This window comes from Betta splendens, chromosome 2 (genome assembly GCF_900634795.4).
Source record: "Betta splendens chromosome 2, fBetSpl5.4, whole genome shotgun sequence".
NCBI lineage: Eukaryota > Metazoa > Chordata > Actinopteri > Anabantiformes > Osphronemidae > Betta > Betta splendens.
The window spans coordinates 9,670,329-9,801,355 of record NC_040882.2 but is presented as its reverse complement, the minus strand read 5'-3'; the positions used below and the strand labels follow the sequence as shown (position 1 = coordinate 9,801,355).

The following is a 131,027-nucleotide window of genomic DNA, read 5'->3' as shown; positions in this document are numbered from 1 at the left end:
GCCTCCGGAAATCCAAAATGCAGTCTACCATTATTGCATAATAACATTAAACTCCATAAATAATGAACGCCCCGAAATGATTAATTTATTAAAGCCCGAGGCCCCAGAAAGCGCTCAACAATTAGAGGAAACACAATTTTATCTGAGTTCAGATTTTTTTCTCCAGTGAGTTGTTTTTGATTTGTCCTGAATAAAATTGAAATTATTTCTAAGGGAGAATTTCCCCCTTTTTGTGAATTAACATAATCAGAATGGGCCATCCGTCACAGTGTGATGAACACATCTGTTTGGCTGAGGCCGCGCTGACTTGACAGCATGGAGACAAAAATAATGTTGACATCTGCTGGACATGAAACCATCGGAGCTACTGTTAAATGCACACACGCAAAGCAAACACACGAATACTACATTACACGGATACGGGATGTGTATTAAAACAAACTTGTGGACTGTGGACGCTGACACCCACCTTGACAAATAGTCGTTTGTTTAGAGATTGTTTTCTTCTTGAAACAAACTTAAAACGCTGCGGAGCGGAGCCTCAACTCCAAATTAACTCATATTCCAGCGGACAAACCACCATCGGATGTTAAACAGAGTCTAACGATGGCGCAAAAGTGAAAAAGGGGAAAGTTGCTTCACTTTTTCAGGCGGAAACTTGCACCTGCATGGGAATCACGCGTGGGGTCAAACGTCAGGAAAAAAAGGGGGGGAAATGTTCCTGCGGACCAAAACAAGGCCGAGCTTCGGGGGATCGGTGCTGATGGGTGCGCAAAAACAACAAACAAACAAAACAAAACAAAACAAAAAAAAAAAAACAGGCGGTTAAAAATACGTGAGCGGGGATCAGTCAGCTCCACGCGTGATCCCGGCGATGCGCAGACAATAGGCGGAGATGGGATGATAGTGGTTAAAGTGCAGCGAGGGCTACTCGTCCATCCGCCTGTGGTAGATGTGGATAAAGGAGCGAGATAAGGAGGCTCTCCCGTGTCAGGAATCAGCGGATCGGAAGCCGCTTCACAGATAATCCCCGTGTTTCTCCTCCCGTCTTTCTTCCAGCGAGTGTCATATGCGAGATAAGATCCAAACGATCCCGACTAATAAAGGCTCACTTCGGGGACGGAGGGGATGGAATATATTTGAGGAATGGTATTGTCTAACGCCGCCCCCTCCCTCACTCACCCCCCTCTCTCCACCTCCCTCCCTCCCCTCACGCCTCCTCCTCCCCCTCCCTCTCCTCACGCCCCTCGGCCCTCGAGCGCTGTCCCTCCCGTGGGAGTAGTGGGCAAAGGAGATGCAGAGATGCACGCATGATAAAGAATGGAAAATAATAAATAAATACGCGTGTCCGCGGCGTGAGAGCGTGCACGTGTGTGTGATTTGTTGTGTTGGTGTATAGTAATGATGGAAAATAAATTACCTGGATTGAAGAGCAGGCAGGAAGAGAGGAAGACAGGAGTTCAACTGGATTATTTTCACCAACAGGAACATTTAAAACACGTATTTCATTCATATATTTAAAATATAATTTATCAAAATCTTTATTGATTGTATATCTTTGTTATGCTTGGAGGTGACCCCTGGGTCAGAACCTGTGTGTGGAGTAAAGGATGATGTCAGAGGCAACAGTTATCACGGAAAGAATAAAAACAAACAAACATAAAAGCACAAAGCAGAAGATTGTTTGCTTTTCACTTTGGGAGTTTGTTACACAAGGACCAGGGCCCCTGTCTGTCCCCAGGGCTCAGCGTTTCCACAGCCCACTCGTTCTTTGATGAAATGCTCCTTAAGATAAAAAGATAAGATGGACACAGAAGATCGCCTGATACCATCTCATTAAGACTCACGAGTCAGGTTAGGAAATCTCTCTCTGTCTAAGTGTGTCAAAATACATATTTAATGGTGATTTTATATACATTTTCCCATTGATTTAAAATGTTGAAGAAGAAACACCAGGATATTCGGTTGTTACAAACTTTATATAAATGATCCTGTCACACATGGAAGTACTGGACACTTTTTGAGAGAAGCACGTCTCTACCCTTGTTGTCCCATCATGCATCCGTTTGCCCAGTGGCACCACCAGCACTGGGTCAGGGGGGCACGGTTCCAGAGGAGGGGCACTGGCCAGTAAGTGTGGGGACTAGCTGCGCCTAACGAGGTGATTAAAACGATAAGGGGAAGCATGGATGACTAGCCGTGGCCCGCAGCCACCGCGGTTAGAGAGAGAGAGAGAGAGAGAGAGAGACAAGGACCACCACAGCGCCAGAAGGAGCGCAGCAGCGCGTGTGAGGCCCTACGTGTGTGTGTGAGGTGACGGACAGCCCGCCCTGGGCTCCAGCCGGGGTCCGCGGACACGGACAGGCTCGCAACGGGGCGCATCGGCGGCGCGTCACCACCAGGAGACAGAGGCCTCCTGACAGCTGGAGCCCACGGACACACGCGCACACGGCCCGCCACCCTAATTGCTCCGCAGACGGGGGAGAACGTGGAGATGGTCTGCGCTCGGCGCCCGGACCCCTCCTCGGTTTGCGGAGCCCTCGGCCAAAGACGCCAAGGACCCCTCCAAGGCTGTTTTGTTTGTGCCTGCTGCAATTACACCCTCCAGCTGATGTACTGGCTCTGGAGACAGGGAGGCAAACTGCAGGGTGGTGTAGTCACCAGAGAATGGAGCTGTCCGTGAGGGGGGGGGAGTCATGGCCGTCCATGTCTTCGGCGTGTGATGGTCGTCATGTGGCCCATTCCACACACAGCCCTTTCATGATTAGAGCTTCTCTTTGGATGGTCAGTGCGTTGATATGCATTTCATTTAACTCAAATAACAAAGCATTCAGCAGTGATATACTGCTTTTCAATTAAAACCACACTACATCATCATTAACAAGATTAACACCACCTGGTGGATTCGCAGAGTGAGCCGCGCGCACACTAACTCTTTACATCTAGACGTGGATTTTACCTCACTTATTTGAAGAAGAAGAAAGAAAAGATACTGATTCCTTCCTCTACAGCGCATGTGGAACATCTGGGCTCATTTAGGAGACAGAATTAAAACAAAACCAGGGAGAGATGCCACCAGATGCCACTGCCTGCTGCAGTAAATGGTGTTTTACCGGTACAGCCTCACCTAAATGGAACCTCCTGAACCACCTGCTCACGTAAATAGAACGAGTTCTGGTACAACAGTTATGTATGTTTTCGTCTACATCCAAATAAAGCACAGGGGCGTGGCCGGGGGGGGGGGGGTCAGGGTGGCCCCCATCCCCTGCCCCGGTGCAAACTGCACAGTTTGCAGCAGGCATCAGATGGTTCTGATGGTGGTTCTTTTCTCAAAACATTAGAACCACCTCCTAATATCATGCACTTTAATATGACTCCAACACCCAGTGACACCTCAGTGATAAACAAATAGTTGATTGATCACCTTTCTGACGGATTCACAGTCAAAACAGTTTAAGACCTGATACATTTAGAATCTGGGGTAGAGTCGCTGCACTGCATTATGTGTAGGAATAAACATTGCTTATTCTCTTCATGCCGTTATTGTTTCAGTTGAGTTCAGTCTGAGCTGACTAACAAACAGCGAGTCTGTCATTCCAGCCTCTAACGTGGAGCTGGTGCGTCGAGTCGCAATACGCTTTAACACGTAGCGTTCGGAGACACTTCTGATGTGATTCATTAGCTGCAGAGAAAACGTTTCTCCACTGCGTGTGATCGTCCAAAAGCTTGAGCAGCGCCGCCACTGGGAACAATAAATTCAATGGCTTAAATTGCCTTGTTTTACTTTCCCGACAACCCCATTATCTATCAGGTGATTACAGCTCACGAACCCAGAAAACGCCTTCATTCACTGGTCTTATTTAAGCAAGTTGTTATGACTTAAATGATATTTATTAAGTGAAACTGAAAAGAAAAATCCTCAAGGTTATTTGGAAACTGAGAGACACACACAGATGTTGAACTGTTGAACTGAATACATTGAGCTTCTTACAGCAAATAAAGGCTTGATTTGGTCATTTGACGGTGAGGTGCTCCTTTGAAACGACCACCGTAGGAACATGAGTTTAGGCCGACTTGAAATGCCCTCTTACTGTGGCTCCTGTAATCTTTCACAAGTGGCAGGAAAGGAAGCAGATCACTGATTTATGGTTATGATTATTTTTGCAGGGCTTATATCAAGAATCCAGCTGAGGCCTTATATTGCAGCTTCACAGGAAATAAGATGCAAATTTGAAATCCGATTTTTTTGTTCGCAAAGGATCAAATTGTATTCCAGACTAAAGAAAGATGTTGTACAAGCTTTAAATCCCATCAAACGGACCCTCGTTTTTTTTTCGGACGTCAATTTGAAGAAGCTGTCACCAAAAAGTCAGAAAGCGATGGATGTCACACTGATGAGACGTCTGTGACGGAGTTATTTCTCTAATCAGTCAGCGCTCAGTAAACCCTGCAGCTGTCTGAGCTGCTTGTTACAACAAAAAAACACCTTGAACTTGGGCGACATACTCCCACCTGTCACCTATCACACACACACACACACACACACACACACACACACACACACACACACACACACACACACACACACACACACACACACACACACACACGCAGGTTTGAACATTCCCAGGGAGCAGTGGGATGGAGCTGTGAAATGGGAAGGATTAGTCACTTTGTCAGGAGATGTATGAGGCGTCTCTCAGGTGGACGGTGAGCCACGGGGGGCATCTGGGAGGAAGGGGGAGACGTGAGGGGAAGGGGGGGGCAGTGACGGACAGGTAGGAGACAAATGGACGTGAGCAGACACGAAGACGGAGTGCGAGAAACTGCAGTTGGAGACGGCGGGAGTTGTGCTGACTGATCATTTAGCCCCAGAAACTCCAATCTGACAGTGACTTCGCGTTCACATTTGCATCGCTTACTCACACACACACACACACACTCACACACGGGGAAGCTCTGCACTCTGGCTGCGTGAACGCCAGCTTGTCCATGTGCTGCGTTCCGTCTCTTCTTCCAGGGTAGTGAAACAGGCAGCGGGCTGGACACTGGCCTGTGTGTGTGTGTGTGTGTGTGTGTGCGTGCGTGTGTGTGTGTGTGTGTGTGTGTGTGTGTGTGTGTGTGTGTGTGTGTGTGTGTGTGTGTGTGTGCGTGGGGGGTTGGGGGGGCGGTTCAGGCCTGAACAGGAGGTGCGGGATCCAAAACCTGGGGGTCCCATGTGAGAATGTGGCCATCGTCAGCGCTGCCGTGGCAGGCCTCGGCACCATCTGTGCTCCCAGTAGGACGCCCAGCGAGTTCCCCGCCACCCAGACACATATGGACACACAAAGGTGCTCACTTTCCCCATTGCTCTCTCTCTCTCTCACGGACGTGCAGTTACATACACACACACACACACACACACACACACTGGGAGCTGATAGAAATACACTGGGGACTGGATTGCAAGATGGGAGGAAGGATGATGAGTTGGGCGAATGTGCAGTGAACAGGATGATAGTGTCTTGATGATGATGATGATGAGGAGGATGCTGACGTAAGTGTGATGACTTCACAGAGCGAAGGAGTCATTATTAGTCAGCAAACAAGTCAGCTCTAGGAGTCACACCAAACTCACGCGTACTGTAAATCCACTCACTCTGTTCACTTAGAGCAACAACATGCAACATAAACTAGCACCGTCTTAAAGATGAACCGCACCTGAAGCAAACGAGCAGAGGTTAGCCGTTAGCAGCTAACGTTAGCCGCTAACATCTGCTCGTTGCTGCTTCAAAGTGCACCTGCTGAGTGTTTGAAGTCACTTATTGTAGCATAGATTCATTTGTAAGTTACTCGATGAGCTGGTCAGTTGGACCCAACCTTCCTGTTCAAACTGCAGCGTGTTTGAGGTTTGAGCGGCTTGTGCGGCTTTGCTAGCTCATGCAGGTGCATCACGATTGAATTGCTCTTCACTACAAACATTAGCTGATGAACACTTCACTGACTCCGATCCTCTCATCGGTCTTCCTGCCTTCCTCTACCTTCTCCCCCGTCTCCCCGTTCAGCGCAGACCTACATTCTCCGCGGCCTCCTCCCCTCGCCCGCTGACCTTCCCATCTTGGCCTCTAGCCCCCCTCTGAAGCTGCACCTGCATCACTCACTTTGTTGCCCGGACTCACCTGCAGCTGCCCCACACCTTCATCTTCCACACACCTCGCATCGCACCCAGGCTCGCTGCCCCTCTGCGTCTCCCCCTCTCCCCTCCCTCACACCCTAGTGGCCCCTGTCCCTCCATTCGGGGTCTCCAGCTGGCTGATGAGTTCATTAGGCCCAGGGCTCTGCCAAAGAACATGGCGCTGTTGAGCCAAACGGGGAGGGCATCAGCGGGCCCCTGGTGGCCATTGGGCACCGACCGCGGTCATTGGAGGCGGGACAGAAAAGTCCCTGAATGTCCCACATGTCCAGTTCCACGCTCGGTGTCCAGTCTTGGAGCATCAGACTGTTATTTCGCACATTAGCAATCTGGTTTCTCCCTGAAACTTCGGCGGGGAGAGTGCGTGGCATTGTGGTTTGAAGGGGTCCGCGTAAACAATGAGGGAAACAGATTTCTAATAATCCCCACAGGTCGCAGTGACATCTGGCCCCACACTTGAGCGTCGGCTCAATTAATTCAGAAAACACAAAACAAAAAGCGCCAGGGGCAAAGATCTGGGGGACTTAACAGGCCGCTTTGTATGTGTGTCTATCAGTGTGTGCGTGCGTATTGATTGTGGCGTTTGATCAAGTCAGCTGCAGCACACGTGTGTTCAAATTAGTCAAGGTGTACAGCTGCGTCGCCGTTTTAATTTCTACCAAAACAGCAACAACACTGATTTCTCAACTTTCCTGTAACGGACTCCTGCTGCGTTTCACCTGCAGCCTCCTTCCTCCATCCACTCTCACCTCGTCCCTCCTCCGTCCTCTCCTTCCTTCCACTCGCAGGTGGGTCAGCCGGGGTCAGGGCCTCCGTGCTGGGGCTCAGGTGTAGCCTCAGCTGGGCGGGAGGAGGGGAGGAGAGGAAGGAAGGAGAGGAAGGAAGGAGAGGAAGGAAGGAGAGGAAGGAAGGAGAGGACGAGACGAGGACTCGATCCCGGAGGGAGTCTGTCACGGGGAGGAAAAGAGGAAACAAACACGAGCATTCAGGCAAGTTTAAAAAAAAGACAACAGCTTTGTCCCTCACCCCTTTTTTCTACACCTCCCCCATCTTCTCTCGCTCTTCCCCTCTTTCCCTCTCACTCCTTCTCTCCTGGGAGAGGCCTGGCCGGGCTTGGCCTGGACGCCATCTGCTGCATAATGTAACGGGATGGAACTCCAAATCCTTCATTTCCACTCACTGCCTGTCATCTGTGTGTGTGTGTGTGTGTGTGTGTGTGTGTGTGTGTGTGTGTGTGTGTGTGTGTGTGTGTGTACATATGCACATGTACACTCAAAGGGTGCGAATGTTTGAGCGCGTGTGAGATCTCATTTTACGGATGTTGTGACACTAACTCGTCCAGCGATGATGTTGAGTGATGGCTTTGATTAACTACGAGGTGATGCCAGACCTAAAACTGTGTGTGTGTGTGTGTGTGTGTGATTATTACGCTGCTGTGAAGACGCAGGTCCAGCAGTGTGCGTCGCATCCACCGAGCTGCTGTTGTCTTTCAAATTCTATTTTCTCGTGTAGCAAAACCTGGGAACGAGAAAGCGCGTTAACGGCAGCTACTGGGAAATCTTAAAACCCGAGTCGAGCCGGGCGAGTGGCACTTTGCCAGGGATGTCACAAATTTGCTTTTTGTTTACAAGTTAACAAACAAAAGTGCTCACACGCCGAGTCGTGTTTAAGTGCCCCGCCCCTGCTCGGCTGTGCTGGTAACCCGGAGGTGCAAAGAGTTGTCCCTCCAGGTCCCCGTGGGGCCGCAGTGAATTGGGGGGCCATCTGTTTTCTGGTAATAAGCTTTCTCTTCATTCATTCATTCTCTCTCTCTCTCTCTCTCTCTCTCTCTCTCTTTCTCTCTCCTTCTTTCTCTCTATTGCTAAACGTTTCATTCCACTTTCGCCTCCCTGTTTCGCATGAAGCAGTGAGGCGACGCTCTGGTACGAGAGTTCCACGTCGCTCCCGGACACAGCGCCGGCCTGTGAGTTTAAGGGAACGGAGATATGGTGAAATATCAGAGTGTGAACCCTGAACTCTGACCAGCTATCCATGGCTGCTGACGCAAAGTCAACGCGACACATCCCTCCTCACGTAGACCCACGTCCCCTCCTCCTCCAGCTGCTGGGCAGCCATCACATGGCATTTCCTTTGTTGCCCTGGTATATAGGATTTATAACAGATCTGAAAGCTCACAATAAATAAACAATAGGAAACAAATTCCAATTTAAATGACACTGCAACAACATTACATTGATCCTATTACTGAGTGTGTTCACATGCAGGCACCAGATTAATAAGACAAAGCAGGAGAACGTATCTGCATGAACATACAAGAGAAAGACTGCCATTTGCTCATTTTCGCCACCCAGGAGTAATATTTGGACGATATTGATGTTCAGACCCCTCTCTTCCCATTACGCTCCTGCACCGGAGCCGCCTGCTCTCACCTGCGGAGAGTCGCCGATGACTCCCTGATTGTTTAACTGGTTCGGTTTGGCGAAACACGTGGCATTAGACGGCACCGGATCAATCAGAACGGTTGCCGTGGCGACGGTGGGATGCGTAAAGGGGAGCGGATGGAGCGGGAGGAGGACAAAAGTGAGGTTAAGTTCACACAAATGCGCACCTGTGTGGCTGCGTCAGCACGCGGGCGCTGTCCAAGGTCCTGGCGAAAACGCGTGCGCTGTGTGGAGGACAAACACCCGCTTGCAGCTGTGCATGGGTTCCAATCAGACCTAACACCACACAACACAACGTTATGTTTCATTAGAGGCCATACATGACAACATCAATATGTCATTTGATATTGTTCATTATCTCGGCTGCTGCATTATCTGATTTATGCCTTCCTATAGCGGGCTTCAACACAGCCGAGTGTTATATCATGATTATGAGAGGTCTGGGCTCTGGGATGCTGTCTGCATCTCATTCAGGCAGAATGAAGTGGATCAATATAGCGGAGGGGGCTGAAATGGGGGCTCTGCATGTGCATAGACAGACAGCCTTGGGAGATCAGAGTGCACAACTGCTTGCGGCTTCAAGCAAGCGCTGCCTCTTTTCCATCTCTCAATCACACACACACACACGCACGCACACACACACACACACACACACACACACACACACACACACACACACACACACACACACACACACACACACACACACACACACACACACACACACACACACACACACACACACAGTGCGCGCAGCTGTTTTGTGTTGCGTGCAGATGCACCGAGTGGACCGTTTTGTCCGCAGCAGCATTTAGGTGCAGAAAGAATATAATCACTCAGTCTGTCAGTCTGCGGCTGCTTCTGTCCTCCACAAACTTCATGAAGCCGTGTGTCTTCGGTGACGCAGCAGGCAGGCGGACTCGCAGGAGTCGGGCTCTCGCTTGCTCTCATTTAAGTGCAGATTTACAAGCTGTTTGTGACAGGAACTTAGGTGCCTTTTCGGGATGCGTTCGGCCTAGTTGGGAGGAAGCCGCTGTGTGAATACATCTGTTGTGTCATATAAAGTGCAGCAAACAAGCTGTCAGCCTCGCCGTGTTATGAAATTGAAAAATCGGAGCCCTCTAATAGCTGGTGTGCTTTGTTGGTTTGTCCTGAGTGAAGGATCCGTTCTTGCTGTACGATTCTTCCTATTAGCCACACACGCACACACACACACACACACACACACACACACACACACACACACACACACACACACACACACACACACACACACACACACACACACACACACACACACACACACACACAGGCATCACTGTTACCCCACAATTACTCTAATTTAATGCCCCATTCCCCTCTATTAATCTCAAATTCTGTCCACATTTTTATTCTTGCTTTAAATGAAGGGGCTGCCACACGCTTCACTCCAAACAAAAGGGGAGCCTAGATTTATTCTTCATTTGGGCCCGTGTTGGTGGGTGGTGGTGGAGGGGGCCGCCGGAGAGGGGGCTCATGCATGGGCATAACCTGGCCCCTGAAGGAAGGCCCCCGCTGCCAGCTGCCAGCCATAATTAAGCAGCCCTGCCGTGTCTATCACTGATTATGTTTGACCTGGCTAATAAGGCGAGTGTGTGCCATCTACGTGTGGCAGCAGAGAGCCGCGGCCTCCGTGGCAGCGCCCATTGTCCTCTTTTAGACAAGGTTATTAGTTTGATGTATTGCTAATGATTAAAACGTATAGGTTGCTCAAACATCGGCTGCGACGGTGTCAGTGTGACACTGAATAAGAGGGTAAAAAAATCTCAAAACCCTGTTTTCTGTTTGTAGTCTGTTTGTGACCACTCGCTGTCTGTCATGTGTTAGTGTTACGGTGCATACAAGCAGCTGGGGGAGGAAAACCACTCACCTGCAACTCCCACTGGTTATGTCCTCAGACTCTCTGGCCACTACGACATCTCCCACTGGGCACAAAGATTTAAAGGGTGGACACCTGAACTAAACTGCAGCTATCTGGGAGTTCAGCCTGTGTCCAGTCAGGGCATCCAAAGAAAACCACTGCAGGTAACGTAATGTCATATAAAATTAAAATTAGTCCTGTCTGCTTGCTTTAGACTACTGCAGCTTCTGACTGATGCAGGTAATCAGCAGTCGGTGGGCAAGGAGAGATGGAGAACAGGCAGAGCTGAGACCCTCGTGTACCACAACGGGACACATGTGTTTTAGCCTAAATGCTGTCCCTGGTAATGCTATTTAAAACAATAGCGCCATATACAGTAACAGGAGAGCTTATAGTAACATCAGCCATATGCTCATCAACAAGGGAAAAATGACCGTACGAAGACGAGCGTATCCCGACATGTGAAGAGAGTGCTGCCTCTCTAAATGGCAACCCCAGGGAGAGATATCGTTTAGTAAGGGCCCTGGCCCAACATTGCAGCAATCAGTATAAATTAATAATAAGTGAATCAAAGTGCTTAATTTAATGGAGGCTATAAAAGATTTATACCTGACATTATCCAAGCTGCTGTGCTGTAAAGGGAACCACCCATGCCTGAGGTAAACCAATCACAGTTCCATGAATATGACATTAGACACATTGATGTGATGTGTTACATCAACGTCAGCCCAAGTCTGGACTACAGCGCGTCTGCACAGAGCGTCCACCGAGCGCGACTGGTCTATTTCTGTCTCTTTTTCCTCCCTGCTCGCTGGATCTAGAGGCGAGAGATCGGTTCAGTGTGGAGGAGAGCTGGTGTTTGGCCTGAGGCGCCTTTGGACACAGATTCTGTCATTGTTCCACAGCTGCCGCCCCCCCCCCCCCCCCCCCCCCCCCCCCCCCCCCCCCCCCCCCCACCCCCCCCCCCCCCCCACCCCCCCCCCCCCCCCCACCCCCTCTCAACCCCTCCACTCTGTGGCCATCCTCACCTTAAGGGCGTCCCCTGCTACCCCCGCCTCCCTAATGAAGAGTGACACGCGTCCGGAGGATCTGATCTAGTCTGAAACCAAGCCCTTGCCGCCTCTGTTTTGTCTCCTATTATTGACTGCGGTGGCTCACACTGAGTCGCGGTGATGAGAGCGCCATATACCCGAGAGGCATCGCTCGCAAATCGGGAGCGGGAGCTCAAAGGGCAGATGCAATTGTATGCAATCGTGAGGACTAAACTGTCTTTATTCATGAGCTGCGTGATTGATATTAGGGGAAAAACGAGGCGGTCTAATTGTCCTCCTCTATGAGGGATTTCTTACAGGCTCACGTGGTGAGTGCTGTGTGCGTTTGTGTGCATGTGTGTGCACCACTGGGTGAGATATCAAAGTGACAACTCCTAAAGGGCATCTATGCAGTGGTCTCCCGACATATCACTTGAAATAATTCATGTTGTCCCGTTGTCCTTTGTGACAGTTTCTTGCCTTTGTGGATCCAGAAACAACATTTTCGGCAAGAAACTGAAACACAAGCTCTTAAATGGCGAAGGGAGAAAAGATTTGACGCAGTGTCCTTTTTCTACTTTAGGCAAATAAAACATTCTTGATCTCTAATTTCAGATGGTTCATATGATTCAGTGCTTTAGCATCAACGTAGAGGAGCATGCAACTCCAGAACCATAAACAGAGTCACAAAGACCCTCAACGCTCCTAAAGAGTCCCGTAAGAACCAGTAAATAGTCTATACCCAACCTTCAAATATGCTCACAAGTCTAAACTGACCAGAAATGACCCAGTTGTGAGTGTAATGTGTTCATCTATGGCCCAGCCTACATGCAGTGTACAGTATGTGCTTGTCCACCTATCTGCTCCACATGAGGCATCCTACTGAACCATAATTGGTGTTCATGGGGGAAAACACCTCGACTGGCTCAGGTAAGCGTAAATTAATGCGCATGTGTGTGTGTATTTACACACACACACACACACACACACACATTAACGGAGATGGCGCGTACCTTCATGTGTGTGTGCGTGCGGGTGTGTGTGTGTGTGTGTGTGCACCCACCAGTGTAATGCGATAAGCTCCAGCAAAGCACATACCTGATGCCATTAAATGCAATTTCCCCTGTGTGTCAGCCGAGCTATTTGTCAGCTGCTAACACTGCACGCTTTATTAAAAACCTCATCCGCTTCAATTAACTGCGCCCGCAAAGCAGTTTAACTCCACTCTAATCCTGTCAAGATGTTTAAACAGGTCTCGCGTACATTAGGTACATCATTCCACACCCTGTCGGTGGGTTTGGTTTTATGATTTCTCAGCCCCCTTACTCCGTACCTGAAGCTGGGCTTCGGCTCGGGGGGCAGCAGCTTTAGCGTGAGTCTGCGCATTCGTCCCGTGGCAGCGGATTCCAAAGCGAACGGCATCCTCCACCGCAACTCTGTGCACGACACAATCGGACGCTGGTTTTAGTGAGCGCACACTAACGCGGAGCTTTAATTCGGGTGCAGCGGCCACAGCTGTGCCCCTCTATGGGTTGTCTCTTTGCTCAGCTGGGTTGTGACTGACAGGATGCACGGCCCCGTCCAAAGTAATTACATTTTAGGGGGAAAATGAGGATGGAACTTTCCGGAGCCAATGGTCCGGTAGCTGGCGCCGTGTCCCTGGCAGGGTGTGGCGTTCGCGGTGAAGGCCTGCTCGGCCTCGTTTTACATCCCCACCGTGGAAGAGAGACTCTGCAGAAAGACTCACCAGTCGTCAGCAGGCGCGAACAAGCTGCCCGTCTTCACGTAGTGGCGGTTCTGGTCTGGGTTCAGCTCGCTCCGCGTCCTGAGTTCTGCATTATTTTCCCTCCAAGCTCACCTCAAGCTGTTGCTCTTTAATGCCTCTTAGCACAATCAGCTACTGTACAGTTACTGTGAAACCACAAGGCCGTTGCGTGTGTCACGCAGTATTAAGGAAGCAGCGTTTTTGGCCAAAACTACATCACAAACACCAGGTTATTCACTACAGGTGCCTCCTCTAACAACAAATGCTTGCGCTGTTCGCATTGGAGTGATTCGATACAAGGTCGCGGCAGGCAACCAGGCAAAACACTGCAGCTACTCCAAGAAAGTGATGGAAGTCACATACAGTAGCAGAACCTTTCTTTAAACCCTCACATCTCACATTTGTCCACTAATCACAGCTGTTACCCTCTAATTTATGTGTGAATGAAACTAAATTATACCTGAAAACTGTTCAACTACAGTATTTGTACTAAACCTAATGATGGATGAATCTTTCCGCCTGAACTCCAGTCAAGCACGTTTGCACAACTGTAATCCAGTATTTTTAGCTTTTGTTTTACCACAGCTGACACTGAAAAGGAGCAAGTGCGAGAGGCTGATGTTTGCACCGTTTGGACGAGAGGCTGGGGACGAGCAAATTCACAGCAGGCAAACAGGCAACAGGCAAAATAGAAACCAGAAGACTGAACACTGAACCCTCCTTTACAGGATCTGTCATTTATACCCTAATATTAACCTCATCTATTATCACTCTGTAACCGTCACCTCAAAGCTCTTATTTTGCCCTTGTCCCTGGAAGAAGAGCGGACTGAACAAAACAACCTTTCTTTAAAAAAAAATTATATATGTACATATATATACACACCCAGCCTGAAGCTCTAAAGCTGCTTCCCACAAGGATGCTACACATGCTATTCTGCTTTCTTCCACTCCTTTTTGCACATTCACACACTCCCTCCGCCTCTGAGGCGCGCACACACACACACACACACACACACACACACACACACACACACACACACACACACACACACACACACACACACACACACACACACACACACACACACGGCCGTGCCGGCAGGGAGTTGACGGTTAGCATGGTGCTGTCACCAGGGGACCCTGGGTGGGGTTTGCAGGAAAGGGAGAGGTGTAAATTGGGTGAGCGCTGGGTGCAAAGACTTGTGAGTGAAGGCTTGGTCCTCTTCCTCTCGATGCTTTGTCACTCACTCGCACCCCGAGAGATACAGGTGGTGGGTGAGGTGAGGATGCTGAGGAGAAGCCGTTTGCCTGCTCCGTGCTGTGCGTCGGGACTGTGAGCGCCTGCTGCTCTGTCTTTAACCCCCTTTTCCCTCTTTGCTTGATGAAACACTTCAAGGGGAGGGCAGAAAAACAAGGTGCGAGTCCGGGAGGAAACCGGGAGTGACCACTATAGTAAACAGGTTTACCTCGGGATTTCATATCCCTCAAGTTGACGCTGATGAAATTTGAAAGTGTAATCAGCGAAACGAAAGCTAAAGGCGCGCAGGTGTGACTTGCCTTTGATCATAACGAAGACCAATTGCAATTAGACCCAAAATGGCTTGACAGCGGTATCAGGGGGACGCTTGCAGATTATGTATTTTTAATCAGCGCAGTTAGCATCTGTGATGGATGCCCATTTTACTCACACCGGCCTCTGATAGCGTACGTCGCGTTTGTTAGCGCGTAAATTACACCATCGCCTCGCGTACGCGTCCATTAAACGCATGAGGATCCTGTCACTCACTGCCTAATGCTAATGCTGTTTTCTGAGCAAACAGGGAACGCGAACGCCTCAAACGAGTTCAGCATCTCAGGCTGAAGACTTTATAGTTTCCCTCCGCTCCTTGTTCTTCCGTCACACATTCGACATGATTCGAGAGGTCAAGCTCGATTACAGATCTTTCCCCCTGACATGTATGAGGTGATTCGCCATTTAGTTTGTGCCCTCCGGCTAATTATCATGAGCCAAAAGTTTGATAGGTGTCAAAACAATACAAATATAAATACTGCCCCTAGAAATAAACTTCAGAAAAATCTCCTAAATGTTGCAGCACATCAATACATGGTAAAAACTTCCAGGCTGAATAGGTCAGTAACAACTGACCTATTGGTGCCGCCATCCTTGGTGCCAGTTTGCTATGGAGTCCAAAATATCTCACATTGCAGACACTGCACAGACGTTAGCAGTGTTTACATCCAAGCTAAAACCAAGATGACATTGTGTCTATTTTTGTCTTCAAGTCTCACGATAGATATTGATTCCCTTTAGGTACGGTATTGTTTTGACTCCTTGGTCGCTGAAAAGGTCTTACTGTTAAACTAAGGTTGAGCACAGAGCTCCTTTACTAATTACTAAAAGTGAAGTGTAACAGGAGTCGGTGACATCAGAGCCACCAGGTCTGAAATGCCTCACGGGGAAAGTGAAGCTTTCCATTACATTATCATCTTGTTTTGCTCGATCACGTCACATGATCGTGACCTACAAAGGCTCCTGGTCCTTGGTTCCGTTCGGTTCATCCATCTGAATTCAGCAGAAGCAGAATAAAAGAACAAGTTAATTAATTATCTCTATGTTTCCTACAAGATTCATCACAGTTATGTAATTGATTGATAAAGTAAAAATACTTAAAGCGGTGTTTAAAAATATTCTGGTATTTGACAAGAATGAGCGATTCAGAAGTTTGAATATCCTCCCAAGAAAACATGTTAATGAAGCACAATTTATACGCAGCATAAATATTCCATATTTACAAAGACCGTAAGCTATGTTTTTCAGTGTGTGTGTGTGTGTGTGTGTGTGTGTGTGTGTGTGTGTGTGTGTGTGTGTGTGTGTGTGTGTGTGTGTGTGTGTGTGTGGCCCCTAACTCGACCATGTGCTAACCCCACACAGCTGCAGAGTCCCCTTGAGGGTTTGTCGCACAGGCAACAGAGGGAGGGTGGAGGAGAGGGGCCGAGGGCGGCACGGACTGAACGCTCTCATTTTCATGCCGCGCTGTTCTGGCAGAGGCGTCGTACACCGCTGTGGATGTGCGTCTCCCGTGCTATTGCTCAATCTCTTCAGGCCTGTCAATTAAGGTTTTCATCAGGCAATTCTCTGGGCGCTCAGGTTGGAAAGCTGATTGTGTGGCAAATGTGTTCGCTCGGTTTGTTAATGCATGTCTGCGGAAGGAAAGAGACGAGGGGACTTATCTTCAGAGGGAATTAATAAGTAAATCTGATTGTTCTGTGATGCCAGGTCTCAAATGTGAACGTACAAGGTACAAATGAATTCAAAGTCTCTTCTCATACACTTCAGCTGATGAAAAGGTTCATTACTCCGACGTTTGTGACTCAATCGCTTTTTCGTCGAACTCCCTTCATTTGTTTTACGACTAGTAGCTGAAATAAAGCCGCGCAGTGTCCAGCCTGAAAACAGTAATGGAGAAACCAAGGAGTCTCAGGTTCCTCAAATATCCCTGTCAATCAAACGCCGTTTCCTCTGAGTGCGTTTTCTATCTGTCAAGGGTCATAGAGAGTGAGGATGAGACCCGGTCTCTCCCTCCCTCCCCCATTGCTCCTCCATCTCCTCCACCTCCATCCCTCCCTCCTTTCCTGCTCCTTAGAGGTGGATCTCTACCTTGTGCATCACGTCTGGGCATGACCTGTTGCTAGGTAACCCTGGGTCACAGCTGCACACTATGGCAGACCCTTTTTTTATTTATCAGTGAGTTATGTGGGAGACGGGGGCTGTAATTTATTAGTTTGATATTGGGCAGGCAGCGCAAGTTTGGGATTGTAAAAGAAGAGACGGCCTATAGCTCATCAAAATGCTTATTCTGATCCCAGGCCTCGGTCTGCTGAAGAGATTCACAACAGAGGGGATCACAACATTATAAATTCATCTGCTTTTTACTAAGAAAATCAAGCATCTCCGACAACAAAGCCAATGGTAATGCACTTTCCATGCTGGTAATTGAACAGATGTGGTCAGAGCTTAGAGGACCAAGAAAAAGGAATTTATCTCAGTACAGTATGCGACTGATTCATGTCCAAGGATGAAGTGGGTGCAGACAAATGGCGTTATCCAGCTTTGTACTCATGACAGTTTTGACCCTGTGCTATAAATTTATGCACGATTTGCATCCGCCTGAAGAAGTTAACATTGTGAGCGTAAGGGAATAAAAGCTTAATTACCAGTGAAATTTGACATCATCTGGAGTTTGGTTTGATCAGCTTTCAATGGAACATTTGGGAAGATGCAGCTTTGTGTTCTTGCTAATCAAATCCAATGCGCTGAAAACCGCTAGCTTAATTGATGCCCACTGAGCTCAGCTAGCTTACGGTAGCTGTGTCTGGGGTTAAAAAGGCTTCAGTAAATTAGGGTGTACTCTAGGAAGTAGCTCCTTCTAAAGGGGAAACCTTTACATTGGATTTTGTAGATAAATACAAAGTCAAAAAAGTAGCGTGTTTACTGCTAATTACGCGATGTTAGCATGCTAACATGCTAAACTAAGATTTGATTTGGACGTATCAAAACAAGTAATCTTCCTGATGCGACAGGTTTATAATTTTGTTCACAGCATGCTAAAAATTTTATTTAATAATAAGCTATGCAGATTTGGAAAAACTGGTCATGAAATGAAATGTTTATAGTTTTTAATTTTTTATTTCAAGATATATTAATCTATAAGATGATTCTACGTTTTTATATTTGTACTTTGTTGAAATATCTGTCGGTTTTTATAGCTCATTACTTATAGTGTTACTTCATCACAACCATCCTAAAAAAATTCTAAGACAGACTGCGTCCATCTGAAAGTTTTACAGTTTTTGCAACACTTTGGTGTGATATTAATTAGTGATGCATCTGCTCCTGTTGACTCAGCTACATATCTTCCCTCTTTGCCCTGATGAAAACTCACCATTGCAGCCCAGGTTTTAACACTTTTGTTAAATTTCTCTTGCTAATATGAGTGTGATGAATATTTTTCAGATGCCTCCTCTAGGCCATATCTGATCAGAAACAAATGCACCTGCACTTCTTTTTCCCCCCTTCTTCTTCTTGCAACTGCAACTCCCCCAGGACGGGTAAAAATTGACTCCCTGGCTTCCTCCACCAGGCAATTACGTGCCATCTGTTCCCATCTTGGTTGTTCCAGCTCGTTTTGTTTCTGCGATTGTTCTTCTAATATCATAGGCCTGAAAGTGTTAGAGAGGAAGGGGTGGAGGGGGGTGGGAGTGGGAGTGGAGGGGGACACAAAAATGAGGAGTGGCATGAAGAGGAATTAATCGAATCTAACAGCAGAACCAGATCTTCCCCTCTGAAAGGAGATAGTCCCACTAGAATGAGGACCATTACCATATTCATCGCCTAATATTGCCTGCTGTATGCAAAGCAGACGAGAAGAGAGCAATGTGACGTTCTTTGATCGCCTTTCTAATTCCATCTTTAAAAAGCCCACCCACTTCTTTCTAATTGTTTGTCTGCAACAAGTCCGCTGTGCATGCGCCATTTGTTTGGGAGTGGTAATAATAACCCATTAACTTCCCTGTCATATATTGCACTGATATATATATATATATATAACGCTGGTTGTTATGCTGCCACGCTGAATCACATTATTGTTTTGTTACAGTAACTATTGGGCCCATTACTCTCTGCCACATGCAGCGGCTGGAAGCGGCGCGCAGATTTAATTGCAGGCGAGGCAAGCAGCTGGATTGGAGAGTTTTAACAGTGATATCAATAACAGAGCGCCACCTTAGGCCCGTATAATTTTCCATCTCTCCTGACAGAGCGGAAGATAGAAGTAATCAGTCATAACACCAGCCAGGCAGCCTGTAGGACCACGTCCATGCAACACTGATGGCTCAGGACCCATCTGTGTCCAGGCTGCTTCAAGGCTTTTACAGTAGATGCCAAACAATGACTTGATGGGTGGTTGACAGGCCTTTAGAGGAGAAACACAGACTATCCAGGAGCTTCTATGTATCAAGCATCACGTCTTCAACTTTATACTTTATTATGTCTCTCTTTCTTTTTCCGTGCTTTCTGCCTGACCAGCGTCTCCCTCACTTGCTTGTGTAATTCTTGGTTGGAATTACACAAGCAAACATATGAAGGTAAATATGTGTGAGTCTCTAATTGGGACCAAAATCTGCTGTGAGTGTCCTGTGTAAACCTGGAACAGACTGCAGACAGAATCCTTCTGAACCGCAGCTGACAGAACACTACCTACAGTCAAATCAGCCATCTGCAATATGTGATTATTCTGTGGGAAATGAACTCGTTTAAGTGGCTTTATGCAATTTTACTTACCTTTAAAGAATTTGTCCACCTATTAATTTTCATTGACACATGTCTGCAGCATGTGGCTGTGAAATAAAGCTTTCAGGGTTTCAAGCTCAGTTTTCCTGTTCGGGGACGTCTATTACAGTTATATTTTGTGCTGCTCAACACTGTTTCAGAACACTAAATAAATGAAATAGATTCTACTGTTATATCTGTTTACTTTATCATATCGTCTATCTCTCGTGTTAATTGGTACATCCCCGCTAACACGCCACCTGTGCAGGTTGCCCCTTCTTTTGATGCTTTGCATTTGCTGACATCTAGTGGTCAAAAATTGAATCGTTGATGTAAATAAAATGGATCTGGGGAATTAAGTGTCGGTTTTATTTTGATACACGTAAATGTTGATAATCCTTTTAGCAAGTTTAAATAGACTTTTTTCTGCTTAGAAACAAAGGTTCGGTTGCCTTGTATTAGACATGTCTTTTAAGTCAATGTAATTTAAAAATTAAGTTTAATGACCTTGTTTTGAAAATGTCAAACTAGTAAACTCATTGCACTGTATAACATTTTTACTGTGATAGACTAACTGCGTTAGAGTGTTAAGGGATTACTGAGGATTTTGTTTCTGTGCATGCAGAACTAAAATCAATACATTCAGCCCTGTGTCAAATTAGACTGAGAGCAACCTGTGAGGAATGCAATGAAAGAAGGAGGGACGGAAGAGGGGCGAGAGGAGGGAGTGACAGACACAGGAGGAGGTGGTGGGAGGAAGGACTTGAGGACAGAATGGACGGCACTGGAGGGAGAAGCACTCACCTTTAATCCAGGTAGGATGTCTTTACGTAACAGTTTTTCAATGCATTTTATGTACGTTGACATAATTTCTTTTGTCATAATTATATTTTGGCAGCTGTTTGTTTTGCATTGTACTATTTTGTAGTAATTTTGTATTGTATTTTTTGCTGTAGTATTTTGCAGCCGTGAGATGCAGAGGCGTGTTTCATTAAACATTTCAAAGTGGTCTTTTTAAGATCGATGCTCAGTTTCTTCCCTTAAACGAGTTCATTGTGTAGTTTCGATACGCTGGAATGCTCCTGAACATGCTGCAAAATACCCTCAATTATGAATGGTATCATTTTGTCTCTCGTCTCGGTTCCCCAATCGAAGGCTGTCCGGTAACTTAGCAACTTGCGCCTCTCATTCAACATTAAAGTGAGTAACATGAGACGTCCCAGTGGCCTCGCTGCAGGAGAGTGACAGGGATTTGTGTCTGATAGATTACCCACCTTCTTCCTCATTCAGACTAACAGATTGATCTGTCATAAACCTACAAACATGTGTTTGTGTAAAGTACAGTTAGAATTATGGTCAGGTTCCCTCCAATTTCCTACCTGCTTTAAATTCTTTTTGGTGCCAAGTCAACTGGCCTGATTAGCATACAATGTGCTCCAGCAGCAGATATCATCACTAACCTCTTTTCACAACATGGGAAACTGATTTTATCCATTGACACGCAGAGGTCACATGTTTCCAGGGGGACTTTATTGTGAACATGCTGAGGTTAACTGACACCTCACTCATTCATTATGGCAAAAACCTGCTTGTTTGGCTCCAGGAGGAATAAAGGGTTTCGATAGGTGTGCACAGTTATCAAATACACTTATATCTACTACATAACTGCCGATTTAGGCCAGAATGCTTTTAATTAGGGGCCAGAGCCAGACGTGACCCTCTCCTGACAGTGTCTCGCATACCTGGGTTGGTGGTGAAAGACGGATCAGTTTCAGTGCCTTGGGTGAATATGCACTGATGTTTCAACAAAAAGTGACAATGGGGGTCTGTGCTGCATTCGGAAGCAACTATTTGAGACCATTGATGTTCTGTGATGAAAGGTAACCTGCAATACAAAGACTCATAAATCCCTTTTCCTTATCTTGGCTTGCGATGACAACTCAAGAATTATATAACAAATGCTGATTAGATATCGTTAAACCTGTGCTAATGCTAGATGCTGCCTACATTAGACTAAATGAATCATATATCTGACAAAATAAAGATGTAGCTTAAATATGCTTTACCAGTTTAATGACAAATAATAATGACAGTTATTGCTGCGGTGATCAGTGATTGCACACAGTCATCTGAATGAGAGGGAAACACAGCAGTGGTTATCTGAGAGCACTCTGAAGTCTCATGGGTAACAGAATATTGTGCTAAACAGATGAAGTTGCATCGAAAGGGAACCTGTGTCCCAGTTTAAGTCCTTGCTGGGTTGTGTGGAGCACCTTAGTGAACACAAAGGTCAAATAGGTCAGGACTGAGTTTTTAATCTGGAACTGAGCCTTTGAATTTTCACAATACAATAATGCGATTCTATTATAATAGGTCATTTTAATTATGTTTATTCATTGTGCTTTTACATGTTTTGTCATTGCCATTTGGTTTATCTAACTTTTGTTCTTTTGTTCTCCGTTCTCATCTTTTGTCCTTACAGACACCCACAAAGCTGTAAAATCTCTTTGGAGTGGGACTGTTCAAGTACATGAGCCATGTTAATGCGGTCCCATTCAGAGAGAAGAGCCCTTCCTGGCTTATCGGCTCTGCTGACACTCAGCACTCCAAGACAGAGAGATGTGACCTCCTCGCCTCCTTTATCCTTTACCCCACGACAGTCCATCTTCACACCCCTGTCTGCTACTACAACCCCTCCCTGGGTGAACCAGGCCCTTTCCAGCCTGGAGCAAGCAGAACAGGAACTGCAGAGTCTTAGGGAACGACAGCAGGCCGAAGTGGAGGAGGTGAATCGTGAGCTGGACAATGCAATGATTGAAGCACAGAGAGGGGAGCGGCGCCTTCTTGAGAGAATTGAGCGGGAACACAGAGAAACCCAGCGACACCTGAGTCAAGTCAAAAGAGATAATGCTGCAGCCGTCAGAGTTGTGCAGTCACTCCTCGACCAGCAACTTAGAAAAATGGGGCAATTGAAGGAGCAGATACATAGATGGGGAAGGACTGCTGCTGGATCCAACAAAGATCAGCTCCAAAGAGGTATTGCAGAGGTAACTCAACCATGGGAGATCTCGCTGACACTGAAAAGAGTTTGTTTCTCACTCACTTCTGAGTCCAATGCCTTGAGCTTCGGCAAAATTGACGTTTGTGAGCAGGGTATGACATACCCGATTGGTGTCTGCGGCAATCAAGGACACAAGTGTGCTTTGCACTCAGGGGATAAGACCTTTTCAAACATTACCCCAATTGAAATTCGAAAGGAACCACAACCAAGTAGATCTGGACAAAGATGTGGCTCAAATGAACTCACCAAGACAAACAGTGGGAACGTGCGCATTGTACGCAAACTACGTCTGTCAAGCTCTACAGAGAATGAGGATGACTCAAAGCCTCCCACCAGTGCGAGTCTTAGTCTGTCAGAGTCAGAGTCTGAGTGTTCAGATTCACAGGGGCAAGACCTGTTCCTTGCTATTCCACCTGTCTCCAGTCAAGGTGAATCTGAAGGGGATGAATCTGATGGCAGGCAAATTGTAACCAGGAGACGAATAACACTCAAGGGTAAGCGGAAGCAAAAGGTCCTTGTTTTGGTGTCAAGTAAAGAACCATCCTGCCCCCCTGAAACTGATGGAAAAAATATGGCAACAGGACTAGACGCTCGGTACAAAGGTTCACCATACAGACAGAGCCTTGTAGATCTTCCTACTGAACATCAACATCCACAGTCAATGAAAAAAACCTCAACGGAATCATCAGTGGACAGTGAGGATTTCTGTTACACCTACACTATTAACACACCTGTTCATGGATCCCTCAACCAAGAGCACTACCGCTCAGTCTCTACTGCTGACCTATCCGGTAAACTCCATTCTTTACTCATTGGCAACAATGAAGGAATCAGGAAGGTGAACAAAATGCACCTCGTCTCTGAACCTTCAACTCTTGAACAAAGCAGAGAAAACAGTCCGGAACCTAAAAGAAAAACAGTGAGTTCAGATGAACGACAATCACGATCCCTGACTCGTTTTCCGAAAGCTTCGGGTTTAAACCATGTGAGCAGATCTCTGTCCTTGTCAGCCATAGATGGTGACAAAACACATCAAGACAAGGAATCACAGCAATTCAACAAAGACAAAGAGCAAGTGGTTCCATCTCTGAGGGAAGTGAAAGAAGAGGGTGGTTCAACTGCTCTTGATTCAGCCTATCTGGTCAAACAGTTTGGAAAACAAGGATCAGGACGCACTGATTTCAACCTCCCAAGTGGCATCCATGCAACCGTTAAAGGTCAGCTGTTTGTGGTTGACTGTGGAAATGCCCGCATTCAGGTGACTGATCTCCAGAAGAACATTGTGCAACAGGTATCTCCTTCGGGATCAGAACGCTCTTCCCGCATATGCAACTATTTTGATGTGGCTGTGAACTCGAAGGGTCTCATCGCTCTGACGTGTGCTGCTGAACGGGCACTGCTGGTGTTCAGTCGCCATGGACGTCTCCTGCAAACATTCGGGGGGTCAGTGCTTGGTTCCACAAATGAAGAACTGGAGGCTCCTCGAGGGGTGACTGTGACCCGTCAAGATGAATTCTTGGTTGCTGACATTAAGCGCGGAACCTTAATTGTCCTAAAACTTGACCCCAAAACAGGGGCCAGGTCAGAGCGCACGGTGGTGACCGGGTACCACAGACCCTATTTGGTGGCAGCATGTCTCATCACTGGGCTTGTGGCAGTGTCAGAGAGAGGCAATGAGACTGGACGTGTCCCGTGCATTCGAGTCCTGGACCCTGGTTGGAACACAATCAGAATCCTGGGGGTGTGCTCTGGCCTGGGGCCTGTGCTGACGTGCCCTTGGGGCCTCTGCATTGACAGTGATGGAGATGTCCTTGTGGTTGACTGGGGTAAGCAGCGCCCTCGTGTTCTTCTCTACCCATCCACCGGTGTCGGCTGGCCTCTGGTGACCGACAGCCTGAATAGCCCAAGAGGCCTGGCGCTGCTCCCTGAAGGCCACATGGTTGTGTCAGACAGCATGAATCATTGCATCAAGATCTACCGCTACAAATGAATTTCAGAAGATCATGAAGGCAAAGATGTACAAATAAAGACACAAATAGAGAGCATAGGATGGACTGGTTACCTGGGAGTATGATATTTGGAACAGCAGGATATCTTAGTAAGTTTAGTAGAATTATTGTACCTTTAATTTGTAGGGTCCAACTGTTACCCATTATGATTGTGTAACTATGGGATTTTGAAGCTGTGATAAATCTGATGCTTAATGTTTTTCTTAATATTAATCACTTAACAGCATTTGTATATTCCAAAATATCATAAGTAGTAGAGTAGAGTAGACACACGCTGTGTTGTAAATACTTTAGCATCCAGGCAAATAACTTTGAGTGTTTATGTTTAACTCATATGAATCATTATCCCTTTTGACCAAATGTACCTTAAAATAACTGTGAATTACACTCACATTGCACAATATTTTTTTTACTTAGTAATCAGTATAATCAACACATCAACCAGTTAATTGTGGACTGTTACAAAAACATTAAACTGACCTATGATCTAACCTAGAATGTTTCTTCCTGGGAATTATTCCTGGGAATAATCACTCATTACCACACAACCTCACTTGTTCAGCTGGTTGGTTTTACATAGTTGGCCACAGTTACCAAACACACTTCATTGTTTTCCAGAAATGTCACCAAACAAAACAATGGAATTAGTTAATTTTATAACTAATGTAATATAAAACATTTCACAACAACTAAAATTCCCACAGTTGGACAAACACATGTGCATACAGGTTTCCTAACAGACGACCCCTCACACACACACACACACACACACACACACACACACACACACACACACACACACACACACACACACACACACACACACACACACACACTGCAGTATAAGAGCACGCCTCAGCTACAGATCTGCTCACTTCTTATCTAAGGGCTGCACAGTATGGAGCTGTTCACCACAACTCTGTGTATGTGCCTGGTACTTTCCTTTGCTAATGGAGTGCCTGCGTGAGTAGTTAACTATTCTTTCCTATAATAGCTCTTTTTATATAGCTCTAGTTTCCAGTTCTAGTTGGAAAGTTTAGACCTTGTGTCTCAGGATCCTTCAGTAGCAGCTGTACTGGATTTGTGTATACTGTATTTCGGCTCCTGAGACGTCCCAATGCAAATTGTGCTTTAAGGCATAATGTCTAAACATAACCCATATATATCACAAACTAATACTAGTTCATGGATGTAGAGTAGAGGTATGTGGCTGGACCTGAGGTTGGAGTTAGCTTTTCCTATACTGTTATACTGTTATTAGTGTTATCATTATTATGTTCATTCAACCTAATAATAAGAAGCCTTACAGTGGGACTGTGTCACTGTCCATTGTTTGCTAGTTCACAAGTTGGATCAATTGAACAAGCACAAAAAGCCTGATTCAGCCATTATGGTAGCAGTGTATCATTAACTTGTGTTATCGAGAGTGTTTGGCAAATAAATGTAACCTCCTAAAGCAATATGTCTGGTCTTTTCCAAGAATGATCAAGGATACGTTTTATCCTTCAACAGGCCCCAACATGACTCCATAGCAGATGGTAGGTTTGTTCACTCTGTGGTGGTGTTTAAAGAAATACTGCTTATATACATGTCATACTGTACAAGCAACAAACACAGAATCACAGAATAATTTCTTTATACCTAAATATTATTATCAATTTAATAGTAACTGGAGTTCTAATACCTCTATATTGCTGAATCACTGAAGATGGAGACAGCCAAGCTGCTTTTCCCGACCGCTGTGAAGGTATTGAATTTGATGCCATCACTCCTGACGAGACGGGGGTCATCTTATTCTTCAAAGGTGAGTCTATCTTCAATTGGTCAGTACTCTTATTATATCAATTTCCTTTTTATTAAAATAAAAGTAATTGTTAGGGTAGAATTACCGTCATATTAATTCAGTGTAAAAACTGTCCTCCTCCCAGGTGACTACCTGTGGAAGGGTTTCCATGGGTCAGCTCAACTTTCCAATGAGTCCTTCAAGGAGCTGGATGATTTCCATCACGTCGGCCATGTTGATGCTGCCTTTCGCATGCACAACACTGCAAAGACAGGCGACCATGATCACATCTACTTCTTCTTGGTATAATATAGACGAGACATTGTGATTCGGATTGGGAGGGAGAGCTCTAATTTCAATATAATGTTCAGGATGACAAAGTGTTCCGGTATTATAACCAAAATCTGGAGAATGGATATCCAAAACAAATCCAGGAGGACTTTTCAGAAGTTCCCACTCATTTGGATGCTGCTGTGGCGTGTCCACAGGGGGAGTGCATCACTGACTCTGTTCTTTTCTTTAAGGGTATGTAGGTATTGAATGAGATATTCATCTCACAAAGACATTTTCTCCCTACAGTATTATGAATGCCACCTACTGGAGGTTATTTGCTTGGAAGGACTCAGTTTGTGTCACAAACTTTTAGATCAAAAATGTGTCCTTTCGCAAAATGTCTATAGCAAGTCTATTCCCCAAATGGTTGTAGTTTTATTACATTATCAGTGTAATGAGTCCGTGAATAAATTTGCACACTTTGTCAAAGTCATTTCTAACCCACAGGCCCTGATGTTCATGTCTATGACATTGCCACAAAGACAGTGAAGACGAAGACGTGGTCCCACCTGCCTGTGTGCACCTCTGCCCTGCGCTGGCTGGAGCACTACTACTGTTTCAATGGACACAGCTTCACCAAATTCAACCCCGTAACTGGAGAGGTGACAGGCGATTACCCAAAAGACGCCCGAAATTACTTCATGAAGTGTGAAAACTTTGGTAAGTGCACCAAGAAAGTATATAGCAAGTATAAATCCTATAACATACTTCTGTGAATTCGAAAATCTAAGCTCTCTTGGAGGAATGTCTAATCTGCGTATCTGTCTGCAGGTCATGGAAGTCATTATACAGCTCCTAAATGCAGTGAAGTCAAGTTAAATGCCATCACCACTGATGATACAGGCAAAACATACTTCTTTGCAGGTAAAGTTGGACACACAATGTTAATTTCAAGCATCCTAGGAATATTTTTTTACTGAACTAAGAGACCTGTTGTCCCTGCACAGGTCCCACATACATGCGTTTGGACACCCATCGCGACGGACTTCACGCCTTCCCAATCACCAAAATATGGCAAGAGGTTACCAATGGAGTGGATGCTGTGTTTTCCTACACAGACAAGATTTACATGATTAAGGTAAACAGTGAAAACTGTTGGTGATTAGAAACAGGAAGCTGTTCTTATGTTAAAACCCGCCTCCTGTTCTGGCCAACACCACCAGGATGACCTGGTTTACATTTATAAATCAGCCGCTCATTACACCTTGATCGAAGGCTACCCCAAAAGACTCAAAGGAGAACTTGGCATTGAAGGACGTGTGGATGCTGCCTTTGTCTGTCCCAATGAACACACCGTTCATCTAATACAAGGTAAGGTTAATAAATCCCTAGTGCACATTATGGGGATGGGTTTTGGGGTTAAGTTAGTTTGGAATTAAAATTTATTATAATTACATATGACCAGCCAGAAAAAAGTTAAAAACCGTTTACATTTCCACATATTGAACACTGAACAGGACAGATGCTTCGCGACGTTGACCTCACGGCCACACCCAGGGTGGTGACCACAGAGGTGCCCCTGCCATTGTCCGACATTGATGCAGCCCTGTGCGGCGCGGACGGAGTTAATGTGTTCAAGGGCTCTCAGTTTTATCATTACGACAGTGCCATGATACTGGCTATGGGCAGAATTGCCCCCTTCCCTCAGAATATCACCTCAGCAATGATGGGATGTCAGGATTAACCGCAAGTCTGTTTCCTCTCCAAGCAATGAAAAGAGAGCAGCTGAGTCGAAAGGCGCAGCTCACTGATCCACACAGAATGCTTTAGGAGGAGTGTCCCTACATTTACAAACAGGTAAACAGAGAGTCTTAGTAGGGGTCTGTAGGGATTGTTGGTGGTAAATAAAGAAATGATTAAATGAATGAATGAATGAATGAATGAATGAATATACACTGGTGTGAGGAGGATTTCAACATTCAAACACATCTGAGGTATAAAGTTCAGAGGAAACATGTCCAGTAATGTAGTCTGGCCACTAGAGGACCTACTGGACAAAGTGTTGTACTACAAATGATAAGTGAACGATGTAGCGGGTGGTAACTGATTATGTATAAAAGACGAGAGACATTGACCCTTTACAGAAAAATTAGTACAAACAGAACATGCATTTAGGACACGATGAGGAGTTTACCTTGAGCTTGCTGTACTGACACAGAGATAAACATGTGAGGTCTATGAACCCAGTGTTGAGGTGCACAGTCCTGATCTTACAACAAACATATCTTTGTTACTGAAGGATTTTATCCTACTTCATTAGCTCCTGATTTTGATGGTATCTGAAGAAATACTGTTTGGGGATATTATATGTCATTTGACTCACACACAGTACTGTAGGTGGTTACAACAGACAAAGTATTTCAATTTAAGCAGGACAGCTACAGCAACAAGTCCCTTCAAAGAGTCATGTACACAATCTAATTGGTTCATTTACTTAGGGTTTAGAACAACAAACTCCAAATCAGTTAAGAACAATCTAACAGTTCAACACAGCTACAAGGTAACTAGACCTTAAGTGCATTAAATAACACGGCTTTTTGGAAAATAGGTCACTGCTACATAAGAATCATGTCATGTCTAAAACCACTTCATATTTACTCAGTCACATATTTAATGTTGCATAATGTTTATATATAATGTACATTAAGTAGTCCATGATGGGTCATTACTAATTGCTGAGTTGAGTAATTTTCTTTTCTCTATAATTGCATGGTATGGACACTATTTACTAAATATGGAGGAAGTGTCAGCATTATCGACAACCTTGTGAAAGCTAAAAAGCTTAAGTATTTCTTTGCAAGAAAGAATTCAGAGAAAAAGGTAGTGGCTCTAAGTTTATTCCCTGCAAGCAAAACACAGATAAAACATTTGGGCTTCTCTTTGAAGCAGTCACCATGTCAACTAAGAGGAAACACTCATCCAACTGAGCCAGGGCACAGCCACTAATTGGGATTTGCTGCCAATAAAACAGGACGCACCTGCAAAATATACGATCGCTGATGATTTGTTTCATAATTCAACCAACTTCATCCACAGAAACCTAGTTCCATTTCTGTAATATGATGCGCGTCCTGACGAAATCTAAACAAAAGATTACGTTATGTAATAATTAGGTGTTATTTCAGAGTCTATTACTATGATATACATTTGTTTGTACTCATATGGAACCATATAGACACGTACACAGCAGCTTGCAAGAGACCAGAGGTCGGGACAGCATTAACAGGCATTCAGGCCCTTTTCACTCCCTGGAGGCTTTTTGTTCAGTTAAAATCCCTGGGACTTTCAGCAGGCATAAAGGAAGTGCTGGGCTCAGCACAGCCTAATGGGTGAGGCAATGAGTGCTCACACACACACACACACACACACACACACACACACACACACACACACACACATACAGTAGACAGTACGGACATCGCTCTCACACACAAAATCATTCACATCAGTGAATGGTCAGAGATACTTACATACTCAGGTGTACTAGACTAACATATAAATATAAGGTTTTTAATTAATATTGACTTAAAACTGTAAGCCATAACCCTGACCTAATAATAACATAATCTTTTAGCAATTTTGTTACCTTGTAACTAGTCAAAGAAGGTAAAGAACATTTGAACATGAGCATTACAAAATAATCTGAAGAGAATTTGATCTAGAAAGGGCAGCAGGACTATAAATTTAACTTCATATAAATGAACCATTTTAATTAATGCAACACTATACAACTGTGACCGTAAATGTTGTAATGATGAGGGTTCAAATGGACTCAATACATCCATGGCCCAGATTGGAAAGGAAATAAAATAAAAAAGTAAATAAAATTAACTATAATCTGGACACAAAAATGTTCGAGGCTCTATTAGTTTTTATGTCCTGCTAGTATGACCATCTGTAGTATATGTTAACAATGTTACTTCAACTATTTATAAATCAGAACAGACAAAAATACATAAAAGTCTAGAAAGGCCCAAATTACTAGCCAATTAACGGTCATCAGTTAGCGTGTAAGCTAAGCTAAAACAAGCTAACGCTACCATACGTTTTCTGCCCTATATCACAAGGCTGTTAAATACACATTGATAATAAAATGGTAATTTAATGCTGTGTAAGCTAAAAGGTAAGCACATCATAGTCACTAGCAATAATGTTAACTAAGGTGCAATTACTAACATCTACTCGCAACAGCTTCCTTCTGAACAAGACATGAACTGTGCATGCTAATGTACAGCTAAGGCTAAAGCTATTGTTTTAACAAACCAGTTAGCGACCCACGCTAACATCAACGGCTTCAATCTTAGCAGATACCAGGGAATCAGGGAAATGGTTTTAGCAAACATGACTCTGCACAGTGTTGACAGATCAAATGGTTTTGGTTACTGGATTCCCCACACAACAAGAAATACGAAAGGTAACACTCACCATGACAGAAAGCATGTGGTACAAAAAGTTTATTCAGGATCAGTTCTGTAACCATCTGAGGTAAATAAACATTTACATCAACGTGTTCTTCAACAAAAGGTCCAGACACAAGGCACTTCTCTTCAAAGACAGCACAGCAGGGCCACATGTGGGAGCTTGTGTCCCTGCTTGTAGGGCGCCATGAAAATCCCACCACACAGCCTGTTCTCCTTGTGGGATTTCTGATCCAAGGCACATCCATGGTGTAAAAGCTGGAGTAGCCAAAAGTCTCACAATCCATGTTCAGAAAAAAACAATCACTTAGGATTATTTCTTGTCCATTCACATGTTAATATTCCTCCTCCTAGAACAGCCTTTGTTGTTTTTCTACTTATATATTCATATCCTCCAAAGAGTGGAATAGCTACTTAACTGTGTAAATCTTTATCTACATGAGAGAGATACCAAGAACAGCTTGAAACAACAAGTTATATAAAACATTTCAGCAAAAAAAATAAGTAAAATAAATCTTTAGTTTTCAATCTTTTAGAGACAAAGTTCAACATTATGTCTTTGTGGTGCCATTCGCATTTTCCAGATTCCTGATAGGTTTTAAAACTGATGTAATTGGTAGTGTCATTATTGGATTGACGGTGGAGAGTTCCCCATCTCTTTGGCACAAGTGACTTTGGTTTGATGCGATCGTTTAAATCAAACACATACTGGCAAACGATTTCTTTTCTAAAAATATGTTATCAACTGGCACCTAAAAACATGCAAACATTTGACATTTGAAGGCCTTTCACTGCATCTCGCTTATTTGTCAGCACGTTTTATAGATGTATTAGAGTCATTGCATTCATGACAAGATGAAAATTGAGATGTTTCTAGGCTATAGCCTGGATTTGTCATTTGGGTAGCTAATGTTTAAATTAAGAAAAAGATAAATCTGTAGTTTCTGTGCCAACAGCAAAGACAAAAGAGTTATTATGTGTATTTGATCTTTTATAAATTATACTTTAATCATATGAATAAAAAGCTCACAGACTATAACAAAAAGCATAAAGGTCAGATTATGTGGCAGTTTTTTTATGCTAAGCTAATTGCTGCTAGGCTGTATTTTAATATTTACCATTGTGGTAAATAACAACTTAGACAATGCAAGAAAAATACTAAAGTAACACTGAAGGTTTAGAAGTTAGTGAATTTTAGTTATGCATTTCAGCCATGCTTTTTGTCTAAATGCTGGAATGATAAGCTACATCAAACCTACTGTAAAGACCTACTTTAAAAAATAATTTCCAAGTTGCCATAAAAGCATACAGGTGTAAATTTAAAGCATCTAGATTCATGTGTATGTTTCATTAGTCAAGGCTCTCTAAGATTTGACAGGTGCATTAAGGAGACACTTAAGACTGACGTAATTCTAACATATTAACAATAATACTGTAAAAAGGTCATAAATTATTCACCTGATGTTAAATGTTTGCTGTTAAAAATGATAAAGACCTTGCAAAAAAGCACAAGAAAAGTCTAATATGTGGACCAAAACACGAGCTGAATGGGACATAATTTGGTTATTTGATAAGTTTGCTCCATGATGTGATCTAGTTTTGCACTTTATCAAATTATTTATTCAAGTATTTTAAGTATAATTAACTAAATTCTGCCTAGAGAGAAACACCAAGATGAACAAATCTCCAAACGCAGTTTGCCCAAACCCTTTTGCAAATAAATCTTTTATTCCTGACATTTGATGATGATGCATCAGTATTTAGATTTGAGTGGGAAGTTGCTGTATACTGAGCTGAACTTTTAAATTTTTTTTCATTGGCAGGAATTAATTAGAAGAACAGGAACCTAACATTCCTACACAGAATTGTTAAAAACTATTAAATAATTAAATACTTCTCACCATTTTTTGATTATATTGCTCTCTTTTTTACACTACAATAGCTACAGCTAGTCCTCGAGTCCTCCTACACAGAACAGCGAGGGCAACTCAACAGTTCTGTAACACACTGCAAACACAAGCGCGAGAAAGCAGATGTACTGATTTTTTGAGTCTGTGTTCAAGTTCCAAGGCCTAAAATACCTTTTAGCCCTTGATTTGTATTTTCCTCAACATTGGATTTTTGTATAAAGTGACCAGTGGAGCCAATGTCAAAAAACACTGAGAAACAAATTTCATGTTGCAAATCGCAGCTTGATCAGAAACTAACTTTGGTATCTATCATTGCTATTAATTATAATATACATATTTATAAACTTCATATAGTTTACCCTGATGTATCTGCAGAGATGTTAACACTGAAACGAATGAATGTACCTAAACACACGCACACACGCAGCCTGTGAAGCCTAAGGACTATGTCTCAGGGTGGTGTGTCCTAACATCAGGACATCCCTCTCTTCATGGAAACTACAGGCCGGGGGAGAGCAGCACACGCACAGACGGACAGGTCAGACAGACACACATCTCCATCATCACGTCACAAGAGAAAGAAAAAAGAAAGAAAGAAAAGTGCAAACCTCTCCTCCAAAGTCTCCCAGCAAAGGAATTTAAAAACGAATGCAAATAGAGGAAGATCCAGTCGTACTGCTAATCATTGTCATCATCAACACTCGCATCTGTGTCTGTTCACCTTCGGTAAATAAGCAGCCGGGCAGTTCCCTGGACAAATGATTTTTGCGCTGCTGTAATGCGTGATCATGCAGCTATTTTGAAAATCTTCGACCTCTGTCTAAAGTATGTGGATTGTAACTTTTGAAGAGTACGGAAGTTAATACTACCAATATCTGCAGAGATGACTGGCTCTGTGTGGCAGGGTTTAAGCAGCGGGCAGCAGTCCAGGACACACTCCCTTTTATTGCCTTTTGGGATGTTGTCCTAATGCTACACTTGACTCCAAAGCACTAATTTGACCATAACGTCAGATTAAAACGAAAAGGGCACAGGTCACTGCAGTGCACACGATCTGGTCTAAAAACTGCCTTCGTCGTAGTTTTGCAGCAGTGCATTTGTGCCGCGGGGAGCGTGTAGCGGCAGCTTAGCGATCCTCAGAGTAAGACACTGCCTGCAGTAAGAAACATTGAATATCAGCGTTGGTCAGCGATAATATGGTGGCAACTTACCACAAATAAATCAGTGTGTGAAAAAACACTGAGTGTCTGTGACGCAGAAAAAGGAAAAACTTAAATGGCTGGTGCTCGTGCCACTTTATCAGAACTGTGCTCAACACAAGTGAAAAGAAATAAAAATAACAAAGGCACTCGGACAGTTTTGTGTTACTGATGTACTGATGTTGCTGGTTTCCTGCCTGAACTTCTTGTTCATTTAGACCTGATCCCTTTTTGGCTTTTTTCAGTCCTTTGACCTTCGAAATAATAAATAAATTAAATACTTAACCATACTTGCTGTTTTAATTTCAATGATACAATTTGTTGCATGTCTTTAAGACTTGATTAAAACATCCCATTGTTGTTCTTTTATTGTTTTAAATAAAACTTTTATTTTTTTAAAGTTAGATGGGAATCTTTTTCTACTCAAGGCACGTTTCGTGTAGTTTTATATGAACACTGGTGATTCGAATGCCTAAAACATCCTGTCCACAATCATCCCTTCAAAATGTCTTGTACACGTTGTTGCTGATATGTAAATAAGGCACTGAGCAGACTAAATTCTTTCTATCTGTTTTTCGTGTTCAAATGCCTGTAATAGAAATTAGCAGCCAGGTGAATGTCGGTCTTTAGTGGGAGGTCATGCTTGTCTGTGGTGTTATGCTGGTGGTGCTCATGTAGTTTTGTAACGCGTGGTTGTGTAAATGTGAGAGTGTGTGTTTTAGCTACACTGCCAGGTCATCCGGGCGAGCTCGGACGCCGCCGCTCTTGCTGGCCCGACTTGGTTTCCGGATGTCGGGAGGAGGCTGATGCATCTCTGCCCTTGTGACCACAGCGAAGTCATCGCGCGGGACCATCCAAGAGTTTTCCTCATCCTCCACCGTCTCCTTTGGCGCGAGGGGGGAAAGAAGGGTGTCGCGGGGGAGCGTGGGAAACATTGAGTATTGCTCCTGCGGTGGAGGAGGTGGGGTTCTCGCCTCCCCAAGAGAGGAGGAGGTAGAGATGGGAGGTGAGGGGAGAGGAGGAGGGTAGGAGGAGCTTTTTCCATCCAGACTGTGGAGCTCCAGCGCCATGTTGCTCCAGTTCTGCTCCATAGCAGTCAGCTCCCCGTCTCTTCCATCTTTGCCTTCACTGCTGTAAAAAGAATCTGCAAGAGCCTCCATCTTGAAGCCAGCACACGCCGGTGCTGAGGCCATGTTAGGATCTAGGGAGATCACTGTGGGCGGGGCTTCCGTCGGGCCGTAGGCGTCTCCCTCGGCGACGCCGGCCTCCACCACGCTCACGTTGGCGTATGCTGGCAAACAGTCGAGCATCGCCTGCGAGGCCCGCTCCGGGACCGCCTCGGAGGCTCCGGGCTCGGCGCCGCCCAGCTGCATCGACTCACTGTCAGGGGCAAACTCGTTGGTCACCCCCTGCTTGACCTTCTTCCATCCCAGGTGGTAGATCTCCAGCAGGTTGAGGACCAGAGAGACGCAGGCAACAACAAGCATGAAGATGATGAAGATGGTTTTCTCAGTGGGCCTAGTGGGATAGAACAGCATAACACCAATGAGAAAACGGCAGGATGAATGTGAAGGAATTCTGATTAATTGAGCTTTTGTAATACTGAACAAAAATGGAGCTGGCCAAGGAAAACGACATAAAAACAAATGGAATAACCGGTTTGCCTGCTATGTAGCCTAAATTCTGCTGAATTTTCAAGGCGCAGCAGTTCAAAAAGTTTGTAATGTGTGGTTTAAGTTGTCAAAAGCTCAAACTAGTCACAAGCTAGGGTCCCCATTGATAAATTTGCCAGTGGGACCGTTGTTATGACCAACGATTGGAGGCTTAGTCAATTTAAGTTATATTTAGTGGAATAACAAATTTGTCAAAGCAAGGCAAATGAACACAAAGAGACATAGACATAGAACACGTAGACAAATCCTAGACTCTGACCTGGAGATGAAGCAGTCCACGGTGTTGGGGCAGGGCCAGCGAGCACATTTATACAGCGGCCTCAGGTGGAAGCCATACAGGAAGTACTGTCCCAGGATGAAGCCCACTTCAAACAGAGTCTTGAAGATGATGTTGAAGATGTAGGTTCTCAGCAAGGCCCCGCGGATGCGGATCTTCCCGTGCTCGTCGCGAATGGGCGGCTTGTCCTTTTTCCCACCTCCTCCTCCCCCTCCGTCGCTGACGCCGTTGTGATAGAGCGGGTCGCGGTCCTCCTGGTGCCGCCCGGCCTTGCGGAGCTCCTCCTCCCTCTCCCTCCTCTTCTCCTCCATGCGAACTATGTGCAGCACGTGGCCCAGGTAGATGAGCGTGGGCGTTGAGACGAAGATGATCTGCAGCACCCAGAAGCGGATGTGTGAGATGGGGAAGGCCTCGTCATAGCACACGTTCTCGCAGCCGGGCTGCTGCGTGTTGCAGGTGAAGTCTGACTGCTCGTCACCCCAGACCTCTTCGGCCGCCGCGCCCAGTACCAAGATACGGAAGATGAAGAGGACCGTCAGCCACACCTGGGGAGGAACCATGGATGAACAGAGGGGTCAACTCAATGCTCAGCTCAGAGCATCATCTGCAGACGGCTACTACATATCTGATTGGATGTGGGCTGGATTAATGATGAGTCACCTTTCCAATCACGGTGGAGTGTTCTTGAGCATTCTCCAGCAACCGCCCTAGAAAACTCCAGTCACCCATCCTTCACTCGATTTTCTAGCCTACAGAAAAAATGTAAGGTTTAATTTCATGTTTATTCACCATCAGAATATGTCAAACATCAAATGTTTCATATGTAACAACATTCAAAGCCCCCAAAAGTCAAGGGGGTGTTTTTTTTGGAAGGAAGGTTTGAATAAACAGAAAGGATGAGAAAACTTACTAAAATATTGTTCTATGGTCAGTAATAAATCCATCGACCAGAGATCAGCAGAAAAATAACACCTAGAAAAGAGAAACAAATTGCTCTTGTCGACTTTATACAGGCAGATTTCAAAACTCATGGAATGAATAATTTAACTAAATTAACCTAATAACGTAAACCTAGTGGGAACAAACTGGCGTGTTACAGGAAGTAGCCAGTCGATCCTCCTCCTCATCAATAAGCTGCATTAGCATCAACTGAACCCGACAACATCCCACTTTCACGTTAGATAAAATATTAGCTCTCAGGTGAAAACTGTTTCTAGTTGACCAGCAAACATCGTGACAGGAATCAGACTAACAGCACATTAAAGCTGCAGTCAGTAAAACCACAAGAAGCTGAAGGACGCTAAAAGGTGACTTTTTTTTAACTGATTTAGATGGAAATGTGTTAGCAGTAATTTGATCTATTATTAATATTTACTAATGCAACTTTAAAACAAATCCATAAGTTTTCATAGACAGAAACAATTTGAAGAATAATATGCTTTGATGTTTTAAAAATGGTCCGATCTCTATTTTGGAGTAGTGCAACCAGGCTCGTTCTAACTGACACGCTGTTCCTTATACAGTATCACTGTATGTGACCCGGGTCCGTGTGCGCTGTGTGCGCCGCAGGCCGGCTGGTTAGTGGACAATGGCCGGCCATCTGTGGGAAGTGAATGAGCGGATAACAGGTCGTCCCTGTCGAATGCTGGACTCATCACATCCCAGGAATGCTGAGGAGGGCAAATGTTTGCCTGGGATCGAGTGATACGTTCACACACACAAACACGTACGCACGCTCACATTTACAGTAACATGCACTAAAACGCCGCAAACCTCAGCGATGGACGTCGAATTCCTTCACTTGCACTGGACACCGATCGGGCCTTTTCTGATTCGGCTTCATCCACACAAGACGTTTGAAAACCGACCAAAGCGGAATCAAGTCACAGTTTTAAAATGGATGAATCCCACAGGCAGAATAGAAGTTCATATCATACAGGTGTGTTCCTCACAGGTCTCTCTCTCAATAAGGCCAGTGTTTCACCTCTACTAATGATACTATAAATTTCCCACATCTGAACATAAAGAATCATTTCGTCTGCCAACAAGTGAAGGTCCACCGATATGCCAATCTACAGTAAGAGCGGCGTGCGCGCATGTACATGATGTGTTGACGTGATGAAATACCATCTGTCACCAAGACAATAGAGAAGCTGCCAGATAGACATTGTCCTGGCTGGCGTGGATCAGAGGGCTTTGTCCTCCAGCCGCACGCTCCACTCTCAGCCGCCTGTTTGCACCCCGGCCACTTCAAGACTCAAAGGGTTGCATAGGAAACGCAAATCTGTGTCGACCGATTACATTAAACGCACCGTGCACCCACCACCTCTGTTATGACTGAAGATATTATGCTACCGACAAGAGAACAATTGCAGGTATACACACGGTGCACGAGTGCACCAGGAATGTGAGGTGCATAAAGGTACAGTGTAAAGTGTGTAACTGTATGTAGGAGGTTAAAACCATGATGTGTCGACGTAGGCTGTTTAAATATACCTTTTCATCCCAGCAAAACATCCCATGATAAATGTGGACATCAGCTCAAAGAAGTTCAGACAAGCTTATTAAACTGGACAGTTACACTAACTTCGTTTGCCTGGATCAGATCAGTAAAACAAGATCCACCTCACAAAAATAATAATGTTTTTATGACAACCAAGTTTGTAAAAGTTGGCCCCGTGAGGCGTCTCCACTGGGGAGTGAGCGCAGTGACCTCTGAAGGATGATAATCCCTCCTCCTCCCTCCCCCTTCACCCACGCCGCCGCTCCACGGACCCACCTTACCGCTCTCCTCTGAGGCGCGTCTCCACGCCCGGCGGCGCGCGTCGTCTTCCCTCCTTCTTCGCCTTCTCCTTCTCCTCGTTCTTCGTCGTCCACTCCCACGGATGGGCCCAGGCGAGCGGGCGGGCGGGCGAGCGCAGTGGCAGAGGAGGAGGGGGAGGGCGCGAGCACAGCGGCGCTGCGGAGAGGTCACAAAAACAACAACACGCGTGTGGAAGCTGTCCCGCGAAGGCGAAGCGCGGCGGCTGCGTCCCGCGTGGCCAAGGCCATCCGCCACTGTCACACAGTGGCGTCCGCGTGAATGGGGCGCACGAGGGGGGTGAGGGGAGGGGGGGGGGGGCGACCCTCCATCACACGTCTGACCAGCTTCATTTAAGAGTTGAACAGCAGGACTTTTACCGTTTTCAAAGTAAAATGGAAACAGCACAAAACATCTGGCTGCCGACGATCTTCTTCTCGCAATTCTTCAGTTTGTTACGAAGCACACGGGGATGGTTCTCACGTTTTAACTTTGTTTCATCTTAAATACTGAAGAATTATGACCTTGAAAAGTAACATTTCTAACACACTTGTTTTCTGTAATTTATTATAGTAACCTTTACAGGGGACCTGCATAAAGTTGCTTTTGCATTTTTTTTATTTTACAATAAAAAGCCTTTGTAAACCTTCAATATAAACATTCATCCTTTACAAATAGAAACATGATGACAATTGAAATACAAAGTGGTTTCTATTACAGTAAAAAAAATCATCTTCCATATTTAAGGAACAGCTTCCCTCTGACCTTGCTATCTATTGTAATGTCTTAGTAACAGTAGATAATTACATTATGTACTCATTACTATTCAATGTTACATTACATTTGCAAATCCATATGTAATATTTCCCAGTTAGTCAAAACAAAGGTAATAGGTTAAAGTTGCAAGTGCATAATTATTCATTTCTAATTCACTGGATTCAAGGAAGACCCGCCTACTTTCTCCATAAATCTTCAGCTGTTAGTAAATCCCATACGATTACCTGGTTGTCCAGTAGCTGGAAGTAATGGCTCTAGATGCTACAGTACTGTAATCATAAACCCACATCATGCAAATACACTAATAACGCTCACCCTCAGACATTCACTATCCCCTCCTGCCTGACTGCTGTTTAAACACTTCAGGCATCACTGAAGATGGGAACTTGTCATAGTTACACAGTTTACATTGGCTGCAGCTCAGCCTGTGCACTGCTCTCCATCCTGCTGCTGCTCCCTCACGTCGACACAGGCAACTTCTGGTTCCTCCTCTTCTGCTTCTTTTCCTTCCGGACGCTGAGAGCCCTGAAACCAGAAGACGCTAGTCATGAGGTCTTCTACAGTGGGACGATGCAAACCAAACATTAATGAACTAAATCATTACTACGTGACCGACTCATTAATACCTCTACCTAGTGACTGCCTTGGCAACCAGATAGGCCAGCTCAGCCATGTTGAGCACCATGCAGATGGATGAGGCCGTGGCCATGAACACGGTGAACACGGTTTTCTCGGTTGGACGCGAGATGAAGCAGTCCACCAGGTTGGGACAGGGCCACTGGTCGCACTGCACCAGCCGCGGCATCTGGAAACCATCGTACACCACGTACAGGGCGTACCTGCAGAGACGAGGCCGCACGTTAAACGCCAGCGCGTCGGCAACGAGGCACCGGAGGAGCACGGAACTCACATGAAGCCTCCCTCGAACAGCAGCCTGAAGAGCAGGCTGCAGGCGTACGTCCACCAGAGGGCGCCCGATATGGGGAGCCTTCGCTTCTTCAGCGCCTCCAGCTCCTCGTCCGGACCTTTGCTGCTGAGAAAACCAGCTCTGCACGAGGCCTGTCAGACGGGGGGGATCGAGACGTGACCAGTGGAAAAGCCTGAAGCCGTGACAGGAAGCGCTGGTTTGCGTCGTAATAACAGAGCGAACCTGTAGGAGCCTCCTCTTGTCCTTGCGGTTCTGATAGGCCACGTGTGTAGCGACCAGGAGGGTCGGCGTGGAGACGAAGACGAGCTGGAGGCACCACAGACGGATGTGGGAGACGGGGAAGAACTGGTCGTAGCAAACATTTTCACAGCCAGGCTGGAGAACAGAGGCACACACGCCACTAAGGCATTGGATTTAGTTCATATGCAGTGAACCATCACTGGCGCCCTACCTGGAGGGTGTTACAGGTGAAGTCCGACTGCTCATCCCCCCAAACGCTCTCAGCTGCGACAACCAGCACCATCACCCGAAAAATAAAGAGCACGGAGAGCCAGACTTTGCCCAGGCTGGTGGAGTGACGGTTGGCCCCGGCCAGCTGGGCGTACAGAGCAGGCCAAGACATGCTGGGGAGACAGAGGAGGAAAAAGGGAAAAAGGAGCAGGCCGCATCACAGGCTGCACAAGCATCCGACATCAACACTTGAAGGATGCGAGTGGCGAGAGATGAAAGCAGGCCGTGAAACAAAAGCAGCTTGAAAGAGGAAGAGGATGAAAAGGAATGAAACTGAGGAGGAGGAGAGAAGGAACCGAGCCAATATTCATGTGAACCATTGAACCTCTCTGCCCACTGTGGCCTGTACTGAACCGAGCCCACTGTCAACTAAAACACACTGTAGAGACACGCACGCCCTCAGTGAGAATGAGCGTTAGAGTAATTCACCCATTTAGTATTTATACACTGTGCTGAAAGGACAACACATATTATGTGCTTCACATCGACCGATCAATCAGTTGATTTGTTTTTATTAAAATAGGACCGACAGTTGTGTAAAACATGTTTTACGCTCATTGCCCATAATGAATAATGCTGATCGTTTTTTTTTTTTAATTTAAAAAGATATTATAGTTTTCTTACCTTCAGTCTGACGTCAGGGTGTTTGTAGGTAAATGTTCCTCATAATTATTTTCAGCAGGAAAGTGGAAAAATGTGGGTTCAGCCAAATACATGGGACCAAATTCTCAAACCTGCTGCTCCTGGTTCTTAGACATGAGAAACAGATGCGCCTCCAAGTGTTAAGTCACACTGGAATACAATGACATCCTGTATGGAATTTCAAAATAAATCTCTATCTCGCAATTTGAAAATGAAAGTTACTTAAATGCACAAAAAAATAACATGCACTTGTGTTGTTCCTACATGAAAAAAGCAGCTGGGGTTACTTTTTTACTAATGAGGAGACACTAAAGCACATAATAAATGATTAAAATGTAATTTAGTGTTTATTTTATTGTGACATTTTCACTTGAAAGGCAATGGTCCTGCTGTTACGTTGTGCTTTTTAGCCAACCTTATTACTTAGGTCTTAAATTATATGAATTCATGGATATATGAGTTGAGGTAAACTTTATATATTGTTTATTAGAAAATTAAAGTTAAGCCTTAGTGATGTCACAAAGTCAAGTGTGTGTGTGTGTGTGTGTGTGTGTGTGTGTGTGTGTGTGTGTGTGTGTGTGTGTGTGTGTGTGTGTGTGTGTGTGCACACCTGTAACTGGACACAGGTAGGGGGCGTTCAGACCAACCATCACTTGGCAGCAGCACAGTGCAGCTCTGTGTGCCTCTAATGACTGCGGTTGAGGACATTTTCCCACTGTTTGTTAACATGTGGGAGAAAAAGCACCCTCCTCAGTTTACTCTGTGGACATTTACAGAAGGGAAATGAAATGCTGTGTCTCATGTTAGAAATAAGGTCCAGGAAAGAGGCAGAGAATGAACTCAGATTTGAACCATGATGACGATGGTGCGACAGTAGTATTATTGTGGGCGTCAGGGGAAATAACAGTGACACTTATTCCTGATGCATATCGATGAATGGATATTAGTGACAGGACCAGACTCAAAGACCTACTGTGTGATTTCTGAATCAGGACCAAGCAAAGAGACTGAGAGGGGGAGAGGGTGGTGGATTGTTTGGAGCTGCTGGGGTTGGGAAGACGCATGAAGGGGGGCAAAGTGAATGAGTAGGGAGAAAGAGAGAGAGAGAGGTAAAAGAGAGCTGATTGTTACAATACCCCCTGATCCCTGATCAGTCTGCAGGAGAACAGAAGCAACCAGTGTACAACGGCCACATATATGTGTCTCACAACACACACACACACTGCAAGGAGTGAGGGGGAGAATAGCATGTGACTCGGTCTCAATTCTGTAGGTGGACTTGGACGACTGATCCTGGATCAGCTACTCTACTGTAGCCTGTATGTTCGCTGCAGGACCAGACGATGATTTTTGTTTTTGTTCAGCAAGCTTTAATGCAGATACTGGAAAACTGAATTCACCGAAAAAGAGAAGACTTAATTGTTCTAATGGCGCATAACTTTAAAACAAAGCATAATAAAAGATAGGTTGGACTGGATAATGTGGCGAGACTTTCATGATAGTTGATATATAAAGTGATATATGTATGATTTAATGCACAAACTGAGTGTGGCGACGGTTAAGCACTCCACGACACTAGAGGGCAATGAATGAGGGTAGAAACACGGACCGGAAGCGGAAACCTTCTCTATGGACGCCCACGGTTCTGGCTCGTTGTATTTTCCCAGGTCGGGTACAGTTGGCGAGCGAGTTAGCACGTAGCTGTAATATTAGTGAAAAACAGCGATGGCTCTAGAGTCGCGAATCACGCAGGAGGAGATCAAGAAGGAACCAGAGAAGCCGATTGATCGCGAAAAGGTAACGTAATGCTGGAAAGTGTGGCTTTCTTCTAGTCTGTTTTATGCAGCAGCAGCTTGTCTAACGAGTGGGCTCAAGCTAACCTGCTTTTGCTAGCTGTAAGTAATAACGGTGCGGAATCGTGTTCGGGAAGTACTCTGTGTATCTCATGGCCAATGTAGACATGCGCGTGTTATGATTTTGGGAGTGTTTCAAACTAATTAGTAGCTACCACATGAAAAAAAATGTAAAAGAAAATGTAAGAACCGCATTAGCTAACGTGAGCTAACGAAGCGCGCTAAAGCTAGCATGCTAGCGAACCATGTACTCGAGAGCTTAGTGTTTGTTGCAGTGTGTGTGTGTGTGTGTGTGTGTGTGTGTGTGTGTGTGTGTGTGTGTGTGTTATAAACTTTAAGCCTAAACTTTGTTAACCATACAGTGATGCATACTAAAACGCAACGTTGAACATTGTGATGATACTTACACAGACATGTCGTTGTGTCAAACACTGACGCTCGTAATGTCTACTCACAATGTAATGCACCGCTCAGTTGGTAAAATTGAGTTCATTATGTATATAGTAAAACCCTGTAGGAGAAGTGCAGTGAGAGCTGCTGCACTGCGTGGCATTAATAGGTGTCAGTAAAACCCTCAATAATAATGATATAATAATAATAATAATAATCAGACGAACTGTTCTAAGCATTTTACAACACATCAGTTGTTAACTGTTCACAGTAGCACTGTGTCAGTGTAGGATTGAGTCTAATACGAGTATATTAAACATTTGAATAGAGTCGTAGCTACTACTGTAAGATAGAGGGAGTTTGTATTCACTGGCCATCTTTCTCTGTGTGTAATGGATATTTAATAATACACTCATTCTATGTACTTATAATTTACCTTTCATGCTGAATTTGTTGCAGACCTGCCCTCTTCTGCTGCGAGTTTTCACCACCAACAATGGCCGGCATCACAGACCAGATGAATTTGGCCGTGGCAACGTTCCTTCCAGTGAACTGCAGATATACACATGGTAATACCACATTTATCCTTCCTTTGGTCAGTGTGTTTAAATTGAATGTTATCTATATTAGGCTAGGTTTGCTAATGTGGGTATATATTTAGACACTGAGGAAAGTGTGCGTGTTTCAGGATGGATGCTACTCTGAAGGAGCTAACGAGCCTAGTGAAGGAAGTGTATCCAGAGGCCAGAAAAAAGGGAACCCACTTCAGCTTTGCCATCGTCTTTCCTGACCTAAGAGGGAAAATGTACAGGTTAGTATGGAGCTGTAGAGGTCCTGGCTGGGCACATAGAGAAGATCACTTTGTTGCTACTCTGGGAATCTGTATTTACGTGTCTGCTCCCCTCTTTTAGGTTGAAAGACATCGGCAGCACTGTATCTGGCAGGAAGGGAGCAGATGATTCCATGACACTGCAGTCCCAGCGCTTCCAGATCGGAGACTATCTGGATATAGCTATCACGCCACCCAACAGAGCCCCACCCCTCAACACGCGCATGAGGCCTTTCTGAACGTGTCGACCGTGCCCACACAACATTCAAGAACCAACACAACCGTCGTAGCTTTTGTTTCTTTTGTGTTATATTGGAGTTTTTTTGTCTCGCTTTATAATATGTGACGTGTAATAAAGTCAGTTTTACAAAGCGTCTCTGTTTTTTGTGTTACACGCTGAATTTAATCCATAGATCTTGTACAATTCACTTTGGAGAGCCTTGATATAAGTCATACAGATGCTACTAAAAATAAAAGTTGCAACTGAGGTTTTTGAAAACAGCTGCAGCAATTACAACTTATTTCGTAATAGTGTAATCTGGTTTTGTGAAGCAAAACCTGTTTAGGGTTTGCTGTTTAGACATTTCATACATGCTGGAGTTGTCAGCTTTGTCTAGATGAGGATGCGTCTTATCTGCCTGGGTAGAACTAAAGATTTCTAGAGGTTATTGGAAGCAATTAAAAGTATTTAAGTAGGAATGTTATAAAACAAACCTTGGCAAGATGATATTAATAGAAAAGGCAGCAGCAATGGTGAATGATTAAATAGGTCTGGACTTAAAATCCCCGGGTACATTTTAATTTGACAGTCATAACGGGAAGTTGCAAGTGGCGCATGCGCAGTATTCTTTTCTAAAAAATAACAGCCAAGCTAGCGCCCTGCTAGAGAAAGAAGTCAACGGGTTCCACCTAAAACACGCGTAGAAATGTTTCGGCGAAAGCTGACAGCTCTAGATTATCACGACCCAAACGGATTCGACTGCACAGGTGAGGAAAAACTCGACAAGGAGCGGCTGCGTTTGTCCATGAGCTAAACGTGGAGCCGGTTAACGTGTGTGCGCGTATCGTGTCCTGTCACGGTGACGTTAACGTGGAGACGACGAAGCACCAAACTAATGTAAACATTTGAGTTTGCGTCGCCCTTTGTAAAGAAACATTTGTATTTTAGCATAAACATGAGATGAATGAAGCAAACACATTCATTCCGCAGAGGTGCTCCTGGCAATGTGATTTGCTAGGAACACAATTCACGCCAAATAGGCTGCGTTTAAAATATTTCAGGTTATAGTTTAAGTTGAGCGAAATTTTCTTAAATGATGCTTGTAAACATAATGTGTGTATCGCAGCAGTACAAAGAGGCTCATCCATGCGTTCAGTCAGCTGCCACGTCGTGGAGCTGCTGTCATGTTGACCTGCGTCCAGTAAACTACAGTCTGTTGTTCCTGCTCAGATGACTCACAGTTCAGGAACTGCGTCGTGTGGCTGGAAGACCAGAAGATTCGACACTATAAGATCGAGGACCGAGGCAACCTGAGGAACATCCACAGCTCGGACTGGCCCAAAGCTTACCAGAAGGTGAGCGGACACTGGTACCGGATCGCAGCCCAACACGAGACCCTAGAAAGCGGCAGCGTTGAAAGGACCAGTACTTAGGTGCTGCACGGCTGGAAGATCGTAGTTGTGATCACGTCAACACCCTCTTATTGTTGTCTTCCTTTTGCTGCAGTACCTGCAGGATGTGAGCTGTCCATTCGGGGTTCCGGACCGGCAGGAGGCTTTGGACTGGTTACTGGGCCTGGCTGTGCGCTATGAATACGGAGACAATGGTGAGGACATGGAAACACACGTTTGCTGCACAGAAACCTCCTTTTTACTAGAGTTTCACAACACAAATACATGGATCAACGCCGCCACATGGTTGAAGTACTAATAAAGACCAATAGATGGAGACATTATCCAGTGAATGTGTTTCCAGTCACTCGAGTGTTGTAATCTCCACGACCTTATTTGTGAGATCTAAAAATACCAGTGTCAGTGTGAGACTCACAAGCCTCCACCTTTTGTGTCCGTCCTCAGTGGAGAAGTATAAGAACTGCCCAACGCTGGCTGCCTCCAGTGCCAGCGACCAAGCAGTGGACCCGCTGGTCAACCTGGACGGTAAGTGGAACCACCAGCAGCCATCCTCAAGCCTCACTCTCCCACCTTCCTTCATGTTTTTATTCTAATCTTTTTTTGTTTTTTTTTGTTCCTTCAGTTAATTCACCAGATTTCAAAGCAGGAGTCACAGCTCTGGCCAACATCCTCAAAATACAACGGCACGACGACTACCTGGTTATGCTCAAGGTAAGAGGATGCTACAATGGCCCATGCAATGTTTTGTCTTTGTGTTCTAAGAATTCGAGTGGTGAATTTGAACTGTAGCTTACTTAATCTATTAAAACCATCCCATGTGGGACATTTGGACTCTATTAAAGCAGCTTGAGTAGTAACAATGATGCTGTGCTTTGGAGAGCAACTTGAATCCTGCAAGGAATTAGTGAACCTGCAACTTAACACCAGAAACGGCCACATAAAGGGGTGTTAGGGAATTTCCCATTAACAGAGACACAATCTGCGAAAATTAAAACTTAAACATGTCCAGAAAGAGTTTGTCAAGTTGTTTGTTTGTTTGTCAGGCTATTCGTATCCTGATCCAGGAGAGACTTTCTCCGGAAGCCATCGCTAAAGCCAACCAGAACAGAGAGGTGAACTGACAGACCCATTAAAAATGACTCAAATGTCTTTTTTGTTTTGCATGTGTTTGGAAGTAGAAACGGTCCAACTGTTTTATCACCTGGTTTCAGGGCATCCCAGTGACTTTAGACAAGCACGTCCTGGGCTTTGACACGGGAGGTGAGTGCTGCATTTCAGATTTTAAAATGTAAAACAATATACTGTGCATTAGAATTTACAATCAATATCTTGTTTCTACCCAGACGCGACTCTGAACGAAGCGGCGCAGATCTTACGCCTGCTGCACATCGAGGAGTTGAGGGAGCTGCAGACGAAGATAAACGAGGCCATTGTAGCTGTTCAGGCCATTATTGCTGACCCCAAGACAGACCACAAGCTGGGCAAAGTGGGCAGATGAGAGTGAGGATGAAGAGAGCAGAGACTGAACCACAGGAGTTATATTTTATTTTTGATTTGAGAAATTGGTTTGCATTTTTTTCTCTTGCATGACGTCAAACTGATCTAATTGGGAACTAGGAGCATTGTGAGAAAACACTGACATTTTAAGTGCAGCATTTTATTTACAGCAGCAACCATGAAACGTGTTGCATTTATATTTGCCCATTTTTTTTTTGCTCAAGTTCTTATCGTCTACAGAGACAAAGGCCGGACAGAGAAGACTCTGAAATGCTGAAACGGTTTTCTTTCTGTTTTGTTCATGAAATGGTCCTGCTAAAATGGTTTAAATTAAATACTGTGTGGTAAAACTCATAAATGCAGCTTAACAGAGTTTGGCTCCTGTTTTTTGTGTGTGGGGCGGACATTTAATAAGAGATCAGCTCTTGGCAGTAAAAATAGTCTTGCAATTTAATCATGATTACTGTTGTTGAGAGATGTGACAGGACTAATTGACTACACTTCATTGTGTGTAGTCACCTTTTCTTTAGGTGTCATGTTATAATTTGGTATTTTAGGGAATGCAGGTGTAGGTGATCAACTGTCACCCATCCAAACATAGAAACCAGCGGTGCAGCATAAAAAGTAAAGCTAAAAGAAATGGCAGATGACCTAAAGATTAAAATCATCACTTCATGTTTTCACACTTTCATGTAGTAATAGTTTAACAGGCTGGTATGTTTGGACCAAGCTCAGCAAGCTGTTACAACATGCTACCAAACGTCCACTGCTCTTATTCTTACTCAGCAAGAAAACGACATTTCCCAAAAACGTGTTTATTTGCTCAGAATCCCGTCTAAATGCTCAAACATTTGAAATGCTGGTCAAACACTGAAATATAAACTCTCAACAGAGCTTTTGGCTCAAACAGTTTTAAAGCTCCTCCTGTTGATGTTCTTTGGCTTTAACAAAAAAAAGAATATTCACTGATTTCTATTACAAATTAAGATTTCATTGTTCTGTAACTTTAATCATAAAAAAATACAAAAATACAGTACAAAACAAAATGAGGTATAAAACAAATTTACAAAACATTTAACTTGGGGTTACATCTTTAAGGCGGGGGGGTGGGGGGTGAAGCAGATGGATTTTCTCTGCTGCTCAGCCTGGCTTTAGGAAGCCAGTCTGCTCCCTACTGGTCGTCCTCTCCCCTCCGAGGGACGCTGGAGAGGGCTCCTGCAGGGTGGTCCTTCATCTCCGTTCAGGAATCACCCCAAGACTTTAGCACCAAAGGACCCGGAGGCTGCCGTTCTGCTGCTAGTGGCTCCCTGAAACCACAGATTCATAGGAAAAACTGCTCATTTTGATCACTTGGACACAGACTGGGTCAGAGTAAGAGAGGCGCGGGTCTGGTTTTCTCTTCCTGTGTGAATCCGGGATGAAAGCCTTCGGGCTAATGACAGAACAAACAGCCGCTCGGCGCGGAACAAAGCCTGCCACTTTACTGCTTGTGGCGACTGAGAATTACCTGTGAACAGCAGCGCGGATGCTGAGCAATAACAGCTTTTAAGCCCCTGACAAGCAGCTCACAAACCTCTAACAAGCGCGTCTCAGAGCTGTCATCATGGGCAGAATTACACCGCGCGTCCACATCTTTGAAGCCAGCGCTTGTTATTTGGCGCGAGGTGTCGGGAGCTGTGCAGATGTGAGGCCCAGAACCACGCGAGCCGGTGACGCTCTTTGTTTTGCAGCCTTTCGGAGCGAACCACGGGCGCTCGCTCTTCCGAGCTGTCCGCCAGCCGCTACTTTAAGGATTACCTGTGTTTAGGGCACCGCTTTGTACTTTGAAGGCGCTTAACGCAGGCCTCAACACATCAAACATGACGCACGAGCACGGAATACAGCTGTGCAACCGCTGCCCTTTGGTGTCGTGGAGTCCAGGTCGCACGTAGAGAGAGGCCCGCGGCTTTGTGATCACTGTCAGCACACACTTCAGCGGGTGTAGGGGTGAGGCTGAGGGTCTACACCAGCTGTGTGATGACTTTTCTCTGTTCACAGCGACAGAACAGCGACTCAGAACTTTTAGCAAAGCACCACAGGTCATGTGTGTGTGAATCCCGTCCCGTCTCAGCTAAATGCAGCTCCCAGGGGTTAAAGTGACACCTGACGGATGACTTCACGGCACGGCAGACAGTGAGCTCACTCCCAGTCTCTCAATGCAATGGCACCAAGAGACCAAGCGTCACGTCTGAAACTCACCTGATAAACAGCTGGCGGTTGCTATGGTGATGCCGTACAGGTGAGAGCGCTGATCGGGCAGGTACTCGTCGGTGAACTGGCTGCTGTGTTTGCTCACCGCGATCACGCCGTCTCTGTGGGTCAGAGGACGGAGAGGAGTGAGGCCGGACGCTCACAGCCCGTGGGTTACATGGTTCATGGGTGTTCACAGGTGCCTACCGCCTCCAGTCTGTGTAGTAGAAGTGGCTGCTGTAGTAGACCATGCTGAACGGGTAGTTCAGGCTCGAGTGGACGGCTCTGCGGCCGGAACCATCCGGGGACACGCACTCTAAACGCTTCGTACCTGTAGGAGGAAAGCAGGTCGTGAGCGTCTCAGGTAAAAAACAAGAGCAAAGACTGAAACGACGTAGCTGTCGTGTTCACCTGCGTCGGCCCAACAGATCTGACCGGACGAGGAGTCGTACGTCAGAGCGTTTGGTAAACCGATCCCATTGGACACCACAGTCCTGCGGTTGTGACCGTCCACGGACGAGCTCTCGATCTTGGGCGCGTCTCTGTTCCAGTCAGTCCAGTACAGAGTTCTGTGGAGACGAAGGAGCGAGACGCTGAACAGACCTGTCCGTGGTTGTAAAGACCAAGACATGTGTGTGTGTGTGTGTGTGTGTGTGTGTGTGTGTGTGTGTGTGTGTGTGTGTGTGTGTGTGGCCTTTCATCTGTACATATATGTAGTCCACTGGGACTAAGCACAGGTAACACACACCATGTGTTTCTAAGAGCATGTATTAATCAGTCTAATGGAGGTGCATATGTTATTTGCATGTGTGTGTGAAGGGGGAGTTTACCAGCACACCAATCCCAGAGCACATGCTTTATGGTAAGTGTGCCTTCAGTAATTACAGTTAGGAGTTGGCACATGCAGGTATACACACAGCGTTGAACCAGTAAATAAAGTCTATCAAACAAGGAATCCATCCAAAATAATAGAAAACATGTATCTGATGTTTTACGATTTAAGTTATCGCTGCGTAGTCTAGTAATTTGTGTGGACTACATTAACAACCACAACCACACACACACACACACACACACACACACACACACACACACACACACACACACACACACACACACACCTGCTGATTGTGTGATTAGTCCTGTGATGAAAAGCAGATGTTAGACACAGAGCTGACCAGGTTTCATGTGTGTGTGTGTGTGTGTGTGTGTGTGTGTGTGTGTGTGTGTGTGTGTGTGTGTGTCATCAAGTAGGACTCCCAGGACAACTACTCAACTACTGAGTCACTTCTATAACTGGATTCATAGACGTGACCAAACAACCCATTAGTCTGTCTCACAGAGAACCCAGACACAGGGCTCACCCCTGGTTTCTGTGAAGTGTGTCAGCATGTCTCAGTTCACACAATGTGTTTACACATTTTAAACAGAGTTTTTGTCCCTCTCTTATATGATGTGAGTGAACACAGCGACACCTTTCTCTCATTCTGCCTCATTGGAGACGTGACGCCTGCTTGTGAAGAGTGGGCGCTTGTTTGGTTCTTTTTCAAGTCAGTGCAGAAGCTCAGCTCCTTTTAGGTGCTGAGTCATTCACCGCTGCTGTAACAGGACGTAACACTGTGGAACTGAGAAAGCCTGATCCTGTTGTACATGCCCACACCAAACTGCTCCGGTGTTTCAGGTGGGCCAGGTTCAAAACCAGAATCTCTCCTTTAAGCCAACCAAAGCAAACATTGCTTACCCGGTGGCAGAGACCACGACGATGGCCCGGGGATTCACCAGGTCTTCGTCGAACAGCGTCCGCCTCCCGCTGCCGTCCAGGTTGGAGCTTTCGATCACGTCGGGGTTCGAGTCGACCCAGAACATGAGCCTGCGCCTGACGTCCACTGCCAAACCCTCCGGACTGACCAGGTCTGCGGGGGGTGTGGTCTCGCAGTCAGCATCAAAGCACCGCAAATCATCACAAACCAGCTTTTGAAACGTGTGAATAAGGATTACTTGTGTTTATTAGGATCTCGGGCTCTGCTCCAGGTGCCAACGAAGCTCTGCTGATTGTTCTCGCAGACAAATCGGTCCAGTAGACTTGGTTCTCTTTGCAATCATAGGCTATACCAACGACTATGGAACCCTGGACACACACACACAGTCGTGAGTCGCCTTAATAAAGCCAAACCAGAACCATCTGTACAATCTGTCCATCTCTCACATGCAGTGTCAGCACGGTTTTGGAGCGGGACGCATCCAGCCTGGTTCCGTTTAGGGGAAGCGCTCCTATTTTCTGTCCCTGAGCGTACAGCAGAGTGACCTCTGTGTTTGTGGGAGGGGTCACATCTGGGCGGGGCAATGGTTGCACAGTGGGCGGGGCCACGGAAGGAAGGCCTGAAACAGGATTGGATGGATTTAAAAAAACAGATGCAGCGACGCTGTCAGACCTCACGTAATGTGAAACAACACATGCAGCTCATGTAAAACTGAATGAAAAAATAAAATGAAACTCACACGCAGGTTTGACGACACTGTGCGAGCGTGTACCGGGAACCTCACGCCCGTCCTGGTCCACACACCAGCAGTAGGTGGTCTCCCCGTAACACTGGACCGGACTAGGAGACGGATTGAGTTCTTAGTTAAGTTGTCATCATGTGTGTTCATGTGTTCATCTCCAAATGAGCGCTTTGTACCTGAACTGTCCATCTGCCTCACACTGCGGCACGTACTGGTTTGGTTCTGGCCTTCCACCATAGTGCTCTATCAGACTGGCCCTCCACCGCTCGCACACACTCTCCGGTCGCTGCGTTGGAGCCACAACAACTGAAGGACACAAACCCACAACTGTCAGCGTTTTTGAAGCTGAATGTTTGGACTGGAATTTGGATTTGGATTTAATGTAGTTCATTATTATTTATTACTTTAGAGCTTCTAGCTAGTTGATCTTACATCATAGTGGCTTGCTGGGAGCTTGATTAATGGTGGGGGGAGGCCTTGTGTATAAAGAGGCTTAGACCCATACACACATCTTGCTTTTCTCAAAAGTGTTTACCTTGTAAAAGCCCTTTAATAACTCACTTTATAGGAGAGCTTTAAAACTGAACCCAAAACCACTCTGGGCTTCCACTAATGTTTACACTGGACTCCGTCTCTGGTGATTGATGTGAGGCGGCTCAGGACGACCGGGACATTTGGGTTAGGGTTAATTTACATTTGGGCATATTTAAAATGAGGATGAGACAAGTTCAACAAGGGAAATTAAACAATTACACTAATGTCTCAGGACATGTATGTTTTTTTTTCCAGCAGGAATTACTACTTGTTTTTAATTTACTCTTTATTTAAATTTTATTGGTCAAAAGTCGCTAATGTCACATGTGGGAACTGTCAAGTGAAGCAATATGCTGCTGCTCGTAAAATATCCTGTATGTCATAGACCACAGACAAACAAACTAACCAGCACATCCAGACTCTCGTGACGATTTGACGTCAGTAAATGTAGGTATTGTTACTGTTATTATTAAATTGTGGGGTTTGCATGTCCATTACATAAGCCAGCGTCGGTCTGTGCAGCATCTGGAGGGATGGTGTTAACGCTGCCGTATGACTCATGCTGGTCAGACAGCCCACCTTGTTTTGGAACGGTTGCCTAGCATCTCACAGCGAAATGACCACTTGCTGTTCATAAGTGGAAATCGCAAAGAAAACACAGTTTGTAGAGGGAAACTAGAGATACTAATGCAAGATGAGAAGGGTTTTTTAGGCTAAACTCAATCTATTTGTGAAACCCAAAGGGGTTAACGACAGCAACAGCCTCACCTGGTCTGCTGCAGTCCACAGGTGATGAACCAGGTGGAGTCCTGGTTCCGGGTCTCTCCTGTCCCCTGCTGTCCACACACCAGCAATGTCCAGTGGAGCCGTGGCACTAGAGTCCATAATAAAAGAATATTTAACATTGTAATAACATTTATTATATTGTATTTGATAGACGTGAAATAAATAAAAGTAAAACTAAATGACAATACTGTCAAAAAGAGAGAAAAGAAAGCAGACTCACCTGTCGGGGCAGGTACTGTCCTTCTGCATCACACTGAGGCACATAGGCTCCCACTATAGGGTACCCCTCTGGACTGGTGGACCGGACACCGTCCCTGTGGTGCTCGCAGTGAGTTTTGGGATGTACTGGTTCATCTGGAAAAACATTTTCATGCTTAGATGTTCCCCTGTATAGTTATCTAGAAAATTAATTCCATATCTGTCTTCATTCATTCCTTCTTGACTTCCATGAGACCATACTCAGAAGCAGCAACCACAGACTGGCCCCTGGTACAATCTAGCTGGTGGACCAGATCCAGCTCCAGGTGACTATTCTGCACATCTACTACGACATCCTAGCAAAACAAAGCCCTGGTTCCCAACGCTGCGGTCTCACCTGGTCTGCTACAGTCTACGGTTGGTGAACCAGGTGGAGTCCTGGTTCCGGGTCTCTCCTGTCCCCTGCTGTCCACACACCAGCAATGTCCAGTAGAACCATGGCACTAAGAGAAGCGTCAATGATCATTTTGGGTACTGTCTTTGCAATTAGACTAAGGTACATTCAAACCATGGTAAAAGAGGACAAACCTGCAGCTGTATGTATTCTCCGCGGTCGTCACACTGAGGTACGTAGGCTCCCACTATAGGGAACCCATCTGGGCTCGTGGTCTGGACGCCGTCTCTGTGGTGCTCACAGGGAGTTTTATCACGTATTGGTTCATCTGGAATAAACATTTACATGTTAAAACAAGCTTTATCCTCATCCATCTTCTCTGCTCTGCTTAAATACTTCCCTCTATAGTTGTCTAAAAAAATAAAGGCCTTGTGTACTTTCATCCATTCTCATTCGGTCTCCTGCTTAGCCTCTATGAGACCATGCACAGAAGCAGTGACTGCAGACTGGACCCTGTTACAACCCAGTTGGTGAACAAGGTGGTCCAGTTGTGACACTCCAGTAAAACAAAGCCCTGGTTCCCAACGCTGCGGTCTCACCTGGTCTGCTACAGTCTACGGTCGGTGAACCAGGTGGAGTCCTGGTTCCGGGTCTCTCCTGTCCCCTGCTGTCCACACACCAGCAATGTCCAGTGGAGCCGTGGCACTGAGAGAAGAGTCAATGTTAATTTGGGTACTGTCTTTGCAATAAGACTCAGTTACATTAAAACCGTGGTCAAAGAGGACAAACCTGCAGCTGTATGTACTGTCCATGGTCGTCACACTGAGGTACGTAGGCTCCCACTATAGGGAACCCATCTGGGCTCGTGGTTTGGATGCCGTCTCTGTGGTGCTCACAGTGAGTTTTGGGACGTGTTGGTTCATCTGAATAAGAAAGTTGTGCTTTTTACGAATCGGTGGAAAATATAGGCTCAATATGAAACCACCTACAAGTCTATTAAACCCGCTACTGCTAAGTGTTCGGCAGCTAAACGTCTCAGCCTCACCTGGTCTGCTGCAGTCTACAGGTGATGAACCAGGTGGAGTCCTGGTTCCTGGTCTCTCCTGTCCCCTGCTGTCCACACACCAGCAATGTCCAGTGGAGGCATGACACTGAAAGGAATAATATAAAAATGAATAGTAACGTACATACATGACCTGTGCTGGTACGCGGGGCAGATTGTACCTGTTGAGCTGTGTATTGTCCGTCATCGTCACACTGAGGTACGAACACTCCTCGTATGGGGTACCCCTCTGGACTGGTGGTCTGGACACTGTCTCTATGGAGCTCACAGTGAGTTTTGGGCCGCGCTGGTTCATGTGAAGATTTTGAACATATAATAGTATTAAACACACAGCCCACCTAACATCAGAACGAGTGATGGTTTAATGTCTGTTACACTACAAGAAATAACAAAGAGATAGACGCCTTAGTCTCACCTGGTCTGTCACAGTCTATGGGTGGTGTCCCAGGAAGAGTTCTAGTTCCTGGTCGCTCCTCTCCCGTGCTGTCCACACACCAGCAGTGTCCAGTAGATCCATGACACTGAAGCAACAATTATTACAAACGTAAGGTCATATCTCACTTTGATGGTTTTCAGCGTCTTCGTGGTCATTTGGTGCTGACCTGCAGTGATCTGTACTGTCCATTATCATCACACTCAGGCACAAAGGCTCCAACTATTGGGAATCCCTCCGGACTTGTGGTCTGGACACGGTCCCTGTGGTGCTCACAGTTGGTTTTAGGGCGTATTGGTTCATCTGCACAAAACAGACAACACGAAGAACGGTCTAAAACATGTCTAACGTGCATTACAATGTTTTCCTCCCACGCTTTAACTTCTACTTTCACTGTCCTTCAGCTGATCTCCCAGCACGCAGACTGGCAGTGAGATCAGCTGTTTATCCAGGCATTCCAAAGCCGTGACCCCGTGACCTCAACCTCACAAGGTTAGACACACACTTGCGTAAACACGACGTCTGCGCCGAGATGAGGGATAAGTGGGTTCACGGGTCAGCGTTCGGCCCTGGAGCACCAGAACATGAGACACCTGCTGGCGTGGGTTCCGTTAGCGCGGACAGAATGCGCTTCTCACCTGGGGAGTCACAGTTTTTAGGTGCTGTGCCAGGTGAAGTCCTGGTTCCCGCCCGCTCCTGTCCACTGCTGTCTACACACCAGCAGTGTCCAGTGGAGCCGTGACACTAAAACGAAACATTGGGCCAGAATTAATTCCTTGCTTTACCAACATTAGTACATATTCATGCACTCGCTGATGGGTGCCCACCTGCAGCGGACGGTACCGTCCGTGAGAGTCGCACTGAGGGACGAAGGCTCCGACGCCGCTCTGCAGACTGTCCCTGTGCTGCTCACACCGGCTCTTGGGACGAACCGTCGGCCCTGAACCAACGATTGAAGTATTATCATTGCTTTTTTAATTTGTTTTGTTTAGAACCGAGGCGTGCAGTGCTGTAACGCTGGACTCACCGGCCTGCTGGGAGCAGGAAAAGCCATCGCCGTGAAACCCGGGCTGGCACTGACACTGGAAGGATCCCAGTGCGTTGCTGCACCTGGCGCTGGGGTGACACGGGGACGAGCTGCACTCGTCAATGTCTGAGAAAGCGGAAGCAAAAGATGAGCAGCTACACAAAGCTGCGCCCAAACTGAAACGCTTCTGTGTGCAGGTATAAATTCATATCCGGTTCCCGGAGGCAAATAATTCACAGCAGTCCCAATATTTGAATAATTTCAAGGTTGGTGTAAAGTGTTACAGTATCATCTGTAGAGTGGGTTGAGAGGAAGTTCATCAAAAGTTCAGACTGATAGTTGAAAGGAGGCACACACACACACACACACACACACACACACACACACACACACACACACACACACACACACACACCCACACACACACACCATTGCTCCATTTGTCTTTCACTCCCGCCTCCTCTATCTCACTCCTTCCCCCTCTTGTTCTCACATTTGTCACCGATCCTCCCCTCTCGCTGGGTTTCCTAGCTTTTGCAGCTGTGTGTTGACTGTTGCGCAAGAAATATTGTTGGTGCGCTCGCACAACTATGTGGGCCGCGTCCAACTGTTCATTTCATTTGGAAACACGAGGGGGCTACTATCCGAATCATCTCAGGGGGGCAACCAGTGCAACTCGAACAAGCCGAGTCAGAGAAACTCCAGATGAGAGCGTGATAGAGGCAGAAAACTGTGCTTGTCCTTTTTATTTAACTGTGAAATGCGTCACAGTAATCACAGTCATGCAGGGAAAACAGGATGACGCCACCTGATTAAACAGAAGACGTGTGTTTAGTGTCTTAAACTGTAATGTTAAATGTCTGTTTAGTGATTGCAGTTGGTCTGGTAGCCTACATTTGTAGTCATGATTTAACCACAGGACGCAAAGAGAAACAACCGCAACAGACTACATGACACTGGAAAACATTCTAACTGCTTAAAGGTGTTTTGTGTCTCATTCACCCTCGCAGCATCTCCGCTCTTATGGACCCTGATGTATGTGAACGCCACGTTTGCATGGATCATTTCATGGCAACTTACCGACACACGTGCGTCCGTCGTAGCCGAACTCGAAGCCACCGTGACACTGGCAGCGGTAGCTACCAGGCAGGTTCACGCACTGGGCGTGAGCAGTGCATGAGGTCAGACCCTCAGCACACTCATCTACGTCTGCAGGAAGAAGAACAAAGCCTTTATTTGCCATTAGCACATAAAATTGGTCATTGCATTTGACCCATCCCTCTCAAAAGGTGAGACAGTTACATAGTGCTGTAAAATCCAACATACCTAAGTAGGCCACAATTAACCCTCATTATCATGGTGCTTCCCATGCATGTATATGGTGCATGCACCTCACATCTGGATTGACTGCCCTGTGAAATACGTTTATTAGCGCGCAGGACACACCCGCAGGTTGAGCATTTGGCCACACAGACAGGAACTGAGGCCCAATCATGGGAACTGAGCCTGAGCCTGGGGGTTTCCTAGCGCTGTCAGCAGGAGACAAAGACCTGCTGCTGGGGTAATGACAGGCCACGCAGCCGCCTAAAGCCACGCAAGTCGCCGTTAACTAGAGAATGAGCCATGAGAGCGCAGAACACAAAGACGGGAGCACAGATGACTCCTTTCATCCAGCTCGTCCTTGTCCCCTGAAGACTCAAAGGACGCGTGTTGATGAAACGCAGACACGGCCTTTAACCATATGTAGGTTTGTCTACATGTGCAAGTGGGAGGGAGTCGTAAGTACGGTGGACAGTGAGACACACACATAGCCCCAAAGCTGCACAAAGGTACCGTAGCAGTTGCGTCCATCTCCTCTGTACCCAGTAGCACACTTGCACTGGAAGTCCTGGCCCTCCAGCGGGACGCACTGGGCAGTGGTGTCGCAGTCGTGGTTCCCAGCGTAGCAGGGGTTGACGAGCGCCGTCCCCTCAGCTGCAGACAGAAGGAGACGCAGGTTAAATATGTAGGTTCTTTAAATGCTAACTTCTGGTCTTCACCACAGCTCTAGATTAAGTGTATTGGAGTAAAAGGTGCAGCATTTTCCCTGAGAAATATAAATAGAACAAGACGCACGACATGAAAAATGCAGTTCACAACGGCCGGCAGACTCCAAATGTCTTGAATTGAGATAAATTGAGATCTGGATTATTCAACTGTCCAATGATTACAGCCACGATTACAGCCTAAGCAAACACACATGTAAAAATTACTCCAGACAAACTCCCACAGGACGGCTCCCTCTTAGAAAGCGCCTGGCTTCATGTTCCCAGTGTTCAACATATGGATGAGGTTAGACACACATGCACACGGACAGAGGGATGAGTGAGCGGATGTGTGTTCGGGGTCTCCTCATACCAGCAGAAACAGCAGAGAAAAGCTGACCAGGGGAAATCATTAACCAAGAATGTGCTTATAATTAAACCAGGCTTTGTTACGGGACTTCAAAATGTTGGCGCGCCTGCGTTGGGGTGAGCGGGCACGGTGGCACTCGAGCCTGGCAGAGGTGGTGCCTTCCTCTGCCAACTGGATCCGACTTAAGGAGTGAGGTTCTGGTAATGAGCGTTTACCTGATTATTTGTCTGGCACCACGGTTCAAATAACGTGAGCAGTGTTGTCTCCTCATATCTCAAAGGAGAGTTTTGAGGTGGTGAGGCAACCGTCAGATCACAGAGAGTGATTTCAGGTAGCTTTGCACCTACATGGAGTTACAGAAACAAGCTGAGACGAGTGAAGATCTAAAGTTAACAGTTTATGGTTTGGGTTCTTGGGTTCTAGACTTTATGGAAGTAAAACAGCAACATTCAAAATATATGTAGGTCCAATTACTCCTCGCAGCATCATCATGCACGATAGACACCAACGCACATCTACATAAAGTCAAGCTTCCATCTTCTTTAGCATGAGAGTTGTTACCAAAGAGAGAAGGCGAGAGACTCTTCAAAGAAGTGACTGTGGCTGAAAAAGGAGAGATGAGAAGATCCACATGGATGAGAGAAAAGACTGAGGGATAATTAAAGAGCGAGACAGAGAGAGGGTGGAGAAGACACACACACACACACACACACACACACACACACACACACACACACACACACACACACCCACACACACACAAACACACACGAACACCATGAAAGCGATGACTGCAGTTTCCAACCTGTTGCTGTTTTACAACACAACAACTGTGTACAACTGTGATGGCCATGGGGCACTGACTATGTGCAGACATCCATTAAATTATCCGTCACTGACTCCTCCTGATAGACTGCAAAGTTGGACGCCCAAGTGAGCAAGAACCAATAGCATCCAGCTCCAGAGAAAATAAAGACATTCTGATCATCAAATACTTTAGTTCAGACTGAAGTCTGTTAATCCTGGTGTTGTAGAATTAAACAGAGTTGCTGTACTGAATTTTGTATTACTGCACAGAGCAGAGGGTCCATACAGCATAAAGGCTGTACTTAAAATGATGTGTCTTGCATGGATCCAGTTTGTTGCAATATGGTAGTTGTAAGATTTTTAAGCTAAAAAGTAGCTTGAAAATCTTTTTTTTTCATTGTCCCCCCATTAAATAAACAAATCTATAAACTCTGATGAGAGGATTTTACTCCAGTGATGATGGTTTCATTAAGTGTGTTTTAAACAAATTGGCGCATGGTGCTGCATTATACAGCCGGATCAATCCTGATGTCTTTGTGAAAACAGCTGGGACAATCCCACATTTTTTGCTGGACCCCTGCTGTGCCAGTGGTCTCACACTGAAAGGAATGAGGGGGGGATGCGTTTGTTTTTAAGAGCCTCAGGCCTCGTTCGGGTCCTGAGTCATTCATTTGAATGGAGCCAGTTCGTCTGCACAGCGGGGGATGCTGACGAAGGGTCATCCAGCAAAAAAAACACTACACTTGACCATTTGCATATTTCTACTGTTTACTTTAAGATAAAATACCTCCAACAGTGACAACAGAGTTGTAGATTGCTGGAAGCCGATTGAAAGCTGTGCAGCTTTTCTGGCTGTCAGAATAAATACACACCTAAACCGAGAAACTATTAGGTATATCAGATGACAACACAGAAGATGTGAAGGACATTAGGCAACATTAGCATCAAAAGTAAAGGTCCTTTGTATAAAGGCGTCTGAGAACTACAAACTATCAAGACCCTGTAAGACTATGTGCTTTTCAGGTTCTTGCTCAGTTCAGTGTGTTCTCATGACATCAGTGGGCAGCTATTCTGCCTGGCAACCCCCCCTTCAGAAAATCTGTCATTGGCTGGGATATTATTTCCCACAGTGTGAAACACACACACACACACACACACACACACACACACACACACACACACACACACACACACACACACACACACACACACACACACACACACACACACACACACACACACACCACTTAGACCATGTTTACTAAACCGCTGATACCCAAAAGCTCTTCCAGCTGTGCTCTATGTGCGCGCGTGTGTGAGATGTGTCATCGTAACCTTTTTAATCAACGTGTTGATGTTTTAAATGACAGAAACTTGATTCAAAGCCTGAGGAATAAAACGAAGCCTGGCCTCAGTTACTGCAGCTCTCCTGCCCGTCCGTCGTTCTCACCCCGACAGTGTGCGTAATGAAAGCATTAGCACTATATGTTGACAGGGAAAGAAGAATCTTTTTGAATAAATCATGAATATAATAAAACCCCTTAAACATCCTGAGGAGCTCCACTGCAGACTTCAGCACATAAATTGCATTGTTTGTATTGTAACCTTATTACATTACATGCCCCATATCAAATGAAATAAATACTAAACTATGACTAGTGAAAGCTTTGACCAACATTCGAAAGACTTTTCAGGATAATTCAATCACTGCAATAACAGACCTAATGAAAACAAAGTGCATGAAGACTCCATGATGTCCTTATAATGTGTGGCCACAGAAACAAATAAAGGTTTAAATGATTTGATGAGCTTTTGATCTGAACTAAAACAAAGATTTAGGAGCACACAGAAACTTTAGTTTTCACTATTGAGGCACATTGGTTTGTTTCCGTGTTTTCCCTAAACAAGCAAACCTGAAGCTCAACATGCCACAGAATAAATTACCCTCTACACCCTCGTGCATTTGTTTTTCCTCAAACAAATGTTTCATAGAAGCCTCGTGTCCTCGGTGACCTGCTCCAACTCCAGCACAGTGTCAACACCTCCTCAGTCGGGTCATAGCTGTCAATCTCCAGCCTAAACAATGCAAATTACACTCCCAGTGTTCCTAGAAGTAGTGAGTCTGCACTCCTCTCTACTTAGACACACTGAGGGTAATTCAGACATTTGAACATTATTTTTTTGTGGGTTCGGAGTCTAATTACACACACAACTTGCGGCATGCGCTGTGTTTCACGCTGAACCCGGTCCAACTCAGCACTGTGGCTTGGCAGAGTGTTTTTTATGGCTGCTTTGCAACAATTACCAGGTGGTGGTGTTGCTTGTTGTCGGCACAGAGAGAGAAAACCTCACATTTTCAGCGCCTCCGATGTCGCTTGCCCACATTAGGACAGACACCAGACACCAGAGATGGTGCCGAAGAAGTGCTGAGTTGTTCGTTCAGAGGACTCACCTCCAACTGGGCTGATTTTGTTGGTGATGGCATATCGAAGGATGCGCTCCTCCTTGACGTACATCACAAACACCCTCTCCATGGTGATCTGCAGCGTCTCTAAGGCAGCGCGGTTGTCGTGAAGGCAGCTGTGGTAGGTGATGTTCTGCTTCAGCTGGAAGGAGAAGGACTCTGAACCTCGGTCTGCCGACACCACTGAGAACTGTCTAATAGAGGTGGAGGTGGCGACTGCAGAAGGAGATAAAAGTCAAAAACAGGCCAGCAAAGACTTTAAAGAACTTAAGTCTGGTGGTTGCTATGGTTACCGGATGGGTAGTACTGGTAGGTCTCCTTGAAGGGTTCCATGGTAACTTCTGACCCGGGCGGTAGTAAGGGCACGTTGCCGCTGATTTTAGTGTCCACAGTGAGGTGGTTGTTGTCATCAAAGCCCCGCCCCGTCTGAATGATTGACAGGTGCTGGTTGCCAGGGTAGAAGATCACCTCTGCATGACGAGTGAAATCAGCACCTGGTGACAGTATTAGTCAGATAATCAATAACCTTTTTACACACACACACACACACACACACACACACACACACACACACACACACACACACACACACACACACACACACACACACACAGAGCTGCAGACAGACCAAGGCAGTTGCATTTCATAAAATGTGGAATTTCGAAAATGGTTACATCTGCCCGCGACTTCACGAGCACACACACAAGCACACAAAGCTGTTTCCTATTAGAGAGGGGAGGAGGAAGCCTCATATCACATCACGTCCCTGGAGACACAACAGCTGGCTGGGAGACAGAAAACACACACACATGCGTACACAAGTGATGCCTCCACAGTGCAGCGGCGGCTCGATGTTGCTCCAGAGCAAAGGTCAACACCCACAGGACACACACGGCGTTTACCTGTGACTTTGAACCCTGCTTGGCTATTGGGCAGCTCCAGAGCAAACAGCCATCCGAACAGCTCTCCTATCGGTGCGACCGGCATCAGGGCCCAGCCCACCGGCTCCGGTATCTGAAAAAGCCACAACGGCGTCGCAGAGGTGAGATCGGAGGAGGCGGCGCGCTCATGATGCTGCTTTCAGGCTCCTACCTCACTGATGGCCGTATACGCCCTCCCGTCTCCCACCACGATGTAGGCGTGGAGGTCAATGTCGTATAGATGCACGGGAGTCGAGCCCACAGACACAGTGCCGCTCACTTTACCTGTGACGCGCTGGGGAGCGCCTGCGGAGCCCACACACAATCGCAGCGGTTACAGAACACGCCCGGGATCTGACACTGATGTAAAGACAACTAAGTAACGACGGAGCTCCAACCATCTGGCAAACAGTGGCGTCCGTTGCCATAGAAGCTTGGTTGACAGTGGCAACAGAAGCCCGTGGCGTAGTCGGAGCAGAAGGCATTCTGGGAGCACTGCTGCTGGAATCTGGAGTGAGTAAAAGAAAGATGTAAATGGTTTGCAGATCAAATGAAATGTGGGTCAAAGTGGTGCCCTCCTAAATATAATAATAATAATAATGCATGTTCACAGCGTCATAATGCAGTCTAGGCTTGACTCACCTGGAACATGTTTCTTTCTCTGTAGTGTAATGAATCACTGAAAGAGAAAGACAAGACAAGTTCATCATTATGCATGAACACAACCATATGGACTGTATGCAAATAAAAGTCCACTTCATACAAAAATAGCCTATGAAAGCAACAGCAGGCAATAAAACAAGCTTTGCTGGAACACGTAGTCGGCTTTAACCTGGTCAACTTTAAGTGGCGACAGAGCGCGGGCTGTATATGTAGAAAGAATGAAGAAGCTCAACATATGGAGACGCGCTCATGTCAGGACGCCGCTGAGAGACACCAGCTGCTGCAATGCTGCCTCCCACACACGGACACACGCAGCTCCACCAACTCCCAGCGCCGCGTAAAACGCTACGACCCGCGTTTCAGACCTACTCTGACACTCATTTATTGGGAATAAACAAAACGTCTCGGCGACATGACAAAGGGCAGCCACAGACGTAATGTGAACACCGAGTTCTCCAACCATGATAAAACACACGTAGGACTGATTGAAACAACACAGGACGTCATGAGAGGCCACATTTCTGGTCTCTCATCGAAGCTGGATGTGAAAAAACACTGCACGACCAAATACGTGTGGTTCTCTCTGTTCTTTTGGCAAAAAAAGCTAATGTGGGATGAAAATGCAACTATTTAGCATCCTACAGGGACCTCTCTCTCTCTCTCTCTCACACACACACACACACACACACACACACACACACACACACACACACACACACACACACACACACACACACACACACACACACACACACACACACAAATACAAGATGTCGGGGTGTTCCCTTAACAAGGAGTGTGTGATACCACGTCATAAACACTTGACGACAGTGACAGATGAGGGTGTAAATTCTGTACAAAGATCCCAGATTCGAAGTTGACGATAACTGATGTGGTTCACTCGCTTCAAAAATAGCTCACTTGAGAAATCAAAGCACGTTTTCTGGCGTCAACAGATGCTTTTGTGTTGCCTTACTCCAACTGAGACAAATTACAAAATAAGATGAAGAGGTTTTTTTAAACACACACACACACACACACACACACACACACACACACACACACACACACACACACACACACACACACACACACACACACACACACCGCGTGATGAATGCGCACACCTGGGAGCTGCCCAGCACAACGGCGGCATTGTGCGGCCGGCTGCCCAGCGGCACCGAGGCGCTGAGCCAGGTAGGGTTACCCCCCCGTCTCTTAGGGCGACGGTCCTCCCAGACGCTCGCACAACCGCTTTATATGTATGCATGCATATTTCCCTCCATGCTTCGAGCCTCACCTCCTGTGTCAAAGTCAACATCTTCCTCCACCACGCTGACCACGTGGCCGCCGGGGGACAGACGCGGCTCGTTTCCGTGCGAGGGGTACACGTCCACGACCTCCAGAGGAACCTACAGAGGGTTGAGCAGGACTTGAGACGGGTTTTCTCCTGTTTGTATCGAGAAGCAAACTAATACTTCTAAACCGTGCCCAGATGCTATAGTCTGAGCATTCTTCACATATTGTATACAGCATATAGTTGATCCTAATCAGCATTTTGCTGTCACTACCCCATGGTTTCCAGAAAAGCATTCCATTACAACCACAGCATTACAAAAGGGACTATAGTTTCAAATGCCAATTACATCTTTTTGACAGCGCTTGGCATCTTCAGCCGTCCTTTCTGAGTTTGGGCTGCAGCTCTCACCACAAGGCTATGATCTGGAGGCTTTGCTATGTTTGTATGTTTGACGACTCCACAGCACCTCCAAACAAATGTTAAGATGCTCTATATGAATGTCTGTAGATCAGGTTGTGCTCTTACCTGTGGTTGCTGTTCTTCAGTCTCTTGAGGATTAGGCGGCGCATACTGCCTCCCTGCTAGTTCTGAAGAGTACCCAGGCTCCGAGGTCAGCGGGGCATCCTCAATGTTGTATGAAACCTGGTGGTCGGAATCCTCGGGGGGAGACGGGCGAGTATCAGAACGTTGTGGCTGCAGGGACTCTGAGTGTTCGCCACCGGCATGGGATGGCTGGAATTCAGGTCCCCGCTCTGTCACTGAGTAATAGCCTTCTTCTTGGTTGTCAGGATATTCAAAGTCCGTGTACTCAGAGGTGGTGGTGCCCTGGGAGAATAAACAAGGGAGGATTGAGAGAAAGTCTTCAATGAACATCGCAAAGCCAAGGTCACGACTAAAAGTTTTGTTTAGGGACAAATTTAAATGTTACCGCAGCAAAGTCGGGTCCTCTGGATGGTGGAACAGCAACGAGGCCGCCAATGGACGCCGGAACAATGTTGTCAAAGTTATAACGGTTCCCAGTGTGGAAAAGCCAGACACCTGGAATTCCTGTATTACCAACCCTAAGAGCAGGAGGCCAGCGTGAGCCCAGTCTACAGGCATTTGCAAACCATGCAGGTACATTTTCATATCATGTCGTGCACTTACTGATAAAGGTTTTTAACACTCTGCTCATCGCTTGTCACACTGTAGAAAGGCCCCTCGATGCGGAAGAACAGTAAATTCGTGACTTCGCCTCTGCTGAAGCCAACTCGAGCAGGGAGCTCTATCTCAACATTATAAGACTCCTAGAAGCAGAAGAGAGTGACGATCAAACCCGTTAGTTGAAGCTGTAACGATAACTGTTGCCTGCGACCACATCTGCGTACTTAGAGTCAAGCCAATCAAACAGAATTTCTGCTGTATGTTTACTTTGGGTCTTGTCCCAAAGAAGTTGAGGCCGTCTTCAGGGTAGAGGAACAGGACGTAGGAGTCGGTCTCGTCGTAACCGATGACGGCCTGGAAGGTGTTGACCTGCGGAGGGAGAGACGCAGCGTTACCACGGAATGGAGATGCGGTGCGTTGGACTGACTTTACAGGTAACGTACACGCTTGCTCAGCTCCAGCAGCACTGCAGCAGACTAGTAAACGTCGCCACCTCAGCTAACCTTGCTAACGTTGCTAACGGTACCTCGCATCCTCCAGCGGAGTCTAACAGCGACGGTAAGAGGCGCGTGTGTGCTAATATCTCACCCACATAATCGGGTGGACCTCTGCGTCTGGGTTTGGCCTCAATGGACTCGTTTAGACCCACGTACAGCCTAATTAGCCCCGGTCCATTTCAGCAGCCACGGGTCAGAGCTGAGGTTACTACCAGTCCGAGGCAAAACGCTTCTGGCACCAACGTGAACCGCGTTATAAATCGGCCACAGTGGTTCCTTCCGCAAAGTTATGTAATCTTGATGTAGTGCATGAATAAGCCGACTTTCTCAGAGTCCAGAGGTTTAGATTTTCCACTGCTGATAGTAGGCAGGGTTGTAGGTCAACAGCCCGCTGGTGTGAGGACCCGATATAAACGTGTAACTAGGCCAAACTAATGGTGCAGAGCTGAGGTCACCTCCTGTGTGTGCAGCTCAGCTCAGCTCAACCAGCCTCAAATGAGTCGAACGCTCCGTGCTCACTTTTAAACTCACATCTGCCTCCCTTTCATTCAGGGACACTTTGTCCCCATGCAGCTCTCTGCATCGTTGAAAATAGCCTTTAAAAACCCACCAATTCTAAAGGAGACACCCCAGACTGTTTTCCGAAGGGCCAGAATCTGTACACACACCTCCCTCAACCCCCAGCCCAGATGTTGATCTCCACAGCTGCCTTCCTGTGTGTCTGCACATCTTTCATGATGATGTTACAACACGCAGGCCAGACGCTGTTACACTGCGACGCATACACACTAACGCAAACACAGATGTCCCCCCACCTATGCTTCAGTCTCACCGTAATGTATGTGTGCGTGTTCTTAATTGTCTACATAAACATCTTTAAACTATCTTGTTGTTTGTGGGCGGAGAGGACGTTGCAGCCTTCTGGCTCTTTGTAATTAGTAGGAGGGGGGGGACTTCTCTCTTGCTTTCTGTCGTCAGGGAAGTTAAAGACAAGCGGAGCTCCCTTTTCCTTGCTCCTCTACATGACGAGAAGCAGGATGAGGAGAGGATGGAGGCACAGACAGAGATGAAAGGATGTGGGAGAGTTGGCAGAGTTACGAGAGAGGCCACGGGTCTGGTTTACAGTCGGGAGAAATAAAGCATGCGTCCATCCAAACACAGGGAAGATATGTTTTGTGGAAAGTGCCCATAACACTAGAAATGGTGATTTTTTGCTTTTAAATGCAACCCTCCGAGAGATGAAGTCCCATAAATGCTGTGTTGCCTTCAATGGTGCTCCGTTGCCCGTCTGTGTGGTCGTTTGCTGTTGTCCTGCTTTAAGGAATCGCAGCTGAGGGACAACAAGTTACAGTTGCCACACATCAAAGACTTGTAGACACGCTCACGCTCAGAAAACCTCCTTGACCTTCCTACAGGCGTTTTGTCACGGCCTTTTGCAGGAAGGCGTCCTTTCTCACACCGGCCAGACTCACAGACAGATGGTAACCATCTCAAGGACCAACAAATGTTTGCTGTCAGAGTGACTGTTTCAGAGGGATGGGTTTTGTCTGCTCCCCCCCAGAGGGCTCAAGTCTGGAAATACTCAATAGTTGCAATGAAAAAGCACATTTGGATTTGGACTTTCAACCGCCCCGTGGCATCTACGCTAGATTGGACCCTCTTTGGGCTTTGGAATATCCCAGAAGGACGGACGGAGCTCAACGCCCCCAGTGGATCACACACGCAGCACCCAACCACACTTTAGCCGATTCAGGCGCTTTTCCCACTACGAGGAACAAACCAGATATCAGAGCGTTTGAATTATCGGCTAAAAGTTGCAAAACATTATACACGTGTGTATTTCCCCCATCACATGATTTAATCAACACCCACTCGACTACAGCGAATACCCCACACATTAGCTCACTCGGATTTCCAACAGATGGAGACAGTTTGATGCCGTGACGGTCGGACAACTTCCCAAAACCAAACGTCGATCAACTCCACAGCCGCTGAATATCCTCCGTGTAGGTTATTTATTTTCGTTTTACTCAGCGAGGTGAAGAATCAAGGTAGCGCCCTGTGCACGGGAGCAGCAGGAGGCAGGGGCTGACTAAAAACAGTTCAGCAAATAGACGAGTGGATGTGAGTTGCTTTTTCTTAGCCAAGAGGACAGACCCAGGGTCAGCTCAGGACGCCTCTGATTTTCCTGTGGCTCAGTTTTTTTGAAGATGAAGATGAAGTTTAACGTGGGTGGACGTAGTCTAATACAGATGTTTCAGGACCTACAGGTACAGAACAGCAATTAAACCAAGTAAATTACAGTCGTAAAACATGGTGACCACATCTAAAGGCTTCCAAACATGTCTTCAGTGAGCTTGTAAAACCTCGTAGCAGAGGCCGCATTAGACGGTCAGATGCTCTCGGAGCGTATTCGGGTCCGCAGGCGCACGCAGCCGCTGGAAATGCATGCGTTCGGACATTTACATTTTACAGAAGCTACAACATGAAAACCTGAACACAGCCGCTTCCTCCCACATCTGCATCAGCCAGCTGCAGCTGCTCATGTGCCGTGTGTGGTCAGGACCTCAGTTGGAAGTTCAGTCTTAACATATTTGGGATTAGTGGCCCGGTCCACTCTGTGTACAGTGTAGTTTAGTCTACTCTGCCACGCATCACTCGGGCCGATGACGGCTTCCTCAGCTTCATCTGGGACTCCACGCGCGGCGACAAACATTCTGAATGACTTTATAATTAACTAGAGCTGGATCCCGACGCTGTTGGTCTGTAGCGTCCAGAGGGAGCGAAGGAGACGCAGATGAAGGGAGGTCTCGGTGATGGTTTGTTGGCGGCTGGCCACAGCGCAGAGCAGCTGCAGCACAGTCGGCAGCAGAGGTTCTGATCATCTGATGGCACACGCGGGTTAAACCGCGGCGGCTTTTCTTAGGTCCTGAAAGGTCTGTGAAGAAACCACGGCGGCGCTGTTAATTAACGTGGCCGCCGGGACGTGAGGGCGCCCGTTCACGGTGCCGCCATGTGTCCTCGGGGCGAGTTCGGCCATTTTGTCGGGTCCACACATCGAATCACTGGTTACAGATGGAGGAGCGTATTATGAAAGCTGAAGTTCACAGAGGGTCTGCTTTGAACACATCAAGGGACGCCTCTGGTGTCACACCAAGGGGTCCCCCCCAGAAACAACAAATAGCTCTGATAAAACAATAGTTCCAGGAGAAGAGAGGAGGAGTCCATTTAGTCATTCACTGATCCTCCTCTGGTCTGAAAACTACAGCTCGACCTGCAACAACCTTTCCCTTAGCAAGACATGCAGCTGAAGAGAAACCCAATGGGAAACTGACTAAGAAGCAAATGTTCCTCTTCAACCTGTTGCGCGTATCCAATAAACTCCCCATAAAGAGAATAATCAGGATGCACATGAAAGAAATGTGAGTACTATTTCACTTTAAATGTTAATGTTGGACCCCTCAACTACGACACCACAGACCATTCATCAAGATTTAATGTTTCCTGTAAGATTCCAAGTTTCCATAGATGGTTCAGATAACATTACTGCATTATTTTAATTTCATTCACATCATAATGAAAAAGCTTTTTCTGATCTAAAACATTACTGTCCTTCGAGTCTTTTTGCTAATCTAAGCAAAGAGCATTGACTTCATGACATCCAGACAATAAACACTCCACAGGACAGCGTTCAGGAGTAATTCAGGGGAAAATATATCATTCTTTTAATGCAAAGTATAAACTGACATAGGTCGTCTGTAAGCACAGCTCATAACAACTGAATTTAATGCTAGGCCTTAAAATCAACAAGAGCAGTAAAAGCAAATGGTCACATTCTTAGACTGAGCAACACCTCAGTTCCTGCAACAGTGTGTGAGACTTAGAGTGAAGCTATTACTTTCCAATTATCATAATGGCATCTCTGAGTCTAACTGCATAGAAAACACCAGCCCACTTCTCACACCACACTTCAGCTCCAATTCTCACTTCTCTGATTTCCTGTTGTTTCGTTCCTCTTGTCCGTCAGCGCCGCGTCCGAGCTCCAAACACAACACAGGCCGCAGCCGCCCCCCAGGACGCTATCCCGTCCCATCACCCACAATACACATCCAAGCGCACACACAATCAGGCAAATCGGTTCACATACACATACCAGGCAACCCCCAACACTACCCCACCTAGCACCTCTGGCTAATCACTTCAAAGGAAGATACCATCAGTCCAAAGAGAACCAGTGAAGCAAAGCCCAGACTGCTTCACGCTGCCGCCCCAGACGGACTGAAACACAACAAATCAAGATGCCTCCCAGCACATGTAAAACATTTAAGGTAGTGGTCAGTGAATGCAACGTTTGAGAGGCAATTCCTATATTTTAATCCCACAGATCCAGCCACTGATTCGTCCAACTGGCTGCAGTGCAGTCAAAGGGAGCCTCAGGTATTAAACAACCCCGTAAGAGGATTAATGCTGTCGTATCGCTGCCAGACTATTTCAACGTGTAGCTTTTGATCAATCAGGAAAAAAGACGAGCCGGAGAAAGAAACCCGACCACGAGGGGTAAGAAGGGAGGATGAACACAGATGGGAGGAAGAGATAGAGACAAAGAGATCCCCCGGGGTTTTCCTTAAAGCTCCCACCCCTTCATCCCTCCATCCCACGCGCTGCAGCCCAGGAACAACAAAGCGCTGTGTGTTTGATCGATAAGTTCACTAGGCCGGGCTTTACTTGGAGCCTCTCCTGTTGTTTGGCCCAAACAAAGCCTCTAGTGGTTATCTAGTAAAGGTCTGTAATTTATGAACACATTACTGCACACTTTCTTCTGGGAGCTACGCAGCCTTGAGTCTGTCTGTTTGAAAGCGGAGTGACGGCTGAAGTTGGGAGCCTTTACTGCTTCGAGTGAGTGAGCGTTGGAAGCAGCTTTCCATTTTTTCGTCAATAACGCACATGTGCCAAAAGGAGAAGGGATTAGTCCGGTTGAGTGCCGCCTGTGTGAATAAACAGCTCGGCACAATGTCCGGACACAATCTGAGGGATATAGTCTGGAGTTCATATGTGGAAGGGGCTTAAAGGGGGCTTAAACTGCACGCTGGCCCTTTAATTGCCCATTTTATTAAAAATGTACCCTCAGCATTGTTAGTTCCCGCACAAGCGCTCAGACGTGAAATCTGTCATCATCCGCCCCAACAAACCCGTAAAGAAACAACACCAATAAATAACTCCAGAGGTTTTCTATGGTAAAGCGTTCGTTTTGCCAAGGCGGCGGTGGAGGAGGGGACGGGAAGCGAGGCGTGAAGATAAGGTTGTTGTCCGGCTGCTGACGCGATCGCTCACTAGGACGCCGCAGCAGTCGTCAACTGGTAACTTACTGGTACCAGCTTTGTTGGCGTGTAAACCAGCATGATCTAAATCAGCTGGACTCAAGTAGCATACAAATATAGTAGCATAACTCACTCAGAGGCAAAACTATACTTCCTGTTTACATTCACCAAAACCTTTTGACTTGTGAAACTTAGCCCAAATATCCAAGTAAAAGACAAAGGGGGAGGAAAGTGCTGAGAGGTTCGACTGGGAGTTATTTTAATAGTAAACTAAGTTATTAACCGGAAAATCGCTGGCAAACTAGAAGAGGAGTAAATTCCAACTAATCATGACGGCATGACTGGTCAAAGCGTTTGGGCTTCTACCTGTGTGTGAACCGGGGTGAGAGAAAAACGAGTTGGGAGGGGTGGAAGACTTTGATGACCCTTAAAGATGACCTCTGACCTCAAAGCAGGGTTAAGAGCTGGATTAGGGGCAAAATGCGGATTACAAGTCGTCTCCCCACCCAAGGCTGATTACAAGTGATGCACAACCTCCAGGAATTTAGAATTCAAAGGGACATGAACAAATAAAAAACGAATTCATTCATTCGTTAACCGACACCCGAGCTGCTCCTCTTACCTTGTTTACAGGTCTAGTGGTACGAGTGCGGTCCTCGTATGCGGCAACGTTCTCCCACGTCGCCACCACAGCGTGCGTGGGGGTGAATTTAGCGTCTGGGAACCCACGATGGACTTCCTGCGTAGGCAGATGAATGAATAAATGACTGAATGAATAAATGAGTGAAAGAAAAATGGAAGAGCGGTAAAATAAAGCAAAGGTGGCGCGAGTGATGGGCTGAACTAATGCGTGAGGAGCTGGAGAGGAGACAGACAAAGAGCTGCGTTTAAAAGACGACGCACGCGGCGTTCAGGAAAACAGACGTGTGTAATCGTGCATTTGTCACAGGGTTCGCCCGCGCTGGTGGGCCAACAGACCTGGGCCACTCTGTTGAGTATGGTGGGGGTCTCGGTCACCCGGTAGTAAATCTGCCCTCGCCCGCCGCTGGTGTCGATGTCGGCCAGGAACGGAGCCACCACGGGGAAGTCTGTGGGGAAGCTGTCGTCGACGTACTGCTTCTCCATCGGCAGGTCCTGGGCTGAAACGATCCCATTGGTGGCCACCTATAAAATCCAGACAATCACGGCTAAACCCTCCGGACTCCTCAAACAAATGCCCCCGAAAACCCGCGGAACATCCTAATGAACCCATATCCCCTCATAAAGCGGCGCTGCAGCCCTGTCACGGACCCCAGGAACCACATAGTGAACCCCTAGACCCCCCCCCATAAACCGCTGGAGCCCACTCAAGAATTCCTGAGCCTGGTCCCTGATTGAGCTTTAGGAGCATTCAAACCGCACACCGCTGTTCCTGCCCATCTACATCACAGTGCGTAATAAAGCATGACACCCTCTGACGACTGTGTATAATAAGTGTTGTGCTCTTGGACAAGTTTCAACCTCAGCATCAGGAAGTATGTTTAACCAAATACTGCATTTAAGCGCACGTGACGCAAGTGTTCTTTACACACACTGTGGCCTGGGAACACGTTCTGCTTTTAAATGACACAGGTTTTGTAGACTGAATATTAGTGTCAGTTTAATGCTGACTTAAGCTGACTAATAATGTATCTTTAATGCATTGGGAGCAGTTGGAGTAGTAATAGCACCATTTGTACTTTTGTTTCAGGGCAGCGAAGGCTGCACAACAGACTTTGTGTGTAAGGTATCAGTTATTATTATTAATTATTATAAATATTTTATTTAAAAAGTATTAGCATGGAAAAAACTGGTCAAAAAGATCAAATACTACTTAACATTATTATCCTCCTGTTTACTTTGCAGCTACTAAACATGGAAGCACTTTTATTACTTATTAATTCAACTTTTATAATGTTTATAAACTGGTAGTTTGTGACTCTGGGTTTAAATCTTGTAATAATGCATCTTTATTTACTTGATTGATTTCTTATTCAGCTTAACATTTAATGGATATGCAGAGCAATAAAAATAGTTTCGAATTCAAAGCTTTAACTTGAGGTTTGCTAGACATATTTTATGTGTTTCCTTTAAGCAGCGGTTTCTTCACGGTTTCTCACTAATTGATTTAGTCAGTTTTGCTCCAGATTGAACGTTGTTCACATGGAAGATGTTTACTTTATATGGTGTGTGGAAATCAGGAATCACACACAGGAGGTGACACGGAAGAAAAAAACATGAATAACATTATAATGAACTAGAAGGTTTCCTCTTTCCCTCCCACGAGGACGGTGTCACCTGCAGCCTGTGTGACGGTAACGCGGCGTCCCTGCAGGCAGGTACACGGAGGCGTAGCGGTGAAGCCATACTCACATACAGCTGGGAGAAGTGCGAGTCGTAGAAGTAGAGGGGTCTGGGCAGGGACAGCACTCTGGAGGTTTCATCGTCGCCCTCTGCCAGGATGAAGTCCCCGCTCAGGGATCCGTAGGGGAACATCTCATCCCTCCGGATGGCCGTGACCACGCACACGCCGCAGCTCCAGCACAGCAGACACGCGGCCAGCATTTCCCGTCGCCTCATCGCGGAGCTCTGCAGCTGGACTCCGGGCAGAGAGAGAGCGAGAAGGACGACTCAGTCCTCCTCCGCGCCGGCGCTCGGGTACTCTGCGGGGAGACGCGGCGGGGGGAGGGATCCGCGAGCTCAGGCGCGCCGTGATTGGCCGGCGGACGGCTGAGTGACAGCGGGCCGACGCCGGCGGTAACATCTGGCTCGTATTAGAGAGAGGACAAATAGAGCACTTTTAATCCGGACGTAACCCTATCTGTTTCACAACGACGAAAAAGAGCCAGCGTGCACATTTTTACACACACACACACACACACACACACACACACACACACACACACACACACACACACACACACACACACACACACACACACACGTCGACGCATGAACTGGGAAAGTAAACAATTAATGATTAATGTATAATAAGACGCCAGGTAGCGTTGTGCTGAATGTTGTGCTAGAGATTAAGTTGTCAGTGCCGTGAGAACAGTGAAACACATATGAATGACAATTTCACTTGATCGATGATGTGTTAGTGTCAGGTCACAAATAAAAGCATCCACACTGAAGACTCCACTGTTGCAGGGAATATATTTTATTCCCAATTTCTTTCTACCAACATTAAACATGTTTTGTTGCAGATACTCATATGTCTGCTTGTTTTTGGCATCACAACCATACGGCCTATTTAAAAATGGAGTTGGCGGTAATCAGAGACAGTCAGTTAATCATGGTATTGTTATAGATGTACTGATGGTAACACCAGCTGTTGAAAGCTCTACTACGACAGTCAAACACATTTAATAGAAATAAAGTGTGGTGTAGAACACGTTCTCCACAGACTCATTAACATAAACTGTCCAGCTGTGGAATTTCTGCTACACATTTAACAACCCCACAACTCACTGTATGTTATAACATTTTTATGTCAGATTCAAATCTTACATTGTCTGTCGTGTGTGAAAGTAAGACATCAACGTTTCCACGGACTTAAAAAACACTTTGCAGTGTGCCACCTGCTGGCTGCGCACGCATATTACAGTGCACTCCAGCAAACTGGGTTTAAAGGAAAGAAAGCACAAATTAAAAACAAAGGAAAGAAAATAACGAAACAAACAAATAAACAAAATATGAAACCATAAAACCTGGTTCAACGGGGTTTGAACCCAGGTCTCCCACATGATGTTATCATGACGGTATCAAAGCATGAGTCAAATTAAGTGTAAGAGGAACAATCAGGCGAAAATAGACGCATCTGAGCTCAGGCTTGACTGACTTAGCTCGACTGAGATTTAAAGTTCATAAGAAATTAACAAATACAAATGCATAACAAAACACAGTTAAATAATTTATAGAAAAGAGGTTAAAGATTCATTATTGTTTGACATGCTGTTTTAACAGGCAGTGATTTGCTCTCTGTAAATCTGTCAATTCTGATCAAACACAGTAAGCGGTGCTTACACAAAGTAACCTGTAGGTGGAGCCAAAGGTAAAGCTGAGACAGCATGACAATATAACACACTGATATTAAGTGTGTGGAATTCTAGTTGTGTATTAATTTTAATCTGATGTAACTAAATCATGTATACACTCATCCCAGCCTCACGTAATATGATCTCATGTTATTTGAATAATTGTTTCTGAACAACTGATGACACAAACCCACAGACACAGTTAATTACACAGCACACTCTGCAGTAAGAGTCTGATATGCATCACTAGCAGGCACACACACACACACACGCATGCACACACACACACACACACACACACACACACACACACACACACACACACACACACACACACACACACACACACACACACACACACACACACACACACACACACACACACCACTTAGCCCATGTTTACTAAACCGCTGATACCCAAAAGCTCTTCCACACACCATGCATTATGTTCTGTACAAAGTCAAGCACACCCACAATACTCGCAGCACTTGTCAGCACTTTAATTGTGTGAACCCTTGTGTTGTCAGACCTCAGCATTGGTCGATTATAGACTTCAATCAACTGCTTCTAGAGCATGGACAGACAGTGAGTGTTCGATTAACTCCTCTCCTCTACTGTATTTTCTACAAAAACACCATCAATCACTTTTGTAAAGTCTGCCTGATTGTCATTAGATGATGTAAGGTATTGTTTCATCTACATCCCAGTGACTGGATGAAAAACATGAAAACTATACGCTGTAATCAATGTTGTCTGGAAAAAAGGAAAACTAGAGAAAACAACTTGAAATGATTAAAAGGAATGAAAATGAGAGGAAATGAGATGAAAGAAAGGGAAAGCATAGACGATTAAGTGGCTGGACTTTGATGGCGACAATTACATTTTTTTTCTCACTTCCCTGTAACCCTTAAGAAAATAAAGAACTACAATCAAATCCACAAAAAAAGACTGTGTGCAAAAGTAGACTGTCTCCAATTTTTTACACAGCAGTAACGTCAAATGAGAGAAAAATAACCTGTTTTATTTCCTCATTGTGGGATTAATAAACTTATTTTATCTTATCTTAATAAGAAAGCAAATATTGAGGTAAGGGGAAAGGGGCCAGTGGGAGAAATGATGGAGAGATAAAGCTGTAAAATTAAAACTAGACAGAAAGAGGCTGCTGTAGTGAAAACAGAGTGATACAGGAAAAAGATCTGACATAATGGCAGCATGTTGGAATTAAGGATTCAATAATGGGCCTCTAATAAAGCACTCAAATGTTTTCATTTCAGGCCTTTCAGCATCCTGTTTGGCTTTTATCTCTGTTCTTGAAATGGAATTGTGTTATAACATTTTAATGCATTACACCCCCCCCAAAAAAACCCAAAAGATTAAGGAAGTGAAACTGTCATAGTGGCAAATTATTATTAAAACCATTAAAAACTATCTCATTTTTGTGTACAAGTACAACATAGACGTACAATTTAACATAAAATATTTCAGTAATATTTTTAGACATTTTGCTCATTAATTAAGTTTGAAAAATAGCATTACACTTCATAAATTAGTACTATATGACTCATTACGGTGGAAAAGTACCAGTTTAGGGATACTTGGGGATAGCTAAGTACTTCAAGCCCGCGCGCAAGGGGGCAGGCGCATGTGACGTCACCGCATCGTCCCCCGTACCCCGGGTTCGCACGTGCCTTCCTCATCAGTACCGCGCGCCTCGCCCTCCGCGCACCTTTCTCTCAAGCCCGAGCATTTTGGTAAGTGAAACCGTGGGTTAACTGGGCCAGTTTATCCCGCGCTGTGGTTTCCAGTCCGGACTGGACATCTAGAACGCTGCGCTACAGGAAGCAGAGTTGGAAAATAAAAGGTAAGAACTTAAATCAGTGTTTTCATACGATTTTGACAGTTGATGATCGTCGCGCGCGCTCAGCATTAGCCTTTAGAAACAACGGAAGAATGTTTGTACGTCAGTAAAACAAACCCTACTCCTCACATACTAAATCCATTAGCAGCGTTTTTTAACTTAAGTCCAACTTTGACAGTTGGTTACGTCGCCTCTTGTGGTTCTGCACCCAAATTCAAGGAAACTGTTTTTGAACGCCTGGTGTTGTCTTCATGCAGCATTTTATATAAGTCACAGCATAAAACCTACAGTTAAAACCAAATCTATGTAGAATTCTGTGAAGCACAGCCTGGAATCCACGCACTCGACACCTGGGCACATCTGCCAGAGCTGCAGGCGTTGTTTCAGGAAATAAATAGTGTTATTGGACGTGTAGGCACGAAGCTAGATAGAAAAGTCCCTGTGTGACAGATGTCCTCAGACGTATTTTGGTTCAACTTTTGGAACCTGGACCAGTGGTTGTGAGCGCTTGCAGCGTGTCAGCTGATCCGTGGTGAGACAGAGGAGGAACCACCTCTGGTTTCACTACTCGTGGAGTCACGCTGCAGCACAGCGCGGAGCCTGGAATGCTCCTGTACATGCAAAATGCTTCAGCCACAAGAACAAGTCTACGTCAGTAAACCTAGACTACAAGGGGCAAACGTGACAGGAAAGCGACATGTACAGTCCACAGCGTTGACACACAGTCATAACAGGGGCCGGTAAGTGATGCACAGTGTTTCTAGTGGGTGTACGTCTCAGGAGCAGCCTTCTTTTAAGTTGAGACGGGATTTAAAGACCTCAGCAGCGAGATCACATGACGAATGGAAATTCACCACACGGTTCTGTCTCCTTTGGAGCTGAAGATGATTTTTGTTTGTTTCGTCAGTGTGGAACAATGTTTGGTTCTCCTCCGTTTAAAAATGATGTTCCCAGAGTGCAACGAGTCTGAAGGCTGAAGAGAAAAAAACTCAACTGATCGTGTGTGATCATGCAAAAGAGCAGATAAAAGATAAACGTCAAGGAGCTGCAGATGAATTTTCTGTAGCTCAGCTGCTTGAGTCATTGGCCTGTGAGTCTAAATCTTTCTTCTATTTCCACAGGATGGCCGCAGACAGCTATTTGAGGACACGCTAACGACCATTTGACCTGTTTTAAGACTGGACACGCACTTTCTAAACACCCTGACACTGAGCACAGTTTGGCCAAAATGAGTTCGGAGGCACACGACGTGTGTCACAACGCAACGCACCTGGACCCCGCCAACAGCAAGGTGCCCAGCGCCATCATGTTCTCCCTGGGCATCCTGGGCAACGTGGCCGCCCTGGTGATCCTGGAGATCCAGCGGTGCAGATCCGCCAGGAGCGGGGGCCCGCCGCGGCGGGCTGTGTTCCACGTCCTCATCAAAGCGCTGATGATCACGGACCTGGTCGGAACCTGCGTGACGAGCCCGCTGGTGCAGATGTCGTATCTGCGCAACACGACCTTGGTGGGGATGTCGCCTGCCAATCAAAGCGTGTGCCTGTACTTTGGCATTACCATGACCTTCCTTACTCTGGACACGCTGTCGCTGTTGTTGATCATGGCGCTGGAGAGGTGTTTCGCCATCGGATATCCCTACCTGTACAGCCGCTTCGTCACCAACAAATGTGCCTATATCACAATCCCTTTGGTTTTTTTGTTATGTTTTATATTCTGTCTTCTCCCCTTTGCGGGGTTTGGAAAATACGTTCAGTACTGTCCTGGCACGTGGTGCTTCATCGACATGAACCCAGAGGGACTGGAGGACCGGGCCTACGCAGAACTCTACGCCACGGTCCTGCTCCTGCTGGTGCTGGCCGTTGTGGCGTGCAACTGTTTCGTGGTGTATCACCTATTCAAGATGTACCAGCGCCGCAAGAGGAACGGCTCAGTGACGGCAACCACCAGGGCCAAGCATGAGCGCAGGGCGGCGTCCATGGCCGAGGAGGTGGAATATCTCATCCTGCTGGTCATCATGACCATCATCTTTATCTCCTGCACGCTCCCCCTGGTGGTAAGACTCACTGACATACACTAACATACACACAATTTATTCAATTTCATTTAGATTTATATTGTGGCATTTCACAAGACAATTGCACAAATACAACCCAACAAATCTCACATTGAGCAAGCTTTTGATTGAAAAATCTGCACGGTGTGAACATCTCCTGCGTGTTCGGCATGAAGCTCGTGAGCCACTAAAAATCCACAAATTGGCCGCAACGTTGTTTAAGACGCAGGGTTCAAACCGTGTGAAAAAAGTAGCGGCTTATAGTCAGGAAATTATGGTATTTAACCTTTAACAATAGATTTATAGCAACAGTTGAGAAGAAAAACTCCAGCTGCCAAAGAATAATATTCACCCCCCTCTTCAAAGTAAAGTGAAACCATAGAGACGATATAGATGGCTTTTTAAAATGAGTTTTCATGAGTCCACTATCTGATAGACTTTGGCTGGAGAACACATCTATGAAAGACACTAGTTCATGGAGCAATTATCTTTCTACATGGAGGATTTCAGTATCGGACATTCTGTTTGCCTTATAACATTCGATCGTTATTTTAAACTTGAATTTTAATAAAAGTAAAATCCTGGTATAACGAGAGAGAGAGAGTATATATCTGAGTTAAGACAGGCTGTTTTATGGTACATCAACATAAAAGATAAATTTTACATGATCCCGAGATGCTATGACTATTACCATTATAGTCATAACACATAGAGCCAGCTGGTGTCCACTGACCTGTGCGCTGGCATTCACACACACACAATGAGGTCACACAAGGCTCAGATCAAAGGCAACGGACAGCTTTTATACGCCATGTTTCATCAGTAATAATTTAACAGCAATATGAGCATGTAGGGATAGTTATACAGTAGCAACCTTAAATTAAGTAGTGCAATGAAATTTCTTCTGGTCCATAAATTAATTTGGCACGTTCCCTTTAGTAATATTCAAACGCTGATACTATTTGGTTTATGCAGTCTATCTAACTGTGGCATGTCGAGACCTCACACTAGAGCTAATTATAAATAGCACAATACTCTATATGGGTTGTTCTGATGCCAAGCTGTGGACACGAAGCATCAACTCAACACCATTCACAGCACGATCTGCCCTTTTCATTAACACAGGTACAAAACATAATTGTTTAAATATAGATCCAGTGGTGGAACTGTTGAGCAAACTTGTTTCATTCTGTTGTTGTCTTCACAAAATACATAGATTTAGAAGTTTCATTCTTAGGTTGGGTTTATAATTAATAAAAAAAAACTTGCAGCACAAACACAGTGTATAGTGAGACTTGCTCACACAGTCAGCTCTGAGAGAGGAGAAAAAGATTGTTACGATCTGCTACCGAAATAGCAGATCGGGGTATAAGTTTCCTTAGGACCCAAAGAGAGCCCACAAAGTAGAGGGCAAAAACTCTTTAGTTCTGATTAGCAGAACCAAGACACAAGATAACGGTGAATGAGCAGATGCAGAGGGGACACAGTCTGTGTCTGACTGAGTGTTGATAGATGCACAATAATGCAAAGGGATTTCTGTGAAATTAGACCCATGGCTGCAGAGGAGTGAGGCAAACGTTTGGATATTTGAGATGGTGCCAAACAGCAGCTACAACCTTTTGCTTGTGACTGACTTTGCTTTTATTGGCATGTAAAAATCAGTTTTACCAGACGACCATAGAGTTGCTGTTCGATACCGGTAGCATGATGCATGGGTGGATGCAAACCCACAAATGACTCATCATCCAGTGGTCCACCATTACAGCGTCTGAGTCAGACTCTTGGGTAACGGTGATTGTAACCTCCTCAGTTCAATGTCGCTTTCATTCAGAAAAATCAATAACTTTCCCAGCAGCGCATGATGATGTGCACTTTATTGCCAGCAGCAGTAATGGGCCAAAGTGCCATTTCAGCTTGTGGTTTCTCCAAATGGAGCCAGAAGCCTCCGTCTAAACAAATGTGCATCATATTCATTTTAATATGGCTTGCACCACAGATCAGACAAAGAAAGGAACTTGTTGAACCTGGAAGGAATGGTGACACATGCTGTAGGTTGTCTGTAACTTGTAGGCAGGTTGACCACTGATGCTTTGGTTGTAATGGGTTCAAACACAAATTAAACCACAGGACAAGACACTGGAAGACAAAAACACAGCAGGCCTCAGTTGGCTGCCATTTCTTCAGTGTCCACCATTCCATCTTCACCATTTGAGTTTTAATCACAAATGACCAATGACCATCATGATTATCACCACCAAGTAACATCTGTAAAAACTGTTCACTTCTCACTTTTACTGAGTAATTTAGTAGCAAGAGTTTCAGATCGAATTCTTTAACTTTGAAAAGCTTTAACCATTGAGGCGCGGTCAGAAAGCGTTTGGAGTCGACTCCTTCTGCGTTCATCCGTCCAGCTAGTCAACTGGGCAGGAACAGACTTGTTTAGGGAGGAGGCTGAGAACCCAGGGGTCAGTCTAACAGGGGTCAGATGAATGTGTCAGTAGCTCTCAGATAATGGGACAAACACAAGCAGTTCCTTCAGTGACCTCTCAAGACAAGAACCTAAATTAAACCATCTGGAGCTTCAGTCCTTCAGCATTAGTTCATTTATGTAGCCATCAATAAGGAGCTTGTTTTAAACTCTTAAAAGAAAAATGTTTTATAGTCAACTGACTGAGATAGTTTGTTTACTTTGTCTACTAGTAACGCTCACTGGAGGAAACAGATCACATACTGTAGTTTATCCAGCATCTAAATAAAAATGTCAAAGATCTGTGATAGAAAAAAGAGAAATGTTGAGGATAATAAGACAATACAGGGTAAGGTTTAAGACCTTACACAACTAAAACCCAACAAATCCCAAAAAATGAAAAGAAAAGTACACGAATGTGAACAGTTCACTTGTCAGTTCAGGTTTGTTCTGGTGTTTTTGTATGAGCCCTCAGCCCTCACTGATCAACTTAGCCTCTCGGAGCATCAACTTCTCACAGACACTTTGTATTAGGAGTTTTATTACACTTCCTGTGCGGTGGACGAGGACGCAGGCTCACGCTCACACGGTGACTTGCATTTCACAGCGGAGCCCAGTGTGTTTTTGTTATTGGCCCGCTCTGCTTTTGTCTCCCACACATGGCAGAGCCTGTCATCAAGTCCAGTAACGGGCCTGTGGTTTCGCTTACAACAAAGCGAAGAGTCCGTCCCACACATGTGCCTCAGAGCCAATTGTTCACAGATTTTCATTTCTACCAAAGAACTTTTCCTGAATGAGTTGCGTAACAACACATCACCTCCTTGTAGCGGTTGGGAAAATCTGGAGTGAGTAGCTAACAGATGTTTTTGTCCCTTTGATGCCAACTTATATAAACGGAGCAGCAGCGTAGCGGGTGGAGAGCCTATTATACAAACATCCAATTAGTCCTCTATGGTTTCATGAGCGAACAAAAAGAAAAAGATGCTGTCATAGGAATGTGTGAGGGGCTGTGGAGAGAATGAGTGATTGCAGAGGTTTCTAATAAAGCTGAAAGTGAAGGTCACTTTTCTCATCACATTATTGCCTTGATGACCCTCTGGGATGATGCAGCTAGAATTTCTAAATCTGTGAACTGCCAGAGCTTCCAGCGGTTGTACTCCCAACCTTGTGTCCCTCAGCTGAAGGAATTTGCTGCGGTCTGACAGGCCGTAACCAATTTCACGGACATATTTAAACCACACAAGCCTCAGGGTTGCTGATAAGTCCAACTTTCCTTCATTCAAGAGTTGAATATGGTCAAAGACTTAGTAATACAGCACTTATCAATTACGCGTGTGCATCAACCCCAACAAGGGTTCTGGGAAATCTGAGCCTGAACGTGACACGGCAGCACTGCAGGCCAGTCGCCGGTCAGAGATAAGCGCAAATACCACAACCACAGTCGCCTCATTCTCTTAAGCTGACGTTTAAGTCTGTTTCAGGTCATGCACAAACAAAATGCGACGCATCAAGGAGCCACAAACAATCCTTCAATATTCTTCGTCCCGCTGTTTCATGCCACATCAGTGATCAGTTACGCTGACAGAACTACAACAGTGAAAAGCAAGTAGAGGCAAACTGATAATCTGGTTCCATTAGAAATATTTCTGTGTTTTTGGGGCCGTAATTCATTCTATTATTTTTAATGAACAGTCATTAGGTTCAGCATAAGTATTCAACACATGTTCCTTTGCCTCTCCCACCATCACAAGATACATGCATTTACTTTCTCAACGATTTATGGGCTGCCTGTGTTTGCTTTGGTAATTGACCTGAAACGCAAACAAAATGATGCAGAGAGCTGTTCAAATGACTCTGTGCTCTGCAAACATCCTGCTGGGCTTAGTGTGCTGCTGCATACGCTCAAAATCAGGAGTAAGAATGGCTGCTCAGTAGTTATCATATACATTTATCACCTAGTAGTTGAATACAGCTAAAATTAAAAAAAAAGCTAAATTTGGTAGAGAAAGGCATTGCACATTTCATTAACTCCCCATGTTTCCTCAGATGTCTTTAGTCAGGCTGATTTAAAGCACTGGAGGCCTCTGAAGAAGTCAAAATGTAAATGAAACACTGACGAGGTGTGAAAAAGCATCAGATCCATCTCATCTGAAGAAGAGGACAGTCACACATCTGGCCTTTTTCTGTCGCATCAGGACGGCACATGAAGAAATTGTCACTGGTTTGGGCTAAAGTAACAATTTAACGCGCCTCTCTTCTGTCCCCTCACAGATTCGGGTGTTCGTCAACTCCATACAGCATAAGGAAAAAACCACTAAAGAGTCCCACATCTCGGACAAAAACGCCCTCCTGTATATCTCGATCAACTCCATCATTGACCCCTGGGTCTTCGTCCTCCTGTCCCCGAGCATGCTGCACTTCTGCTGGGCATCGGTTTGCCGCGGCTCGCTGCAAACCACCAGGAGTTACGTCATCAAATCCACAGTGATTAAAGGGAATTCTCACGCTGATGTAGAAGCGTCTCGCCCAACGTTGGACTACAATGAAGAAGTTCAGTCTGTTGAAAAAGTATGACTGTAAAATACTGCATAACTTGACAGACATTTATTTCCCACCCAGTCCCATGAAGTGGACAAGGACTGGGGTCTGAACCTCTCCCATGAGTGTGGGTCTACACCTGCCTCTTCACCACTTCAGCTACGTTCATGCAGCTGGAATGCAAACGTAGAGCTTTACGTTTTGGGAATATAGTTCCCACATTTGGCCTCTGTTGCTGCTGATGGTATAGAAACAAGACTTTGTGACACACGTCTCCTGCTGGGATTACATAATACATAAAGACGTTTCCTCCACAGGACGACGGCGGCCAGAAATTTGAATGACCTTAAAGAATCTCTCAGTGTAAACTGAAATGAAATAGGAACAGAGATGAGGGCAACTGCTTGTGTACAGTAAACTATTAGAGGAAAAAGCACGAGCAGGAAATAGACACTATAGACAGGAAATGTATGTACAATTAAAAAAAGGCTGGAAATATTAAGTATTACTTATCTTAATATCTATAACATGAGGTGTCAGCAGGAAATCCCAATCTTATAGCACCTCCGACTTGACAACCCATGACATTAACGTCTGCTCCTTTCTGTAAATGCTTCATTTCTACTGATGTCAGAATGTTGTGGAAAACGTCAGGCTGCAAAGAACTCAGGAAAGGTTGATAAACACAAAAAAGGTAAAACTGACGACTCCCTTATTTATACATCGGTCTATATTTGTGTACTCATATATTATTGTATAATGATATTTAGAATATTTTAAAAACGCAAAGTTAATTCATATGACGCTGGCTTTAAAGGTATGGCTGAAGTTGTAATAAATAAATGACAGAATATAGTAATAATAACAGGTAATTTAACTGTTTAAAACCACTACCTCCATCAAAAAAATATCAGCTTTAACCTATATCAGGTTGTGACATATATTAATGCATTATTCTAAAGCTGCCCTGCAGATGTAGCAGATGAAGCCACTGGCGGTTGCGTCGACAGTAAATCACGCTGTATAAACAAATTGTATATACAAATGACCCCACTAGTGGTCGGACCTTTAAAGTTATACCTTTTTAAAAATTGCTGTTAAAAATTGAAGTATTGGTCATTTAGAAATATTACATTAACATTTCAATTATCACTGTTGGTTACCAGTTTATTACACACACTCAACTAATCACACTTCACTTTATAAGGTTAGCTATGTTTACCTTATATCCTGGCAACTGAGTGTATTTTGTCTGCTACCCAGGTATCGCTGTTTGTTTTCAATTAGTGGTCAGAGTTCTCGGTTGGTGGACAGCAGCTCCTTACCTATAAAAATAATTACTCCGCTATCATACCTTGTTTTAACTAAGGGTACAGACACAAAACCTGCAAGTTATTTGGAAAAAGTAGGACATGGGCGCCGTGTAAAATGCAATTGTTTTATAAGGGAACATCTTAAAATGTGTGTCTATTGGAGCAGATGACAAAGCTTTTCCTAGAGCAGATCAGACCATAAATAGATATATATCCAAACACATACAGACCCTCTGCTATTACAGATATACTGTAATAATCAACGCCGTGACTGTGACTGTGGCCTCTAGTAAACATATATATCGATGCTGGCCTTAACTGTGTGTAATCTGACGACTACTGAGTTTCCTGTAAAAAGCAGGTCGTTTTCTCCACTTGTATTTCTTTAGCATGGTGGCAAACAGTCACACACGGTGGATTCTAACAACCACTGGGTATCGTAACCACTGCAAAACAGTTTCCCTCAAAACAAATTAAATTCAAACAGGGGTCAAGTATCTGAAAAGAAAATAAACTACTGCTGATTTTTACGAGTCCTCAACCTCTCAAAGAAGGAAAAACTGAAACTGGACAGACTGGGTTTCTGCAAAAGAGTTTAAGCAGAAAGGAAAATCTAGTAGTTCCTAACAATCTGCAGTGCAGAGGACGCCAGCGTCAGGTAAAGACAATATTCAGCTTTTGCACTGAGGACTTTACTGCTTTCCCTCCTGTTGTTGGTTCTGAGCTCAGTGTTGAAATGTTCAGTGTTTACTACGCGACTAACTGCTTCCTGTGGACACAGTGTGTGAGTCTGTGCTTGTGTGTGAAACATCATCATGAAACATCATGATTTAATTCATGATGTTAAATGTATTCTGTAATTAAGTACTGTACATGAAACTGACTGCACTGAGCACACACACGTGTGTGTGTGTGTGTGTGCGTGTGTGTGTGTGTGTGTGTGTGTGTGTGTGTGTGTGTGTGTGTGTGTTATGCCTTGTGTAAATAAACATCTCATGAACAAACTATTTTGCCCAACTGGTTTTTTAGGACTTTCCTCCTCTCTCTCCTTCTCACACACGACACAATAATGCATTCACACACACTATCTGTGAAGACAACTCGGTGTTTCTTTATGTCAGCATCACACGTTCATATTCCAGTAGTTTGGCCTAAGCAGTACGTCAGTCTGTACCATCGACGATCGTTGAAGGACAGGAAGTCAAACGCTCTTGTGATTTTTAGTCATGGAGCTCACGTGTTTCCTTTGTGGCCCCAATTTTTTTATCATCACTTGCTCAACCAAACATTTCCCTGCAGCACAGAAATGCCTCTGGTAACGCTCTTTTTCCTGTCTGGTGATCGGTTGATGATTAAACACTCATTCAAATCACAACAGAGCCACCGCAACCTGTGACATTTTAGTAAACTGATCTCACTGTTCCTACTCCTGCGCACTGAGTGGAGGTGATCAGTAGCCGATTGTATGCGTGCCCAGTGTGCAGAGGAAATGCTAATAGCTGAAGCTATGTGATTTCCATGGAGCACACCTGCCAAATGTAAAACGTTCATAGAATTTTCATGTTTCACCACGTCTTTTCGTGCCGACTGCAGCTGAGGTGCAGACTGTATGTGCTCATCTCAACAGCTGGATGCTAACATCATGTTTAATTTGAACTATCATTATGATAACATCCTCTTGGCTGTAGCCGTCAACCAAAGCCTGTTCTTCCACTCCAGCCTCAAGCTCAGGTTTATTGTCCCATTCACCCCAACAATACATACAGATGTTTATTCACGCAGTAGCGTGGCCTCGCCAGTTCAGAGGTCAAATACTACATCCTCAATGGAGGATTTGAGTTAGATGTCATGAGACGAGTCCTTGTGTGAGCTTCAAGTCAATGCAGCATAATGCTGAAAAGTAAACAATCCAGATTCTCCCAGACGTCCCTTCTGCCAGTGACATTTATAGCTCACTGTATGTTCACACTGTTTGGATAGAAGACACTCGATGCCACCACCCATTCACGGTAAACAATCCACACCTCCACCAGCGAGCGAAGTTCGGGAGCTCCTGGCGTTTACTGCGTTTAGTGCAGTAGACTGTTCATAACTCATAAAATCTCCATGTGATCGGAGCACCTGTCTCCAGGTTGATTGAAGTTAAGTGCAGTAACTCCTCTGTGTCTTAAGTTGTTCAGATGACTCGCAGGTCTTTTCTCAGTAGAAAACATATTCATCTCTAAGAATATACACAGTGTCGGGCTCTGGTTCCTGTGGCTCTGACTGCATCCACATGTGGAGAAACTCGATCTCAAACCAAAAAGTCTGCATTGCTGGCTTGTTTACGTCTCCTTTTATCTTTCATTTACTTTATTCTGGCTTGGGTTTGATGGTGAAGTGTTTATGCAATAATATCCATGAGGTACATCATGTCACTGTGTTTATTACTGTAATTATTTGACCCTGCATTTGTTACTTTTCGCCTATTTGAATTTCACTAAATATTCCTTAACACATACAACAACACAGTAACAAACACATTTTTTCAGAGCTGGGTTTAAACTTTTTTTTCACAGGCCAAAAGATGCAATGAGGATAGGTTTGTTTAAAGTCATGACTTTTAACACTATTAACACTTTAACTTATCTTACAGTTAAGTCATAGTCTGGCATCGGCTGAACGGAATGACTGCACAGCGCAAATGAACAAATGAACTGTGGCCTTAGCAAGTCTGACAGTACGAGTCCGACTCGACCACGCTCAGCTGTCATTAAAGGGCATCATTGGATTACGTGTTGACAGGAATGTTATTTCCCTCGAAATTACCCATAATTCATTTTACATCCTGCTTGCTTTCTGTCAATTAATGTCCCTTCAATAACAATTTGATCCAAGTGGCCTGCCAGAGATGAGGAACACACAGGCCTTAACTGAGTTTGGTCGGCCTAATTGATGAGTTGATTAATTAACCCTGCCTGGTTAATTGGGTAATCCCTACTCCTCTCGTGTTTTGATTAGGTCAGAGGAAGGAAGGACCTGATGTGTGTATTCACATTATACTCAAGCAGCAGTAGACTTTGTGGGTTTCAGTTAGTGGTGGTTTACAGCTGTGGCTTATTACAGTCGGATCGAATCACAAACAGTTAGATTCCACGAGCTACATATTATTTATCCATATTGGCAACGAGCTGCAGTCCAGTGCTGCCACAAGACATGCACTTGGGCCGGATCGGCCATTCTAAAATTACCCATAGGTGTGAGTGTGACAGTGAGTCTGTGTCTATATATGCAGCGGAGATAAGAGAGAGGCTCCAGCACGGCGCCGACCCTCACGATGAATAAGCAGCGACAGCGGTGAGCCTTTAAACGACTAGACTAAAAAAGGCTGTGTTTGTGTGAGCGCTCACATCAACAGGTTAATGGACAAGAAGAAAAGTGTGCATTCCGGGTTGACTCAAACTAAATTATTGACTTTCATCATCAGTCATACTGAAACAAGTTGGTTTTCTAGTTACACTGATCTGCCCGCACACGCTAGTGAATAATAACGCTTGTGATCTAGTTTACGAGAAATATGCTGATCAAAAAACTCAACTCAATCAAAAAACTGGTGACTTTGCATTGTTTCAGGAGGTCTGTAGCATCTGTTGGTTCTCAAAGTCTCACAAAGGCCTTTGTGTAGTTTTGTGAAGGAACCTCGACAACTTAGCTGCTCGATTTGAATTACTGTCACTCATGACAAACTGTTCATTAAAGATAATCATGTATCCAAAGCCGCAGTAAAAGGTTAAAACTCATCTGTGGCAGAGCTTTTATAGTCTGAGTACAGATTTCCGTTTGAGAATGAACACCGACCTCCATCACCTCCTGCGTGATGAAGAACGTTCCTCTGTTAATAGCTTTTGAAACTGATTACTGTAAGTTTTCTGCGAGGCTTTTTTCATAAACACTGAATCATGGTTGAAACCACACATCGCTCGGCATCCTTTGAAAGGGTATTCACGTCCTCTCACACATCCAAATAGCATCTAATAGCAGGCCGATTTGAATGTATCACACAGTACTCTAGTACAAGCCCTCCAGAAGGAGTGTTTTTACATACATGTGGCCTTTGGTGGCAGATTAAAGCATGAAACTACATAGAAGCACATAGAAACAGCATCAGCTCCAACAACTGGCTTCGGACCACGGCCCTGAACGCAACGCACGGATTTTCCTGAGTTGAAAACAAACAGAGCCACGGAGCTGGTAGCAATCAGCGATTTGCAGAAGGACTCCGTAGCGTTTAACCCTGGGTCATCCTGCTGCTGGAACATCAACATGGCTTGTGGTGAGAAACAAGAGCGGGAGTGGGATGAGGAAGGATGTTTGAAGTAGCTGCGTGCGTTGACCTCACGAGGCCGATGTTGATATGTTCTAGTCCAAATATCCTACAGAAGAAGCAGCGACTCTTCCTCTGTCTAAGACGCAGATGTTTACGTCACATCTCAATCATGATCAATGGGAAATTAATTCCTTGGTGTTTGAACTAAACAGATGTGTGACACCTGATGAGTGACACATGAATGCATCACGATTCCAAAAATGCATTTAGTGGATATTGCAGACATTAAACTACTGCAATTACATCACAGTTACTTCAATCAGATATAGTTGTTGTTGGAGGGCAGACATGGTTTTAGGATGGAAATACTGAAGCAAGCAGCACACGTCCAACTACTCCAGTAGCTTCTATCCATGCCAGTGGAGATTTAGGTTGCTCTGGGGACCAGTAGGGAGACGTGCAGCTAATAAAGCTGCCCAGCAAGGCTGGTATAAAGTGTCTTGTTTTGACGGCGTGCTGGTTCTCAGAAACCTGAGTCACCGACTCCTCAGATCACAGAGTGAAGTCTGTGCCTGTTTTCCAGAAATTTCACAAATAGATTATCTGCAAAACTAAGAATTAGGCCAAAGTAGGTTTTCTGTGAACACAGCAAACAGTAATTCCAAATGTAACAGAAGCGTGAACTAAGCCAGCCGGTGCTTGCCTTTATTAAATAAAAACCACATACACTGTTTTTTGACAATTGCTCGATTAAAGAACAAAGTAAAAATCCAGGCAAGATTTATTTAAAACAGAATATTTTCCTTTATAACTAGAAGGAGCTTCATTTCCAATGGCACCCAGCTCGTTTTACTTGAGTAAATTGATGTGTTACAGATGTGTGCATTATTTTAGTCCCAACATCTTCTCTGTCCGCTGACTGAAGGTCAGTTTTGCCTCATTTCTGCCTTAATGGACTGTTTCAAAATAAAACCGACGTGTGTTGATCCCAGAGAGAGGCTCCGCTGTAGACAGACGCGTCTCCTCTTCCCCACAATCAGGAAACCACTTCCTGTGAAACTACGACAGGTCCTCCTCCACTCTCACTGTCGCATCACTTCGAGTCCCCGGGCCTCTCCACAGGGAGAAACCCCCGACGTGGGCAGAAAGAATGACGGTGATCTGATGAAGAACCGACCAGACGGGGGGGAAACCAGAGAAGAGTGAGCTGGGGATTGCTTAACCGTTAAATGTCCTTTATTACACAGCACTGACTAATGGTCTCTGGATAGTTGGTGCGGGTAAATATAGCAACAAATGAGTCTGGTAGACAGTGATGGTGGGAAATTAAGTATAAGGAGGAGCAGTCGATTTTTCCACGTGGGTCGGTGTAACTGAACTTCTAAGAGCTGCTGATTTCCCCTCAGAGACATTACATAGTCTCTGCATTTGTTAGGCCACCGAAGCTGCAGCAGCAGAGAGCATCTGTCACTCGAGTTACTTTTCTGGCCCTGCCTCCACAACGTCTGTCTGTGAACACTAGGGATGACTGACTGTCAACACGGATCCAGTATCATATGTCATCGGGGAGCAGGGCTCAACGTTACAACAACAGCACCGACAGCCAACGCTTTGGTGAAGATTTAAGATCTTCACCAGAAATCTGTATTTTCCAGCATCTACGCTCATTTCTGACAGAGCTCACCTTTCTGAGACATCTGGAGCGAGCGCCCTGTTTTTTGCAGAAAAAGAAGTGAGAAGTCAAAATGACCCATAAAGTGCTACAGCAGAGATGTAACAGGGATGTGGATGAGGCATGTTGGCCCTCAGGGTTCCTGTTCACTAACCCTTGCTCTGCTGATAACTGCTACTGATAAACAGCTGGGTCAACCACAGCCACAGTTGTTATCAGAAGAGATGGGCCCAAGTACCATCCTCCCAGGATGCATCTGTTCTGAGAGGAACTTGCAAAAACACCAGCAACAACACAGACATGTGAGGTTGTGGGTCACACAGAAGCAGGCAGACAATCAAAAGCGTCCACAGTTGACTGGGTTAAAGGTGAGTCTGTGTTTGGAAGTCAACGAGGTGAGGAGTCAGCGGTCTAGACTCTGTGTGTGTGTGTGTGTGTGTGTGTGTGTGTGTGTGTGTGTGTGCGTGCGTGCGTGCGTGCGTGCGTGCGTGCGTGCGTGCGTGCGTGCGTGCGTGCGTGCGTGCGTGTGTGTGTGTGTGGACTAAAACACTTCAATAAGCAGCTATAATCTATCAGTGGATCCATTTAGATCCTCGTACATTAGCTCCCTCACACACCAGTTTATGGCTTCTCCTCTATTTATAAGTCATGCTGAGTGCAGAGAATCCAGTCTAGAGGTATGAATATATATATATATATATATATATATATATATATATATATATATATATATATATATATATATATATATATATATATATATATATATATATATATATATATATATAATTCATGGAGCTAAATGTCTGTTTAGTACTACTTCAGCGGTATTTGTGTAATGTATTATTTGATGGAGGCGGGGTCTGCCACATCACCAGCTGGTTCCACGCATGATGAAGCTGCAGGAAATGCTCAGCGTTATTTATGCACACACCATATTCATATGGTGCCACTGATAAGAATCAGTACAAATGCAAATTTAACGTCTCCTGCTGTTAAGTTACTGTAAGTCACATGAAAATGAAACTAACAGTTAGCTATTTATCAAACACATATGAGTGCTTTAAAATGTAGAAACAGGCCAATTGTTTTCTGAATGACAGGTGATTCGTCCCAACTATCACCCTCCGATGAAAGGAGGTTTAATCACAATATATATCTGAGGAAGCTGACTAATCACAGAGATTCAGGTTTTTCCTGAAACGAAGTAACAGTTACATGAGAATCAGCCTCCCTCAAGTCTCAACACATCTCGTTTCCCTGTAACGCAGCTACAGATCTGATCTCGCTCGCACTCTTTAAATGGGCTGCAACCACCTGCAAAAGGCAACTGGACTTTATCAACATGCTGCACCCTATTAAATGCTGAAGTGATTTAATGTCATAAATGTTGTCATGTTACATTTTAATGATTAAGCTTGGTCTGTTGTGTGTTCATTCAATAAACTCATTTCTAACTACAACTGAAAAGCAGAAAAAACCTGAAAAGGGCAGACAGAATAAATAAACAGCATTAATGTCTTTTCTAGCTTTATAGTATTTCGCAGCTACACATTTGAAACAAAGTTTAGTCATACCAGCTGCTGCAGATACTGTAACAGTGATTATTCATAAACTTCTGCAACATCAATAGAAAGTTGTTGTCAACAAGCTAATGTTGAAAAATTATGAAAATAATAAATGTTTCAAGCAAAAATATAAAATTGGACATATTGAACAATATCTAAAATGTTTTAACACATTTATTCAGTTTTATGGATTTTTTTTCACTTTTTTTTTATTTCTATTGTGAGCGTCCTGTTGAATCTGTTGAATCTCTGGCATTGTTCTGGCACTAACCTTTTTTTCAACTTTTTTAATTCTCAGGCGATGTCTCCAGTGTCTGTTATGTCAGATTGGGTTTTCTGCAGTCATGCTAAAACTTGAAGCGTTGGAGCATCAAAGTAAGTGCCGCAGTTGAACCTGACTCACTGGTTCGTTGCCACGAGACTCCGTTTGTGAAAGCGAGACATGCTAAGACAAACCAGCGCTAAGACCGTTTCTTCCTCATTCTTTCACGAGGAAATAAACTCGAAGCGCTGCAAAACTCTTTTTTTTCCAGTGCCTTTGTTTACAGTGTACTTTTGTGTAACCCAAGCCTCTCTGTGAGCTCCTCGGCCAAACTGTAAAAAAAAAAAAAAAAATTGCTATTGGCTGTGTTTTTCACTGGAGGCACATTCTTGTGTACATGGGTGTGTATTTGTAGAAGGGCTGTGTGTTCGCCAACTCTAAGCCCTGTCAGGACGTGTTATATGAAAGTGGTGAGTGAATGATCCCACTAAACAGGCAGAGCTGGGAGCTAAGGACCTTTATATGGGGCGAACTTGGGGACAGCTCATACAGGAAAAAAAAACTACACGCATGAACAAAAACTAACTGTGAAGTCTCAAACGAGTGCTTTGGAAAAATGCTTTGAATTGTAGGACGTACAGTAAACACAAGCAGAACGATGAGGTCTGATGATCCTTGAGGCTGGATGGATCTCATTGATTGCAAGTTGTCCTCCAAAACCAAACCAAACCACCAAGGAAATAAGGCGAACCACATAGGAATTCACATCAATGGGCCCATGACCAGGGTCACTGGTCATTTAGTTATGTGTAATGTAGCATTTAATATGAAGGCAGGCGTAAAATTAAAACATTTCACCATCAGTGAAAACACAATTGTTAAACAACTGATTGAAATAATGTAGATTTAAATAACGCTCTCAATGAAATGCATGGACAATTTAGTTTGTATTGTGGTGTTTCACAGATGACCAATATGTAAACAAGGAAGTTAACTAAAAACATGATACTCTATCTGGTTCTAACTGGAGTCCCAACTGGTTTGAACAGACCACAGAGTGGATTTTTCACAGATAGTCTCTCTGATTATGAAAGGCTTAAATGGTGGCTCTGTTTTCCCACGCTCAGTTTGTCCTGGAAGGAAGCACGCGGGCTCTGCTGTTCCCCCACGGCAGCAGACGGTGTCTGTTTTCAAGGTGATGTCCTGGTCCATGCTGAATGAGATCAGAGCCGCCTGACGAGCCGTGGACATGGGCGTTATTGTGCACGCGCGCGCGTGTGTGTGTGTGTGTGTGTGTGTGTGTGTGTGTGTGTGTGTGTGTGTGTGTGTGTGTGTGTGTGTGTGTGTGTGTGTGTGTGTGTGTGTGTTTCCTGGCATCATGTGTCAGAAACTGAAGGAGCAGCTTGTGCCTGGTTTAATATGATGCACATATTTACTTTGGCCCCATTTGTACAGTACTCATGTTTTGTTCTGCGGTTCCCAGAAATGATTCAACTTTATGATAAAACTTGTGCAATAAATTTCATTTTAACAGAAGCCTATTTTTACCATTTCCATCCTTTTACATGGATACACCAATGACTTTGCTGTATCATATAGTAACAGGTCCTGGGAAAGCTTTTCATTGTGTTTTCTGTTGTACGTATCAATAATTATTGGGTTATTCAAAGGATTTACTGAATGTTTTATTCAAAATGAATTTGATCTGAGCTGGAATCTTTTGAAATCTGATTGGGGGGGGGGCATTTTTATTGATTTGTTTGGTCAATCTTGTTCCTGATCAAATGCTGAAGTGCACTTTGCCTTATTGTTGGGCAAATGCTTAAGACCAAAAAAACCTTTGGGCTGTGGCTTTAAAGAAATAAATTAAATAAAGATGGAAGCCCTGCGAGACTCCAGTCTGAAGGAAAATCAAGAATAAAACCCATAAACTCTCTTGCAACCTCAGTTGGTTCATATTAGGTTTTTCAACATAATCAAACCTCCTGTAGGATGAAGAGGCTCCATCAGGTGCTATTTCACTATATTTGTATATTATTGATCTCTATGATACACAGATCAGTGTAATTATACAGATTTATGTTCAGCTGGGTCCGACTGAAGCTGAATCGTGTCATGTTGCCATTAGTTCTACTTTGGGCATTCGTTTTAGGATGAACCTAAAAAAATATTTTAATCTCATTAAAGACTGAATATTAGTTTACCAATACTGACAATGCCTGTCATTTGAGCCCTAACTTCCCTTCGAGTGAACTCTAACTAGGTTCTAAAAGCATTCTGGATTTTGGTGACAGATTCCTGTGAGACACATTTCTGCATTATTCACTAAATAATGATACACACACACGTTTGCCAGTGGCCGTGAACTAAATCAAACCCTGTGTGGGCGGGCGACTGTTTAAACACTAGGTGGTCCTGTAACGACTGGAGCATCAAACGGCTGCTATAAATAAAGGACTGAAGATGGAGGAGCTCAGCATCTACTGTTCATTTACACAATAAGAATGTGAATGTTATTGTTGCTCTTCTAAGTATTCATAAATATTGACACGCGCCCATTTATCTCTTTTTCCACACACATAATGCATCTGTACAGTAACTTTTTGATCACTTTCCAAGTCAGTGGGAACCTCTGAATCCTCAACATCCATAAATAATGCTCACTCCCCCTCTCTCTCCATTACTGCTGGCACAAGCTATTCTGAAGCTGATATGAAAACAGTTACGTGGAGAGGAAGGAGCCTTCGATCTGTCACAGCTGTGACGCGTTGACGCAAGCTGGGGAATCAGTTCAGACGTGGATCCTTGAAAAGCTGTGGCCTCTTGACACAGATGTGGAGGCCGCAATGTATGTTATGACAACAACCATCAAGGACACTGACATCATTCATTTTAACTTTTAGCCTTCAGAAGGTGCCTTCTACCATAATCTGACATCCCAGAATCCCCTCCTGGGACACACGTAGCCCCCTGCTTCAACAGTAGCCTAATGAATCCTCCTCATTGGATCTTCTACATGATGAGACTGTATGAAAACGAAACAAAGAGTTTAGAGTGAGCGCTGGAGAGGATGTGAGACCGCAATGTACTGTCGCACACACGTTCTCAGTTGGGAGAGGTCTGAGAAACCACATGTACTTCTGTCACAGCTGACATTCACAAGAAACAATCAATGTTTCATGAGAAACAAAGGCTGCTTCTCAGCAGCAGAAACGTGCGTCTCTAATACGTGTACAGCACTAATTATAAACGAACTAATTATAAAAATGAACATCTTAATATGACGTGACTCAACAAAGCCTTTATACTGTAGGTGGAAAAAGAGACACTGATCTTCACACTGAAGCTGCGCCCCCGATCACTTCCTGTTGATTTCCCGCACAGCTAACTTGCATAATGGGTCTAACAAGTCCCAACCAGTGATGGGAAAGCAATTACAAACTGGACAAAAACATGCACCAGTGACACCATTCGTGTGATTTCTTCTCACGTCTCACAGCATCTAAGCGCATTCCACTGCCGTTTACGGCAGACGAAGCGCGTTTCATGGGCCTCGAACGCACCATAAAAAGCAGCGGGCTGCGTTTCGAGAGCTCCTCGCAGCTGCTTCGTTCAAGTGGTTCATGAAGTCGACTGCGGCTTCGTCAACTCCGCGCTGCGTCATTTCAAGGAGCAGCGCTTTATACGGACGTCATATGTTTAATGCGCGGCGCTGACCTCTTGGTCGCCACATCGACTACGCTCCACTTCCACTTAAACTGGTAATAAATGTACACTTATTCAATGTTTATTAGGTCTGTAGGGTAGAAATGCAGTGCAGAGCTACTGTATGGGAGGTTTACTGGTCAACACTGATGCACTGAGCTGTAACCTTGAAACCCCAGCTAATGACCCGATCCATCACGTTCAGATCATGGAGATCAGTCGAGCGCTCCTCCTCCCAGTGAGACATCACACGGCCGTGACCCGAACGGATTGATGTGCACCGTGTCCAGACGTGATGTAGAAGATGCGTACACAAACTGCAAACAGGCTCCTACTATCATGTGCAGCGATAGATAGATAGAAACAGGGCGGTCGCCTCTGTCAAGAGCACGGCTCTGTGCCAATTATAACACACAGACAATGAAGAACAGAGCAATGAGCACGACAAATGTGTCAGTGCAAAACCACAGATATGAATGAAACCAGTCCTCTCTGTGCTGCACTTGTCCTTCAGGTATAACACGACCACACACTGTGTAACAGCACAGTGTGTGATGTCGTGGTCACCTGGTCCTGAGCAGACGGGGCGGAGTGGGTTCATCACAGGCAGGCGCATACATGCACACACGCGTTCGTCCTGCAGGGCATTCCTGTGAAAGCGAGAGCGAAGACAGAGCTGAGTGGAGCGGAGCGGGGCTGACGGTAAACACGGCGTCTGAGCCGCACAGGGCCACGCCGCCTGAACGCAGCAAAACACTAAGAGCAAGAGGTGCGTCCGGAAAGTTTATTGATCCAGTAAAAGACCTCAGGGGCAGCAGATGTTCTTATATATACAGTATATATATATATATATATATATATATATGTGTGTGTGTGTGTGTGTGTGTGTGTGTGTGTGTGTGTGTGTGTGTGTGTGTGTGTGTGTGTGTGTGTGTGTGTGTGTGTGTGAGCTCACATTGGGTCACGCTTCTGTCTCCGTTTGAAGGGTGTCTGCTTTGGTATAGTGTTAGCATCACGTCAGAGAAAAGGTTCAACTGTTCTACTTGCAGCAAAGAATGAAGGCATTGGGTCTCTGGAGTTCACTGCATGAAAGCATTTACATGTAATGCTTTGTAAAAAGTGAAGTTAGATGTTTCTGCCCTTATTGAGGGTCCAGCGGCTTTGTGTTACATTAGTCTTTCTCCAGACACAAGTAATTTGAAGGAAACATAAATATGAACCTTGAATTATCCCCTCCTTCCAACAGTTATGTTGTACTACTACAGTAACAGTGTCATCATTAGGACATCATGGCCGCCTTGACCCACAGGCTCATAGATCACAGCAGACACTGGACAACTCCCACCCTCCATCCACCCACACTCCTGCTTCCTTCACCATGACGCACATCAAGTGACATTCACATGACTGCACGACTCCTTAGCACTAACACGGCAGGAATAAATGTGATTAAGCTTTAACTGAAATGTCTTATAGAATAAACAGCTCATTGGTGAATGAAACACTCTGCAGCTGATAATCAAAGGCACATAAACAGGTAATGTGTAAGCAGCTGGATCGATGCTGATCCTCTGAGAGAAGTCACCTTTTATTTCCTCTTAGATCTTCCTCTTTTCTTTAAAGGAAGTGCTTTAAAGGGGACGTTCACTTCTGTAGAAAATGACACACTTCCGTCACTGTCAGCGCGCGCGCACACACACACACGCACGCGCGCACACACACACACACATGCACACACACACAGTCGTGTTTGTCATCAACGTGGGGACTCTCCATTGACATGTTGCTTTCCCCTAGACTCTTACCCTAACCATCAAAATATAGGCAGACGTCTAATCTTTGCTCTAGTCTGAACCAAACCAAATCACTTTCGGACATGTACAGACACACACACAGACACACACACACACACACACACACACACACACACACACACACACACACACACACACACACACACACACACACACACTTGTACTTACATAAAAGTGACGGCCAAAATGTCCTCACTTTATCAAACTGTCCTCACTTTGGTGGGTCTTTCTTTGGTTTTGACTTCGATGCAAGTACAAGTACACACACACACACACACACACACACACACACACACACACACACACACACACACACACACACACACACACACACACACACACACACACACACACACACACACACACACTTGTACTTACATAAAAGTGACGGCCAAAATGTCCTCACTTTATCAAACTGTCCTCACTTTGGTGGGTCTTTCTTTGGTTTTGACTTCGATGCAAGTACAAGTACACACACACACACACACACACACACACACTCTAACTGCAGTACATGCTGTACACAAAAGCAGAGATATTTAACATTCAGCAGCACAGCTCGGAGCTCCCACTGTCAGCAGCCACATCAGATTAACCTCAGTCTCTGTGAAACAAGAGGAACGTTCAGTAGATTTACTTCCCCTCCTACAGTCATTCACAAACAAACAAAGACGTCCATAACTACCTAAAACAAGCATCAACGAGCATCTCGGTGATTGTACAGTATAAGATCTGCATTAGAAGTTGAGCTGACGGATAAATCATTTTTATCATCGCTGCGATATGAACTTTTGAGATGTGGTATGAATAGTTGTTTGTGCTGCATCTTAGCAAACGACATAAAGCATGGGTTTAGGCTGACATGTTCCGTGATTATGTGCCGTCCTCTGACCTCTGGCGTGTCTGGCTGCTACGTGATTGGCACAGGATGCCATGTGCTCCAGCCGCTTCTCAGAGCCTGTGCTCTGTCTGCAGCGTGTTCAGGTCTCTGGAGGACCAGCAGGAATGCCGACCTCTGCTCTTCCTCCTTCTGGGTCTTGGACTCCAATCTTTGCAAATAGCTTCCGATTTAAACTTGCACGTTTCAACTCACGCTGCATCCAGACGGGTTCTCAGTCTGTCGGCAATGACAGGCATCGGTTTCGATATCACCGGCATGTACATGTAGAGGTCAGGGTCTCCTCAGCATCAGCTCAGAGGGGGACTCTGACCTGATGCTGAAACCTACCCTCTCTAAAACACAAACAACAACTCCGCAGATTTCTGCAACTGTGTGAAATCAGACAGTGAAGAAAACATCCATGTTTGGAGAGTTAAAGTGTCTACATCCCCACTTGTGAAACACTGAACAGCAGCTGAGCTCAGCTGAATCCGTGCTGCTTCTTTAAACATGAGGCACAAATGAAATGAAAAGTAATAGTTGAAGAAGTTTAATAAAGGTCAGCCATATAATAGTCGTTTGATGATGATCTACATGCATTTAATGACGAGGCCATTAACGGAACAGGTCATTAGCTTGTTTCACTTGTATTGTGAGTGATGGCAAAGGTTCATTTCAGCAGCGATTATGAACTGTAAACTCTTGATCAATGACACACTTGTTTTTATCACTTCTTATTACTATTGTGGTGGAAAGTGGCGCCGCCTTTCAGGCTGCTGACCTGAAATAACCAAGGCAGCAATATTTGAAATGCATGATTCAGTCTCTCACTCTATTTTATCCTGTATCTGCTCCTGAAAGGAAAAAAATCAGGATTAAAACTGAAAAAAGAAAGTATATGGCAAGTACAAAGGTCTATATTTTGTAATTAGAGTTTATGTGCATATTGTACATTTAAATTCACATCAGACGTGAGCAAAAATGAAACAGAGACTGAACGTTCTCAAGCAAAATAACACGTTTTAAAGTATATATTAATAATATATGTGTAACATGTCTTCATACAATAATGTGTTAATAATAATGTGTTAAATAATGTGTCATATGTGTCAATAATGTGTTAACTTGAAGACATGACTAAGCAGCAGGATTGCTGAGCTTGGGCTTTACTGTCAGAGCAGAGAGAGAAACCTAAGCTCATCCTCCACATTCGCTCCTGACAACAACTCGCAGCCAAAATCCCAGTGCGACGCCTCTGCAGCGAATTAAAACGTACTGTAATTACACACACAAACACGACATGCGTGTACTCAGACTGCGTGTCCTGCTGTGGCTGCAGCGAGCTGGTGTCTGTTGAAACTTCCTGTTGTTTGTGCTGGAACGTGAAAATAACCAGAAGGTCCCAGATGGAATCCAAAACAGACTGTTTTTGTTGAGCAGTAGAGTTGAATTATAGTGGGTTGTGTGTTATTACTGTGGGAAAGAATCACAACATATCATAGTACCTTCGTTAAGGAAGAAACCCATACGTTAAATTAGAGACAGCCAGTGCACGTTTACAGAATATGATGCTGCAAGAGTTCATCTTCCTCTCTGCCTTGCCACAAACACACACGCCTTAAAACAGATGCTAAACAACAATGATATTTGGCTGCTAAAAGATTGTATTAGATTAAAGATTTTTTTTCCATTGTGATAAGCATCTGCCACAAGGGTGAGACTTCATGCAAGTGGTGGGTGTAGTTGCACCATTGGCAGCTTTATGTGTGAACTGATGAGTGATAACATCAAGAAGGGAACCAAATCAAATCAAACACAGCTTCACTTTCAAACAATAGGAACACGTGGTCTGGAAGAAGGCAAATACGTGTCTAAATTGCAGATATTGGTGAATTACAAAGACATACGCAGGTCAGCATGCTGTGTGATGTGTACAGTATGTATGTACAGTAGGCAGATGTTTCATTAAGGAGACGATGCCAGTGTGATATGAGCGTTAAAGAGCGAAGAGGAGCAGGACGAAGTGGGTTTGAGTGGATGTTTTTAGCTGTTGCTGAGCTGCAGCGGTTGCTTTACAGTATTATGGAGCAGGAGAAAAATGCATCAAATCCCCTAAAAGCCGGAGAGGATTTTCTTCACGGGCTGAATTAATGTTAGACAAAGTTTCTGTTTCTCACCACACGTTTAGACGAAAACACTTGAGACGCGTTTCCTGGCATCTGTGTCTCTATGGTGGACTGTTGCGTTTCTCTTCCCAGAAATGTCAAACAGAGTTAATAAAATCCCCCTCGCATGTGTTTCTCCCTGTCTGTAGTCAGCCACACAGCAGGTCCTCCCTTTACAGTATCTGATATTTAACATCAATGGACACAGCTACGAGGACGCATAAGAACAAAGCAGGACATCCACTAAAGACAAAAGCAAGATAAGTTAAGATCATCTGTGCTTTCTGCAGGTCTCAACACAAATCATGGCTAATTGACATCTAACTAATGTTGCTGGCTCCACCTGTTGGCTCCTAGTATGAAGTTTTTATATATTGTACCCTCAGAGACCAAATAGTTAATGTAAGAAAGACATCACTTTTTACATGTTATGATCCTAATGACGTGATGGCAACAGCTCATCATGTTACAATAAAGTACACCATGTGTTCAACTGCAGAGCATGTACGTCACCAAATGAAGTTGCAATGTCAGTGCTGGAGTTAACAGTCATCAGTGATCATCACTGACTCCCAAACGAATGAGATCCAGAATTCAGGGCAATGCGTTTCACTATGACTCATCTGTGTCCGTTCGCTGTGATTCATGGCTTAAATCCGATTTTCCCCACATCACAGAAGCAGGAAATAGCGCAGAGCGGTTCCCGTGGCGACCCACTCACAGATGGCAGCGGGCCAAATATTAGCAGTGACTTCCAGAGCTGAAGAATGATATATATTATTGGGTTCTCATCCCAGTGTACCCACGCGTTACTCCTCATTATTCCCATAAGGCATTGTGCAAACATCAAACTGAAAGACTGATCAGGACCATCGCTGGACGAGCTGGAGCCCAGATTAGCATTAATCTAATAGGATGTAGTGCAGAACTGCGTGTTGATGGAGCGGAGTGTAGCTCGCTGGCTTCTATGTATTACAAACAAAGCTGAAACAGAACAGAGAGTAAAGTGCCAAACATAATGTAATGCTCGTAAGAAAGAGACGCACCCGATGAACCGGCTGCACAGCGATGTTAGAGATTCTCAGACACTGACCAATCCTGCAGCTTTCAGGGGTCGTGAGCCCCTTTTACTGCATCATAGGGCAAATCTCAAGTGTTTCAGAATGAATATATTCGTACACTTTGACTAGTTCACAACAAAATATTGACTCATGGCTCATTTCTCCATGAAATCCTGTAAAAAGACTCACTTGTGCAGCTACAGCGTCCAAAGGGCCCACTACTGTACAACACCACGGCTTCATCGGGCTGAAAGGAAGAAGATTTGCTATGACTCAAATTACGGGATTCCGTCAATACTAGGAAGTGGCTGAAATCCCAGTTTATTTAGAAAATCACACACAACCTAAGTTCACAGCTCGACTAAAGTCGCTGAGCTGAGCATCCTCCAGATGCGTGCGCCTCTGAGAACAGACATCGAGGCGGTTGCGCTGTAATGACCATGGAGAACTGGACCCCCCCCCATTCCTGGAAGGCATCTAGTCGCCCTGCTCCCTGACAGCTGCTCCGTATGCGTCCATGCACGGTGACGCACATACTGAACACACACTGGGACCATGACTTAGACACGGCCGACTCTGCGTTCTTCGCCCCTGCTCCTCATCATCAGCCACACACGTGTTCACCATCGCGCTGCACCGTCATGTAACGGAGCCAGGCCGCGTCCCCGCGTGCCTGCATGTGCTCCCACTCGTCGTCACGCTCCAGCCCACCTAGTGTATCTGCGGCTGGTTTTACGTGCGTTAGGAAACTTAATTAAAAGGAATGCACGCTTATTGTGCAAAACCGTGCCTGGTGCATGTAAATAAGCATAAAGACACTGATGTTTCCCATTGTACACTTGTTTTGATGCCTGTCTCCTAGAAACTAAACACCACAAATGGCCCCAGTCGTGCAATCTAGTTACATAACTAAGCCGCGCGTGATTGTTTTCTTGCTGCTTTAATGCGCTGACTCAGTTTCTACAGCCTGCTCCCAATGCAAATGTGTCTAAACTTGTATTGTGTGTACGCAAACAGACCTGCGTCAGTTGGGTTTATGCAGCGATGCAAACAACCTTGTCTCCCTTCATTAAAGCCGGGTAGGTTCCACCCACCTACAGTCAGATTAATGATTCCATGCAGTATCATGGTCTCCGGTGAGAGAGAGAGAGAGAGAGAGAGACGCGCACACACACACACACACACACACACACACACACACACACACACACACACACACACACACACACACACACACACACACACACACACACACACACACACACACACACACACACACAGTGCAGTCAGTTTCTTTTCATTCCAAGGAATGAAAAGCAAGGTACAACACATCAGTTTTATTAAAAGGGAGCAAATTAAATTCCAGATTCCAGATCTTCTTCTTTTCGGTTTACGCCAAGTTGCTTTTAATCAATATCATGTGGGAATGTTTACAAAGCTGTGCACTGAGTAATAGTGTCAGAAGATGGATTCGGTTACTTTAGTCCTGCTCTTTGGATTAAACGATTGAATGGTTTATGCTTCATATTACACAGAAATTCTTCATTCACATAAGGCTTTTTGGAACGTTTTTTGACAGAAGGTGCAAAATTGTAAGTCAACTGTTGGTTTTGATGATTTTATTTATGGTGTCATACATTTCTCATAATACTGATCAAGCTTCACAATCACTTGAAGCAGTGAAATGTTTAATGTTTTCTGCCATAGTGTCTTTGACCTACTGATAATATAAGTCTGCAAGTCACAATAGAAACCAATGGTGAGCAGACCAAACATGGTGAATTCATCCCCTACAAGCACCTTACAGGTCCACCCAAGGAGCCAAGTCTGAGTGGGTTAAGTCCCATCTATGACCACATCCAAACACTCCATTATCCACTGGCTTTAGTCTGCCAGAAACAGTTTCCACCAGCAGGGAAAACAGACTGTAAAGTGATCACCAGTTCTATCACTATCCATTACACAGCTGACAGAGTCTGACTTCATGAAAACGACAGAAATCATTTGCCATTTCATTTGTCCACGTGAAAAACAAAGCAGCAGTTACAGTATAAGGAATATAAACAACCACAGCAACTGAAGTCGCTGAAGAAATGTGGGAGACCTCACACCATGTTCACAGGTGACAGCGAGAAAGAAAAGTAAACGTTGAGGTTCACTGGTATCCTCCTAATGGACCAAGCACTTTAACAACTGCTTACAAAGGGGAGGTTCTGCAACCTGCCTCAACACTCTTCAACTAGTGTGGGAAGAGCTAGTGGAAACATGAAAACCAAGTATCTGCCAAAAAACAAAGTGATGCTGGATCCAGTGACACAACACAATACATACAGTATGAACCTGGGGTATCGGTGTGACAAAATGTGAAATGGGAGCATGTAGTTGTTAAAGGCAGGGTTAATTTGACCCACTTCATGTACAGAATTTAATTCACTAGTAATAATAACAGGATCATGCAAGATAAGTAAAAGTGACAGAAATGTGATATTAGGAAATTCAGATTTATACGAACTTTGCATTTTTAGGTCCTTGAACAAATGACACTTAATTAGTCAACTTATAAATGTAACCAAATGCGAGTGACAATGATACACAACAGTACAGTATATGTGCAACACAAACATTTGACCACATGTCAACAATGCTCATCTTTGAGTTCAAAGGCAAAACAAACCATCAGCCAATAAACAGTCACAGGTGACTGAATTATCAGTATGATCATGATCAGAGGTAGAAATTCATAGTCTGGAGATGAACTCGTCATATGCATAAACATGAAGAGGGATGTACAACGAAGTACTCTGCTGTCATTGTACTGACATTCATGTTGCATAATAAGGCAGTTTCGCTCAAGAGGTAGATGAACACACACTTCAGACCCACAGAGAGATGTGTGAGGAGTCTGAAGTGTTACTATTAGCAAGTCCATGCTCGCTCCTGCAGCGAGTGGTTTCATATCTCGCACTGATTTGAAGAGCGCTTAGTGAGTTTCATGTTGGATGCATTACATTGCTGCTGCACCTCCTTTAGTTTCAGATTAAGTGATTGTGTATCATACAGATGTGTACTGATGAACACGCATCAGGAGAGACACTTAAGAGGTGGATGCATTATTCAGGAGAAGTCGTTTTATAGATTTAACTGCTGGGTAGAGTCACAAGAGCAACAACACGGTTCGTAAGTGAGATGTCATCAAATCGCATGAAGGGTAAAAAAGTCGGATATGTTGAACTGAAAAAAGATTTGGCAACGAACACACACATGGCGACTGCTGCGAATAACCACCAGTTCGTGTCTGTTAATGTAAAGGCATACGGACAGTAGACAACTCCAGGTAGAATTCACCAACAGGCTTCGTAGCATCTTACCCACGTTCTACTCACAGTTCTGAGTGTGTGTTATGTTTAGTGTCAGGAGCAGAGCTATAGGAGGGAACCGCCGCTGCTTTCTCCCATGTCTCATCTTCCACGTTCACGTTGTCCTCGTCCACCTCTTCATCGTTGTCGTCCTCTTCTCCCTCAGGCGTTCGCTGCTTTGCGGAGCCGGGTTCCTGCATGTCTATGATTTTCAGAAAGTCATAGAACTCGACCTCGGGCAGCCAAGTGTCCTCAACCAACATCCCTATAGAGGAAAACCAACCGAAGTTTAAAAGTCTGCATAATCCTTCACTTTTTACAAACTATTATGTTGCAGACATTCAGTTAAACTAAAAAAACATGAAAAGAGGTTTAAGGTAAGCAAATATTGCTAATATATATATTTTTACAGCTTATTGATGTGCAAACTAGTTAAAACTAAAGCTCACAAAACCTCCACAAACCAAATAATTTTATCAGGAACATTTAGTTGCAGTTGATGATGTCTACGCCTTCAGCCAAATGAAGAAGGAATTTTAAACAGAAGCATACTCCCTGAAGGCTTATTGCCTTCCTCCATCCCAGACTCCCCCTCTATGGAGAATAAACTAAATGAAGTCAACTTTCTAACTGTGAAAATGCACCACTTTTATTCCACATATAGTATTTTCTAACAGCTACTCTCCTCCTGTGCAACACTACTAGCTCCTTACCTGCTGGGGTCTCAGTGCCTTCCTCAATCCTCTGCAGCCACTGTAAGACAGAGGGAGCCACTATGGGGCTGCTGGGGGGGTACTGATAGACTTCATCCCCAGAGAGCGAATGAGTGTGGACTAGAGCAGGGAGTGGGGGCAGAGAACCCAGGTATGACCCGAGGACAGACATACCTGCTGGAGTACGGCCCCTGTGAACCAGACCAACAAGATATTGCTATCAACACCGTGATTCAGAAAAAAGTGAACATATGGGAAATAAGAGCGTGTGTGTGTGTGTGTGTGTGTGTGTGTGCGCATACAGGTGGATCCAGCAGGCCAGGTATCGCTCCATCCTCACTCCTCCCAGTTCTACTACTTGTTTCATCTCCTCCACCAACGCCTGGTTCTGCCTATGTCCAATCTCGTCCTCTTCTTCCCCCACAAAGAGCAGAAGTAGGCTTTTACCCAGAGAGAGGAAGGACGGCAGGTTTTCCACTGTCAGTTCAGGCTAAAAACACAGAAGAGAGAAAACTATGTTATGATGATTCCTGTCTGCTTCAACTTTAGCTTTAGGTAAATGAGGAATACATCACCACCAAAAGTACTTGCGGTGCTAAATTTCTTAAAGCAGTGAAGGAAGTTCATTAAGTAGAGAACAGACGACAAAATCAGATAGTTACACTTCCACTTTTCACTTTGACATCACCACAAACTAATTGAAAGCCACATTCTTGGGAGCAGGACTAATAAAACTAATAGCTGTTGAGCAACATCCACAGCTGTTTGTGTTTGTAAAGAACTTCCGATGTTAGATGTGTTAAGAAAACCACATCAACCCTGTGTGAATTCACACATGGAGCTCCTTAACTGTAATGTGAAGTGAACTATTTCATTCAAAATCATTTTAGAGAGCCTGAAGTCAAAGTTTTAAATTTTGGCCTTTAATCATTGAACCTAAATAAATGTAGCTTTGTTATGCAAGACTGCAGGGACACAGTTTGATTTACCATTGGATGGAGCCGAGCGTCGTTGATGTGTGTGAGAAGCTCCTCAGCAGAGGATGACACAGGCAGCGAGGAGGGATGAGTTTGTTTCCTCCAAGATGGAAACACCAACACCACAGGAAGGTCGGCAGTGTGGTCTGCAGCCCTGGAGGGTGTAAAAACACATGATCCTGACAAGCACCGCATTAGAAAACATGAGCCAAGTGTCTGTTAAACACTCAACCTTGACACAGGAAGGACAAAACTAACTTTAGAGCAGTTACCATTTCTCTGCCAGCCCGTCAGTCAGCAGACCAGTCATCACCTCGCCTCTCAGGGACTTTGCTGCCTCTGTAAACACTGACACGCCTAGCAAAGTGAAGAAGGAGCCCCATTAACTGTCAAAATACTACTAAAAGGGGATCAACATTTGTTCTGTCTCTTATACTGTATGACATTCGACGAGAACACAATTTACAATTTACCAAAAACCTACAAAACATTACCAACAAAAAGATAAAAAAATAAGATTCATATAAAGTGAACAGACACAATCCCAGCATCTTACCTATATCTGTCTGGGCTTTGAACAGGCCCAGAACCCGGTCAGGCCTGTAGCCCGCTGCCTGAGAGGACTCGTCCTGAAGAAATGACATCACTTCCTCCTGGCGGGACAGCAGCACCGGAGCAGCAAAGCGACAGCTGGTCAACAAATGGAGCAGAGGTCAGCAGATAAACAGAATAAACAGGTCCCTCTTCTACTGTGTAAGACAATGACAAGCTTTAACTATATACAGTACTCAATGAGTAAAAACAACTGAATTAAAGTGAAGTCAGCTTGAACTTTATATAATGAAAATGCCTTGTTTGGGCTTTGCCTCTGAGAAAGATCCCAAGTTGCAGAAAAAACCCACACATTGGTTGCAGGGTGATTATATTCTTGAGATGGTGAAATGAACGCCAACACTAGAGCAGCTCTTACTTGCTGTACATGGATTTTTACTTCAATGGGGATTTTGCAAGCCACAGAATATGTGAAACATCTCTTTGAACTATGTAATTTATTATCTCTATCGACTAATTTGTAATTTACATGATGGGCGTTTGGTGAGAAACTATTCTTTCAACCTTTATTTAATTAAAAGTGAAATAAATTTAATTTGGAACAGATTATCGTTTCATTTTGTTCTGGGACGATCGCTACATTCTTAGAGAACATCTTACAGCATGATGAAGCGATGCAGTGCCTCACTACCCAGCATGCCTCTGTAGTGCAGGACCGGCTCCTGGGGGAAGAACACCAGGACGGTGGGGAAGGCTGTGATTGGCTGGAACAGGACAGGGAGGGCAGCACCTGACTGAGCAGCGCAAAGGTCCGTCCACTCTCCACAGTCGACTGAGCCCATCTGGATGTCATCAACCTCAGAGTCTAAAAAGATTCATCAGAAACATCTGGTCCCTTAAAAAGTCACAGATGGCTGCGTATCTGGTTAGTCGCCATTAAAAAGATACAAACATAGAACGGCATAATAACTGTGCGATTGCCTGTTTTAGATACTATGTTTCCGAAAACTTTGTTTTTAATAAAGGTCCAGTCAAACATCTGAGCAGGAAATATGATATACACAGCTCACAGAAGTAATTAAAGTACTTTAAAACCTTATGGACCACCTTAACAGTCAAATGGTCACAGCTGGGATGCATGTTGTGCCTCTATCCCTCTCCCCTTATCTACTTTCAGCCTTTACAGCTTTCCAGTAATGTCCAGAAGACTAAACCTGCTGCACTTTGTGCTGAAAACAGAATTTATAAACAAGTTGCTGATTGAGTGGAACTTAAACTCCCTAAGGATATTAGATCATAATAAATCTATTTTCAATAATTACATTACAATTATAACCTTTGCTCCATATAAGGGCAAAACTGGGAAAAACATTAATAGATATATACATATTATTAATAGAAATGAATAATCAGCCGTAACACCTGCCAGATATGAATACTGTTCCATGTTCTCCATTTACCTGCAAGGCTCTGTGCAACGTCGATGAACGAGCTGAAAAAAGCCATGGATACAGCATCCCCTGGTGGAAACAACATACAATTAGTTGACTCCACAGGTAATCTGTAATTCCTTTCATAGGAATGAGAATTAAGTATGGTAAATGAAGAAGAAGAAAGCAACATATTTCCAATACAGACATTAATCATTAAGACACTGAGCAGAGAGGCTGCCTTACATTTAAGATAGAAGAGCACCACCGTCAGGCCGCTCCGTGCTACTGCAGTGTGGAAGTTGTCAGACCTTATCTGAGTAAATAAGTCAGAGTCCAACAGGTTGCCTCTGTTTTCGTAGACCGACGCAGCGACTTCATCGTCCAGCTCTCCTGCAAACAAGACATAAATACAGACTCCACAATTCTATCTTTCACCCTATTGTCAGTGTATATTTCGCATTTTACCAGAATGTGCGTTATCCTCCTCGTCCTCCAGCCCTTCGTCTCCACCCTCCTCCTTGTCTTCTGCCTTGTCTTCATTTGTGAAAAGCTCCAACACCTCATCCATGTTGTGTAAGGTCAAATACTTTACATCTAAACTCTTGATGTGCGCACACACACACGCACACACACACACACACACACACACACACACACACACACACACACACACACACACACACACACACACACACACACACACACACACACACACACACACACACACACACACACACACACACACACACACACACACACAGCTAAGCTACAGGTAAGCTAGATTGTTACATAGGTTGTACGGATCCTACCTTCTCTGGCAGCCTGTAGGCGACGTTATATTCATCAGGGGTTTTCACTGCAGGACTTTGCCTGATATCACAAAAATATGAAATCAAGGTTTACAGCACCTAAAGAGACCACCTCTAATGATTCTTCAAGTACAAACAGCAGAAAAATCCTATTAATGGAACATACTTAACCCACACACATAATGCGGATGTACTCATAATTGTGTACACACCTGTGTACAAGCAGCAGCTGAGCGAGGCCACGAAGCCTCCAGGCCAGAGCGGTGGCCGTGTCCAGGTCGAGGTGTTCGGTCACAGGGCGAGAGAACAGGAAGACCTGGGGGGTGTGCTGGTAGGGAAACTGGGGAGGCTGCACCGTGGAGGGGTCATCGTATACTTCAGACTGTAAGAGCAGAAATACATGTTGATTACTCCTGTTTGCATTTTGTGCTTCATCGGACAAAAGGATGTTTTCAACCGTATTCACTGATTCACTGTCTACATTTACCACTAGTGGAGCCTCAATGAGTTGGAGGAAGGAGTGGAGGCTGAGGGTGGACAGAGGCTTCCTCATAGGAGTCACCGGGCAGCGTTCAGAGGTCATGGGGGTCGTGAACCCGCTGTGAACTCTACAGTGGAGGAACCACACCCCAGACGAGTGAGACGATTCATTCACGCTAAAAATGAGAAACAGAGAGAGAGGATAAATTCAGTTAAAGCTTAGCTTTTAATGGCTCTGCTGATGTTATAAAAGAAGAGAGAGCACTCACCCCAACTGTTTCAGGACTGGTCCTCCTGTTATGAGGATGAACTGGTATTTGGATCCATACACATATGCTGTCTCCATGATTGATCTGTGCTCTAGCAGAAACAATCCCATCAATCCCATTGTACACTCCAGCATAGGTACTTAAATGGCATCCATACCCTGTGTCCCCAGACTGTGGACGTATCCCAGCACAATGTCTTTCTTGCCTCTGGCTGCCTTCTCCATGGCCATGAGGTCCGTGTCTGTGTGGACATACTTGACCTCTTCACGCAGAATGGCACTGAAAGAGATGAACTTTGTTCAACTGCCTGTCAGATCAATGCTCACAGGCAGAAGTCTGCACGAGGTGACTCAACTCAACATAAATACTGCACTTCACAACAAGAAAACTGTACAGAGGGTTATGAACACAGCCCAAAACAGTCATGGGTTGTCCTCTGCCCTCCCTGGACGCCTTATCCAGGTCCCGAAGTCAAAGCAGAGTCAAGGCCATCACAGAAGACCCCCTCACACTCTGCTCATAATCTCTGTGACCCCAGGTCAATAAAATCCCACACCAGCAGACTGACTAACAGCTTTTTCCCCTGGGTCACATTCAGATGTGCAATACTAATATTACTGTGCAATACGATATAATACTGTGCATAATCACTGAAAATTTAAATACCTCATTCAGAAGCGCAATATCTCATCCCACTGTGCTTTAACACATCCAAGCCTCACAGTCAGTGTTAGATTTGTATTTCTTCTATATTACAGTATATATCAATGTATATATTGAGATGTGGGTATCTTTTATAACGTTTTTTTATTTATCTTACTTATTTTATATAGTGCTATGGTTCTTCTTTGTTGTAAACAGTTTTTGGTGTACGTCCATAGTTTTGTTGTACTTCCTATTGTATTCTAGTGTATTCTATTGTATTCTATTGTATTCTATTCCAAACTGAAGAAACACAAAAAAACAGAATCCAAATGACAGATTACTTAGCGTTTAAGGAAGCTGCGAACATGAGCCATCCATTCTTGGGTCTAACAGAACATGTTACTCTTCGGTCAGACCTCCAAGCAATGTGACTCACAAACACCAGACACAGCTCATCTGCTAAAATCACCGCTACAGTGATGTGTTGACACAAAGCAGGTTTGGATTCAGGATAGTCTCTGTGTTCTTGGTTCTGTTGGGATGAATGGGATTGTTGAACTCCAGATGTAAGAGACTTTCTCAAGCAGATACAGAGGTACAATTTCAAGTGATTAAACAAATAATAAAAATGCTTGTTTCCAGTTTCTCATTGTACCTTATCGGCTGTAGTCTTAAGATTACCCTTAAATGTAAACAATAGGTAAATGAGTGTTTAAAAAAACAATTGCAAACTGATTGTATTGTGTGTTTTAGACACTATCAAGACTCAAGGTTCACATTTTTTGGTTTATTGGGGGAGTTTTGCTTACTTACAAGAGGACTTCAGAGACTATGGAGTTCACATCAAACACGGTGTCCAAATCCAAGCCCAAGAACTCCTTACCACCCCTGACAGAAGAGAAAGAAGAACAACATACCAGCACAGTGTTGCAAAAAGTGTGGTAGATAGATAAAACTGCATGGATGACTAATCGCCGCATGACCAATTATGACACACACTATTCCAATCCTACTGCTTGTTTGACAGTTTTCACATTCAATTATAAGTTATTTAAATACTACCTGAAGAGAAAAACACTGTGCATCAGTCTTTGATCTGTGCAGTATGTGTGAACCACCTCTCTATTACAGTTGACCTAAACGTGGAAGATAAAAACACACCAAGCAATGTTTGCATCCAAATCCTGGGTGAATAAAAAAAGGATTGGATCTTCTGTCAACAGACAGAAACATTTGTTACCTTGCCAACCAGTATCCCATAATCCTGCAGAGCTTCGGCAGACTTCTCCAACTCCACCAAGAACAAAGAGATGGTTGGAGAGACTGGAGGCAAAGAGAAGCCGAGACAAACACTGTTATCCTTCATTATGAGATGAGATAAGAAGTTGTTCATGTTATGAGCCCCGTTTAGATTGTACGCTTTTTGTCCTTAGGAAGCCCAATCAAACTCCACAGCTCCAGTTAATGAAGTATTAAACAAATGTCCGAACACAGACTCGTACTAACTTATTGATACTGAAATCTGTACTATAGGAAGTAATAGGAAGTCAACCTGACCTACTATAAGTTGTTTAAAAGCCCTTCTACATGTTCAGAGTTATTTGCTGTTTATAAACAACCTACCTTTATATTCAAAATAAATAAACATCATCTTCCCTGAATGTAATTTTTCATAAAAATCTGCAGCTGCGAATTCGATGAGCTCTGATGTATTTGCCGTCTCTGCGCATCCTCCCAACCTCGTCCCCAGCAGGAAAGCTGCGATGCACATCCACATGATGGAGAGCAGACTGTGGGGAAACATCGCTAATCAGACCAGGAGATGCAAAGTTTTAACAGCACAGAGGAAAAAATGCACATATTAATATTAATCCGTGTGTTTGTTTGTTTATGCCAGTGTTATTGCTATTCTTATGAATGCAGTAAAACTGTTAAAGATATTTGTCAGATTAACAGAGCACAGATAATGTCTGCTTTCCAAATGCACATGACACGTGTGTGTCAACTTTAAACCGGACGCAATGTGAGCACACAACTGTTAGCAAACAAACAGGGCAATAAACATGCAGTTTAGTGTTACCTGAGTGAAACGACAGGGGTTACAGTTCAATTTGGCCTGTTCCAAGTGGTAAAAACGGCAATAGCTACAGTTACGACGGCGGGAAACGTAGATAAAAACATTATTGAACTAATTACAGGCGTTGTGCAAACAGCTTTCTGTTTCAGTAAGAATGAAGGAGACGCGTTTTAATGAGCTAAGTTAACTTAGTCAAGGCTTTAGCTGGTCAACGCACTAATGTAGTGACTAGCTAACGGGAAACGATAACGTTTACGAGACGCATGGATCCTGGGATTGTCGAGACGAAGGTGGCAAATAAAGTCGCTTTACGTTCTTACTTTTCGGCGCAACGCATAATACATCTAGAGAAATGTATCCCCTAGTACTGATGCTCCATCTTTCTCAAACCCGTCAAGTGCCGGAGTCGGGATTACGCTTCCGGTTTTAGTTCTAAAATAAAAGTCTACACGAGAACTGCTGCGAAGTTTGGATCATTCCAATTCGTCTGATATGTTCAACACAAAAAGGACCAGAACATACGTTGAGAAAAACACAGATCTTCCATTGTATACAATCTCACAATGATGTTGTTGCGTGATTGCACACATTTCACACTTTTATGTTGAAAGGCGGTTCACGTTTCCTTCACTGGTGGTTGCTCCTTTCCGCATATTGTTTTTGTAACAGACACCCACGTGCTTCTCCGAGCCAATCAAATCAAGAAATAGTTTGACTTGGCCAATTTACCAATCGTACGCGTGCAGGGGCGGACGCTTTTAGAGCATCATCGTGAACCAATGGGGCGAGTGAGCTACGGAGGTTGGGTGGCAGCGTTAGCCAATGAGGTCGTTCACTGAGAAGGTGGGCGGGAGCACGTCGTCACAGGGATGATTTAGCTCGGCAACTATTAGATCCAGTGGTTCCGGAGCTAGCAGACACCTAATAGAAAATGAACGTACCGTTGAGCCAAGATGGCGGCCTGTGAAGCCCCAGCTTCCTAAATACCATGGAGCAGGGGGTGGGTCTAAAACTGCATCACAGCTGATCCGGAGCCCCCCCCCCCTCAAGTTGTTTTTTGCAGTGAGCAGCTTTGCAGAGAGTCACAGGGGAACCTCTCTCTTGTTTTCTTAGTCTCTTTCCTATTATTTTCTTGAGCACAGCGTTTTTCAAAACTAGATTTATGCTTTATATCGTAACAAATCTCGGATTTGAACCTCTCCACACTTCCATCATGCCACTTCTTTTCCGAATAAACTGCCTTTGTGCGCAATTTTTCACTCGAATATCCTCGTCTTTTTGTCGTCCGCGGCGAATTTAGCCCAGACTCCAGCCCGTCTCGCTGGCCGAGCCTCCGCAGCATCCCATGCGTTAGGACGAGCCACCGGTGGAGATGTTTTCGGCCGGGGACGAGGTTAATCCCCGTTTGTTTACCTCGCTGAAGGAGTCCCCCGGAGCTGCCATCTCCCCGACGCTGGAGCTCAGCCTCACCACCATCTACACCGTCCTCTATTCTTCCCTGTTCCTCTTCGTCTACCTGCAGCTCTGGCTCATCCTGCACTACGGACACAAGCGCTTCAGCTTCCAGAGCGTGTTCTTGTTCCTGTGCCTGCTGTGGGCTGCGCTGAGGACGACCCTGTTCTCGTTCTACTTTAGGGATGTGGTGCAGGCCAACCAGCTGCAGCCTCTGGCCTACTGGCTGCTCTACTGCTGCCCCGTCTGCCTGCAGTTCTTCACACTCTGCCTGCTCAACCTCTACTTCACACAGGTAGGACTGTGGTACGTCTATGACTGCCTTGGCTCCATTATGAGGACTGTTCAGGTGGCTAGTTATGGGTAGAATCATGTCTGGCGCAAGCCGAAGACACGGGGTGAGTGAATGCACTGTGTCACCCTCAAAACAGGACCAAAAACGTCAAACGGCTCTGATTGTCTGTTCTTCTGTATTCAGATGAGATGGGAGGATTTCCTTTAATCCAGTCCTCCGTTCTTGGTACCAGCATCATCCATCTGGACAAGCGCTCTGCTCAAATACTTGCCCACCTGCGGTTAATTAATCTCTCTAATTAATCAGCGTCACCGTCGTTTTTGATACACTGAATTAGCAGAAAACAAACACTGGCATTGGGACCACTAAGTAATAGACATATTAGTTACAAAAAAGACAAATAAAGAAATGTTGTTTATGTGGTATCATTGAATGAGACCAGCATACAAACAATTTATGAGATTTACCTTTCAAATTTTTTATGCTACACTGGTCTAGTTTTATCCTGGCGTTGTGCTAAAATACAGGAACCGCCTTATTCCACCGGATTGACCTTCTGAAGCTGTAGATTAAGACAAGACACTCATCAGCACCAGCCTCAAAATCCATGGCTGCTTTGTGCATCTGCACCGTTAAAAGGTGCAGGACTGCTGTTTACTAGTGCTTCTGTCTAATTTGTGTCTTTATTGTACTTTATATTAATATACAAAAAATGAATTCTTACACCTGACAGAATTCTTTGACATTTTTCCTTTGAACCAACTAAAACACAAAACTACTAAGTATTGTCTTTAAGGGGGAAATGTGGTCACGGTAAAGAGAGTTGGTTGACTGATTTGAGTTGGGTTTTTGATTTTAAAGGCTCTGCACATCAGCTCAATTCCTGTCCCGAGGTGAAAGATTTCAAGCTGCGCCGCTAAACGCATGTGTTGCACTAAGCAGCAGCCGTTATTGATGTTTTCTGTTTATTGAGGGAACAGGACTGAAGCAAAAGTGCCCGTCAATGGTGTGTGTGTGTGTGTGTGTGTGTGTGTGTGTGTGTGTGTGTGTGTGTGTGTGTGTGTGTGTGTGAGGGGCACAGTTGGTCAGTCACAGTCACAGTTGTTACACACCAGCCCGACTCCGTGTTTTCTTCAACCTGTTGGTGTCGTTCTCAGAAACACCTTCATTCTGTGGCAACTTTAGTTTCTCACACCTCTCGAGTTCAGTCGCTGCCACAAAGGGAAACACTCTATGGATCATGTGTTGTGAGAGTTGGGCCCAGGGAAGCTCGTCCAGCTGGCTGAGTGGAGAAACCTTTGGTGTCATATGACTGTTGAATAAGAGTTCATCAGCTGATCTGTGGCCAGTTCACTGTTACAAACAACGTCTTATGGAATAAAACTAAGAGTAAGAGCGCTCTTTATGTTTCACTGTTAAAATGATTTGAATGCTGACTGACAGACTTGACACTGACCTCCCGTTTTCCCATATCTTAATTAATCATTGCAGGTTTAAATTTGCATTTGTGTCTATACAGGAAGAACTGTGTGACCGGTTCGCTGGCTCAACACACTTTTTCCTGTTGGAGGTTTTGTGTCTGGCCTGGTCAGACCTGAGTAATGTCATGTTTTCTTCCACAGCTTGTCAGACGCCAGGAACAGTGTTGTCACATGCAAACAGTTCTCCACCTTCCTAAAACCATAATCAAATAGGTGAAAGGTGCACAAATATTCTCCAATTAGGTCCACAGGTCTGAGATCTGCAAGGTTTTGAGAGCTACTGTTTTACTTCATGCCAACAGTTGAAGCATTTATTTGATTGAAACCAATACGTTAGTGCTGAAAAAATCTGGGTCCAAAAGTACAAACATAACACAAGAATAGAGATTTTTATTTAGGTGCTGCATCACTAACAGAACATGCACTGTGTACATGTTACCATGTACAGGCCACAAACAAGAACAAAAAATACGTCAATTCACTTGATGAAACCAGATTAAAGGAGTCTGGACGGGTCCGTTCACAACAGTCCTGACGCCTGAATCCAACACAATATTCACATGAAAGCTCACGAAGACCACAAAAGCAAAACTGTGGCCAAGTGTGTTCACTGAGTCGAATCATTCAGAAGAAGCGCAGATCAATCCACGTTATTTGCTAAACTGCCATGAACAGAAGCCCGGATTATGAGCCGGGTTATAGTCCAGTACCGAACAGAACATGGAGTCACGCCGTGACACGAGCCGCGGCCTCACACACGCGCACGTATGGAAAGACTCGCTTTGTGATGAGTCAGCCGCGTTTCCTGCCCCGTGATTTGTTTCCCCTCAGTGTAGAGAGCTAAAAATCTGCGACACAATGCGCATCTGTCCGACCTGCATCTGCGACGCGTCTCCATGTTCCGTGGACGTTGGATGCACACGCGCGTGCTTTACGTACGGTATGTGACCTGGCAGCGCTGCTGGCTGCTTGCTTCATCTGCAGGTTACAAATTACCTCCTTCTGGCCTAGATTCCCACACAAAAGCCCGTTTATGTGGGAGTGTCACTGGGTTTTAACTGCATGTTGACAACTTGCAGGAGCAGTGTGTCTATAATGCATACATACAATCAAAACGCATTCGTATTATTAATGAATTGTTAGAAAAGTCTCAGGTTGAGGAGAGACTGAAGGGGATCAGTGAGGCCGTGTTCCACATTTCACCCGCTCCTGCACTGGACTTGTGAACGGTTCCATCGATCTCCAGTTTGTGATGCTTGTTTGGTGATGTTTGAATATTTATCAGTAATGGGTTCTATCATAGGACAGGAGGAGGTTCGGGGCAGAGCTGGTGCGTTTGGGTCACATGGTAACGGCTGGACAACTGAGTCACAACATCTCTGAAAGTGGCTCTGGGATGTTTTGAGGAGCAGTAGGTTTGAGGAGGTTGAGAGGAGCTCGAGGTGTTGGCTCGTCTCCGAATTCCCCACGTCGACCCGACCCAGCATGTGTGGGACGTGCTGGTCCTGCTGGACCTGCTAACATGTTGGTGCCACATACCACAGCGCACATTCACAGGTCTAGCTGAGACTAACTGGACCTGGGAGCTTGGATTTATTAGAACCATCTGTCAAATCCAAGACTGGTAACAGGCCAAATAAAATGTAGTTTTATATGCAATTAAAGGCCTTCTATGTACTTGTTAGTGCCTCCTCAGGGGACTTTAAATCTCCTTGTGCTGGAAGTAAATTAATCTCTTTCTGCGAAGGAGGCCTGAGATCAAAAATGCTTTGGTTTGTGTTGCCAGTAAAACAACAAAGTGAGATTGATTTTGTTTTTTATCATAGCTGGGAGTTAATGGGGCTAAAATCTTTACAGTAGCATAATTCAGTATATATAGAACAACAACCCGATCTCCTTGTGTGCATGTTTAGAGCGTGGAGGCTGACTATGAGTCCTGTCTTTGTTTCCCGTAGGTGATGTTTAAGGCTAAAGCCAAGTATTCCCCAGAGCTCACCAAGTACAAGTAAGTCTGAGCTGCTAAATCCACTCCTGACTGAATATTCTTCATGTTCTAATTGATGAAAACCTATTTGGATCCAGTTCCAGACCTCCGCTCTTCTCCACTCGTTCCCTCTGTCTCTCCCCAGGGTTCCGCTGCGCCTGTTCTTCCTGTGCCTCAGCACCTGTTTCCTGGTGGTGAACTTGACCTGCGCGCTGCTGGTGCAGGAGGCCCTGGAGCGACCGGAGTCGAGCAGGTGAGCGCCGGCATGCGTCCCCCGCCCTCGGCCCTCGGCCCCGCTCTAACGGCGTGTCCCTCCCCAGCGACGGCGGCGCCAGACACGCGGTTCTGGCCCGCGTGCTGATCAACGACAGCCTGTTTGTGCTGTGCGCCGTCTCGCTGGCCGTCTGCATCTTCAAGATCGCCAAGATGTCCTCTGCCAACGTGTACCTGGAGTCCAAGGTAGGAGGGCGGGCGCTCGGCGCGTGTGAGTGTGAAGGGGCTCCCAGCCGCACCGTGAAGTGTCTGTGCTTCCAGGGAACGTCCGTGTGCCAGGCCACGGCCGTGGGCGCCGTGCTGATCCTCCTCTACGCATCCAGAGCCTGCTACAACCTGGTGGCCGTGCTCCTGTCGCCGCAAGGCCGGCTCAGCCCGTTCAACTACGGCTGGTACAGCGTCTCGGATCAGGTGATGTGCCGGGAACGCTCGAACACGGAGGGGAAGCTTTTTATTTAGCCGCGACGGGCCATCTTAGGAGATTTGGTGTTTCTCAGTGGGGTAAGGGGCTTTGTCTGGCTATAAATAACCCGTCTGGGCGTGTGTGTCCTGACCTACATCAGGACGGAGGCTTCGGATGGACAGACCATGTGAAAGGACTGTGGAGGATACGAGACACACACACACACACACACACACACACACACACACACACACACACACACACACACACACACACACACACACACACACACACACACACACACACACCATCTAATCTGTATTCGTGGACATAATCTGATATTATGCATTATTCCTTTAATCTGTCTGTGCACCAGCTGCCCGTTCATCTCAACATTACTCTGTACTGAGACGCTACAGAATATAACACGCGACATCTGCGCATGTTTGGATCAGTAAATGCAGCCGTGACGTCGTTTGGGTTAATTTTGTTTCATGGACATTTGGATGGTGGCGTCTGAAGCTACTGCAGCTTCATCTTGTGCGCCGGAACCGTGGAAACCTGCATTAACACTGGCCTGAGTCCTGATGCCGCGTGTGTCGGCAGAGCTACAGAAACAGTTTGACATTTTATGATACAAATACTGACTTTGTTGCTGAGGGATGAGGCCAACAAACAGACACGAGTGACGTTAAGACTATAAGAAAACACGTTTCATGTTTCATGCTTTTCATACGTGTCTAACCGCCGCAGGCTCTGCGTGTGCTGCAGGCGGACGTGCAGGAGATCAGTGGGGAGGCCTACGTGGTGTTCGGCATCATCCTGTTCTTCTGGGAGCTGCTGCCCACCAGCCTGGTGGTGGTTTTCTTCCGAGTCCAGAGACCCAACCAAAACCTGGTAAAAGCCCAGCCCCCGGTCTAACCTGTGGAGCCCAGCGGTGGCCTTCCTCCTCAAACATCTCTGTCTCTTAGGCTCCGGGCGGAATGATCAACAGCCACAGCTTCAGCTCCAGGGCCTATTTCTTCGACAACCCCCGGCGCTACGACAGCGACGACGACCTTTCCAGGAGCATCAACACCAGGGCGGATCGGACCAGGTAGGACGCGCCGTCACTCAAAGCAGCCAATCAGCGGCTTTGTTCTGCTCTGACCCCGTGCCCTCGGCCCCCGTCAGCCTCCTGTCCTCCACGCCTCAGCCGGGCGCCTCCAGCTGGTACGGCTCCATCCAGCGCAACGGGACGCTAGCGGGCGGCGCCGCGTCCGCCCAGCAGCCGCCGGCGTCCACCGCGCCGCTGCTCTTCGCCTACGGGAACGTACAGAGCCACCACCATCACCACAACTACTACTCCACGCCGCAGAACAACCACCAGCACCAGCATCACAGCAACTACTACTCCACGCCGCAGAATTATTACTGTGGCTCGCAGACGTATTTCTGCACCCCACAGAATTAGGCGGCAAGGTTTTAAAAGACTAATAATGACTAATTATTACCTGTGCGTCGTCGTGTTGCTTCCCCGACCGCTCGTGAAAGACGATATGGAAGATCGCTGAGGACCAAGAGATGGGAATTGATTTGCCAACAGATTTTGATGGAAAGCGTGAGCAACTGGGAAGACGTAGTGCCATGACTAACTGCTTTTTAATGACTTTGGAATCGCTGAACGGACAGAAGGAGGAAAAGACCTTTCTGTTCAGCCAATGATTGAGACTGAAATCATCAGGGACCAGACAATCGTTGTTCTCATCGTCGTGTCTTCGTTCTGTCTGCTTCTACCAAAGGTGTCCCACACCGGCAGGAGTCAGGCTCATGGAGCTCAGTGGGGAATATTCCATCCATATGATTTAGAGTAGTGGACGATGCTGGCTGACCGCTCCATCCTGTGTCCTCAAAGGTTTCTGATGATGAAAACCATCATTTGCATGTTAAAGGGCATTTCACTGTGTTTTCCCATTTTTCAGGATTTAGCTCTAGAACCAACCATTGGCTTTCTGAGGGCTACATTATCACAATGCTAAATACTAGCTTAAACCCACTGTTCAGCTTTAATGTGTCAATTCAACTTCAACTTTGCAGAGCTCATCATTTCCCATATTCAAAGTCCTAGTCACGTTCATAAGTATCCTCCGTGGAGACAGCTTCCAGCACCCAAATCTGCCATTTAAATGTAGCTGCCACTAATGGGAGTTGGAACTGCACCCGTCCAGTCTAATGTGGTGCTGGATGGAAATACTCCACAGTAGATCAATATAAGCTTCTTCAGCCACAATTATGATGGAAATGATGTGAAAACTAGTAAGTGAAGGGCCAAGACACAGCTACAGTCGCCGAATGTTTGGGATCAAATCATCATTATGTATTTTACCTTTTAGCTGTATTATATGTGTGTACGTCTTAATGTTAATCAAATTCATCATTGGAACAGAACTAATAAGCCTTTTTTAATCGTATCTTCAGAGTGTTTTTAGCCAAAACAATCATGGAGTCTGAAACTTGGTGAGCTGTGAGGCAACAATTTGCACTTGAGAGGGAAAAGGCTTCATGGCCTGAATATGGGATTTCACCTCCTGCTTTATTTTATGTCTCTTCCTCAACAAGCGTCTGTTTCGGCTCAATGTTGCTCTTCATCCTGTGATAAAGGAGACTCTAAATGTGCCATCACGTGTTGTCATATCATGTCATAGTTTCATTCCTTAAGGAAAATATTTTTGCACAAGAAATGGCTGGATGATGTTTTTAATCCATGTTAATCAATTACTGATCTGTGTGTGTTGGCTTGTAAGTGTGTGTGTGTGATCTTAGTTTTGTTTTTAACTCTCATTGCGCCTTTGTGTTGTTATTTTGTTTTATAATGATTATTACTGTTTGTGTTTCCCATTTCTACCATTGACATCTGAATCTTACAACAGACTGTGGTGTAAGTAACAGTTCACGTTCATGGAAGATTTGCGTTCAACGACCAAAATCAGTTTGTGTGTGTGTGTGAACCGAGCTTGTTTGGACGGAAAGTAAAACGCTGCCCACGTGTTTTTAATACTTGCACCGCTGCCATGAAACCCAATCTGTAAATGACCATTTGACTTCATGCTAGAAACGATAAAACGCACCTCGAGCAGCAAGAAGTGAGCGCTAATGTCATTGAGCAGAGGTGCAACCCTCGACCACGCGTTCCATCGCTAACATTGAGACCATTAGAGACCGCTTTGAAAATGAGTCCAAGGAGTGAAGTCCTCACTCTTGGGTCCAGATGTTCACCTACTTCAGATAAAGTTAAATCTGCATGCTTCAGTATTAGCGAGAAATCTGTTTTTCTTTTCAAGGTGATATAATTTGTGTATTAATGTTGTGCGCTCTGTCCTGAAAAGGAAGTAACAATGGTTTTATTATGGCCATGTTGAATGTAACCAGTTGTGCAACTGTTCACTAATGATGTATGCAAGAAAAGCACTACCATGTTTAAATAAAGGCCTATTGCACTGTTTTTAAGACAAAAGCCCAGCAGAACATGACTACTCTGTAAAACGATTTAGTTTCAACCCCCCCCCCCCGGACTTATAATTTAAAGGACCTGTTCACATTGTTTACCTCTATTGCATTTTATTTATTATTAATTTAATTAAAATAATCCTTTTTGCTCATTCAACTTATCTGAATAGGGAGTTTTGCTGGAGAGCTTGCTAGTAAAAGTTCTGATGGATCCAATTACCATTTTCAAGTTCATTAATACTGACACCACTTGCTACAAGCAACTTTACACAGCTGTCCTCTAAACTCAGTTTACTTTTGTCCAGCAAAACATTTAAAACTTTATAGGCAAAGATCTGTTTTTTTCAAACTATGTCTTGTTAAGCACTGGACTCAAGTTTTACAAAGCTGAATTAAATTAGAGCAAATTGGATGGAGGACTTAAATAAACATTTGCAGACATTTGTAAAATATTTCTTTCTCGTTACGTTAGTGTGTAGGCTGATGACATTTTCCCCCATTTCAAATTAAAATTGAAACCCAGTGAAATGTGCAGAAAGTAAAATACTTACCAGAGAAATATGTTTTGTTTCCAAATCTAGTGAAAAAAAAGAAAGAAATACTTTTGATGAAAAATTTTGCAGCTTGATTTAAGACAAAACAGACTTTTATTTTTTTCAAAAATTCAGATCTTAACAAGGCAAAAACTCAAGTGATTAATGAATGATATTTCAAATAGAAGCTGAGAGATTTTAGCAAGTCTCAGGTTGAATGATGATTTTGACACCAAACACCTGTTCCTCAAGTTAAACAACCAAAGAATTAAAAAAAAAAGTGTGTTACATCAGAGAAACAAAAAAAACTAGCATCGCATGACTACAAGTCTTTAAGGCATATTGGTCATCGGGCCACACTGATACTTCAAACACAATACAAACCACAACAGACCCACAGATTTATGAGTGTGTATGTGCCCACATGAACTGACACAAAAAAAGATTTAAAAAGATCTAATGGAGGAAATGGACGATTTATAGAGTATTTCTTGATTCATCTTGAGATCTTCAAACAAGTCTTCCTTGGACAGATTCTGTCTTTTCAAGAAGATACAAATCACAAAAAAGCAGGTCCATTCACAGCCAAAATTTTTAATCATCCCACTGGTTAAAAATTAAGACTTTTTGTAACCATTCCATGTTCCACAATGCAACAACAATTTTAAAAAATGTAATTGAACAAAGGTCTTTATGAAGCCACTGACGTATTTAGATACTGAGATGAGGTGATGACGTCTGAGTTCTCCCTGGTCCCTCAAGCAACATCTTACACCCCTAAGTGTTGAATTTTACAGTGATGGTTAAAGGGATGTTTGGAAAAAAATAATTTAAAATACTTTAGTTAAATACTAAAGTTTTCCCTCTGATCCAGCAGACACAGAAGAATTTTCAGACAGAAATACCCTGTTTTAAAGAAAGCTCTGGTCTTGAACCAAAGATGATGAAGCCATTAAACAGGTTAATTGAGTTCAGAGTTCTCCATCCTCACTGCTGTCCCAAGATGCCACACTTGGGCATCTCCGAAGGAGGAGTTTGTCTGTTTGTCAGGACTCCTCGCCGCCTTCCTGACTGAGCACATGCTGATATCCCCGAGTGCTGACCGGCTCCTTCTGGCAACAGAGAAAACCGAGGAGGATGGAGACGAGCAGGAAAAGCAAACAGCCAGACACGGCCAGACTTATGACCACTCCTGGAGAAGCAGACAAAGCAGATAATCAGACATCTGGAATTTCAACAGTTCTGTGTTGAGTTTAAGTGTCAGCATCTTACTTTTATCTGTCCCCGGTGAAGAAAGCTGACACTCTTGGTCCCTGTTGTCTGAAATAGACAGCTTGGTAATTCTAACAAAATCATTCAGGGGGCAGTCCAGAGCGCAGCCCGGCAGCTGCAGAGGGTACGGATCCACTGTGGTGTCATTCCGGTAAAACATCTGCACTGAAGCAGAGCTGGAAGCAAAGAAATAGGAACAAAATATCAGTGACCTTAACAGTTTAAAAGTTTCATTCACGTAATGGTTTACATATAATAGTAGCTAAGAAACAAATGGTCTGATCAGTATATTTGGAAAAACCCCTAAAGGGACATAAACAAAGAAAAAAAGTTGCTGATAACACACATTGTCTGTGGGAGGGTGAACAGTCTGGTGAGTCACTTAATAAATATACTCACTAATCAAGAAGAGGCCAAAGTACCAGCTGTACTAATTGTCTTCAACAGCAGCTCTAATAAAATGAACTGGATTATGAAGTTATCATTTCCTCATAAGTCATACTTTCACTTTTACCAAGTAGATCATCATTTTTAGACGTTTTCTAACTTGCGGAGAACCTGAACGTTGTTGCCCAAGTCCCTTCAGGGGTTTTCTACTGTCTAATATTGTGTTTTAGTGGGTGGGTGTGTGTTTTACCCGTTGTTGTCCCTGTACAGCTCAAATATGTGACAGGAGGCATACGGCGGCTGTATTCCATTAAACACATCCAAGGCGGCCTGTAGAGCAGCTACCGTGGTGTCGTGCTGTAATAAGGACGCACACAGTAAAGTTTAATAAGTAACAGCGGACAGGCTGCCATCGGGGTGAAACAGGCAGCACAGCTCTGTCCAAAGGTGACCACTGGCTCACCGCTGACAGCATCGTTAACTTCAGCCTCTGGTTCGGGTCTGGGACGGCCATCTTAGAAAGATTCTTCACGATTTCACCCAGAAGCATTCCTGAAGAACACAACAGATCTTACTTTGCCTGTTTATGTGATATAAATATATACACACACACATACACTGTAATCAAATCCTGATCAATCTCAGAGTTTCACTCTCTTTTCTTATCATGCTTACCTCCCTGCAGCCGGCTCTTCTCTCGTTGTTTATAGTATCCAAATGTGACCTGTGCAAATCAGATGAATCATTATCTTTTCTCTCAGACATATTTAACCTCTATTAACCTACACGGAGAACCAAACCACACTTCTTATTACCCATCGCTGTTACCTGAAATCCAAAGTCCTTGAGCTTTTTGAGTTTGTCCATCACCTCAGGAGTCACCCAGGCAGGCGCCGTCTTGTTGTGACGTGACTGAACACACAAACAGTAGAATTATTGTGAGACTGCACTCAATGAGCTAGATCTCATTTCATATTGACACCATTGTGTAGATGATGGTGTTGGTGAGGTACAGAGGCAACTGTGAGCTACATAAAAAAAAGATGTGAAACCTGCTTCTACTTCCACTTCTCAAACTGCTCATCTGCTGAAATGTTTGTACTCGCACTATTGTTGAGACCAGCTGAGCCACATAAGTAAAACCATGTGAGGTTTAATCGGCTACAGTCAGCACTTACTGCAAGCGTGTTTGTGCTGGAGGTGAAACAGTTTGATTAATGAGCCTGTGGATTTCGGCAAAGTCTTAATTTGAAATGAAACCAACTAAGGGAGCAGGAGAGGATCGAGTGTGAGCCAACATCAGCACACGTTTCAGATTGGACTGTTTTCATTCAGTGTGTTCTCACCTCACAGAAGAGTGTGTCATACACGCCCCAGACAGACTCAACGGTGGTCCCATTGAGTCCGGTTTTATTCCTCACCAGGTTTATCAATTCCTGAAAGTAAAAACACAACAGACTCAATCACTGTAGCCACACACAGTACACACCTGCATCACTGCAGCTTTCTGTACACTCACATCTTCATTGCGTTTCTACACACATTTCTACTCTATTAGGCAGAAACATTCTATTTTTAAGTTTTGCATATTTATATTTCCCTTTTAACTCAAATTTGTTTTTCCAATAATTATATATTCTCATAATTTAGTTTAAATATTGATTCTCTACACAGCTGGGGATTCAATTTAAACTAGAAGAGAGATCAGTTTTAGTCATTTATTTAAGTAAAAAAAAAAGAGGCATTGCTGTAATTAAGTCTCTTGAGCCAGCCCTCCTGCAGTCACTGCCTTTCCTCTTCACCTTGTAAAAAATCTACCTTGGGAAATGTAACTTGTCCTCAGTCGTCTATCCTCATTAACACATGTTCTGAAGGAAGCCAACTGTAACCTGGTTACCTGCGTGAAAATAAACTGGGACACTGGTTGGTAAGGTAGTATTTAACCCTAAGATAAAAATACCTTGAAGGTTGTTAGGGCCATACCATGCCAACACCTAATTTAACATGGTCAGAGGTGCCTCAAAACTTACTGCAAGGATCTGTTCCTACCTGAAAGGTAGTTTTAGCTCAAGAGTAAAGTAAAGTATAGTAAACATAAACCTGTTGAAAAATGATTACAACAACAAGTTAGACTGCTTGTGTTAGGAGGTCATTGCAGGCTCCTAAAATCAATGAAGAGGCTCTACGGCCGCTCTTTAGCCTATAGAAGCAAACTGGGTCTTTGAATGTTTGCAAACCAATTCAGAGCTGGCACTAGTTTCAAATTTGTGTTGGTTAAAATTTGGCCTGAATAGAGCTGCTGCCATAACGTGACTTGATTGACAGTTGTCAAATATGAATATTCTGAGGCTGTAACCTAATTTTCCCTGTGACTGTCTGTACCTGATAAGTTGAGGTGACGTTCAAAAACCCCTGTGTGTGTTCAGTTTCATTCATCAGCTGTTTATAGCGAGGACAGTCATGTAGAGGAAACGAAAGAAGCTAAAAAAAGATAAAAAAAGAGAGTTCAGACAAAGTGCTCTGAATCATTTTAGCCAGGATCTGATGAATAAGTAACTACATACCCTCTCTTCACTTTGAGGCACCGTGTGTATGGGTATCGGCTGCCACTTCAAGTCCGGGTTAAACACCTGCTTCCCACTGGGAGGATAGAGACCTAGATGAAGGCAATAAAAAGATGGTGAAGAAGAAGATTAGGAGGAAGGGAAGAGACGGAAGGAAGCAGCTCTGACCTGCCAGGTTGGCCTCAGCACTCATCAGGGTGCGATCGTAATCTGTACTGCGGACGTAGATCTGAGGACAAACAGATGAGTAATATTTTTAGTCAAAACATATCAGAAGCCTTCAACAAACTCACCTAGGTCAGTTTGTGCACCAGTGACACTTGCATGTATACACAGACAGACTGACTCCTATTACAAAAAATGTGTCAAACTTCTGTTACATTCCGAGAGTTTCAGCAGCAGGAATCATGTGTAACGCTGATGTGACAAGAGGCCTCTTCTCCTTAAACATATTGACAAATCTGTGCGTTAGGTATAAGGCAATTTCAGAGTTGACGTTTTACCATTTCATACCATGCAGAACTGTAGTTTGCCTCATGCACGGTAGGTCCAATTACCTTTAGAATTAGCACCAGCATTCATTTGAAATACAACAGATAATAAAGGCAAACCACTGACACAGTTTTATTTTCATTTTAAAGCTGAAGAACTCCAGGATATTTGGTTGGAGCTGCTTTTGTGTAGCAGTGGTAACATTAGGCTACTACAGATAATCACATTAAGCCTATTTTTAAAGGTTTGGTTCTGTGATAAAGACACGCCATGCCAGGCAGTGGGAGCTGCAACAGCTTGGGATGCATGTAAAGATAGTGACACATGTTACAGGTGCATTTTAGACAAACAGACATTGTCATAGTCGATTAAACGTAGCCTACCTCATGTCTGTCATAGGACTCATTGAGAAATCCTTTATATCTCTTCTGCAGGAACTGGCCCAGCTCAAAGTGCTGCCTCATCCCCACCTAAGAAAAAAAAAGCCAACCTGACATTACACTGCTGTTGAATAATGCTCAGTGTTTTTACTCTAGTTGCAG

General features: G+C 44.9%; 11 protein-coding genes across 19 annotated transcripts in view; 5 read left to right on the top strand and 6 right to left on the bottom strand.

Moving 5' to 3' along the window:
• Window positions 1–1,168, bottom strand: part of nhlh2 (nescient helix loop helix 2) — a 3,756-nt gene extending 2,588 nt beyond the window's left edge. The window contains exon 1 of the mRNA XM_029143078.3: window positions 470–1,168. The gene's annotated coding sequence lies outside the window, so the exon portion shown is untranslated. The remainder of the gene's footprint in view (window positions 1–469) is intronic.
• A 24,365-nt stretch (window positions 1,169–25,533) lies between these two features.
• On the top strand, window positions 25,534–34,756 carry hpxb (hemopexin b). Its single transcript, XM_029174812.2, has 10 exons — window positions 25,534–25,672; window positions 26,222–26,247; window positions 26,418–26,513; window positions 26,638–26,795; window positions 26,864–27,017; window positions 27,273–27,485; window positions 27,597–27,689; window positions 27,773–27,903; window positions 27,989–28,136; window positions 28,283–34,756. Exons 1-10 carry the CDS (start codon window positions 25,608–25,610, stop codon window positions 28,507–28,509), a joined length of 1,311 nt encoding a protein of 436 aa, XP_029030645.1. The 5' UTR covers window positions 25,534–25,607; the 3' UTR covers window positions 28,510–34,756.
• On the bottom strand, window positions 34,731–39,342 carry LOC114870260 (gap junction alpha-3 protein-like). 2 transcript variants are annotated; one of them, XM_029174811.3, is made up of 5 exons: window positions 39,082–39,342; window positions 37,213–37,274; window positions 36,963–37,051; window positions 36,285–36,847; window positions 34,731–35,870 (listed from the first exon to the last, which is right to left on the bottom strand). In XM_029174811.3, exons 3-5 carry the CDS (start codon window positions 37,029–37,031, stop codon window positions 35,075–35,077), a joined length of 1,428 nt encoding a protein of 475 aa, XP_029030644.1. In that variant the 5' UTR covers window positions 37,032–37,051; window positions 37,213–37,274; window positions 39,082–39,342; the 3' UTR covers window positions 34,731–35,074. The 2 variants fall into 2 exon arrangements, with proteins under 2 accessions (XP_029030644.1, XP_040923672.1); XM_041067738.2 differs by having other exon boundaries at window positions 39,087–39,342.
• Window positions 39,343–39,568: 226 nt separating this feature from the next.
• LOC114870293 (gap junction beta-2 protein-like) lies at window positions 39,569–44,741 on the bottom strand. 3 transcript variants are annotated; one of them, XM_055503577.1, is made up of 6 exons: window positions 44,639–44,741; window positions 41,259–41,430; window positions 41,030–41,182; window positions 40,790–40,938; window positions 40,506–40,718; window positions 39,569–40,404 (listed from the first exon to the last, which is right to left on the bottom strand). In XM_055503577.1, exons 1-5 carry the CDS (start codon window positions 44,707–44,709, stop codon window positions 40,508–40,510), a joined length of 756 nt encoding a protein of 251 aa, XP_055359552.1. In that variant the 5' UTR covers window positions 44,710–44,741; the 3' UTR covers window positions 39,569–40,404; window positions 40,506–40,507. The 3 variants fall into 3 exon arrangements, with proteins under 3 accessions (XP_055359552.1, XP_055359550.1, XP_029030648.1); XM_055503575.1 differs by having other exon boundaries at window positions 39,574–40,404; window positions 40,512–40,718; XM_029174815.3 differs by lacking the exon at window positions 44,639–44,741 and adding an exon at window positions 41,942–42,138 and having other exon boundaries at window positions 39,575–40,404; window positions 40,512–40,718.
• Window positions 43,589–45,403, top strand: sap18 (Sin3A-associated protein). The gene is made up of 4 exons (XM_029174822.3): window positions 43,589–43,756; window positions 44,662–44,771; window positions 44,891–45,013; window positions 45,114–45,403. Exons 1-4 carry the CDS (start codon window positions 43,685–43,687, stop codon window positions 45,268–45,270), a joined length of 462 nt encoding a protein of 153 aa, XP_029030655.1. The 5' UTR covers window positions 43,589–43,684; the 3' UTR covers window positions 45,271–45,403.
• A 454-nt stretch (window positions 45,404–45,857) lies between these two features.
• Window positions 45,858–48,532, top strand: rtraf (RNA transcription, translation and transport factor). Its single transcript, XM_029174817.2, has 8 exons — window positions 45,858–46,018; window positions 46,482–46,606; window positions 46,758–46,857; window positions 47,108–47,188; window positions 47,286–47,374; window positions 47,707–47,775; window positions 47,875–47,923; window positions 48,007–48,532. The coding sequence occupies exons 1-8, from the start codon at window positions 45,958–45,960 to the stop codon at window positions 48,159–48,161; spliced, it is 729 nt and encodes a 242-aa protein (XP_029030650.1). The 5' UTR covers window positions 45,858–45,957; the 3' UTR covers window positions 48,162–48,532.
• On the bottom strand, window positions 48,192–75,515 carry nid2a (nidogen 2a (osteonidogen)). Its single transcript, XM_029174808.3, has 38 exons — window positions 75,224–75,515; window positions 73,811–73,996; window positions 73,455–73,571; window positions 67,285–67,386; window positions 67,021–67,160; window positions 66,803–66,935; window positions 66,400–66,699; window positions 65,875–65,986; window positions 64,554–64,590; window positions 64,310–64,419; window positions 64,084–64,217; window positions 63,894–64,005; window positions 63,285–63,485; window positions 62,980–63,207; window positions 59,160–59,300; window positions 58,407–58,535; window positions 57,327–57,452; window positions 57,127–57,239; window positions 56,938–57,043; window positions 56,469–56,602; window positions 56,282–56,387; window positions 56,028–56,152; window positions 55,849–55,954; window positions 55,593–55,726; window positions 55,403–55,508; window positions 54,998–55,131; window positions 54,807–54,912; window positions 54,432–54,565; window positions 54,194–54,299; window positions 53,068–53,197; window positions 52,889–52,989; window positions 52,596–52,768; window positions 52,388–52,517; window positions 52,131–52,302; window positions 50,801–50,958; window positions 50,597–50,720; window positions 50,399–50,511; window positions 48,192–49,467 (listed from the first exon to the last, which is right to left on the bottom strand). The coding sequence occupies exons 1-38, from the start codon at window positions 75,428–75,430 to the stop codon at window positions 49,457–49,459; spliced, it is 5,037 nt and encodes a 1,678-aa protein (XP_029030641.1). The 5' UTR covers window positions 75,431–75,515; the 3' UTR covers window positions 48,192–49,456.
• Window positions 75,516–78,567: 3,052 nt separating this feature from the next.
• ptger2a (prostaglandin E receptor 2a (subtype EP2)) lies at window positions 78,568–87,082 on the top strand. The gene is made up of 3 exons (XM_029142389.3): window positions 78,568–78,751; window positions 79,870–80,801; window positions 85,540–87,082. Exons 2-3 carry the CDS (start codon window positions 79,977–79,979, stop codon window positions 85,840–85,842), a joined length of 1,128 nt encoding a protein of 375 aa, XP_028998222.1. The 5' UTR covers window positions 78,568–78,751; window positions 79,870–79,976; the 3' UTR covers window positions 85,843–87,082.
• Window positions 87,083–106,156: 19,074 nt separating this feature from the next.
• txndc16 (thioredoxin domain containing 16) lies at window positions 106,157–116,304 on the bottom strand. 3 transcript variants are annotated; one of them, XM_055503546.1, is made up of 21 exons: window positions 116,184–116,249; window positions 115,867–115,930; window positions 115,410–115,576; window positions 115,027–115,109; window positions 114,849–114,922; window positions 114,600–114,674; window positions 113,299–113,420; window positions 113,142–113,232; window positions 112,880–113,048; window positions 112,605–112,774; window positions 112,393–112,453; window positions 112,049–112,184; window positions 111,827–111,973; window positions 111,611–111,670; window positions 110,811–111,015; window positions 110,155–110,288; window positions 109,871–109,955; window positions 109,611–109,752; window positions 108,924–109,111; window positions 108,622–108,812; window positions 106,157–108,173 (listed from the first exon to the last, which is right to left on the bottom strand). In XM_055503546.1, the coding sequence occupies exons 3-21, from the start codon at window positions 115,561–115,563 to the stop codon at window positions 107,932–107,934; spliced, it is 2,529 nt and encodes an 842-aa protein (XP_055359521.1). In that variant the 5' UTR covers window positions 115,564–115,576; window positions 115,867–115,930; window positions 116,184–116,249; the 3' UTR covers window positions 106,157–107,931. The 3 variants fall into 3 exon arrangements, with proteins under 3 accessions (XP_055359521.1, XP_028998127.1, XP_028998135.1); XM_029142294.3 differs by lacking the exon at window positions 115,867–115,930 and having other exon boundaries at window positions 116,184–116,304; XM_029142302.3 differs by having other exon boundaries at window positions 115,867–116,280.
• Window positions 116,305–116,901: 597 nt separating this feature from the next.
• On the top strand, window positions 116,902–125,244 carry gpr137c (G protein-coupled receptor 137c). Of its 4 annotated transcripts, none has more exons than XM_029136204.3 (8): window positions 116,903–117,610; window positions 121,047–121,096; window positions 121,221–121,328; window positions 121,396–121,534; window positions 121,610–121,759; window positions 122,523–122,648; window positions 122,723–122,847; window positions 122,925–125,244. In XM_029136204.3, the coding sequence occupies exons 1-8, from the start codon at window positions 117,236–117,238 to the stop codon at window positions 123,202–123,204; spliced, it is 1,353 nt and encodes a 450-aa protein (XP_028992037.1). In that variant the 5' UTR covers window positions 116,903–117,235; the 3' UTR covers window positions 123,205–125,244. The 4 variants fall into 4 exon arrangements, with proteins under 4 accessions (XP_028992015.1, XP_028992008.1, XP_028992037.1 ...); XM_029136193.3 differs by having other exon boundaries at window positions 122,505–122,648; XM_029136182.3 differs by having other exon boundaries at window positions 116,902–117,610; window positions 121,396–121,759.
• Window positions 125,245–125,865: 621 nt separating this feature from the next.
• Window positions 125,866–131,027, bottom strand: part of LOC114849869 (lysosomal acid phosphatase-like) — a 6,994-nt gene continuing 1,832 nt past the window's right edge. Inside the window, exons 3-13 of the mRNA XM_029141654.3 lie at window positions 130,869–130,955; window positions 130,162–130,222; window positions 129,994–130,085; window positions 129,812–129,910; window positions 128,776–128,865; window positions 128,258–128,341; window positions 128,105–128,153; window positions 127,893–127,981; window positions 127,680–127,786; window positions 127,043–127,218; window positions 125,866–126,962 (exon numbers count right to left, since the gene is read on the bottom strand). Coding sequence (XP_028997487.1) covers window positions 126,817–126,962; window positions 127,043–127,218; window positions 127,680–127,786; window positions 127,893–127,981; window positions 128,105–128,153; window positions 128,258–128,341; window positions 128,776–128,865; window positions 129,812–129,910; window positions 129,994–130,085; window positions 130,162–130,222; window positions 130,869–130,955 — 1,080 coding nt within the window. The 3' untranslated portion in view covers window positions 125,866–126,816. The remainder of the gene's footprint in view (window positions 126,963–127,042; window positions 127,219–127,679; window positions 127,787–127,892; window positions 127,982–128,104; window positions 128,154–128,257; window positions 128,342–128,775; window positions 128,866–129,811; window positions 129,911–129,993; window positions 130,086–130,161; window positions 130,223–130,868; window positions 130,956–131,027) is intronic.

Excerpts from the sequence above, each read along its gene's own strand:
- hpxb (XM_029174812.2), top strand. The coding sequence starts at position 25,608 with ATGGAGCTGTTCACCACAACTCTGTGTATGTGCCTGGTACTTTCCTTT. Across the intron at positions 26,514-26,637 it reads GGTCATCTTATTCTTCAAAG|GTGACTACCTGTGGAAGGGT; the intron begins GTGAGTCTATCT and ends TCCTCCTCCCAG. Across the intron at positions 26,796-26,863 it reads ATCACATCTACTTCTTCTTG|GATGACAAAGTGTTCCGGTA; the intron begins GTATAATATAGA and ends TATAATGTTCAG.
- LOC114870260 (XM_029174811.3), bottom strand. The coding sequence starts at position 37,031 with ATGGGTGACTGGAGTTTTCTAGGGCGGTTGCTGGAGAATGCTCAAGAA. Across the intron at positions 36,848-36,962 it reads ACTCCACCGTGATTGGAAAG|GTGTGGCTGACGGTCCTCTT; the intron begins GTGACTCATCAT and ends GTTCCTCCCCAG. Across the intron at positions 35,871-36,284 it reads GTGGACTGCTTCATCTCCAG|GCCCACTGAGAAAACCATCT; the intron begins GTCAGAGTCTAG and ends CTATCCCACTAG.
- sap18 (XM_029174822.3), top strand. The coding sequence starts at position 43,685 with ATGGCTCTAGAGTCGCGAATCACGCAGGAGGAGATCAAGAAGGAACCA. Across the intron at positions 43,757-44,661 it reads AGCCGATTGATCGCGAAAAG|ACCTGCCCTCTTCTGCTGCG; the intron begins GTAACGTAATGC and ends AATTTGTTGCAG. Across the intron at positions 44,772-44,890 it reads GAACTGCAGATATACACATG|GATGGATGCTACTCTGAAGG; the intron begins GTAATACCACAT and ends TGCGTGTTTCAG.
- LOC114870293 (XM_055503575.1), bottom strand. The coding sequence starts at position 44,709 with ATGCCGGCCATTGTTGGTGGTGAAAACTCGCAGCAGAAGAGGGCAGGT. Across the intron at positions 40,719-40,789 it reads CTGTTCGAGGGAGGCTTCAT|GTACGCCCTGTACGTGGTGT; the intron begins GTGAGTTCCGTG and ends TCGTCTCTGCAG. Across the intron at positions 40,405-40,511 it reads GTTGCCAAGGCAGTCACTAG|GGCTCTCAGCGTCCGGAAGG; the intron begins GTAGAGGTATTA and ends TTCTGGTTTCAG.
- rtraf (XM_029174817.2), top strand. The coding sequence starts at position 45,958 with ATGTTTCGGCGAAAGCTGACAGCTCTAGATTATCACGACCCAAACGGA. Across the intron at positions 47,375-47,706 it reads ACTACCTGGTTATGCTCAAG|GCTATTCGTATCCTGATCCA; the intron begins GTAAGAGGATGC and ends TTTGTTTGTCAG. Across the intron at positions 47,776-47,874 it reads AAGCCAACCAGAACAGAGAG|GGCATCCCAGTGACTTTAGA; the intron begins GTGAACTGACAG and ends ACCTGGTTTCAG.
- nid2a (XM_029174808.3), bottom strand. The coding sequence starts at position 75,430 with ATGAGGCGACGGGAAATGCTGGCCGCGTGTCTGCTGTGCTGGAGCTGC. Across the intron at positions 63,486-63,893 it reads AGCAGGGTTCAAAGTCACAG|GTGCTGATTTCACTCGTCAT; the intron begins GTAAACGCCGTG and ends TACTGTCACCAG. Across the intron at positions 54,913-54,997 it reads GAGAATACATACAGCTGCAG|TGCCATGGTTCTACTGGACA; the intron begins GTTTGTCCTCTT and ends CGCTTCTCTTAG.
- ptger2a (XM_029142389.3), top strand. The coding sequence starts at position 79,977 with ATGAGTTCGGAGGCACACGACGTGTGTCACAACGCAACGCACCTGGAC. Across the intron at positions 80,802-85,539 it reads CCTGCACGCTCCCCCTGGTG|ATTCGGGTGTTCGTCAACTC; the intron begins GTAAGACTCACT and ends GTCCCCTCACAG.
- txndc16 (XM_029142294.3), bottom strand. Across the intron at positions 110,289-110,810 it reads CTGCATCGCTTCATCATGCT|CTGTCGCTTTGCTGCTCCGG; the intron begins GTAAGATGTTCT and ends TTTGTTGACCAG. Across the intron at positions 109,112-109,610 it reads ACGCTCGGCTCCATCCAATG|CCTGAACTGACAGTGGAAAA; the intron begins GTAAATCAAACT and ends CTGTGTTTTTAG.
- gpr137c (XM_029136175.3), top strand. The coding sequence starts at position 117,236 with ATGTTTTCGGCCGGGGACGAGGTTAATCCCCGTTTGTTTACCTCGCTG. Across the intron at positions 117,611-121,046 it reads TCAACCTCTACTTCACACAG|GTGATGTTTAAGGCTAAAGC; the intron begins GTAGGACTGTGG and ends TGTTTCCCGTAG. Across the intron at positions 121,760-122,504 it reads GGTACAGCGTCTCGGATCAG|GCTCTGCGTGTGCTGCAGGC; the intron begins GTGATGTGCCGG and ends TAACCGCCGCAG.